A 144,179-nucleotide genomic window follows, 5' to 3' on the forward strand; every position below is an offset into this window, starting at 1 on the left:
AAAACTTTTTCCTCATTGATATCATCCAGAAAGTGAAAAAGCAATCAGCAAAATAGAAAATTTTTAGAAAGCATATATCTGATAAAGGGATTTGTGTTCAGAATATATGAAGAATTTTTATAACTCACCAATAAAAAGACAACCCCAGTAATAAGTGGGCCTAGGATCTGAAAAGATACTTCTTCAAAGAAGATATGAAAATGATGAGTAAGTATGTAGAAAAATGCTAAATATTATTAGTCATCATGAAAGCACAATAGGATTCCACCTCAGTTCCAATAGGGTGGCTATAATAAAGAGAATAAATGTGTTAATAAGAATGCCAAAAAATTGCTAGAGGGAATGTAAAATGGTGCACTTCTTCAAATGGTTAAACATACAGTTATTACATGAGCAGCAATTCCACTCCTAGGTTTATTTATACCTAAGACAAATGAAAAAAATGTCCACACATATGTTCATAGTAGCATTATTCTTTTTTTATTATAGCCTTTTAAAAACGATTTTTATTTGTTCTTTTTAGTTATACATGACACTAGAATGTATTTTAGCAAATTATGAATACATAGAGTATAACTTATTTTATTTAGGATCCCATTATATGGTTGTACATGATACAGAGTTACCCTGGTCATGTATTCAAATAAAAGTCTAGGAAACATGTATGATTAATCCTACTGTTCTTTCTATTCCCCTTCCACTTCCTTTTCTTCATTCCCCTTTGTCTAATCCAATGGATTTATATTCTTCTCCTCACCCTTCATTGTTTTGGGTAAGCATCTACATATCAATAAGAACATTCAGCCTTTGGATTTTGTGGATTTGCTTATTTGACTTACCATAATATTCTCGAGGAAATTCCATTATTTCCTTCTTCTTTATGTCTGAGTATTATTCCTTTGTGTATACATACCACATTTTCTCTATCCACTCATCCACTGAAGGACACCTATGTTGTTTCCATTACTTGGCTATTGTGAGTTGAGCTGCTATATACATTGATGTGGCTGTGTCACTTTAGTATACTGTTTTTAAATCCTTTATGTATAGAAAGAGCAGTGGGAAAACTGGGTCAAATGGTGGTTTCATTCAAAGTTTTCTAAAGAATCTCCATACTGCTTTCCATAGTTGTTGCACCAATTTGCAGTCCCACCAACAATGTATAAGAGTACCATTCTCCCCACATCTTCACCAACATTTATTGTTACTTGTATTCTTTATAATTGGCATTCTAAATGGAGTAAGACAGAATCTCAGTGTAGTTTTGATTTGCATTTCTCTAATTGCTAGTGTTGAACATTTTTTCATATATTTTTGACTATTTGTACTTTTTCTTCTGTGAATTTTTTTTTCAGTTCCTTTGCTCATTTATTGATTTGGTAATTTATTTTTCTGGTATTAAGTTTTTAGTTCTTTGTATCACCTGGGGATTAATGCTGTATCTGAGGCACAGGTTGTAAAAATTTTTTAAGTCCAAAAAAGTGAAAACAACCTAAATGTTATCAGTTGGTGAACGGATAAACAATAGAAGTTATATAAATACAATGGAGTATTATTTGGCCCTTAGAATTAATGAGGTCTTGATGCATGTTATAAGAAAGATGAAACCTGAAATATTTTGACCAAAAGAACTCAGTACAAAAAAATATATAATATAATTTCATTTATATGAAATGTTCAGAATAGGCAAATCTATAGAGACAAGAAGTAGATTAATGGATGTCTAAATGTGGGAAGACTAGTAAGGGGAAGGTTGGGGAGAAGAGGGAGTGACTATTAAAGAGTACAAGATTTCTTCATCAGGTGACAAAAATGTAATGATGGGTGCATACTCTGTAAATATACTAAAAACAATTTAATTTTATACCTTAAAGGTAAATTGTAATGTTTGTGAATTGTATCTCAAAGAAGTTTTATTTTTCAAAGAACAGAATAGCAAAATAATTTAATTACTTTTGTAGATTGGAGAAGGGTGAAAACTTAATTTTTTCCTCAATGGTCTTATGGAGAAGAACAAGGGTGAATGGAAAAGTACTAGTTACATTCACTCCAATATTATTTTTGTTTGTTATTTTTATCAATACATCATGTTTGTACATATTTATGAGGTGAAACTTGATGTTTTCATTCATGTACATATTGGGTAGTAATCAACTCAGTAATTAGCACATCCATCACCTTAAACTTTAATCATATCTCTATGTAAGTATATTAAAAATCTTTTCACCTATTTTGAGATACATAATGCATTATTGATAATTATATTTACTCTCATGTGTCATATAACACCAGAACCTCTTCCTCCTTACTACAACATTATACCCATGGATCATCCTCTCCCATCCCCTCTTCTCCCTACTTTCCCCAGTCTCTGGCAATCACTATTCTATTGTCAACTTCTCTGAGATTGTTTTTTTTTTTTTTTGTTAGATTTTACAAATGAGTGAGATCACACAGTACTTGTCTATCTGTTCCTAGCTTACTTCAATTATCTTAATGATCTCCAATTTCATCCTTGCTATTAGAAAAACATAGTTTTGTTCTTTTTATGGCTAAATAGTATTCTGTTGTGTATATATATATATATATATATATATATATATATATATATATATATATATACCACAATTTCTTTATCCTTGTGCTGGCTATTGTGACTAGTGCTGCAATAAAAATGGGAGTGTAGGTGACTTTTTGATGTGCTGACTTCATTTCCTTTGGCTATATACTTCAGTATTATTTAAAGTTGTAAGTTATAACCATGTTTTAGAGACTCAGCAACTGAAAAAAAGCATACCCAATTACTAACAAAAAACTTAAAGTCTTAATTGTGCAGAACATAAAAAGGTATGAATTGTGTTCAATCTCAAAATTTATTCTACTTTGATTTCTATAATTGGTATATTTGGACTTTTTTAGGCTCTGTCTGCAAGTGAGGGTGCTGTTGTTACTTTATTTTGTATCTTTATGAAAAAATAGTTATTTCAAGAATGAAGGTAAATAAAGCTAGAGAGAACAGAGCACTAGGAAAAATGAGAGACGCAAAATGAAACAGAGACAAAGAGAAATAGACAATTGAAAAAAATTATTTATGCCTTATTCAAAATTCTCTTGTTGGCTCACAGAAAGAAATTCATATGATCCATATCTGAATAATGCAGACTGAGGAGCAATTTACTACTGCAATTGTTTTATCTATAACACAGTGGTTAGATTAGCTGTGGCAAATGTGGGATTGCTGCTGAAGAAAAAGCATATTTTAAGTTCTCATTGGGAAAACAGCCTTTGACTTGAAAAGTGGAGAAAAGTTTAAAGCACCTGACTTAATCTCCAAGAAATAAGAGTAACCCTGACCACTTGTAAAGAAGGAGGGGATCATGGGGATTCACAATGTGGGAAATAAGTTGGTATGTACAACATAAATGGCATAAGATAGGACTGCCATTGAGGGATCCCTGTTCAGAGTCATACACAATAGATCTCTGATAGCCAGTTTTGAACTTTCCTTTTTCTGTCTGGTAATTTCCTTCACCATCCCAAAATCATTAATAAAAAATTGTTAGGAATAACCTGGCAAATATAATCTATGATTGGAAGAATTATGTCTTACTGTGATGGGTTAATTCTTAGTGTAATATAAATTGAGGTGACAGCAGCATGGAAAATTGTTTGTGTGATATATAATATGACCAATAGATAAGTCTAAAGCATCTGTCCTAAGCAAAAACCAGTAAGAGACATATAGACATTTTTGGAATATATAACCAAGCATTCTATATAGTTTCTCAGAAAAACATGGAAAAAAGAAATGAGGCTGAAAGTATGCTACTTGGTCAGGTTACTTAGGTGGCCTGGAGGGAGGGAGGCTCACTACAGTTTATATAGGTATTAAAGGGAAAAGTGGCCATTGTAGGTCAGAAATGTTAAAAAAAATTAGTATAGATCTATATTATTACTTTAAATGACTTCATCTTTTCCAAACTTATGAATAAACCATAACTTATAAACTAACATATTATTGGACATTTAGATTATTTATAATATTTCACTACTATAAACAACACTGAAATGAACACCATTGTAATTTCCTTCACTCACTACTATTTCCTTAGGAAAAAAATTCCCTGAAGATTGGCTGGGTCAGTGTATGTACACATTTAATGATTCAATTTTTTGTTAATTGTTACCAAAAAATACTACAGAATATGATTAATGTTTTATCTTTCCACTTGCAGTATATAACAGTACATTCTTTCCATATGATGGAACAATGATGAAAATTTGTTATTTAAATTTTATCAGCAAAGAAGTGAATAACAGTATCTCTTGTCATTTGAATTTTATATTTTTAATTACTATCTAAGGTGAGCATTTCACATATTTATTACATGATTATATTATGAATTGCCCATTCTTTTCTTTTTTTTTTTTTTTTGGTGGTATCAGGGGCACTCAACCACTGGGCCACATTCCCAGCTCTATTTTGTATTTTATTAGAGATGGGGTCTCACTGAGTTGCTTAGCACCTCACTTTTGCAGAGGCTGGCTTTGAACTTTTGATCCTCCTGCCTCTGCTCCCCAAGCCGCTAAGATTACAGGCATGCACAACCATGCCCAGCTCTATTCTTTTCTTTTATAAATAGTTTTCTCCTAAGTTTGTCATTCATCTTATACATTTTTTTGTGAGTGGTGTTATATGGTCTTTAACTGACAATATCAGAAGAGATCCTAAAATTAAGAATTGTCACCCAGTCTTCTTTCTTCTATCTTTCTTTAGGTGAGAGAAAACTATCACAAAGCAACAGATGACAGGCCAAATAAAGAACCTCAAACATCATAAGTTTCAGTAATTTTTTTCAAAAGCACTTAATGTATTTTTGGAGTGGATGGAAATATATTAATCTGCCCTGAGTAACAAAAATTTGGTTCAACTCTATTTACACAATTTTGTTATCAACAAAGATTCATATTAGAACAATGCAGAGATTTGAGTTACACTCAGTATTAAATAAGTGTTCTGCTTCAAATAAAATAACTAAGTATTCTCTTTTCATATATTTATAGAATAAAAGCATTATAAGGTGTTCTAAATTTAGTTCCAGGCCAGGAGATGGATGACCAAAACAATAATGCTCTACATTCCTTAGCTTATGTTGAACCCTCCAGGGGTAGACCATGGAGGCATCATCAAATTATGCTTATAGGGGTTAGAGCTGGGGGTCAGTAGTAGAGTGCTTGCCTTGAACATGTGAGGCCCTGGGTTCAATCCACAGTACCACATAAACATAAACAAATAAAATAAAGGTATTTTAAAGAAAAGCTAGGTAGTTTTACAAAATTATACTTACAACCTAAAGAAATAACAAGTATTTCTCCTTTTAGACCATCCCTCTACCCCAAAACTTTACCGAGATTCTTGTTGTCCACCCTCTCTATCCATAGTCAATATAGATTCAATGTAAGAAATTTGTTTTCTTTTCTCCAAATTCTCATTACAAAATAATCTGACTTCTATATCTGTTGAACATGTTTCCAACTGCTACCTATTAATGTTGCTGGTGGTTTAGTGAATAGATCCCAGGACCAATCCTTTCTTTCTGGCTAGCATTTGGTATGACTCAATAAACCTTTTTTATTTCATGAGACCTCTTGATCTCTAGAATTTTCATTTCATAATATAAATACAATAATTGAGGTTTAAAAAAACAAGTAATTAAAATAGGCAAATGATCTGGATAGACACTTTTAAAAAGAAGAATATACTAATGGCCAAAAACAATATGAAAAAAACACTCAAAATCATTAACCCTCAGGGAAATACAAATAAAAACTACAGTGAATTATTATCTCACACAAGTTAGAATGGCTTTTATAAATAAAATAACAAATGAGAGTGAGGATATATCATTTGTGTACTGCTGATGGCAATTTAACTTGCTATAGCCATTATAGAGAACTATATGATGATTCCTCAAAAAACTAAAAAGATCTGTTATATGATTTGGTTATTCCACTTCTAGGTACATATCCAAAGGAAATGAAATCAGCAGATACTCACATGCCCATGTTTATCATGGCAATATTCATAGTAAGTAAGATATGGCAACAGCCTAGGTGCCCGTCAACAGATAAATGAATAAAAAATTATATTAACAATATATATATATATATATATATATATATATATATATATACATACATACACACACATACACACACACACACAGTATGGAATGTAATTCAGGTATAAAACAATGAAATTTTATCATTTCCAGAAACATGGATGAATTAGATTTCATTATGTTAAATGAAATTAGCTGTACATTGAGATACAAGTGCCACATATTATTTTTTTTAGAAACTTAAAAGAAAAAAAATGGACTTGAAAGTAATATAGTGTTTATTGGGGATTGGGGAATGTGTGTGTGGCATGGCTGAATGGGATTAATGCATTTAATGCATGCTGTATACATATATGGAAATATCACACTAAATTCCATTTATATGTACAATTAATATGGGTTAGTAAATGAAATTACAAAATTAACATTAAAAAAGAAAATCTCTTGGAATAAAAATCACACTGCTGGATTAATATTTCTTCAAACTTACACCTTACTACATAGCATTTGTTTTGTTGGGTCTTTTAAAGTTATTCAACCACTACTAACTATATTTTTATTGATACTTAATAATACAAACTAAATAAACCTAAACAGAACATGTGAAAAGACCTTATTTCCAAAACTGTTTAGAAAATCAACCAACAATTTATCTAAACTAGAGAAATTTTGTGATGCTCTCCAATGTGCTACTTAGAGATTACTCCTTTACTACAAATTGCAAAAAGTCAGAATTCACTTCCTTAAAGCTTTATCATCATACAGATTTTATAAAATAGCTATCTTCTTTCTCTAGCCTTCAGCCTAATTAAATACAGCTGTACTCTTTTCAAAAAAGAATTTCAATTAATTGGAAACCTGCTGACACAGTTATTATGCTATAAAAATCCAATTTTTCCAATATTTAAAAGTATATTATAATTATTGAGATGCTTTATTTTGCACCCTAAACTCAGTAAAAATATAAATAAAAAAGAAAATGATACACAAAAGTGATTTATTTATTCTTACGAACTGTTTTTTAAATCTCTCCTTTAATTCAAAGTCTGATTAATTTTATTAAAAGCTGAAGTATACCTGAATAATCATAAGCAATGAAACTTATTCTCAAAGTCCTTGGTTTTTTAGTTGCATTAAATGGACTCTTTTGCTTAAGGAATGATAAGCTGCTATGAGTTAACAACAATTTCAGAAGTTCTAATATTGTGACATTTTACCCAAAGTTGCAAAAGTGGTGGTGATAGTTTACAAAACAACAACAACAACAAAAATACAAGAAATGTCTCTACTTTCCTCAAATTTCATTTCTCACTGGATACTGTGCAAATGTTTTAAATAAGTATGATTTGGTGTGCCATTCATCTCCTTTAATTTATGGTGTTTTCCTAAATTTCTACAAGCAATTTTTAAAAATTAATTTCCTATCCAAAAGTTCATTTTCAGAAACCATGGTGCCAGGGGGAGTGACACACATGTGTAATCCCAGCTGCTGGGGAGGCTGTTGCAAGGAGGATCACAAGTTGGAGGTCAGCGTGGGCAATTCAGCAAGGCTCTGTCTGTCTCTCTCTCTCTCTCTCTCTCTCTCTCTCTCTCTCTCTATATATATATATATATATATATATATATATATATATATAATTAAAATGTTCCATGTTTGTATAATTATATCAAAATGAATTCTACTGTCATGTAACTAAAAAGAACCAATAAAAATAAAATAAATAACTAAATAAATAAATAGGCTGGGGATGTTGCTCCATGGTACACCACCCTCAGTACTGCAATAAAATAAATAAACTGAAATAAAATATAATAAAATACCCAGCAAAAAATATCATTGACCTGTCTCTGTATTCCCTAGGCACCCTGAAAACTAGAGGAGATTGTAAGGAAAGCATTCTATACTGAAAATAGTTTTTGAATTCCTATCTTTTCATTTCACTGGTGCTATCAATTAGATACATATAGAAATGGTGGTTTAGGGCTCTGGAAAAGATCTTATCAACACTGTATTTTGTAGACTTTTGTTCAGGTAACAGATTAGGTAAAATATTGTTTTGTTTTTTTTTTTTGGAGGAGTGGATAAAAATTTTAAATGACCTTGAGAGATATTCAAGGTATAGGAATAATAAAAGCTGTAAAGTGTTTACTAGGTTATAAATGCAGAGCTATTGATTTAGGTAAGAAAATACAAGAAAGGACCAGAATGGTTACATAAAATCCATGAAAATGGGGGATTTTTTCCTCATGAAGCAACACAGGATAGAGTGAGTTAATACTATTTTAGACATCTTTAGTATCATGACATTTTACCTATAATTCCAAGTTAAAATATTATTTTAGTGATTATTCTATGCCCAAGTGTATGCTGCGTTTGACCTGAAAATTCCTTGTTTAAGCTTTATAAAGTTCCATGGGTGAGGCAGGTAATGGTCCCATTTTATAGATATGGAAAATGAATATTAAAGGAATTAGGTAACTTGCATAATGTCACACAATAAATGTCAAAATTTGGAGTCAATATCAAGTCTATTATATTTCATATCTGTACTTATATTTCTTACAATGGCTAATTCTTGTAAATACTCTTTGAGTTATCTTCAAGTATGCTAATAGTAAATAGCTTTTCAGTTTCTTTTCCCTGGATTCAAGGGCTATTTGTTGCTGCTAACTACAGAAAGGCAGAGAACAATAAAAATTTATGAATTTGGAAAGCCAAAATAAATCTTCAATAGTAACAGATTACTACACATTTAATTGGAGTATAAGTTAACTAAGTCATTTATCATTCCCTGGATATGATGGGTATGAACTGGGGACTATCCTTTACACAGAAGACTATCCCTTACTTCACATATGAGGTACAGGTAGATTCAGAGAGACACTGCTAAACAAGATTGGGATTCTTTTTTGTCTCCAGTTTGTAATATATATATATATATATATATATATATATATATATATATATATATACTTCTGCTTCCCTTGGCCTTATCTACTACATTATTTTTTTAAAGAGAGAGGGAGAGAGAGATAGAATATTTTTAATATTTGTTTTTTAGTATTTGGCAGACACAACATCTTTGTTTGTATGTGGTGCTGAGGATCGAACCCGGGCCGCACGCATGCCAGGCGAGCATGCTACCGCTTGAGCCACATCCCCAGCCCTGGTCTTATCTAGATGTGAGTATGGACAAGTAGAAAAAATAGTAGAAAGTTGGTATAATACAGCATTTAAGAACATGGACTCTAGCCAGGCTGCAAGTTTAAAGCCTGGTTTAGCTGTGTGAGCTCAGGCAAATTACTTAAACTCTCAATACTTCAGTTTCCTCATGTCAAACAGAGAAAATAATGGTATCTACTTAATAGGGCTATACTAAGGATTACATTAGTAATAATATGTATATACCTTGCATACAGTAAACATATTTACTATCGATAAAATTAAATTTTCAGATTTTAAAAAGGAGGAAAGAACAGACCTGGGTCAAATTCTTATAAATAATTGGAGATTAATGGTTAATGAAATGGAATATATTACTCAGCAATCAAAAGAACAATGTATGTATATAAGTAAAACTTGGGTGGACCTGAAGATTGTTATACTGCACAAAATCAGATAGATCTGAAGAGTTTACATGGTGTATAATTCCATTCCATTTATATAACCATCTGTATGATTTTGTCATTTAAACAATGAGAACAAGTTGGTGGTTGTCAGGAATTAGAGACAGGAACAGGAGAGGTTACTCAAAGGGAATTTCTTTGTGGGAATGAGATTATTCTAATATTGATTGTAACAGTAGTTACAAGAATCTATATGTGTAATGCAGTTGCTTACACACACACACACACACACACACAGACACACACACACACACACACACAATAATGCATATAAAATCCAGTCTGATCTGAATAAAGCTTATAGATTGTACCACTCTTAATTTCCTGGTCCTAGTATTGGTCTATAGCCATATAAGATGTTACCATTATGGGAAGTTGAGTGAAGGGTACGGACATTCCTGTAATATTTTTGCAACTTTCTATGGATCTATGATTCTCTCAAAAAAGTTAAGAAAAATAGTGATAAAGGATGTTTTTACCTATAGGTAACTCTGGACTAGCTTATGTAGTTGGTCAAAAGCAACCTTAACTAGAACATTAGTAACTTAGGAAAACTTTTAGTAGTTGTGCTGCAGAAAGTTTTCTAAAGTTGATACATTTAGAGAATACTATATATTCACTTCTCAGAAATTCCCCTTATGTTCCCTATGTTTCTCAATCCAGGCTGTTGTATCATATTCATCTGAATAAAAATTCAAGGAGTAAATAATTTTCAATAATCAAAGAAATAGCCACAACTTCAGTGCATGCACTGGAAAGAATATCTGGAAGTTACAGTGAAATTTGGATAAAACAGTGCAGGATTCTAAGTTAATGCTTGCTTCCATCCATCTCAGGAAGGGCTCACATTCCAAGTGTTCAAACCCAGATGATTTGATTTAAGGCTATTGCAGACAATAATAGAAGCAAAGAATGATCCCTTAGGCAAACAGCTCCAGAACACAGAAGAGGAGCAAAGTAAAAGGGAAATGACACCAGCATATCATCTTCATTTTTTTTTAAGAGAGAGTGAGAGAGGAGAGAGAGAGAGAGAATTTTTAATATTTATTTGTTTTTAGCTCTCGGCAGACACAACATCTTTGTTGGTATGTGGTGCTGAGGATTGAACCCGGGCCGCACGCATGCCAGACGAGCGCGCTACCACCTGAGCCACATCCCCAGCCCCTCATCTTCATTTTCTGAGAGCATCCAGAGACTGCTTCAATATGAGGAGAGAGATAAGCAACAAGTAGCCTTAGAGATGTTAGCCCTTCAGTTGAGCAGAAATTAACTATATCATCCTCACAAAACATCTCTGACTCAAGAAATTTCATGGAATCTTGACCTCACAGTTCATTCCAAAGATTGCAATGGTGAAGGATGAGGAAAGAAAGAACACCATTAACTTAAGGGAGAAAAGGCCTCCAGCAGAAGACATGACAATTTGGAGAGAGATAATATATGAGACAAATATGAATCAAAGCTTCTGAGATGTGAAAGTTCATTTCCTCCCACCTTTTTACCTATAACACACAGTTAACCCTATCCAAGGATAAACAAATAAACAACAAAAAAGCAATTCCTAAACACAGGTGATTAAAAACGAGAAAATTGCATAAGTAAAAGGCATACAAGGGGGAAAATTGAGAAACAGTCTTCTCAAAGATATTCATAAGCCATTTAACACACACAATTGAAAACTCTACTAAATAATATAAGAAATACTTGATTAAAATGGAAAGATAAACCTTACTCTTGGATGAGAAGATTGGATAATATAAAATTCCTGATTCTCTGTAAATTTAACTATACATTCAAATAAATCCTAATCATAAATATTAATGGGTTTTGATAGGTGGGGGTAAACTTGAAAAAAAAAGGTGAGACTCAGGTTCATTTTGGGGAAAAATCAGATGAAAATATCCAAGAAAATCTAAAAAAATGCTAGTTTTATGAATAACAATTATTACCAGATAGTAAAATGTGTGTGAGAAATTAATATTTTAAAAGATTTATACTGGTACAAAAATAACACCTCTGAAGAGCAAAGTCCATAAATAGATCCTATACTATAAGGAAATGAATTGGGTAAGAAAGGAAGCTATTAAATTCATTGATGTTTAATTTTCAATGAATATCATTGAAACAACCATTAGTTGTGTTAAGAGAGAAAAGGTGGTATAGTTATCTTAATTTTTACATCTAAATTATTCAATAAAGTTTAAATTGTTAAAAAATATAATATTACTAGAAAAACATGAACAAAAATAATTTTAACCCAAATACCTAAAACCCAAAATGAGAAAAAAAGATGTTACTATATAAAAATTAGAACTCTCCTGCATGGAAAAAGAAAAATATAAAAAAAGGAAAAATATACGCAACATTTTTTTCTCAAAAACAGTGCTTATAATTAATAGAAGAGGAAAATACCTATTGCCTAAATACTCATAAGAAAAAAATAAAAGAAGTTATGGTATATTCTTTTAATGTATATTAAAAACAATGAAGTGTTATGAAAAGGGTCTTTAAATATCATATATATATATATATATATATATATATATATATATATATATATATATAATAGAAAAACAAATGGTATAAAACAGTCGTATGAACTGAAGTTTTCTGGAAAAGCTGCTTATGTATTAAAGATTCTACAGAGAGCTTGACCTTGGCTAAGTAGAACATCATGATTGTGGACAGAAGGAATATTGTAGATGGAGAGCCAGAATAATCTTGGGCTTTCTTAAGCTCTGTAATAGGCATTTATCTTAACTTTTGTATCAGCCCTAATATTCTCCTGGGTATTATGTAAACTTCTTGGAATGTATCACTAAGCTTAGCATACCTATAGCCTCCACCAACACTAAAGCTGAGAATGCTATAGCATCTAAAATCTATGGAAGAGATTTTCCTGTTTTTCTTTAGCCTGCCTACCTGATGCTCCCACCAATATAATTGGTGAATGTATTGATTTGCTACTTTTTTTTCTTCTATGACTATGAAAGTTCACATAATGTCTTCCACAGTGTAATATTTCATCAGGATCACTTGATTCCATGTTCAAGGCAATGATTACTAATATTTGGTTCAGAATAAACTATGTTCTTATTTCCTTAAAATAGTTATGCTTTTACATTGACAGCAGTTACCATGCTAATAAAGATATTGAAAGATATTTTCATGTAAAGTGTGATTAAATTCAATGTAAGGTTGCTTCAAATTATTTTATGCCTCTCAGTATATCTCCCAAATTTCTACGCATTTTATATAAGAAATTTTATAGTAAGAAGAAACTGTAATAAAATATACTACGATAACTTTCAGTCAAGCATAGTACAAAGAAAATAAGTTTATTCATCTTAGTTTAAATAACTAAAGAGTAAAAGAGAAAAACACAACACTTTTATTAGCACCATGTGGGAAATAGCTTTATTATGATTGTTTATTCTTTTTAAGTAGCTGAGTCATGTAAAATGTGAAACCATAAGCAATCTAGGAGAATTTATATTAATGTGTGTTCCTATAAATTTTTAGCTCAACATTGCTTTATTTAAATGGTAAAATTTTATAATGTTCCATTGTATTATATATGTTATATTTTTAAAGCAAAGTAATGAAGGCACATGGAGTACAAGTTAATATAAACCCTTCCAACTTACATTGGTTTCTCCAGTATATTTTTCCCAAAGTATTAGCCTTAGTGATGAGAACTAAGAATTTTCACTTTGCTCTCTAATACCTATATGACAAGAATGAATAAACTATATGGCAAAAAGTAAAGAGACTTTAAAGAATTTGCTGCATTCTATATCTTTTGAAGAATGATGTTCTTCTGAGTGCATGTGTTTTAATACTTAATCCATCTTTGATATTTTAAAAATTTACTCTGCAAAAACAAAACAAAATTTTAAATAATGCATAATTTTGCTGAAATTATTATACTACAGGTTATGCACTTTGTTTCACCAAGCCATATGTCATATTTTTTTCTCTAAACCCATGTTCAAAATATATTCCAGACCTTGAAAAGTCAGCTTTTTCATCTTATGAATAGTTGGGTCAGGATCTCAGCCAGCCTTTTTCTTTGCTTTAATCCTTGAGTTGAAAAGCTCTCCTGTTAAGGGCAATTCTTGTCTCTGAATTAGAAAAGCAGTTAATTAAGTTCTAGTCATTACAAGGTCATAAATGAATATGACATTTTCCCCTATAGGTCCCACTTTTATGCATAGTAAGATTTCAGGAAAACTATAGAAAATAAAGGTTTTGAGAACTCATTTTGGGGGTTGGAGTGTTCCATTTAAAAGGTGATTACTTTTGCTTTTAGAAGGGTGTTCTTTATTTCTTCTGGTCTGATATCCTTCACAAATCTGAATCATGACCACAATCTCTTATTAGGGGAGGGGGTGCCAAGGATTGAACTCAGGGGCACTCAACCACTGAGCCACATCTCCAGTCCTATTTTGTATTTTATTTAGAGACAGGGTCTCACTGACTTGCTTAGCACCTTACCTTTGCTGAGGCTGGCTTTGAACTCTTAATCCTCCAGTCTCAGCCTTCAGAAGTCACTGGGATTTCAGGCGCCTATGCCCAGCATAATCCCTTTTTTTTTTTAATGTTCAAAGAGGAAAGGATCAAATTTTATCTAACAATAGCTATCTTTTTCATCACCTTAGCTTTGAAATATTTATTTCATCAAATGTAATATAAATGTGTAACTTTTTTTAAAAAGAAAGTCAGCAGATACGCTGTATTTAAAGGATTTTTTTCTAATTAATTTTCACTTTTACAACTTTTATCCCTCTTTTTGTTCCTAAAATTTACCAGTCACCTCAAAATCTGGATCCCCGATACTCAAAACCACTTCACTTTCACAATATTTTGCTTGTCATCTTTAGGTATAACTGAACAATGTCCTTATACATGCGCAGGGAGCCTCAAACACAAGAGATGGTTTTTACACTTTTCCCCCAGCGCCTGCAATTCCTGATTATCATCTTAACACATTACTCCTGCAGTTTTTAAGGGCAAATAGACCAGTGTGGGGAGACAGTGTGGCACAGCAGGCTTGAAGCACTCTAGGTGTCAGAATGAGGCATTTGCATCATTTGTGTTGACATTTTCTTTGCTCAGCTCAAGTTTTCCCATTATGTCTTCAGCAGCCTCTGCTGCTGCTGCTTATGAAAAAGTCCCTTGTTATCTCAGTCAGCCAAATTAAAGGAAAATAACAAACATTTCAGAGTGATTCGTGGATACTCAGTGCCTAACTAAGGACAGGAATGAACTCATTAAAGAGCAGATGGCTGCAACTGCAGAGGAAGAGGGGGTAGCCACAGTGGCCACATCCTGGATAGGGCTGGGAACAGCGAAGGGGCAGCTGGCCTCAGTTCTGGGTCAGAGCAAAAAGAAACAGCGCACCAGAAGGAGCATACAGGAAGAGACCCAATAAAGCACTTCTAAAGCCCTCTGGCCTCAGTTCATTAGCTTCATTCCCACTGGGCTTCTCCTTGCAACATTACTCATTGACTGAGCAGGTGTGATAGACAAACGTGCAGCCCAATAAATGTTTCAGCCCAACGACTTCCCCAGGTCTACCTACCTTCTTCAACCTGCTAAAGGGGTTTAAGTGTTCAGTACAGACCACTTGCATTTCTGGAATTCTAACTTTACTGTTGGAGAAATACCTCAAGTACCTACTTGACATCCGTCTCTAGGCTTCAACCTAAAAGTTAAAAATAGTGGTAAACTGTTTTTCCAATTAGCTTCTCTTACATTCATCCAACTTTAATTTGCCTTTCCATTTGAGTCAATGAAGGAGAGAAAATTCACCAATATACAGGCAGGGCATATCTTAGTGTAGTGTGCTTCTGGGTGTTTATTTTCTGAATTATGAAGAGTACAGAGGAGGGTGGTATTAAATACTTTAGTAAGAGTTCTAAGAGGCTATAACGATTTTGCATTCCATTTTAAAAGTCTTAAGGGTTTGCTATCTGTGATGTATGGCAAGCATGGTATATATCTAACTTGGAAACCTATCCAGCCACAGGGAGCCAGGTACACCATAATGGTTATAGTTGTCTTTTTGGCCCTGGCATAAAAGTAAATCTGGCATAAAAGTAAATTTCTTTTTTTTAATATTTATTTTTTAGTTGTAGGTGGACCCAATACTTTTATTTATTTATTTTTGTGTGGTGCTGAGGATGGAACACAGGGCCCCATATGTGCTAGGTGAGCACTCTACACTGAGCCACAACCCCAGCCCTGGATTCTTTTTTATTAGTTCTTTTTAGTCACACATAGCATTAAGTGTTTGATACAATTATAAATGCATGGAATATAATTTGTTCTAATTCAGTCCCCAGCACTTCCCCTTCCCTTCCCCCCTCCCTCCCCTTTCTCTTCCCTTTAATGTACTGATCCTTCTGCTATTTATAGTATTTAAAAAAATTAGTGCCTTGTGAATATACATGATGGTGAGATTCACTGTGGTATATTCATATATGTATATAGAGAAGTTAGGTCCATTCATTCTATTGTTCTTCCCTTATCCTGTCCCTCCTCCCTCACCCTCAACTCAATCCCTTTCCTCTACTAATCTTTCTTCTATTTTGATCCCCCCCACCCATTTCTTTTTTCCTTATTTTGGACTAGCTTCTGCATATCAGGGAAATCATTCAACCTTTGATTTTCTGGGTCTGGCTTTCATTTAGCATGATGGTCTCCAGTTCCATCCTGTCCTTCATGAATGCAAAAATCTCAGAATTAAAATAAGCACTCTCAAAAGTTCAACAGTTTGCTAAAATCAATAAATTGCTTCCTGATGTTTAAATCACAAAGAACATAAAGATCAAAGTATACATCATGTGTTAAATATAGAATATCATGGTTTGCATTTTTTTACATTTATATGCATGGGAGGACAGAATATTGTTAAGCAAATACAAAAGCAAGATGTTAAACTATACACAATGGAATTTTACTCAGCAATAAAAGAGAATAAAATTATGGCATTTTCAGGTGAATGGATGGCATTGGAAAAGATAATGCTAAGTGAAGTTAGCCAATTCCAAACAAATAAATGCCGAATGTTTTCTCTGAAATAAGGAGGCTGACTCATAGTGGGGTGGGGGGGGGAGCATGGGAGGAATAGATGAATTCTAGATAGGGAAGAGGGGTGGGAGGGAAAGGGAGGGGGCAGAAGACTAGCAAGGATGGTGGAATGTGATAGACATCATTATCCATAGTACATGTATGAAGAAATGAATTGGTGTCAACATACTTTATATACAACCAGAGATATGAAAAATTGTGTTTTATATGTGTAATAAGAATTGTAATACATTCCACTGTCATTTATTTTTTAAAATCAATAAGAAAAAATTTAAAAACTATATATGACGGAATTTGGGAAGATTATTAGCTAATTTCTAACCTGGTGACCCAGAAAGTCTTCAATCTGTCATCCTCCTGTCATACTTCTTTCCTGTAAAATCTTGAAGGAAAATATCAGAATGTGAATAAGATAATACTTTATCATTTGCTATGCTTATGACTTCATGCCTAGTGCAAAGTTCTTTGCTAAGGCCCTTTTAAAGGCCCTTTGAGTTTAAAGGGCCTTATTCTCTTAGTAGTCTCAAACCAAAATTTCAGGATATAATTACCCTGTAACCAGCTACACAGTATAGCACATAGGAGATGAGACCATTATGTTACCTATAAGAGAAATAGAGCCATGGTCAAGTCAAGTCAAAGTGAAAAGTGGTTCTGGTCATGGGAAAAAAAATCAACTTAAAACAGTTGGCCATTTTGGATGAGATATCCCTGCCTTCCTCCCCCTCCTTCCCAGAGTTCTCCCCCCCCACCACCATTCTATTTCTTACCCTCCTCCCCTCCCCTTCCCTTTCCTCCCCTAATCTTCCCCTTTCCCACCCTCCTCACCTCCTTCCATTTTTCTCCTCTTTCTCCCATTTCTTTTCCCCCCTCCCCTATCCCATTTCTTTCCAATAACTTGAATGTGCATCCTTAAAAAAAACTAGGATCTAGGAAATATATCAGAATGTTAAAAAGTCATGTTTTTTTTTTAATTTTACTTTTTCTCAGCTAAGTACCACAATTTTATAATTAGGAGAAAATGCTAGATTTTAATAGCATCATACACTTTATTTGACTTTTATTTATTTGAGGTTGCAATAAAGGATCATGAAACAAGTATCAAATAATGTAATCATTTTCAGTGAAAGGTAAAGTAAAACATAATACAAAGAAAATGTGATACCTTTAGTATGCAATTACACAATGTGATAAAACTTTTTTAAAAAAATACTGTCATATTAATACCTTAGTGGTAAACAATAACTTCATTATGATTGATTTATAAACTATTATTCACATAAACAAATCCATATAAATCAAATGTAGTTTTGACAGACATTCTTAAAAGTATACTCATTTTTTTTCAAGCAGTCAAATTTCACAATGCACTGTTCTAGTTAACAATAAGTAGTGTATTTCTATAGCAAATTAATGAAGGCACAGCTAGTGCAAGCAGATTTAAACCCTTAGACTTCCGGGCTGGAAAAAGGAAAAAATAACAATAAAACCCTTGCATTGTTACTTCAGGAACTTTTTTTTCCAAGCAAATATTTTTCTAATAATTCTGACAGTTTTCACAGCTACAATCTAAGAGGAACATGACAAAAGGATTTCACAAAAATCAACATTCTGTAGCACCAAACTAACATGCTTTAAATAACTAACAACAGTTTACATATTTTGAAGAATATTACACTATAACAGGCTCAATAGAATAAACTAATACTTAAGACACTTTATAGAACAATTTTTAAATGGGCTAAGAACATAGGAAAACACAAGACATTTATAAGAGTAATAGTGTTCAGGTTATAGGGCAGGTTTTTATTTATTTCAAGGCTACATAAACCTGCTTCACTTCTGCTTGCTTGAATTTTTAAGATTCTTGAAAATTTTTTTAAGCCAGCTTTTTTATTTTCGGTATTTCCTATTTACGTAATCTCTGCCATCTTGATAGTAGGTATCATTGACTTCTCCTGTATAATAATAGATTGACTTCAGAATGACATTATCATGTAAGATTTGACCAATTTCAAAGTCCTCATCAAGGATAGCATCTTCTCGTGGTTCCAGCTTTCCAATCTTAGGAATCTCAGGAGGACTAAAGAAATTGAAGAATGATGCATTAGGAACCTCTCTTGGCTGAATTTCAATTTCTCCAGTAGCAGTTGTACGACTATGGGTGGTTGTCACAGTAACATCTTTTCCTCTTCTCCAATCTATCTTGCAGCCTTTGCAATCTTCAATTTCCCATCCCCAAGAGAAGAAGGGATCATTGTGATCTGGTTTTGACTTTATTATGTATGTCTTCATAAGCAACTCATTTCTGAAGTATGGATTGGGTAGGAAATGGAATTCAAAGGTGTAACTTATAGGCTGGCCAGGTTTTGAGAACTTCAGACTAACATCAGACAAGAATTTCAGAATGGGCTCATCATACTTCTGAATCATAGGCCCAAGCTTGTCAACATTCTTTAAAACGGTCAGCCAGTAGTCAGGAATGCCTTTAGGATCTTCTCTTTTAGGTTTCCCCTTCCGAGCTCTTTTAATACTCACTCTTTCTTTAGGCCTTGTCTCAGGAACTCTTTTATGAGCCTCTCTTACTGCAGACCTTGCCTTTGGCTCTGTTACTTTAGGTTTTTCTTCCTGTTCTGCCTTTGCCTGGAGGGCTTCTTTAGGATCTTCTTTTTCTTCAGGAGTTGCTTCCATACAATCTGTAGAATCTGCTTCTTCACCCTTTATTTCAGGAATTTCTTTAGGAACTTCCTTTTCTTCAGGCTTTACATCAACAATTTCTTTAGGAAGTTCCTTTTCTTCAGCTTTTACCTCAGGACTTTCTTTAGGAACTTCCTTTTCTTCATCCTTTACCTCAGGAATTTCTTTAGGAACTTCATTTTCTTCAACCTTCACCTCAGAGTTTTCTTTAGGTATTTCTTCTTCTTCCTCACCCTCTAAGGGAGGCATTTCACTAGGAGTGTCATCCTGCACCTCCTCATCACTGCTGAACTCCTCATCCTCTGAATTCCACTCACATTCTTCTTCTGTAGGCTCATATTCTGCATTGATGATTTGAAATCGCCTATCATACAGAGGCTTATTGAGTTCAGCATATTTTCTTTCAAGATCATGAATTGCCTTTAAGAACAGGGCGTCTACCTTGTCACATTCATCTTGAATATTCTTGAGGGCCTGCACACGATTTCTAACTGCCTGGGGCAGCCTATCCACGAAATTTGTCCCTGAGGGAGCCCGCGGCGCCCTTCTGGAAGGCTCAGGTACCTGCTTCTTTCTATACAAGCGGCTGTGGCTGCTGCTGCTGCTGCTGCTGCTGCTGCTGCCGCCGCTGCTGCTGCTGCTAGTGCTGCTGCTGCTGCTGCCGCTGCTGCTGCTGCGGCTAGTGCTGCTGCTAGAGCTACTGCTGTCAGATTCGTCCCCAGAATCACTAGCTGAGCTAGCCATCTCTTCTTCAGCAACCCCCTGGGCGGCAGGTTCCGTGATCATTTTAAGATCCGCTTCTGCCATGTTGCAAGCCCGCAAACCTCTTAAGGTGGTGACTACCACAGAGACCGCGCACCCAGAAATGGGCAGAAAATGACTCACGGATGCTTGGCTGGCGACGGTGAAGGCCCGGGCTGCGGAGGTGGCACTGGCGACCGCTGCGGCAGCTCAGGGCGGGGCGGGACTGCAAGCCGCAAGCCGCGGTGCTGTAGCAGCAGCTTCTAAGGCGGCAGCGGCAATGGAGACCTGGGCGAGAGCCACGGGAGTAGGGCCTCTCCCTGTTGCAGCAGAAGCAGACCGAGGCGTGCCGCAGTCCAATGGCGCAGTGTGAGATCCTGAGTTCTTTTCTGGGCTCAAAACGTGAGCCCCCTCCCCTTACAGTCAGATCTCCTGTTAGTTTCGTTCCCAGTGTGCCTTTAGTTCGTTCTTCATTCGCTGGGCAACTTTGATTGACAAACCCTACGCCCAACGAATGGCCTACCGCAACACCCCCCCCCCCGGCTCCACCCACCTTCCCAGACGCTCCTTGGTAGCGGAGGCACACACCCCTGGAAGACGTTCTCCCCCACCCCCACTCAGAATTTTTTTTCTTTATAATTTTATAATTCAAAGAGAAAAAAAAAAGTTACACGAGGTAAAAATGCCAGCTACAGTTCCTAACAAGGGAAAAAGAGGAGTGTTTTCCTTCTCCCAACCGCCCATCCTGAGTTGGTCACGGGCCTCTTAACAAAAAGCTGTTTAAAAAAAAAAAAATTGGATGAAAATGCTCTGAATGGCGTCATTAGGTTGTAGGACTCTGGGTGATTAAAAAAACAAACCTGAGTTCCTCTAAATGTCCTGTGAGCATGTGTTTTTTACACTGGAAAAAAGGGGGAGTCGTTTATTGGCAGAGGGGGAGGGGCTAGACAGCAGGCATATTGCATTCCACGTAGCAGATTTAATAAGTGCTGTCTGTGATGTTTGGCAAGCCTGGTTTATATCCATCTACAAGGTTTGCGAACCCATGTTGCCGTGAGTCAGTTACACCATTTTTTAAAATTATATTTCTCTTTTTAAGCTGTCATATAATATACCCCAACCTTGCTGCTGAATTGCCACGAAGCCCTTTTCAATGCTTGCAACAACCTTTTAGATAAAGCAATGGGGTATTCAAATGTTAGGAAGTATTGTTAAAAAGCAGACGGTTTGTTTTATACTTTAGTGCAGCAGGTTTCAATTCCACAAACTGCAGGATGGGAGGGGGAATTTGTGCTAATGAAAGCATCCTCTGCCAGTGTATACGATGTCATCTGCCACCAGTTTCCTTCTTATATTGTAAAATATTAGCCATATTTAAGAATGATTTACAAGTCCTGGAGTATATGAATAAACTTTTGTAAAATGAAGCTTAAAAACAGATATATGTTGTTTTTATTTACAGGATTCTTTTCTGCTACAGATCAACTCCCTTGGTACAACCAAAAAGACCAGTGTTTACTTTTCATTGAAAGGTAAGGATGCTATTTAGCCCATATTTATGAATGACATAAAAATACCCAACTGTATTTGAATAGAAATTCATGGATATAGTCTTTTAGAGATTTAATTGGAAGATGTCTTTATATTTTTATAGAATAAAAAACCACAGAGATGATTTGGCATAGTAATGTAGAACCTAATCTACTAAACCACATTCACTATATAAACTTGGTCATGGAATACAAGTAGTATAATAAATTATAAAATATAATGTATTATTCATTTCAAATGGGGAAAGAGGTATTAAATTTAGAGTAACCATTATATTACTTCTTATTATAGAATTTGTGTTTTGTCATTTAGTCAGATATTTTTAAAAGTTAGGAAATGCTTTCTGATTTTGTCAAAGATTTCACCTTTACTTATCTCCAATTTCCAAAATATATGAGCATTGCAAAGATGAAACTTCAAATAGAAAATTTTCATGGCAAATAATGTCTTATTTTTAAATAGATATATATTCCATGGAAATAATTGTCTTCATTTATTTTATCAGATTTCTGTTGTAGGGAAGCTGTGTCGACACCATTTCTCTTTTTTTAATATTTTTTTGTTAGTTGTTGATGGACCTTCATTTTATTTATTTATTTACTTATTTATTTACTTACTTACTTATTTATTTATATGCGGTGCTGAGAATCGAACCCAGTGCCTCACACATGCTAGGCAAGTGTTCTACCACTGAGCCACAAACTAGCCCCACCATTTCTCTCTTTATAAACACACACCCTGTTATCAAATAATGCCCCTGGATACCTAGCGAATGAATACATATATGCTTGAGAAAATCAATATAGTATGAATTCCTAGAAATAGGGGGGTAGACTAAAGTTTATGCCCATTTTATCATTTTATACATATTACCAACACATGTGCCAGGAACACTTGTAGAGGATGGCGGTATAATGGTAAATAAAACTTACTATATGTGTGTATACTTTCATTTCATAATTTTACTCTAAACATATACCATAGAAAAAATCATTTAAATTAATGGGTTATACAGTGAATATTGTTTTGCAACTTAATTTTAGGTAAAATGATGGATTTTTTTCTTTTATTTTATAGTACTTTAATGATTTCATTTCCATGTTAAGGTTTGTACCACCAAGAATTAGTATTTTTGAGTCAATAAGTCAACATTTTTATTAGCTAATTAATTCATACAGAACCATGATAATGTTTCTGTTCTATACCTATTTGAAATGCCATCTTTATCACATTACTGAATTGACTTGGTCTATTACTAAATTTCTTTTCTAATCACTTGACCATAATTTTTCTATTAAAAAAACTCATAAGGCAGTTTTAAAATGACTTTATATTTTGTGAAAATAATATATGTCAATTTAAAAATGTCAGACAGTATATGAAATACAAAGAAGCAATTAAAAGTAATTCAAGGTATACCAAGAGGTAATCACAATTCATATTTTTAACAAATATATTTAAACTGATTTCTCAATATTATGTATTTATATTTCTTATTAGAGATATTATTGAATATCTTTTCATATTTATTGTCTATTTGAATGTTATTTATATCCTTTGCTTGTATTCCATGAAATTAAAAAAGTAATTAATCAGCGGTGAAATCCTAAAGGTAAAAAGCTTTGGCCTTTGTTTAAGGCAACTATGACTCTTTTAGAAAATACCTCTGTTCTGACTCATAATATTAGTCAAATGTGACTCAGTTACAGCTTTTATTCTCAAATTATCTACTTGGAGGGTTTCTTGGATACTTTTCAAAATTTAATTCTTTTGACATTTATTTTTTTTAAGTTGTAGGTAGACATAATATCTTTATTTCATTTTTATGTGGTGTTGAAGTTTGAACCCAGTGTGTCACGTGTGCTAGGCGACCACTCTACCACTGAGCCAAAACCCCAGCCCCTCAAAATTTAGTTCTTAATCACTCCACCAATACTAGAAATATTTGGATAATAAAAAGAAGAAATATTTATGAAAGGCCTCATAAAAAATAATATGCTAATTATTGTGATATTCAGTTTGGAAGTGTTTATTTCTTAGTTGTACATTATGTCAGTTTTTAAAAAGTAGGTGATTGTTACAGTCACAATACCCTACTTTTGTTGTGTGTATACTTCCCTGGTATCTCATAATATATTTTTATTTTGTGTTTTTTTTCTATTATTTTACTTAGTTCTATATAGTATATATAATTTAACTTATATATTACACCACATAATTTCTACTGTGAATATATTGTGAAATATTACTTCTAACATATCCTAAGCTTATTTTTCTTTAAAGGTTATATATAAATTTCTTGTACAGCAATATGTTCCTTGTTCAATTATTTTATAATTGGGGGGACTAAATGTTCATGCTTTTACATGATATGCTACTTCAAACGGAATCTGTTAGTATACCCAGACTGAACATAGCTCTTTGATGTCTGTTTACATTTTCCCTGAGATAAACATATACACAATCCCTTCCACATCCACACACATAAAAATTATACAGTGGCAAGCATCCCAATATTGTCTTTTGTTCTAGATATCTGAGATGCTAAACATTGAAAATTCATTCATTTTTAACTTCATTTTTTGTTCATGTAGACAGATTTTATCTATTTTAATACACAAGTCAATCCATTTTAAATGTTTTATTGAATATAATATATATAATAATTGTACATAAATTATATAATTTTATAAATGTTTATGCCTAAAAAGTATTATTTACATTAAGATAATGAAAACTTTTATCATCCCAAAATTTTATCATGCCCCTCTGAATCTCACTTCTATCCCCAGGCAATCACCAATCTATTTTTTTGTTCTTATCAATTAATTTGCATTTTTCAAAAATTTTATATAAATGAAATCATGATCTTAGTATATGCTCTGAAGCCAGAATTCTAAGATTTTAATTAGTTTTTCCCTTTCCTATCTCTCTTAGTTTATTTCATTTTCATTACATCTGTTTCCATCTCTAAAATGGAGCTAATAATGGCATATAAAATGCAGATTTAATATTCTTTGCTATTTTACATATTGTTTATCAAGATTGTATGTAAAAAAACCATTCTTGTTGTATGGCCTCAGCCTACTGCTAGCATTTCCTCCTGCTCATGTTTTTACTTATATTTTAGAAGCAGCAAGGAAATATACAAATAAATATTTTGTCTAATTTGTATGAGGTGGCAATTTCAAAGATATTGGCCACTCTTTGATATTAATAATAATACTTGGTCCTAATATTTCTAAGAACAAACAGACACTCATCCTGCTTAACATTATCCAACTAGGGAATATCTTCTTTTACTTTGAATGAAGAAAAAACACATTTTATATAAAATTTCAATTTAGGTATTGCTTTAATATTTTATATCACACAGTACCTTCTTTCTTAAATTACCTTCTTTCTCTTTAATTACCTGACTGTTCTAAATTATACAAACCTTATTTTCCAAATCTCAACTCATTGTATGTCATATCTATTTTTATCCCATTTACCTTTTTATTCCATTATAAAACTTATATACAATTAACTACTTATCTTTTATGCAGTTAACTACCTTTATCTTAAAATTTAGTATATCTAAATTTGTTAAGAATATCTTTTGTTCTAGATATTACCATTTTTTCCTTTGTATATATAAGTTTGGGGTACTATGTGTTGTAACTTTGTATAGTCATCTTTCATAGTTGTGACCAAAATACTTGATAAAAGCAACTTATAGAAAGAAAAGTTTATGGCTTGTAGTTTTAAAGGATCAGTCCCTAGCCAGCTGACTCCATTACTCTGGACTGGAGGTGAAGCTTCCATCATGGTAGTAGAGGATAGTGGAGAAAAGTTGCCCAGCTCATGGTAGCCAGAAAGCAGAGAGAGAGGCCAAGAGCACAAGGAGCCAGGGACAAAATATATAATCCCATGGAACAATCCTAGTGACCTTCCTCTAGCCACCTTTTTACAGTTACTACCCAGTAATCTATTCAAATCCACTGTTAGGTTACAGCTTTCATAATCATTTCACTTCCTGCATTAACACAGTAGCTGTTTGGGGACACTTAATATCCAAATCATGACAGATTTAAGTTAAAAATCTCACGTAATACTTTAGATTTTCTTTGTTCTTTAGCTTAGAATAATAGCCTCAAGTCTAATAGCTGTGGAAATATTTTCCTTTTTGGAGATAGAAGGAATTTGAGAGATCTTGTATAATTTCCTTATACACATTGGGGAAATTGAGAATTTCCATGTTGATAAACATTCTCAATATTTCTAGGTATTCATCACTACAAATAATTTTGATTAACATACTTTTAAGTATATTATTATTTGTTCAAAATGTCTTTTTTCACAAATTTTAGAATTTGAGTTTGGGAGCAGATTAAGAAATAAATGAAAATCATTCAGTCCTCCAAGAATGGATTATTATCCTCAGCATTATGCAGTTAGTGTTGATAGCTGTCAATGAATAATAATAATTAATTTTATCACTTTAAATGTAACATTGGAGGTATGGTTGTGGTTCAGTGGTGGAGCACTTGCCTCACATGTATGAGACACTGGGTTCAATCCCCAGCACCACATAAAAATAAAGTAAAGGTATACATAAAAAAAAATAAGTGAAATGTTTAAAAAAGAATAAATTATGTTTAAAAAAAATGGACCAAGTGCTTTGTTTTTCCAATTTCATTTTAATGAATCTATTGAGGGTATTATTACTATCCTCAAACCATCTTTATATGATATTGTCATCATATTTGAGGATACTAAGTCATTTACTTACTCAAAGTCACATAGTTTATAATTGGAAGAATCTGCATGTGAAAACAGATGGGCTCATATTAGATGTTAAGATCTTAACCACTCTACTATATCTGCTTTGATGAACAAAAGTGAATGGACTCCTGGGACAGAGGCATTGAAATTAGAGTTACATCCATGACCACTCTTCCATGTCTCTTATAGCAGTTTTATTCTCACAGTGTCAACAAATTTGTGATCACCAGTCCTAAAGTTCCTCTGGCTTACACAGACTCTTGCTTGAAATGACAAGTTATACCAGAACAAATTAATTTAATAAAAAAGATGAGTTCATTAATTATAACATGCCTAATGACTTTATTTCATTAGCATTCAAACACCAGGATGTCAGAGGTTAAAGTTAATGCCAATGTATCCTAATCAGAATTAAACAAAAATATTATTGGTATTTTTCATTTAAGTATTACTAGCAGCCAAGAAACCTATACTTTGAGGGATTCGAGACTACTCATTGAAATCATGAAATTACCTTGAAATCTAATACTGTAAGCATAAATTTCTTTTGAATTTAAATTATATTCTACTGTTTATTAATGTTGATTTCATATAGGATAAGTTCTGTTCCTGAGTGGAGGAAGATGCACAATGATGATACCTATTCCTATGAGTTTTAGGTGACAGCTCAGGCTCTGGGGTCAGACCACCTGGATTTAAATCCTGCCACATTACTGCATATTTGACCCTGGATAAGTCACATTTCTCTGAATCTCAGTTTCCTCATCTATAAAAGAAAAATAATGCTGGGCACAGTGGTGCACACCTGTAATCCTAGTGGCTCAGGAGGCTGAGGCAGGATGATAGCAAGTTCAAAGCCATCCTCAGTAAATGTGAGATGCTAAGCAACTTAGTGAGACCGTGTCTCTAAATAACATAAAAAAATAGGGCTGGGGATGTGGCTCATGGCCAAGTGCCCCGGAGTTCAATCCCTAGTACTCCTCCTCCAAAAAAGAGAAAGAAAAATAATGATAGAAAATATTCCATAAGGGCCTGGGTCTGTGGCTCAGTGGTAAGCACACTTGCCTGGCATGTGTGAGGCACTGGGTTCGATTCTCAGCACTGCATATAAATGAATAAAGGTCCATCAACAACTAAAAAAAATATTAAAAAATAAAATGTTCCATAAGATTGTTATATAAAAATTAAGGTGCTGGGAACAATAATGAACACCTGTAATCCCAGCAGCTCTTCTATGTCTCTGATAGCAGTTTTATTCTCATGGTGTCAACAACTGAGGCAGAGGCTAAGGCAGGAGGATCTCAAGTTCAATGACAGCCTCAGCAACTTAGTGAGGCCATAAGTAACTCAGCTAGACCCTGCCTTTAAATAAAACATAATAAAGGGCTGAGGATGTGGCTTAGTTAAGCACCCCTGTGTTCAATCCCTAGTACCAGAAATGTAAATAAATAAACAAACAAATATGTAAGTAAAAATATTATAGAATATTTAAAAGATGCTTAATGAATAGTGTCTATTATATCTTTCATGGAGCCACATAAGGATTCCTATCTCAGTTAAATAAGCATGATCCAAGGTTAAGGCTAGCAAATTTAATCAGTTGATGCTACTGTATTTTACATGTGTGCCATCTCTTTCAGTTTAGGAAGTAAAATTTGCCTTGTGATCCAAAGTCACATTGTGTTAATATGAGAAAAATAATATCTTTGGTTCAGTTATTCTCTACTCTGTCAGGTTTTTCTATTAGATTATATTATTAGCATGTAGCAAAGACTAATGCTTAAGCAAATCTAGTATTAATACTTTGAAGGTGAAGATAGCTAATGTTCCACTCTTCTCTTACTCAGCAATGAAAAAAGAAGAGAGGTAGCTGCATCATGACTGACTACATGTGAATAAATGAGCAAGATTTCTGATGAGCTAATTGTTACTTTTAGTTATAAAAATCTGCTTAATACAGAGAAGGAAACAAGAAATAGAACTACAAAATCTCCGGATTCTTTTGTTTTAGTAACTCTCTTAAATGTAAACAAAATATTGAATTTGTTATATTGAGCAATTTTCTCTGTTTTCCCTTATATGCAAACTTTTTCTAAGAGTAAGCATTCTCTCTTTAGAGGTAGCAAAAACTTCATTTATCACCATTTCATCTTCCAACATTGTGAGAATGTATCTAGCCTTCTCTGTAAGAAAGATTAAATATAACATGAAGAATTACATAAATGATCAGACTAGTTGACCATTCTGTTTGCTGAAGCCTCTAGGCTACTTCCTTAGCTTTTCATATATGCGATGCAGTTTTTTGATAAATCCTCCTGAAAATAATTTTTACATCACTTCTGTAATCCCAAACTTACTGATACTCAACTGTCCAAAATCACGCCTGTGATTAAGCCATATTTTTTACCTTCTGGCAATACTGGGCAATTTTTTAAACCAGCTATGTTTTAGTTTCCTCATGTATGCAAGGAGGATTATAACAACACCTATTTCATCAATGCATGGTGAGCTTTAAATGACATATATAAAGCTCTTAGAACACTATGGATACTCAATTAATTCTTACTAAACTTATGTTCTCCAGGAACACTTACTCAATAAAATGCAGTTCTTTAGCTCTTCATTTCCTTCAAGGCTTATTTACTTGGACTACAATACATTTTTGTATGTCTTATGAGAAACATAAATCATTTCTTATGTGTATACAGATACATTCTTTTCTTCAGTACATTTTACATTTCCGTAGGACAACACCAAAATACTTTCTTATGTATAATCCTCTGTCCTCATACAATATGTTCCTTTGCACAAGAACATACTTATTTCTACTAAACTACATAGTTCTAATGACCTAACTTCTCCAAGAAATGAATTGCCTTTCTGACAACAGGACCATTTTTACACACAGCTCAAATAAAAAACACCATGTAACTTTTGATTACATAATAATTTTGTTTACCAGTCATTCCCTATATGTGTCAAAGATACATGACTGCCACACAACAAATAATATTAGTTTTCTAAAATTTCAGATTTATAGAATTATCATTTTAGCAACCAACTTCTAAACAGGTACACTTAACAGACTTTATTTAAATAACTAGGAGGCCATGCAGAGTCTTCAGAAGAACAATTCTTGAATTTAATATGGATCCATATTTAATATTAAAATAGCTGTTTACTTAAACCTTTTTTTCATTAATATTTTCTTTCTATAATATTTCTAGATAATAATTAGTTGAAAATTGTTTTACATGTAATAGTCATAAAAATGAAAGTTTAATCACAATACCAGAATTCCTCCTTTTAGTACTCAGATTTATGTATTTACTTTTTGTTATTAAAAACTTGTTGCTTGAATAAAGCATAATCTACATGCCACATTGAATTTTCATTTTTTATGAATTATTAATATCCACCAATTTCTTTATTGCTTAAAAGGTACTTTTTATTTGATAGTCAACGTTTTTATACAAAAACAGTTATTGAAAGATTATGTAGTTAGTAAATGCCCCAAAGCAGAACTTGAGATCATATCTGTCTTGCTAACCTAGAAAAAAAACAATGGTTCTCAATATACACAAAATATGTCCTTAATATGGCCAAGTGAAAGAGTGTGTTGCAAAACAATATATTTACTATTATTTTACCAGTGTAAAAAGTGTAGATGTAGACATACTATGTATGCATATATCTGTTTGCATATACATAAAGAAAATGTCTAGTAACATACACATGAAACTAATGTAACAAAAAGATAGAAAAAAAGCTGTAACTATTTACCTTTATTAATTTTTAAGCAACAAGCTTGTATTATTTTTGTGATTAAACAAAAATTTAGGATAACAGTGAAAAGCATTGGACAAAATTTGGGCAAACTTTATACAGAGAGCTGAAGTAGTTCCTAATTACCTCTTGCAAAGTTATAATCTTTCTTTCATATGAGCAGCACTGTTTATCAATGAGGTCATGCTTTATTCTGATTTGTGTATGACGCTTGTTTATACATTTGGGTTCTTCCCCAAACATCATATTTTGTTGGAATGGCTATAAAGTCATCAGAGGCAATATTATATATTACTGTATTTCTCAGCATTATCTTCACAGTGCAAGTACAGTGAAATTTCTTTCATTTGAATTATTTTTTTCTTTTATTTAATATCTTTTAACCTATTGACTTGGACAGCTATTTTTAAATGAGAAAATGTCTCTTATTTCTAGAGACTTTTGTTTCTTGAAAAATGAAGATTATTAGTGGGCCAACATTTTCTGAAAAGATTATTTTACACTTGTAGGAAAAATTAGAGCCATTTTCTAAAAATGTCTGTCTAGATATCATGAAATCCTTTTTTCCTCTTGTTTTGTGATGATTTGAAGAAATTTTGAGCCATAAAATTCTGCTTGATCATAAAATCACTAGGCGTATTTCACTTTTTCAGCAAGTGATGTGCACCTAATTTAGCTGCAAATGGTGTGTATGCCTGCTTTTAAGTTTATAATATGCTTACTAAGTGATTCTTTTTAATTCAGTAAGACTTATGCTTACTGGACTAGAATTTTATATCACTGGGCTGAAGTTATTATAAAATAGTATAAAAACCCATTAATGGGATATATATATATATATATATATATATATATATATATATATATATATATATATCAGACATATAGCTATGGCAACTGATAGAGTATTCTAGTTACTATTCCTTTCTGTACTCTCTTGCATTTCACTATTCAGATACCTGTCCTTTCTCACCTGGATTCTTTAACTCATCATCTTCATTTATCCTACCTAAAGGTTTCTTGCTTCCCTTCCAGCCTATATACTGCTATGAAATTAACCTTCTTAAAATGCCATTTTCATTATGTGAGACCCATCCTCCTGAAAAAAACTACAGGAACGTCTCATTAAAAGGCATTGCAGTGTAGGGAAAAAGAACACTGGTTTGAAGATTTAGAGTTTAAATCTTGACCATACCACACAGTCTTTAGTGAATAATTTTATAGAATTTATAAAGTCAAACATACTCATTACTTGCTAGCTATGTAGCCTTAGAAATTTACTTAATCTCACTAATTCACAGTCTCCTTATCAATGAACTGTAGAAAATAATATATAACTATGTCAATTAGGACTTTTTAGTTGCAAATAATAGAAATATACACTAGCTAATTTACACAAAATTTAGTTCATTGGAAAAATATCAGAGTCTCACAGTATGTGCAGTAGGGAATACAATGAGGCCCCATGGTAAGAATAGTTTAATAGTGATCTCAAAACCAACGTCAACTGGAACTTCAGTCATTTTCAACTGTATTACTTTCTACTTAGCTATAGGAGGGTAAAAACTCTGATTATAGCTCTAAAGGACTGTTACCAAAATAAGATGAGTGCTATGAGACAGAGAAAATGGATGCCCAATATCCAGCTCACATGAGATGTTCACTATTCACATGAACCACAAGTCACATAAGTGCTCAGTGAATGGCTATTTTTAACAACTCTAGTCTCCTTTACTAGGAATTCAGAGCTATTCACTTTCAGGCTTCATCCTTTTCAAATTTAACTTTCTCTCAAATCCTCTGTATAAACCCTGAATTCTCATTTCTTCTATTCTCACTCTGTTTTCCAGTGTTTTCCCCCCACCTGAAATTTACTCAACATGTCTTTTTAAAGTTGAGTTTAGCTCTCCTCTTCTAATCCTTGCATCATTGATTTTCTGTTTGTATTTCCTTAATTATAAACTACTTCTTTATATCTTTTTAGAATGTTAGTCTTGCATTATTTTCTAACCATTAATATGCCTTGCTTCTCTCTGCAAGATTATAAACTCCTTGAGAGGAGAGATCACATATCACTTATTCCTTTGTTTGATTGATGGCATTTATTTCAGTGCTATGCACACAGTGAGTTATCACAAATTTATGATGTTTAATGAAAGAATGTGAATCATTAATTTAAATCTACATTGATTTAAAGATAACCTACTGTTGCTCAGCAATACAGTGATTATCTTGAGATTACAGGAAAAAAAAGAAAAAAACAAACAAACTTGAAAGTTGCATTAGGAGTATCTCATGGTCTAATTTAGTAGAGGAAAAAAAAGCATGAAGCACCCCAGGAGTAATTATATAAATATGTAAAAACTACCAGTGTGAAAAAAATTATGCATGGTGTTATGGATACAAGAAGATAAAAAGCAGATTTCCTTTTCTGGGATAAAAGGTTAAAGCCTAGAAATAATAGTATGTGGTATTGAAGAACATAAGGGTTGGGGAATAAAAAAGTGTTGTGAATTTAGACTTAATATATTAGGGAACAGCAATAATGATATTTTTTGCGGGGGAGGATTTGTTATAATACATTCATACGTGCATACAATAAAACAGTATAATTAGATCAATTTCATTCCTCAGTATCTCCCCTTTTCCTCCCTTCCCTCCCCTGAGCCCCCTTTTCTATTCTATGGTCTCCCTTCTATTTATTTTTTAATAATTTGTTCTAATTAGTTATACATGACAGTAGAATGCTATTGCCAGTAGTGTTTTAAAGTTTTTAAAATTTTGGTAAGAGAAATAATCCAGTTAAATAAAGTAAAGTTCTTGTACACAAAAGAATGCTAATCAACTATCAACAGTGATAAACATTTATGGATTTAGAAAGATGATCATAACATAGTATTCAGACACACAAGCAGGTTACACAATGTTTGAATAAAGGATATAAATATATATATATTTCAAATAAAGGATATAAATATACATGAAATAAAGGATATAAATATATATGAAATAAAGGATATAAATATACATTAAAATTTCTGAAAGTATAATCAACAAGGTAGTAAGTATGCTTACATTTAGACAGTGTACTCAATGCTTACTTTTATTCTCCTGTATTTAAATTTATTTTCAATAGAAAGTTTGGTTAAAAAAAATGTGTATTTTTTTTTTTTTTGGTCCTAGGGAATGAAGCCAGGTGCTCTTAACCATCAAGTCACATCCTCAGCCCTTTTTTATGTTTTATTATTTTATTTTATTTTATTTTTTAATATATACATAATGGTGTTTTATTCATCTAAAAAGAAGAATGAAAGTATGCCATTTTCAGGAAAAAGGATGAACTAGAGGTCATATATTAAGCAAAATAAGCAAAACTCAGAAGATCAAGGATTATACATTTTCTCTCATATGTATAAGCTGCAGATTATATATGTTTGCCTTATGCAAAAAAAAATATTTAGACCACTTTTCACAGCCAAACATGTGGAGCAGCATCACTTCTACTGACCATAGTCTGACTTTAAATTGAACCCTCTAGAATAAGATCTGGTACCAGTTCTGGAGCAAAAGCTAGAACCAGTGACAGAACTAGATGTCCCAGAGCTAAGTTCACCTCCATATCAATTCTTGCTCACCTTCTGCTAAAAGACCATAGTGAGTGTCAGCCCCAGTAAAATAGCTAATATTTTAAAATTGCTCCAGAACTACTGTATGAAATAGAGACAATCCAAGCACTTTCCCAGACACCATACTGGTGTCTCTACATCAACTGTAGCACAAGTACCAGAGATAGAGCCAGCCCAGTTCTGCTGTCAGCATTAGCTGCTAAGCTATAAAAGGGCTATCTCCAGTGCCAGAAACTTACTAACCTGCCTTTGATGGCAAATATTTTATTTTGATCCTCTTTTATTTTATATTCTTTTTATTTATTATATTTAACATTACATTTTTACATAAATGAAATTTAACTTTGTAATCATTTAAAATTGTATATTTACAAAGCTGTAGGTGTCACCATCTCCGTCTCCAGCACCAACTCTGGAAAAATGTCAAGGGCAAGATCAAGCTGCAGAAACAGCCACAGATCTAGAGGAGTTTATGTTATTAGAAGCAGTAGTTATAGAACTAGGCAGTCCACAACCATTTCTAGCTGCAAATGAGAAGTTACAGCCACCTATGCAGCATCAGCAAAAGAAAGCCCATGATAGCATAGTACCATTTATCCCCAAGGAGCTGCAGTTAGCTCTGTTCCTGGCCATCCCTAGAATGAACTCTTTATATATAGTTCAAACCAAGTCTAGTACCAGGCATGTCAGCTTCTGTAGAACTTGAGGCTGCTCTACATCAACTTCACAGAAGTGTTCATACCAGCAAAGGGCCCATCTAGCTGTGGAAGTGGAACTATCTCTAGTAAGTCATTTAACATCAGCTCCTGAGATCCACCCAGTGCCTTCTCCATTGCCAGAGCAGCCATTTTACTCCCTAAGATAGTGTCTTTTTATTTTTAATTATTTCTGGTTTTTCTGTTGTATATCTTAAGTATTCATGTCAAAAAAAAGTTAAGAATTTAGTAATTTTGAGTTGTACAATTCAGGGGCATTAAGTCTATTCACAATGCTGTGTAGCCATCTCTACTGTTTGGAGAATATCTAACCACCACAAACTGATAACCTGCTACCATTAGACAACTGCACACAACACCCCACATATAACCCTAAAAAACATTAACTTGCACCCTGCCTCCAGATCTCCCTGCCTTGCCTGTGGACCCCTCTCAAACATATCTCACAGTCCCTTTGTCCTTTCCCCCAGGACTGAAGTCCCCTGAACATGCAAACAAAAGCTATGACCTTATCCTGAAGAAATGACACTTACCAATAGGAAGAGAGTTGGGTTTGGGATGAGCTTAACCTCTTAGCACAAAGCAGAATTTTTTAACAAGAGCATTTACTGAGTAATGCCCATCATGGACCAGCAACAGGGCTACTTTCTCCAGGGTCTGGATGACTGTTGGCAAAGCATGTAAGATTGAAGCATACCAGGTAACCCTGGCAACTTCTGTCCACCTGCCATGCCAGGACAAACCAGGCTCCAGTTTTACTTGAACCTCCTGCTGCTGAACATACACCCATTGGAAAAGAGACTCTTCTGTTCTCTTGCTCTGTCACCTCATCAGCTCCCTAGGGATTATTCTAGCATCTTCTTCTGAGAATGTCCTCAGGTGTGTGTACCCATAAGTACCTCTATTATTTGGGAAATCCTGAGGCAGGAGTCATGTGTCACTTCCCTTTATCACTTTTTGTAATAAATATCCCCTGGTCTGGTGAAAATTTCTGGGTTTGAGGAGAAGACACAGCTAGAAACATCAGGTTTCTAGAGTTCTCTAGCATCACATCTCTATATTAAGTCTGCTGTCTAGGCTCCACACATTCCCATTCCCTGAATGGCAGTGGTCATAAAGTGCAGACTGATTCAGGACTCTGGGATGAGATCTGGATTTCTGCATATGTAGCAACCTATCTAGTGATGACAATGCCAGTGGTCCAAGGGAAGCTCTTTAATAGCAATGAGGTAGAACATGAAGTATACTGTGTGTTTTTGCATACCCTCATGGGGGTGAATTTTCCTTGCATTTTGGGTTAATCTCCCTCCTGTCACAAATCTAACCTTCTTTGTGTTCTGAGGAGTTACTTTTTAAACAAAATATTTCTTGTATTAGTTATGAGAAGTATTTTAAACTAAAGATGAAATGATTCCTCAGGTCACACTACATAGCCCACATTCTGAGGAAGCTGTGTTTGACTAGAACCCGAGAAACTTTCACAGTTCCATGAAGCCTTTAATCATCCCAGTTACTACTGTATTCATCCTCTGTACATGTTCTTGGCCATCCTCTTACAATACAAGTGGTGCGTGGTATTTATCTAAATACGTTTCCTGGTTTTCAGGGTGCCCAGAGTTGTTGCTAAGGTACTTTCAGCCCCTGTGTAACACAGAAACCTGGGGCTTCTTAGAACAGGAGAGGGAGTCTAGAAGTGAAGCCAGAGAATCTTATGTTTTATTTCAAGGCAGGATTCTCACAAAGCCAAGAGCATGCTGGCTTTGAACTTGTGATCCTTTTGCCTCAGCCTCCTGAGCTACTGGTATTAGAGGTCTGCACTACCACACCCCTCATGTATATGTATATTTAAAGGTAATATGGGCTGGGCATGTGGCTCAAGTGGTAGCGTGCTCACCTGGCATGCGTGCGGCCCGGGTTCGATCCTCAGCACCACATACAAACAAAGATGTTGTGTCCGCTGAAAACTAAAAAATAAATATTAAAAATTCTCTCTCTCTCTCTCTCTCTCTCTCTCTCTCTCTCTCTCTCTCTCTCCCTCCCTCCCTCCCTCTTCCTCTCCCTCTCTCACTCTCTCTTAAAAAAATTCAAAAACATACCCTGAAAAATCTGCTTCCTATCCTGAGCTTTCATTCTAAAATAAATAAATTAATTAATTAATTAAAAAATAAAGGTAATATGGATTTTCAAAGATAGTAGTGATATAAAAAATTGTGCTTATAGTTAATGACTTTAACAACTATATATAAGGTTCTAAAACCAGCAAAGACTGCTTGATTAAATTTTGATTAAATATTCTTGGAGAAAAAAATAGTTACAGAAAATATGGAAAATTATGGCACTGGAAAGAAACAAGCAGAACTTGGAGATGCAGAAGAGCAAGGTTTATTCAACACCCCTGTGGGCTCCCTGGTGGAGTCTCTTCCAAAGGCTGAACACAGTCCTTTGTTCTCAGTATCTTTACTTCCAGGTTTCACAGCTTTCTCATGCAAATAGCCTTGATTTCTTCCCCTTTCTCCAGGCAACTCAGATTCCTGCCACAGCTGCTGAGCAAGCATGATTACAGAAGCAGAAAATAGCAGGTTGCAGCTATTAACAGAGATAAAAAGAAATATCTTAGAAAGGATTTGCAGATTTATTCCACTTCCTTGATGCTCAGGATGCATCTGCAGCCTTCAGAGAGCATCAGTTTTACCACTTGTTGGTATCTTCTCATAAGTAATAGATGAGAGGCTTACTGTTTTTTTAACAACTGTTTTATATATATATATAGATAGATAGATAGATAGATAGATATAGATATAGATATATAAAACTTCTTATAATGCTAATTAGGAGAGGCAGGAGGCAAGTAATAAGTAGACATCCAGTAAATGTAGCCATAATCACCCCAATTATGGTCTTAATTCCTCTTATCCATGAGAATCATCCTTCAAAGTGTTTGTGTCCCATTCTTTCCAAGTCTGTACAGGAACATGGGCAATTTTTACCATATGATCTGTGATCTCTTTTATAACTTCCCCTGTGTCATGTATTTGTAAACAACAGTTACTCACGTTGAATTTTTTATAGACCCCTCCTTCAGAGGCAAGTATGTAATCTAAGACGAAACAGTTCTGGTAAATGGCATTCTGTATCTTAGTTGTTTTTGAGCAAGTATATTGAAGGCCTCTGCATACTTGCTTGTTATAATCTCCAAAACTGCCTGTAGCCTGATAATATGTGTACATTATCCCCACCACCTATCTTCTGCACAAGTGGCAGGTTCATAGTACTGATTTACATGTTCTGGGGGTCATTTATCATCTTTTACATCACCAATCTGCAGGGCCCTTTGATTTTTCTGGGTTCCTGTGTATTCAAATGGAATACATAGTTCTATTGTGAATACAACCCTCCTGAATTCCTCCTGGGCAGGAGAAATTAGTGGAATAGAGCAAAGTCCATGTAACTTCCTGGTCTGACTGAGTTACTCAGATATATGGGTCACATGAAGACGTCTGGCAGGACTGTAAGGGACCAGATTAATAACAGCAATCATAAGCATACATACTGAGAAAAGGAAGACAGTATATAACAGTAAGGAAATATTTGTAGAGAATAAAATAGTTTGTTTGTTTCACGAGGCAGTCAACTCCTTAGGCTTTAACTATGCATTGATGACCAGCATCTGGTGTGGCCAGAGCAGGGCTTTGAGATTGTTCTCTCCTTTGTAGTATCAGGCACAGGGTTCTCTCTGGATTAAGGACTGTTCCCCATTTTTCCTGATCCTTAGTTGAGCCATAATGTTTGGCTCTGGAGTGGTGGATCTAGGTGTCTATTCCTCTGAGAACAGTCCTGGTGGTTAAGATTACAGTGTAGGGTCCCTTTTACATTGGTTTTCAGGGTTCTTTCTTTAATATTTTATATATATTTAGAACCCAGGTTTATGGGGGTAAACAACTATGTCCAAGAATATGGGTATTCTCTCTGTGACCCACTTATGTATTTGTAAGATGGTGAGCTACAATTTTTGTAGCTGTTTATGGAAAACTAAATCTCCTAATTCTCTGGTGTCTCCACTTAAGCTGATCAGCCAAGGTTGTCACCCATCCAAGATTTTCAATGGCAAAAATCCTATGTTTGCCCAGGGCAAGCATCTTACTTTTAAGAGCCCAATGGGCAGGGTTTCCACTGAATTTTTTAAAGCCTTTGTCACCTATTGTATTGTCTCAGCCACAAACACTGGTTCATTGTTTGACCATATGATTAGAGGCATCCCATATCTGGAAATAACATCCCTCAGGAGAACCTTAGCTACCTCTTTTGTCTTCTTAGTTTAGGTTGGAAAGGCTTCATACATTCCACGTGCAGACAAAAATAAATATTTATATCCTAGGCTCAGGATGACTTCAATGAAGTCCAATTACATATTCTCAAATGGGGACAGTACACAGTGCTTTGTTTCCCACCAGTTTATTGGACTCCTGGTGAGCATTGTTTTGTAAGCAGGTCGTGCAATGCTGGAAGAGAGAGAGGAGCAGAATGCGGGGAGACAAGTAATGAGGTGGCACCAGCCTAATAAGGTTTCTATGGTAGTTTTCCTCTTCTGGGTCAGATCATGCTATTGGTGGACCAATCTGTAAGCTAGTTGTTTTGGAATATAAACTTGATGATCTCATATGAGCCATTAATGTGTCTTGGCCTTGGTTTCTCCTTCCTTTTTAAAATTTATTTCTCTTTCTCAGGAGAGTGCCTGGGAATAGCCAGCAATTCTGGAGTTAGCAAGACTTTGGATTTTTCTTATGGCTGCTTCTGGGCATCCTGTTTGGCAGTGACATCAGCACTGTGGTTCCCTTTTGCACCGGATTGTCTCTCTTTTAGTGACCCTTGTAGTAGACAACTCACCTCCTTTGGCTTCCATACTATTTCTGGAAGTTTCAAAATTTTAACTTGGTTTTTGGTTTCTTTGTTTTGCAATAAGGAGTCATTTTTCCTTGTATAAGGCTCTATGGACATGTAAAGTAGCAAAGCCATATCGTGAGTCAGTATACATGTTGGCTTGTTGTTCTTGGCTGAGTTCTAGTGTCCTGATTAATGTCTATAATTCTGGTCTTTGTGCTGATTATCCATGGGAATGTGCCTCTGTTTCTACCACTTTAGATTTGGACACCACAGCATACCCAGTAATCCTATTTTTATCTTTCATAAAATACTTTTAACAGTATATAAGACAAAGTCAGGGTTCTGGAGTGGTCTATCAGTCAAGTCTGGCCTGCTGGAAAATATTTTATCAAGTACTTCTAAAGAGTTATGATCAGGGGGCCCTGCTTCATATGGTAGGAAGGTAGCTAGGTTTAGGATTTGGAGAACTTTGTTTTACCTGTGGATTCTCACATAGCAACACTTGATATTGAGTCATTCATGCATTCCTGAGCCAGTAGGTAACCATTGTTATCCATGAGGGTTACAACTGAGTGTGGGACTTCAACATTGAGGTTTTGTCCCAGTGTCAGCTTGTTAGCTTCCCTTATCAGGAAAGTAGTGGCTGCCAGTGCTCTGAGGCAGGGTGGCCATCCAGCTGCAAGGGAATCAATTTGTTTAGATAAATATGCCATTAGCCTTTGCCAGGGCCTAAATTTTTTGGTTAGGACATCTAAGGTCATTTTGTTCTTTTTATGAACAAAGAGGTTGAACAAGAAGTCTCAGGGTTGGGGCCTCAGAGACTTTGGCCTTGATTGTCTGAAAGTCCATCTGGCTTGGTCCCCACTCATGGGTGGATTTTTTTTTTCTCTTTTTAAGGCCTCATAGGGGTCTAGCCAAGTCTGAGAATCCAGGGGTCCATATTCTGCAGAAACCTTTGTTCTTAGGAACTCATGAACTTTTTGATGAATGGTAGGGGTAGGGATGGTACAAACTGCAATTTTTATTTTAGTCCCCAGCTTTTGCCATTCCCACATGATGTTAAAACCTAAGTATTTAATTTGTATCTGAGAGATTTGTTAAAATGGAAGTATTTGTCTCTGACAGATTTGTGACTTTTTTTGATATTCAATATTTTGCTTCTGTTTGTAGGTAAAAGGAGGGCCTATGTTCCTTGTAGGCATTGAGCCTGGGTTGAGCTGGCCAGCAGAAGATCATCAACATATCGTAATAAGAAACAATTTAGGACAGGAATCCTGGAAACCCAGCCAAAGTCAGTGACTAAGGCTCTACTGAAGAGTATAGGGGAGTTCTGATTGGATCCTCTTATCTTTTCTGTTATGAGAAAATGTCTAATATATTTCCCACTTTGATGCTTGGATCCTTTTAGGGTTAAAGAGCATCATCCTGATTTAATGGTTTATATTTCCTAACATCATGTCATGAGTGGTGTTTTCCTTTTAATTAGAGCCTCTATGAAACTAGAAATAGAACTTATCAACAGGGCTAGCAGGCAAACCAAGAGAAGGCAGACCCCTAGCATAAAAATCACAATACTTACGACAATACTTATGAAACTCTTGAATTTCCCCCAAAGTTGGAAACTATCTTTTAAGTAATGTCCTGGGGTTTCACCCTTTTTTAGGTCTGGACTGGGATTTGGGTTACCTTTTTATTCAACCTTTAGGTTCCCCATATAGTTTCCTGGTAGGAGAAATAGGTTTGATAAAGTAGGGTTGTGGTGATACCTTGGCTTGATTGAGTCAGGAAGACATAGGCTACAAGATGAGAGGCTCAAGTCTACAAACAGGAGCCAGACCTGTTTGTAGACTTTGTTACCAATAGTAACAAAGTATCTTGTTAAAAGGAGGTAAGAGACTGCTAATAGATAAGCTTTTTAACCTAATACCAACCATTTGGAGCAGTTGCTATTAATTCTATAGTGAAAACTAAGGCTAAGACTGTGGCAACTGAGAGAGACAAAGGGTGGCAGTGCCAAAGCATCAAAGTAAACAGACAAATATAGAAAGTAAGAGTAGTCAATTTATCCCAGTCAGCAGCTGATACTTCAAGTTTTTACTGTGTGTAGATTAATCAGCTGAGATTCCTCAGGGGTTACTCTTGGGACTAGTGAGAAGCCTTTTAGCTCCTTTAGTGTTATATACCACTTGTGCCATCTACTAGGATGGGTTGAAATTTTGTTGACCATGTGTAGCTTCCCTTGGAAGTATTAGGAACATTTTTCTTTTTATTTACCAACTTATAAAAATATTTATATTACTCAAATATGCATTACCTTATGGAATTTAAGAAGTCAATAGTTCTTAAATTTATAATTAGCAATTGATATTTTAGTATTTTAACTTTGTAAATTAACTAAATGAGGGTTGGGGTTGTGGCTCAGCATTAGAACACTCGCCTAGCACATGCAAGGCCCTGGGTTCAAATTTCAGCCCCAGGTAAAAATAAATAAATAAAATAAAAGTATTGTTTCCAACTATAACTAAAAATTTTAAAAAATATAACTAAATGACTTTTTAACAAATACATTGATAAAATTAATCTGATTTATGTTTAATCTAATTTACTCAATTTTAATTAACTTAAGGTTACCCATAAAAACCAAGGTATTGAACAAGTGTAGTTAACAGTTCAAGTCATCTGTTCTGCCAAAGAAAAGTCTTAAAAGCATTGGGTATTACTTTAAACATTTTATAGAAACTAACATTCTGTTGATTGTTTGATCACCTAGAAAAATGTGTGGGTTAGTAATTTTAAAGACATTTTTATTTTTATCTGTTTAACTAATTTAAATTGAAATTTTAAAAAATGTTTAAGTTATATGGACTAAGAAGTATTTGGATCAATTATTAATTTAGGCATATTCATTTATAAGCCCATTTTGATACCATGTACATGATATATATAGACACAACATAAAAAAACATAGCATTTTCTTGAACAATTGACCTCTGAACAAAGACGGCAGGAAAAACACAGGACTAAACCTTCCAATTGGACAAAACAAGACTAATTGGAACAAAAGGTATTAATTCAGGCACACGGGAACAAATGTGAATTTATCATAGAAACCATAAATTTAAATAAGTCAGAGGTTTTGAATAAAAAAATGACATGGCCATTAATTACTCTCAAGCTGTTATTGTTGTCCTTTAAAATCATTCCTTGTTCACCCCCCCCCAAAAAAATCTGAATATCCTTTTGGTATTGCTCTAATTCCTTCCTTAGTTTGAATAGTGAGATATGCAGGGCATTTGGAGGAGTGAAAGCCACATAGCTAATTTAGATTTTCTTTACCCCTCATTGTTGGCATCATTTCTGGAGGACAAGTCAGGGAGTTTTGACCTTGAAGAGGCTTAAGTTTGAGTTAGAACACTAAAAGCTTTTGGATAACTTCTTGTGTCCAAATAAAATAACAGGATTTTATAATCTCTTGGGCTCTTTTTTCCTTTTATCCTAGGACTTTTACAAAATATTTTAACAAGGGGCTGTGATTGTAGCTCAATGGTGGAGTGTTTGCCTTGCATGTGTGAGGAACTGGGTTTGATCCTCAGTACCACACAGAAATAAATAAATAAATTTTAGTTGTAGATGGACACAATACCTTAAGAACAAAGCCCAGAGGGTCATGTGGGGGAATTTTGGTGTCTTTTCCCCTTCTGGCATCCTCTTTCTCTAGACTAAAGGTTTTGAAGCTGAGCTGCCCATTACGTGAAAGTTCCCACCCTGAGATGGTGTCACAAAATGAGGGGGAAACACATTCATCTGCCTGGCTGCTCCCTTCACAGAGACTTAAGTGGTTCTTTGCATCTGTGGCAGGTCAGTATAAGTCCCTGACCCTAACTAATCTTGCAGGGTGGGACTTTTGATCCCCTAGGGTTTGGCATTGCCTTAAACCTTGTGAGGTCAACCCAGAACCACAGATTAGGACTCACTGAGGCTCCATAGTATAAAGACTGTGGAGCATAGACTCTTTGTTATGCCAATCTCTCTCTCTCTCTCTCTCTCTCTCTCTCTCTCTCTCTCTCTCTCTCTCTCACACACACACACACACACACACACACACACACACACACACACACACACCCCAGAATTAACAAACAGACCTCCTGAGTAAGCAAACCCTGTACTGAGTGACTCCAGTCATGGGCAGATGTCCCCAGAGGACTTACCAGTTTGATGTCCTGTCCTGAAACCTACTTCCATTCTCCTTTGGGAAGTAGTGAGAGCCAGGGCCAGCATGGCTCAATTGAGTTTCAGGATGTGGCAAGTCACCAGCCAGGAGCCATGGCATTTTCAAGTTCCTCGACAATGGTAACAAAAAGGACCATCTTGGATGATGGTTCCCTGGCCAGTGCACAAAAATACATTACTGAAAATACTGAAAATTATGGCACTGGAAAGAGACAAGCAGCACTTGGAGATGTAGAAGAGCAAAGTTTATTCAGCACCAGTGTGGGCCCAGTGCAATCTTTTCCAAAGTCTGAGCACAGCCCTTTGTTCTCAGTATCTTTTCTACACCAGAGACTTCAGGGTTTCAAGACTTTATCATGCAAATAGCCTTAGCTTCTCCCCCTTTCTCCAGCAGCTCTGGTTCCTGCTCTAGCTGTTGAGCAAGCATGATTTCAGAAGCAGAAACTAACAGGTTGCAGCTATTTACAGAGATTGAAAAGAAACATCTTTGGAAGGAGTTGCTGCTTTAGTTTGACTAGGTTTCTAATTTAATGTGTAAGATAGACTGAAAGCAGCACTTGAGCTATCAGTACCACTAATACTGTGAAATAGAGATGAAAACAAGTGATGGGAGTTAATTTTTACAGGGAGTAGTGTGAGAAGTTATGTATATTTGAGATGAGAAACTAGAAAAAAATTAGTAGTCAGGGTTAGAGATATAGGCTTATATGTAAAAAGTGTTAGTACAGAGGGAGAATTTAAACGGCTACATACTGTGGGTTTAAAGAAAATCAAACCTTAAAGGAAGGTCACCATATTTTTTCTATTTGTCTTTGGGTTTTTTTAAAAAACAACAGTCTTACTGAAATATAACTTGCATACCATAAAATTCACTTACTGTATGTATATAACTCCATGGTCTGGGTAAATTTATTGAGTTATGCAACCCTTGTCATAATTCAGTTTTAGAATTTTTCCATCTCCCCCCAAAAGATTTTTGGGGTCTGTTACCAGTTAACTCTTGCTTCCATATATAGGCTTTAAAAACATTCTTCTGTTTTCTGTTTCTACAAATGTGCTTTTTCTATACATTTCATATAAATGGAATCATACAATATGTGGCCCATAGTGTCTGGCTACTTTCACTAAGCATAATATTTTTTAGGACAAAACGATTATAGATCAGTATCTTGTTCCTTTTAATTGATTAATAGTATGGATACATCACACTTTTTTCATCCATCAATGGGGGGATTTTTTTTTCCAGCTTTTTTGTTATTGTTAGTAATGGTCCTCTGAATATTTACATTCATGTCTTTGTGTGTATATGATATAATTTTTTATGAGTACATTCCTAGGAGTAGAATTACTGAGTTGTATGGTGTTTTAGTCAGCTTTTGCACTGCTGTGACTAAATCACACAACCAGAATAACTGTAGAGCCCTTATTTGAGGGCTCACAGTTTCAGAGGTTTTAGTCCCTAGAAGCTGGGCTCAGTTCCTTGGGGCTCAAGGTAAGGCAGAACATCATGGCAGAAGAGTGTGGCATAGAGAAGTGGCTCACAAGGTGATCAGAAAGCAGAGAGAGAAAGAGACTCCATCCTCCAGATAGGAAATATATACCCCATGGCCATGCCCACAATGAATCACTTTCTATAGCCCCACTCCACCTGTCTATAGTTACCATTCAGTTCATTCCATCAGGGATTAATCTACTGGTTAGCTTAAGGCTATAACACAATCGTTTCTCATCCAAACTTTCTTAAATTGTCTCACACATGAGCTTTTGGAGGATACCACATCTAAACCTTAACATAGGGAAATGTTGTGTTTAACTTATTAAGAAACTGATAAAATGTTTTTCAAACTGGCTGTATCATATTACATTCCCATCAGCAATGTACAAGAGGTCCACTTTCTCCACTGCCTTGTCAACACTTGGTACCATTTTTAAAAATTTGTTCTAATTAGTTATACATGATAGCAGAATGCATTTCTATTCATTGTACACAAATGGAGCACAACTTTTCATTTCTCTGGTTGTTATAATGTAGAGTCCCACCACATGTGCAGTCATACATGTACCTAGGGTAATGATGTTCATCTCCTTCCACCATCATCCCTGCCCCCATGCTTCCTCCTCCTCCCTCCTCCGCTTTGCTCAAATTTCCTCCATTCTCCCCACACACACCCTCATTATGGATGGATGCTGGTATCATTTTTTATAGTCATTCTAACAGATATGGGGCTTTTACATGCATTTCCTTGATGATTAATGATGCTGAATATCTTTTTATGTTTAGTCATATGTATGCCTTCTTTGGTGAAATATGTATTCAAATCATTTACCCATTTACAAATGGTTTTATTAATGTGTTATGAGATTCTTTCAAATATTCTGGATACAAGCCCTTTATTACAGCTGTGGTTTGCAAATATTATTTCCTTGTCTGAATGTTGCATTTTTAATTTTTTTAATAATGACTTTTGAGAAGCAAAAGTTGATGAAGTTCAATTTATCAAATTTTTTATATGGATCATGGTTTGTTGTTGTTTATGGTACTTGAGGTTAAACTCGGGAGTGCTTTACCACTGAGCTCAATTCCAAGTCTTTTTAATTTATTTATTGTTTTTTTAAATTTTGAGACAGGGTCTTGCTAACTTGCCCAGACTGTCCTCAAACTTGTCATCCTCCTGCCTCAGGCTCCCAAGTTGCTCAGATTACAGTATGTGCCATCACTTCTAGCTCCAATTAATCATGTTTTAAATCTTGTTTCTAAAAATATTTTCCCAACTTAAGCCCATGGAACTTGTCTCCTATACTGACTAGAATATTATAATTTTAGCACATACATTTGAGTCTTTTAGGCTTATGATCTATTTTGAGTTAATTTTTTGTATATGGCATGAAGACTATTTTAATATTGTTGTAGATATTCTGGATCTTTTGTACTTTTATATAAATTGTATTATCTACTTATAGATTTGTGCAAAGAAGCCAGTTGGAATTCTGATAGGAGCTCTATTTATCAATCATTTTGAGGAGAATTGCCATTTGGATAGTTTGAGTCTTCTAATCCAAGAGCATAAATGAATTCTCTCTCCATTGATTTAGATATTTCTCTAAGCTGTGCTTTGTAGTTTTCAGCATAAAAGTCATAGTAGAACTTCTAAACTGAATAAGCTGGGAGTAGTGAGTATGGGAGAAGCTCTGGGACACACATACTCACTTTTTTTAAAATCCGAGGTCAGTGATGTTTCAAGTAAAAATGCTTCTCAAATGGATGTATGTTTTGGTTAATTTCCAGAGTGATGAAATGGTTTTTTGTCCGGATTTATAGTTCTGTTTAGGGAGATGATTTTCTCATCTCCTTGACTAATTGTATCCAGAAATTTTACAATCTGTGTATTTTTATGAGCATTTGTGTTCCAATTACTTCCAACTCCAAAAGACCTATGACATAATATTTACTAAGCTGTGCCAATTAAATAGTGTGTGCAAGCTGGATGCAAGCAGTATACAATATTTACATAGCAATCTATTTTATTTATATGACCCTACTGAAAGCTGAACTGTGTATATGTGTGTGTGTGTGTGTGTGTGTGTGTGTGTGTGTGTGTAATGTCATTCAGATATATGTTCTCTAATTTCAAAAATTTCTTTGGAATTTTTGTTAGAGTTATATGGGTCTCCTTTTACCGTTTTATGATACAAAGACATTTGTTTATTTTTGTCTTTTTCTTGGTACTGGAAATAGAACCTAGGGATACTCTACCAATGAGCTGTACCCCCAGACCTTTTTATTTTTTATTTTGATACAGGCTGTTTCTAAGTTGCCCAGGCTGACCTCAAATTTGCGATCCTCAAGCCTTAGCCTCCTGAATCACTGTGATTACAGGTGTGCTTCACCACATGCAGCAATAATTGTTAATAGTAACAATTCTAACAATATGAAATTATATCAGTACAACACATTTATCATTCTGAAGTATGGTTAGTATCACATTTGGTTTTCATAAAAACCTACAAATTAGAGCCAACTTTCATATTATATTAATGTTAATACTGGACTTATTTTAAAATAGAGCCAATTTATTTTATTAATATAAAGACTAGCTTATAGTAATACAAGAAGTATAGGTGAGATGCAGCACTAGAACCCTTTTTGAAGTCCAAAGCCCTCCTCAGTGCAACACATATCCATGCATTTTAGTATTAATTTACTTTTGTTAATTTTTACAACTAGTGTTTAATGTATTTTAAGCATTAGTAACAATAAGTATTTGCTTCCTTCAGGTTTTCCTTTTGAAGCATTTTCATAATCTAAAAATCTTGGACAAAGATTGAGCAATAAATTATCTAGATAAATGGACCATAAATATAATCTTTATCCAATTCAAATGGTGATTGTATCTAGTATAATAAACACTTCCTATGTATTAAGTCTTTCAAAAAACAGGGGAGTTATTTTCTTTAAAAAGGAAAGGAAAAAACGGAACTAGAGAATAAACAAACCATTGGGTTAGCAGAACAGAAATCATCTTACTATGTTTAGAAGGTTAGGGAAAGATCAAAAGAAACTACTGTAGAGATGCAAAAAGATGAATATGGCAATATAATTGACATCTTTTGCAAAATATATTGTATATTTTTATTCATTATAAATTCATTCAAAATATCTTTGAAACAGTTTGAAATTATTCTACAGTTACTATAACATTTACAATGTAAAATCTCTGCCCGTACACTTTTACCATGATTAGGTACAGATATTATAGTGAATGTTCTTAAGAACTTAAAATTTACTACTTTTATTTTAGAAATTCTGTGTGTTTTGTAAAACTAATATGATTGAGCCATAAATTAGGTGAATTAGGAAAAATTAAAATCCCCAGTGAGAAAAACTGCCTGCAAAATTAACCCAGGTTTCTGCTTTTGAGTAGATAATTTGATATGGAAATACAATTTTATTTGATTCTAAAGGAGGCATATATATATACCATGATTATAAATTTGAAAGGTAAAATCTAATTGAGAGATTGGATTACTAGATAGAAATTTGCTATATAGGGGAAAGTCAGAAAGCTAGTTGTGTGTTTCCAGCATTGTCTAGGAAAGAAAGTGCTTGGGTTAGCAAACTGGAATGCCCCAATCCTCATCCCAATGGTAGGGATAGGTAAGTAAATAATATTGAATCTTGAGGCAGAAATCACTAAGAATAGCTACTGAATTCCCATTAATAATTTCAGGTTCAACAAGGAAATCTCTGATTATACATTTTTTTTGTATGTATTGCCTCTAATAGACACAGAACTTTCTGGTTCTCAAATCTAGCATCCCTGTCTTTACCATATATCCCATTATAAGCTAAAGAATGGACATTCTGATTTATACTTCTATATCTTGTGACTTAATGTACTATAAATTAGCTTCATGGATCCTGATACTATTGGCAAACTGATAGAATAACACATAGTGTTTCCATGGAAAGAACCAAATATAAGTCTAAATGGAAGATTACATAGGTAACATCATCCATAATTTGCCTTGAATAAAATAACTAGATAATGACAGAGAATATGGGAATGTTTCCTATTTATTGTTTCTTTTTTAAAAATAATGTTTTAGTTGTAGATGGACACAATATCTTTATTTTATTTATTTTTCTGTGGTGCTGAGGATTGTACCCAGTGACTTACTAGGCAAATACTCTAAGATTGAGCAATAAGCACAACCCTTGTTTATTGTTTCTTGATGAAACAATAAACCCCTGTTTATTGTTTCTTGATGGTAATGGTTTAGACTTTAGTTTATGACATAATTACCTGAGAATCCCCTCCCTGTTTTTTTTGTTTTGTTTTTGTTTGTTTGTTTTGTTTTGTTTTTGTTCTTGGATGCTAGGGAATCCAGCCCATGCCCTTGGGCTTGCTAGGCAACTGCTCTAGCCCTAAACCTAAACCCCTAGTCTGGAAATTCTTTTAAATTACAAATTACTAGATCCTACTCCTAGAGATTCTGATACACTTGATCTGGAATGGAGCACCACAAACGATATTTTTAAAAAAGAGGATATGATTCTGACCCTGATAAATCTTAAGCAGCACTGTTCTACAGAGAACTTTGCTAATTTAAAATAACTTTATGATTCTCAAAGGTTTTGGTTCACTGCTTGGCAAAATTTCATTGGTTTCTTTCAGGTTTCTGTTAATTGACAGTATTGGCAACACCATAATCAGTTTCAGGTGTATGATTGGTCAGGACTGAGTATTCAAATCTTAAGGGGGCAGTGAGAAAGTAGACAGGCCTAGGGGTGAGGGAAGACAAAATGGTTGCCAGCTTCGCCGTACTATGTGCTTCCTGGTTGAAAAACAGAAAATAAACTCTTCTGAGGAGGTCCTCTCTGTTCATGAGCAAAAGTGAATAGGTAAGTGGTGATGACAAGAGTAGCCTGGGAGACATTATCCCCTTGAGCCCCTACCCTGCCCTCTGCTCTGAGAATAAACTTCCTAATGCTATTACCACCTCACTGCCACCGAGAATGAAATGGTCTAAATAAAAGCAGTGTACTTCCTATGGAAATGCAACTTTATTTTCTTTTTAATTTATTTTTCTGAGATGAGGTTTCACTGTGTTTTACAGGCAGGCCTGGAACTCCTGAGTTTAAATAATCCTCCTGTCTTAGCTTCTGGAAGAGGGAGCTGGGACTACAGTGGAAGTATAACTTTAAGTGCCCTTTTTCCAAGGTTCAGATTGCTGTCTCTAAAATGTAAGTGATATAAACAGACATATTTGAACTTCCTTAGGAAATGAGCAACTATTTTATTGAGGATATGCATTTGGAAGATGGCTAAGGAAATGGGGGAGTGGGAAATAAAAGCAGGGAATTGGCTAAGAGTTGTATAGATTAGGTTAGAAACAGTGTGCCACAGAGCTAGGTTTTGAATCCATGAGACTCTATTTACTTGATTTTGTTAACTAGTGTGCCTAAGAATCACCTGAGGGCCAAGTTGAAAATGTAAATTCATGACCTTACTGCCAGAAATTATGACTTAGTAGATCTTTTATGGAATCCAAAATTTATATTTTTAAAAAGTATCCTAGATGACTCTGGTGCAGGTGGTCAGTGGACATTATTTAAGAAACATCCTTTTTTTTCCAGAACACTGGTTCACAATCTTTAGGATCTTAGGATTCCTTCACACTATTACAAATTACTAAGGATTGCAAATAGCATTTGCTAATGTGCTAAATAATATCTGATATATAATACCTACTGATATTTATGGTATTAAAAACTAAAACTGATGTTTACCATCATCATCATCATCATTATTATCATTATTTGGTACTGGGGATTGAACCTAAGAGAGTTTTGCCTCTGAGCTAAGTCCCCAATCCTTTTTTTCTTTTTTAGCTTTGAGGCAGGGTCTTGCTAAATTGCTGAAAGTTTCCTTAAATTGCTGCAACTGGTCTAGAATTTATAATCCTCCTGATTCAGCCTCCAGTAGAGCTGGGATTACAGGCATGCACCATGCCCAGCTCAATTGAGAAATGTTTAAAATATGTATTAATGGATTTGAAAATATCAAGAATAAACCCATTGCATTTTTTTTAAAAAATTTATTTTTTAGTTTTCGGTGGATACTTTATTTTATTTTTATGTGGTGCTGAGGATTGAACCCAGTGCCCCGTGCATGCCAGGCGAGCACATTACCCCTTGAGCCACATCCCTAGCCCCCCATTGAATGTTAAGTAGATAAAATTGTATTTAAAAAACTACAGCTTACAAATTGAAACTAGTGAGAATATTATTTTATATTCTTAAATTTCCTGACTTCTGCACATAGGCTTATAATGTGATGTTTTAAATGAAGTGTGTGAAGAAAATCAGACCTAATGAATATAACATAGAAAATAAAAGAACCCTGCAGACATCAAAAAAGACTCTTGGAGACCTCAATGGGTCCTGTGACTATACTTTGAGTTCTAACCTTAGAGTAATAGCTGTAATTGTTATCAGGAAGTTCTAAGTTAATTAGTCTGTATTTGCCATCAGAATTTTGGACACAATAATATAGAAAATTAATTCATTCCCTAGGTTGTTTATGGTAGGGAAAATTAGTAGTAGTCATAGTAGTAGTACCAGGTATTAAATACAGGGGTACTTAACCATTGAGCCATATCCCCCCCTTTTTTAAGAGACAGGGTCTCCCTAAATTGCTAAGGCTGGCTTTGAACTAAGGATCCTCCTTCTCAGGCTCCAGAGCTGCTGACTACAGGTGTGCACCACCATACCCAGCTTGCAAAATTATTTTGTAAAAAGTATATCGCTATTGATCCAGGCGTGGTGGCATGCCTATAATCTCAGCAACATGGAAGGATGAGGCAGGAGGATGACAAGTTTGAGGGCTATCTGGGCAATTTAGCAAGAGACTGAAAATAAAAAGGAATGAGGCTGTAGCTCAGCAGTAGATTGCCCCCTTGGCTCAATTCCCACTACTGCAACAAATAAGTATAGCTATGGTATCATTCTTGTTAATTTACTTTGTTCATTTGAAAACATTATAGAAATACAAAATAGGTGTGTAGAAGTTGGGGAAAATTTTTGTTTAAAGAGGCTGGATTTTAGAGCAATCATTTGATTGACTGTGGAGGGGGTTTCAATAGGCAATGAGCAAAGAATATATTAGATGAACAATTATAGGTAGAAAAAGTGAGAGCAGGAAGCCGTCTGTAATTATTTATAGTAAATATTTACAATTGAATAAATACCTAACAGAAAGTTCTCACCCACCTTATAAGGGGGTGATTTGTTTGCCTGAATTAAAAAAAAAAAAAAAAAAAAAAAAAACTTTTTTCTTGGTCAACACACTTCCTCAAATTTGGCTACAGTTTTTGTTGTTTCTAGTTTTAGTGTTAATTCTATATCTAAAATTTACTGCCAAGTTATTACAAAGCTTTAGAAAACGTTATTGCATTTCTTATTTATCTCTGGTCAAAGTGGTAGCACCTGAAAAGGAATCTGGAAGGAAACACCTTTGGAAAGGTGAGAGGAAAACCAAGAGTGTGTGTTATCCTGGAATCCTATTGAGGTGAGTGGCTCAAGGAGGGAGTGATTCATTCTGTCAGATGATACTGATTATCAAGTTAAGATAATGAGTTGATCCTTATATTTAGTGGATGTGGAAGCCATTAGATAAAATAAATTCCAGTGGAATGGTTGAGATGAAAGCCCCATTGGTATTAGCTAAAGAGAGACAAGGAAATAAATCAAAAACTCTGTATAAACAGATCTTTCCTGAAGCTTTGCTAAAAAGGGAAGCAGATATATACATCAATAGAAGAAATTGGGTTGGGAGATGGTTTCTGTGTTTTTAAATTAATAACATATTAGTCTGTCAATTTTTGAGAGCTTCCATAATGAGCAAAATGAACATAGATTTTTCCCTTATATAACCAATAATCTAATAGGGGAAAATGGTATTAAATGGATACACAAAAATTAAATAATTTTAATATGATGAGTAGTAAATAAAGCACAAGGCCCTCTCAGAGTATAATTTTTTTTAATTTTTTATTTTTTATTGGTTGTTCACAACATTACAAAGCTCTTGACATATCATATTTCATACATTAGATTGAAGTGGGTTATGAACTCCCAATTTTACCCCAAATGCAGATTGCAGAATCATGTCGGTTATACATCCACAATTTTACATAATGCCCAATTAGTAATTGTTGTATTCTGCTACCTTTCCTATCCCCTACTATCCCCCCTCCCCTCCCCTCCCTTCTTCTCTCTCTACCCCATCTACTGTAATTCATTACTCTCCTTGTTTATTTTCCCATTCCCCTCACAACCTCTTATATGTAATTTTGTATAGCAATGAGGGTCTCCCTTCATTTCCATGCAATTTCCCTTTTCTCTCCCTTTCCCTCCCATCTCATGACTCTGTTAAATATTAGTCTTTTCTTCCTGCTCTTCCTCCTTGCTCTGTTCATAGTTGCTCTCATTATATCAAAGAAGACATTTGGTATTTGTTTTTTAGGGATTGACTAGCTTCACTAAGCATAATCTGCTCTAGTGCCATCCATTTCCCTGCAAATTCTATGATTTTGTCATTTTTTATTGCTGCATAGTACTCCATTGTGTATAGATGCCACATTTTTTTTTTATCCATTCATCTATTGAAGGGCATCTGGGTTGGTTCCACAGTCTAGCTATTGTGAATTGTGCTGCTATGAACATCGATATGGCAGCATCCCTGTAGCATGCTCTTTTAAGGTCTTCAGGGAATAGTCCGAGAAGGGCAATAGCAGGGTCAAGTGGTGGTTCCATTCCCAGCTTTCCCAGGAATCTCCAAACTGCTTTCCAAATTGGCCGCACCAATTTGCAGTCTCACCAGCTCAGAGTATAATTATCAATCCTGACTTTTTCAGACATCAACAAAGGCTTTTCACTGGGGTTGTGGCTCACTGTAGAGCACTTGCCCCGCTCATATGATGCCAATCCTCAGCACCATATAAAAAATAAATAAACAAAAATAAAGTTAAACAAAAGGCTTTTATAAATGAATGACTTTCAGATTGTGCTTAGGGAAGGAAATAGTACATGGCCAAAGCCCTAGGTGGAAATAATATGATATATGAGAGATATCAAAAGAAGGTCATTGAGTTTAAAGTACAGGTGAGTGTGGAAAAAGGAAAGGTGGAAAAGGTAAACAGTGACCAAATTATTTAGGTTGCACCCTGTAGATTCAATTAAGGTCTTTGGTTTTTGTGCCATGAACACAGAAATCATTGACTTTATATGTAGGGCACACCAAAAATGAACCAGGCAAAACAGAAAGGTAAAAATTAAAACAGCAAACAGAATGGAAAAGTGAATTGCATGACAAATATTTATAGTGCTATCGGTATGACTTTAGGCCAATTATTTTGTGATGTTCTAATTTTATTCAGTTTTTAGTTGTTGAGAAAATTCTTTTATTTGTTCTAATCAGTTATACATGACAGTAGAAAGCTCTTTGATTCATTGTACACAAATGGGACAGAATTTTTCACATCTCTGGTTGTACATGAAGCAGAATCACACCATTCGTGAAATCATACATGTACCTTGCTAGGGTAATGATGTCTGTCTCATTCTACTACCTTTTCTATCTTTTTGCCCCCTCCCCCCACCTTTGCCCCATAAAATTTTCTCCATTCATCCCATGCCCCCCACATTATGGATTAGCATCCACTTATCAGAGAAAACATTTGGACCCTGTTTTGGGGGGATTGGCTTATTTTTGTTTAGCATGATATTCTCCAACTCCACCTATTTACCTGCAAATGCCATAATTTTATTCTCTTTTAATGCTGAGTAATATTCCATTGTGTATATATGCACCATAGTTTCTTTATCCATTCATCTATTGAAGAGCATCTATGTTGGTTCCACAGTTTAGCAATTGTTAATTGTGCTGCTGCTATAAACACTGAAGTGACTATGTCATTGTAGTATGCTGTTTTTAAGGAGTGGGCAAGCTGGGTCAAATGGTGGTTTCATTCCAAGTTTTCTAAGGAATCACCATACTGTTTCCAGATTGGTTTTACCAAATTTCAGTCCCACCAGCAATGAATGAGTGTGCTTTTCCCCCCACATCCTCGTCAACACTTATTGTTGTTTGTATTCTTGATAACTGCCATTCTGACTAGAGTGAGATGAAATCTTAGTTTTGATTTGCATTTCTCTAATTACTAGAGATGTTGAACATTTTTTCATATATTTGATGATCATTTGTATATCTTCTGAGAAGTGTTTGTTCAGCTTCTGGGCCCATTTATTGATTGGGTTATTTCTTTTTTGGTGTTAAATTTTTTGAGTTCTTTATATATCTTGGAGATTAGTGCTCTATCTTACGTGTGTGGCAAACTTATTCTTCTAAAATTTAAACCCATAAAGTGATGGGCTTTGCTTGTCTTGTTTAGGGCCAGTGTCTGGCTCAGAGTAGTATCTCAACGAATAGGATCTCAACAAGTAGGATCTCTATGTTTGTCCAGTACATGAATAGATAACTTTTGTATTATGTACTTTTGCCATGATAAGGAATTTTACATGGAAACATTGGAATTGGTAGCACCAAATAGATTATAAGGTTTTTGCTAGGACTTAAGAAATTGCTTATCAGAACACTTAAGGAATTGCATAAATAATCTGTATGCTCACATTCAGGGCTGTTGAGGGATTAGAGATTAAAATCACCTTTTTTTCATAGAGGAAAAGAAGTTAACTAGAGTTGCTGAGTCTAGGCTATATTAAAAAAAATCAGATTCCTGATTTAGGCAACTGAATGTGGAGGTTAGTTTAGTGTTAGTTGTTGGGAGAAAAAGGTTCAGATTAGTCTAGGTGAATGTTCCTGATTATTGTATGACGCCTGCTGCTGGCAATGATATAGTAAACAAACAAAAATAATTGATAAACTAGGTCTATATAACATGATGTTGTCAAGTTGGCAAATTCTCTGACTCAGTATATCTGTCAAAGCCATGGACACAGCATAGTATTCTGGCGAAAACCAGAATTTTAACCTTTTACATGTTTAGGGATCTGCAATCTAATGAAGCAAAAAAAAAATAGAAATAATAATCTACATATATAAATGACAGAAACATATACAACTGTGTGAAGGAACAAAGATGAGCAGTAAATAATCTATAGTATAAGCAGAAGATATTTTTAGTAGAGCTTATAGATTATTCAGGGTGATTTGGATAGTTTCCAGTTTCTTTTTGCTCATTATAATAACTCTGTTCTTTAAGCATCCCTTTTCTTCTGGGTATGAAGAGAGAAGGGAAAATTTGAATCACTTCATTTTGGGGGTGGGGGTACTGAGGATTGAACTCATGGGTACTGGACCACTGAGCCACATCCCCAGTCCTATTTTGTATTTTATTTAGAGACAGTGTCTCATTGAGTTGCTTAGCACCTTGTTTTTGCTGAGGCTGGCTTTGAACTCACAATCCTCCTGCCTCAGCCTCCTGAGCCACTGGGTTACAGGTGTACACCACCGTGCCTGGTGATTCAGTTCATTTTAACAGCTCTGGTAAGCAGGTTGATTAATGATGGAGTAGAAAATAATAAATAGTTTTGAGTTTTCTGTATATTTCCATTTTCCAAAACTATCCTCATTTTGTAAATGTTAGTTGAATCTAGATTCAAGGCAGTGCAGAAAAACACTAAATTAGGATGGACTCTCATTTTTATTCCTTTCATACAACAGATATTTATGATACATAGATCTGAAAATTCAGGTTTATTTGACAAATTAGCAGAATTCTTGCTTTAAATTGTACCAATTTATAGAAACTGATCATATCAAACAATTTAAATTTTTTGAACATTAAACTCTTGTTGTATGGAGGCTCTGACCCAGGAAATAGATTTGGCATCCCAGCAGGGGAAGAAGATGCATTAGGATGGTAGACATGCTTTATTCAGAGGTAATAATAGCCTCTAGCCTCCAGCTTCAGTTTTAGCCCCTGATCAGTTCCATTTAGCCACCTATTAGCCCCCATGTCTTTTTCATAGGCTCTTTTTATATACAGGCTAAACAAAGAAGGAACAAAACAGGTTACATTATTGGGTACATGCTCACAAGTTAATGTTTATGACCTTGAGTATATGCTGAATCAAGAGTGTTTATGACCTTGACTAACCATAACAGCTGATTTTTAGCCCTGGTTACACACTAAAAATATAACATAAACGGACAGAAGCCTCAGCAAGGGAGCTTAGCCATTTGGGGCCTGCCCCAACAATGCATCCCTTTAGGATTCCTCACTGTACACTCTGTGCATCTGTGATCCCTTAGCAAGTAGAGCAGAGCCCTGCATCCACAGGCCACAACAACGATACAAACTATAATGACATACAACTAAAAGATAAGCCCCATCACTTATGATTACTAAAAACCATTGCCAATTTCAGCCTATATTGAGATGGCAATAAAAGTCTTTTCTAGCCATGTACAATTGTCCATGGACAGACTGGATTCATTTGTCCAGTAAAACTCACAGGTATTTCAGTGTGTACCTAGCAAGCACCTCTTGTGTAGGTATGTGTCCAGTTCACAATGATGCTGATGAGGACACACCTTTAGATGAAAGGACAAAACAGTTACAGATATTAGTATAGGTAAATCACATCCATCCAGGAAATGCATACCAGCTTTGTGTCCCTGGAAAGCTCAGTGGCTGCCTGAGGCAGCTTCCCTTGGCAGTTATAGCACACTTGTACAGGTTGGTCTAGAACTTCAGCAGGTTTGGTGTGCACCAGCACCAGGGAACTTATAATTGGCCAAAGGGAAATAAAAAATGTGCCCTTTAAAATCTGTGTCCCATCTGTGGGACCTGACCAGGTTACAAGTACCCAGGGGGCCATTTACTAGTTGCAAGGAGATCACATTTTCTTCATGGGACTAACAGTGCTACCCAACAAAGGTGAAGAGTCTTTATTGTCCAGGGCCATGTCCAATCCATTGTTCACCCTCTATACAATCAAGTAGGAATAAGCACATTCCCTTGTTACCAAAACGCAGATTTAAGTACAACATTCTTTGTTGTCAGTTGGACCCATATTGGTGCTGCTGTGCAATGCAGCTAACTTTCCATAGGAGCTATTCCTCCTTTCTGGGGATGCTCATTCATGGAAGGTGGGTTCACTGCAGTCCTAAGTTTTTGCTTAGGCAGCTCATCATATATATCATGTCTGTAACCTGTGGGTGATATAGGACTGCATCCTCCATTGACTCTGTAACTCCGTTGCACATTGATTCTCATCCTGAACTGCAAAATGATTTCCTTGGCTGCTTTCTGTTGTGATGGGACATCATACAAGGCCATCAGCACTGTCAGGGCACAAATCATAGCACACTAATTTGCTTGACCACTGGGCCAGGCAGACAACAAGCCTGTAGCCATATCCACTGCCTTCAAGACAAACATAGCTCTTTCTGACTTTGATAAAGGGCTAATATAGTCAACCTGCCATTATATCAGAGGGAAGCATCCCCACATTACCTGGCCATCTGTGGTTCCAAGGTATTTGGGTTATGGACATTTCTGAGCACAAACCACACATGCCTTGATAGATGCCTCTATCAAGGCGTCTCATGTTAAAGGAAGACCCCACTGTTTGACTACATTCCACTTAGTTTTCATATCTGCATACTGTAGGTGGCATAGCAACCAAGCTGCCAAGAGGGTAGGAGGTGCCTGCTCTAACCACTGCACCCTAGCTAAAGGATCTGCTTCATCATTCCCTGAACTGGTCAGGTTGCAGTAATATACTCTATATTCATCTGTTTCTGGTGGCCTATCTCCCAAAGCTCTTGCCACAGAGCTTGCCCATGATACACAGCACAACTGTCAGTACATATTACTATGGGTTTATGCTTCACTTGCTATTACAATTCAGCTCAGCTCCATGGCTATTTTGTCTTGTACTGGTATCAAATCAAACAGTGTATGTTTCTGACTGCACTGCCACTGCCATCCACACAAGCAGTTGTCCATAGCTGGAGTCATCAGTGTACCAAACACTGAACAGTATAGGTCCCTTACCTGTGAGATATAGGCTTATTTCTGGTTCCCTTTTATAGATTACAGTATTAGCACTCCCTGAAGTCTCTTTCTCCTGCTAGCTTATAGCACACTTGGGCTCTCTTGGCTCCTGCCAGCTTCTAATACTCTGGGCTTTTCTGCCAGCCTCCAGATCAACCAGGCTTTCTTGGCTGGCTGGCACACTTAAGTCATAAGATTGTGTAGGATCTATAACATGTAGCACATGGAGTGTTCTACTCTTGTCAGCTACCAGCACCCCTAAATCTAACAGGCATAACAACAGAGCAACCAGGGCTCTCTTGGCCTCTGTCCAAATTATTTTCCCAAGTCCACCAACTCTGCTTTACAAGTGGAACATGGTGAACTTGATTACCTGGACTGGCCCTGCCAGCGGCTGCCCATCAAAGCCATCAGTTGCTACTGTTTCACTTTCTGCATTACCACTGCACAGGCTTGCAAGTGTTAATCTTCCTCGTTCTCCTTGGACTCCATCAGCACTAATGAGGAGGTGAGTGGGTATTTTCAAAGTCTGGAGATACTCCTCCAGTGACCATACTCTGGCTCTCAAAGTCTCTTCCTTATCTTTTAACTCCCTCATCTTGGCAGTCTGTGGTAAAGCTGCATCAGTTTTTGTTCTCAAAATCGTAAGAAACATTTATTCCATGGACCCAGAAGCTATGTACACAGTTCCTCAAGTCATTTCTCTGCCTCATCTGTACCTCCATTGCTGTCATTGTCCTTGACGGTAGGCTGGTGCCTGGGCTTCACTGCTCATCTCATAGTCTGTTCTGCTGGGTGCATGCTCACCACTGGGCAATCAGAAGTCTTCTCTATGCTCACAGGGAAACCATTCACTAGATCCCAAATCTGCAAAACATCCTGCTTGAGTACCCCAACTGTCATGTTGGAGCTCTGACCCAGGAAACAGATACAGGGACCCGGCAGGTAGAAGAAGACACAAAATGCAAATAAAATAGTAGATGTGCTTTATTAAGAAGTAGTAATAGCGTCTAGTCTAGCCTCCAGCTTCTGTTTTATCCCCCATCAGTACCATTTACCCACCTATTTCCTAGCGTATTTTTGATAGGCATTTTTTATATGCATGTCAAAGAAGACACAAAACGGTTACATCATTAGGTGCATACTCACAAGTTAATGTTTATGACCTTGAGTATATGCTGAATCAGAGTGTCTCTGTCCCATAACAGCAGATTCCTAGTCCTGGCTTCACTCTAAAATGTAACATAGCCCACCAGAAACCTGAGAAAAAGAGTCTAAATATAATCATTTGGGACCTACCCCAACAACTCTCTCATGCTGTTTCCGGGGAGCATTTGACCTATCACCTGAACATGAGGTGTATAGCTTCAAATAACCATTTTTTTTTGGTGCTGTGACGAGAATATCTGACAAAAACAATTGTTGAGGAAAAGTTAATTTGGGGGCCATGCTTTCAGAGGTCTCAGTCCATAGACAGGTGGCTCAATTCCTCTGAACTCAAAGTGAAGCAGAACAACACAGTGGAAGAGTATAGCAGAGGGAAGCAGCTCACATGATGATCAGAGAGCACAAAGACTCCAACCACCAGATACAAAATATAGACCCCCAAACCATGCCCCCAATACACACCTCCTCCAGCCACACGCTACCCACCTTCAGTTACCACTCAGTTGATCTCCATGAAGGGATTAGTGCACTGACTGGGTTAAGGCTCTCATAACCAAATAATTTCTTCTCTAAACTTTGTTGCATTGTCTCACACATGAGCTTTTGGGGAATACCTCACATCCAGACCATAACACAGCCACTTTTCCTATTCTAACAATCTTTAATAGTATAGGCTTTAAGTCAGGTTGCTAGAGATCTAATTTTGTCTTTAGCCCCTACTATCTGTCCTTGGACAGATTACTTAACCTTTCTGAAATAGAGTTTCTTTATTTGTCAAACAAGGGGAAATAATAGTTAGTACTTCATGCTGGTTTTAAGAATTAAATGAGATAATACACACAGACCCACTTGGAACAGTACCTGTTCATTGTAAGTGCTGCATAAAGTCATTATTATCTGATTAATGATAATAGTCATAGGAATATCAACTCTTTACATTTTTATAGATTTTTACAATTTTCAAACCATTCCCAAAGAACATTTTATTTGAACTTGGGGGCAGGGAATGGGGTTGTAAAAGAAAATGAGCCTATACCAACTTGATTTTCACAAATGAGAACTGAGACACAGAAAGGTTATATGTTTTGCCTGAGAGCACTCAGCAAGTAAATGGGGCAACTGGGCCTTAACTTTAAGGATAATGATCTCTAATGATGATTCGCTGCATGAGTGAAGTTAATATAGCTCTGCAGTGAAATTTCTTCAGATCCTTTTCTCCCTTCATTTGATCATCTCTTTCTTAAAGCTCTTCCTGGAATTGGGAGCTGTTTTTCTCCACTAAGGAATACTGAGTGATCTTGCCATTCAGTTTTTTAAACCAGGCCAGACATGGAAATGTAATCCCTTTTGATTTCAGCATAATAAAGTATGTTAATACAAACTTGCATAGGTTATGATGCTTTAGATCACTTCCTACTATTATTTCCAGTAGAAATCTCTACTTTAATCATTCTAAAAAATAAGTCTATATATGCTGGCCTTTGAATTTTAATTAAATTTACATACATAGTCATTTCTAATATGAGAAGATATATGATTCATGTAAGTTTACCTAGCTTTAATTAATAACTGGTGGTTTTAACTCTTTCATACCAGTATAATCATATGTACACATCATGTATTTTCTGTTCTCCATGAAAAAACCTCATGTATGGGTGACAGGTTTCAGAAGCTAATATTGAGGCATTGATAAATGTAAAACTGAATAAGGTTGTATAATCCATGCATAAATACATGTGTTTTGAACTTCGTTCTTTGGGAAAATAGGAGCTCCCCTGGTACTTAGTTTTCTATGCCCAGGCCTTATCTTTTATATGTTGTTAGAAGAGATGACAAGCGTATCTTTGTACAACTAGATCCTACAGAAAAGTTGACAGATTTTTAGTGTAAATCAGTTTGGGTACACTGTGCATTGTGTCAAAGATTATCTCATGGTCTTCAACTATAAAATATATCACTTTAATTTAACACCAAAATGAAAATAAAATTATAAATGAAAGGTACAATTTTATCTTACTTTGAGAGTCAGAAGTAATATTCCTTTTGCATACTGCTCATGAATTAAATTGATTTTAGATGTTTAGTATCGCCATCTATCCTAGCTGGCAACCTATGCTGGGTTCACAAATCTGATTATTCCAATAACTTAAGAAAATGGCAAAGAAAGCACAAAAACACACAAAAGTACCTTTTCAAAATCCAGGAATGGCTCTGTGATCTTAGGGGTCCCTGGAAAGAGAGAAAGCCACTGGAATTCTTTATTCTTATATAGGGGACACACAGGGAAAAGTTCCATGGAATATTCTATCCCCCAAAGAGTAAAGGAGTAGGATTACAAAGGAACAGGTGAGTGTAACTCAACCCCACCAGGTAACACCTATTCCTGGAGCCAGGCCTCATTATCCAAGTGGAGGTAAAGCCCAAGTTATTGCAGGGCACAATAATTCTTTAGCATCTCTTGCTTAGGACTTAAGGGTGGTATTTCCAGAGAAGCTCACAATATCTTCCCCCTTTTTTCTTTGAAAAAGTAGGTGATGAGTCACTATCTTGAGTTTCCGAATTCTTGTTCTGAAGGCACAACATCCTATGATTTCAATACAAAAGAGGATTAATAGCAAAGAGAACAGTCCAACAATATACCATGCAGAATGTTTTAGCATGTTTCCAGGATTAAAACCATTTACCTCTCGAAGTATATGATCAGCTAAAGTGGTAGGATCCAAAAAATCAATCTTACTTTTTTGTATATCTTGTATATGGTGATGTAACTCCAAAAGATCCAAGCTGTTATTATTGTTCTGCCAAATACCCAATAAAAGTTTTTTAATCTTCTCCCAATCTCATTGTGAAGCATTGTATTTGGCAGCAGTAACACACACATATGTATAATCAGCATGACATTTGAGTCTTTCCTTGAACTTTAAAGCAGAAAGCTCATTACCAATATTTATGACAGTAGCTTCTAAAGCATTTAGCTTAGTTTCAATCCTTTCATCAATATTGATCTGATTATGAAGAGCTTTAGACTTTTTACAGTCAGTACAATTAATCTAGTTACATGGGTGGAATTTCCAGTCCTCACTGCAATACAGATAATAAACATTTAGACGTGTTCTGAGCCACATTATTAAGAAAATCTGCATGCTGAGTATTATAAGATATGGCCACTGAAGCTGTGACCATGGAAGCAATAAATGAAACTAAAGCAGCCACTCCAAATATTATAAGTCCAAAAGCTCACTTAGGTCTACTCAGCTGGGCATGTATTCGTTGTAAGACTTAAAAACCAGCATCAGCATACCATGGCACTGAGATATTAGCTGTCAATAAGACAAAAGAGGGCTGGGGAAGTATCAATGTTCCCTTTCCTCTATTATATCTGGTGATACAATTAGTTAAATTACATTTATTACAGGCTACAAGATATTCATCATCTTTTCTTTTAACTTTCACATCTCCAGTAATTAAAATGTCAGGGGATTGAGCACACGCTCACAGGCCATAATGAGAACCTTCCTTACAATTTCTGCCTACAAAGTCGGTGAAGGCTTGTCAGTAAAATGTAAAAAATCTGAGAATGCTATCAAATGCCAAACATCTTTCTAGATGCCACCTTCGCTGAAGGTCAAGATGTTGCTAACAAAGCCTCCAGGGGTCATGACAGCATCCTCGCTAATTGTTTTTTGTCAATCCTAGGAGACCAGTCTAAAATATACTCACTATTTCTATATACCTTATATTATACTGGAAAGTCATTTGCACATTCCATCCTCTTAGGAAAGGTGCCAATTTCTATTGTAGAATGATTAGGTCAATAATACATTGGTGGATATTTTATGTAAATAACTGCCCTGTATAGGAAAAATCTATTTCAACAATCTTTCTATTTTGAAAATTGTCCAGATATATAGTCTTAATTTCTAAGGACTGTCGTGATTGGCTGGCTTAGGTTTCTCACTTGCTGTCCTTTTCTCAAAAGATACTCCCAGACAGCCTGTTTACTGTAGTATCAACATATAGGTATAACTCACCAATACAGTCAGTAAAATTAATCTAGTTATATGGGTGGACTTTCCAGTCCTCACTGCAATGCACGTAAAATGTGGACCTGAGAGATGGGTCCACAAAAGTCTCTTCATAATTTTTACTTACCTGACAAGCTTGTGAAGCTGCATGGCTGTAAACTCTGCAGCTGGAAATTACCTTCCTGTGCCAGGTTTTTCAGTCATTTTCATGACGACAGCTTTAAACTCTCCTTTGAAATCTGATTTAATTTATTGAATCATGTTTAGCAGCAGTAAGACTCTCAATATTACAATTTAAGAAAATTTGTTAAATATTTGTAAGATCTAGTATGTGCATATAGGGTACTGTTTTTCCCCTTTATTTAATAAATTGAATAAAAGGCTGGTATAAGTCATAATATCATTAGCTTTAAGTTATAGACAATTGTACAAATATTTAAATAAGAAAGGATATATTATCTTTAGCTGGTCATAAAACTTGACAAAGGTCATTTAAAGGGACTATGGCAAATAGAACCTTAGTCTTTATTAATTATATGACTTGATTTTGACTTTAATAGAATTACCAAAAAACCGAAAATATAATAAGTTGTATATAAATTTTTACTTTGAAATTAGCTTTAGATTAAATTAAATAATTATCTTAATTTAGGATGAGGCTAGAGACAGAGTTTTTAAATTAGGAGTGGTGGTCTTTACTAGGGGCATGAGAAAAATATAGACATCTATCCAAAATAGGAAGCACACATGTTAAATAAGCCTATAGAGGATATTTTGTGTTTTATCATTAACAAAGAATGAAATAGAAGAATGAATAATCTTTTTTACCAATCTATGAAAAACTGTTGTTATCATTATTATTATCAAACTTAGTGTTGACATAAGTATGGGTGGTTAGTGTCTCAAATATTCATGGGTGATGAGTCAACAGTATGGTTTAAGACAGTGATCTAATTTAGAATTTTATATGACATTGAGCTACCAATGACATTTTGAGGGATCTGTGTTAAAATAATCTTTGTATATAAAAAACAGTTGTATGAATATTCTTAATCATAACTTAATGTAGCAAAATTAGCTCTAATAATTATATATAATTTTAAGACTTTTCCAATTTTAAAAAAAGTCAATTTGTGATAGAGGCATTGCCTGGTTTTTAATTAAAGTAGAGGATGGGCCTATCACATTTCAAGCTTTTCATTGAGACAAACTACTGGCTGTTGAATTGACCCATTTATGGCTGTCTGTCCAATATTTCAGGGGCAACCAATTTTAGTGCTATCTTTCTCAGTGATAAACTGTTGACAGGGGCTAATTCAATGTTTAGAGGCTTCCAAAGCTTATTCTTAAAAAAGAGTAAAATTTTTACCTAGCTAGCTTATTTTTCTTGGGGCTATAATTTGCATTTTAATCCCTTTCTGTCTGAGTGTTTTTATTTCTTCTATTTGATCTCTGTACACATTGTGGGGTAACAGGTAAATTTGGTTAGGATCATGCCAATTTCTGTAATCCTTTGAAATTAGGTTACCCTCTATAAATTTAGGGTGTTGTGTACTGTTTTTAGAGTCTCTCCATGAAAACAGTAGAGTTTTTGAAAAGGCTTACTAAAATTATCTTTTGTTTGGTATTTAGTTTATCAGATATTTATCTGTTTTGAGGGGTTGTCTATGCTCCAGACAGACTATCAGGTTTGTTGCTATTCTGCGTTATGGGGACATGATTAAGATAAATCTCCCCAAAATTAGTTTTGGGTGATCTTTTACCTTAAAATTTAGCTGAGTACTAGTATAATATCTTTTTTGGTGAGGTCAGACATTTGACATAAATTTTGAAACACTAAAATACATGTATTTTGGCCTTTTTAAAAAAATCTCTCTGAATGAATTTGTCTTGGTCTATGTCAAATCTGAAAGGTTCCCTTTGCTCTTACTTTCCAGTAGGCAATTTTTAAGGCCTTGTCTCATGAGTGATTGAGGCCAGATTTAATAATATATGAAAATAAAATACATTTTGTTAATCATTGTAATTTCCCAATATATAGACAAGCTGATCCATCTTGGTGTTGTATGTAAATGGACAATTTAAAATAAAACCTCAATCCCTTCCTGAGAGAAGTGTCAAAATATCCCTGTATTTTATAATAGTGCCTTTAAATAAGTGTCTCTTAATTGTCTTCAAAAATTATAATTAAGCTTACTTCCCAGAGTAGGAAGTAACATACAAGTCTTATGATAGGTCCAGTGAGAGAATCCCAAGTGATATAAATGAATTTCCAATAAACTTTGTAATTTTCTTGTTTAACACTAACATATGGAAGAATTAGCAGTGATAATTGGGATCAATTAAATCTTCGTCTTAAAATATAACTTTCAAAATTGAAACTCAAGGTAGTATTTGAAGACAATTATTTTTTAATCAAGGATGTGTGACTTGGATTCATTAAAAATTAATCCTTGTCTTAAACAGTAAGAATTATTAGGAAATAATGACTTATTTAATGAAAATAACTCAATGTTTCAATAGGTTTTTAATCATGTCAAAATATGGACAAAATCTTGGTTAATATCAGTATAATAAAATCATGGGAAAAGGCCTGAAACATCTTAAAACTGATCATTTATATATTTATAGTCAATCCAGCTACATAGAAGTCTGTCTTTTAGTTACTTTGGCCTTTTATCTCACTGTATAGATAATCATATAAAGATCCCTTTACTAAGGAAAATATTTTTTACCATCAAATTATTAAATATATAATGGTTCTTTTCTTTTACCCAAAGAAGTTTTCTTTTCTTCTCTTATGATTCTCTAAAGTGTGTTTCCTTTCTTTTGAAGCATCTTTTTTTCCTTCTAGAATTCCTTCTAGGCTATATTTGGAATAATTCCTGAAAATCTCAGAATCTAAATGATAGCTTTTTTTTAACAAGAAGGGATACTTTAAATGAAATGGCTTTTTGACATATCTGTTTATAAAATTATATCTGTATTTTATACTAAGTTACATTTATCTCAAACATTTTTAAGTATAAAAGGCAGAATATCATATAAATGCATGTATAAAAGGTATAAAATGTGTTTTTATTGAAAAATGATTGGAAGCAAATAGACACATTAATTAAACAAATAGATATATATTTTAATTGTCCTATGGAATAAAGAGTATAGACTATCTAAATAACTGGAAAAATATGTATGATAAATAAAAGGCATAGTTTATAATTATCTTATGAAATCATGGTTCTTAAAACATTTGGATCCATTTTAACTTATTTTTAACTACAAGTGCACTGTTACATGTGATATCACATGATATAGCTGAAATAAGATCCTTACATATATTTTATGTATTTTTTGTAATTACATAGTTAGAATTGAAAAAGAAGGATTTCTTGGTTATCATGGGAACATTGTGAGAAATTTATCTCCGGTTGCTATCTTTGTTCCTGTGATAAGCAAAATGCATCCTCACAATGACCAAAAATAAAACAAAAGCAAGCATATGTATCTCTTATAAGTGTAACATTATTTCTACAATTTTCTTTAATAGTATAGCCATAAAAATTTTCTAAGGGAACCTGTCAAGGGATAAAAATCAGATTACTTAACTTTAAGAACATGTTAGGATTAGGGCAGCAAAGTAGGAGCCTATTGAACCATATTTTGCCTGAAAAAGAAATCTTTCATTAGTACTGACAAGTGGACATTTTTAAGTAACATGCAGGCTCTGCAGCTCCATTCGCTAGCCTACATAAGATAGAAAGTACCTTAGTAATTGGGAGGCAGGCCCAGAAGCCCTGCTTGACTCACAGTGGAAGGACCCATTAATGGGAAGCCTGTGAAAAATGCAGGAGGTGGGACTTATCCACCATGTTGCCCTGGCCATGTGGCTGGAAAATTCTTCTCAGTTCTCTGTAGCCCAAATCTGAAATTTTGGGATTTTTATTTTGTGCATTGTTTGTCTGACCCTAGCAGTCCTGGTTGTATTTCACCACACTAGGCAACATGTGCCCATAGCCTTGCATCATTCACATTGTGTTCCCTTTGAACAGTTGCCTTAGTAACCAGGGAAGTCTGGAGTTTGTTGCATTTGTGCTGAAGGTAACAAAGGCCTCCCTTTGGTTGTCTTTGTTTTTGCCTGTCCTGTGGCCACATTTGATTGCCATTGTGAAAGTTCCTGGCCCAGGGCTGATCCAGCCTTCAGCCATGTTTTGAGCCTGTGCCCCTCGCTTGTGTCCATCCCACTGGAGCAGGACTTGGACCCAGGGAGAAGGTGCATCATGGCTGCACCCTGGGGGAAAGCAGTGAAAGCCAAGAACTAGAGTTTTCCAGTTGGTCTCACTCCATGGAATCTGACTGACTTTCCCAGCCTGGGCTTTCTCTGCTGACCACATCACATACATAGGCATTTTGTCTGTTGCCCTGGGGCCGTACAGCTGCCTGCTGGGCTGTCTAAAGTGGGGTCACAAACCAGCAACTTATCCCTTCTCTGCCAGCAACTCTATTGGAAAGCCACGTGTTGCTCCCAAAACTTCCCCAGGTTTGGATTTTGCCTGATCTATTTGTGTTTTATAGCTTGGAATCCCTCTGGGCCAGCCCTGAAAGGTGAGTGACTCAACTGAGATGGAGATTCAACCAAGAGACTTTATTGGGGGGCTGCCCGAAGGAGGGGCATAGGGCAGAGAGAGAGAGAGAGGGGAGAGAAGGAGAGAGAGAGAGAGAGAGAGAGAGAGAGAGAGAGAGGGGGGGAGAGAGAGAGCGAGCTCGCAAGCTTGGGCTTAAGAAGGGTTACATAGGCAATGTGTCAGGTGCTGATTGGTGGGGTGACTCAGGAACATGAGCAGACACTGCATCCCATGGTAATTGGTCAAGAAAACCTTTGTATTTGGTACCTTCAGAGAGGAGGAGGAGGGGTAAGGCATTCCATGATGTTCTTGTGAGAAGGGGGAGTCTCCCAAACACCTAACATTCCTCCCTTTTTGTTTTTGTGTTGGGAGCAGGGCAATGAGATTGTTTGTCTACTTCCTGCTGGAGAGGGACGTGACAAGTGTGAAGGAACGGAGGGATGGTCAGGGTGCAGGGACAAGAGAAGCATCGCTGTAAAGGCCAAGGCACTGAAAATGTGAATTTCCCTGGGGCTAAAATCGATGAAAGTTCCTCGAAGTCATAGGTCTTGGATAGTCTCCATCCAATCCTTGTCCCTGCAAATGGAGGGAGTCAGCCAGCTGTCCTGTCGCAGGGCCTCCGCGAACTCCGCGAACCAGGTGTGCCACTTGATGAGCCTAAGAACACCAAAGATACTGAAGGCAAGGAGAAGAAGAGGGAAGAGGAGACACCACATTAGCTTCTGGCTGGAGGCCCAGTGAGAGGGACTGGCTGAGAAAGACCAGCGGTCAGGAGAAGGCACATGAAAGCGAATGGGCCTAGAAACTCTAGGTGACAGGCTAGTGAAGTTTCCGCAGTCATGTTTCCATTTTGTAGCTTCATATCCATGATGGTGAAGTTCTGTCAGCTGTTGGTGAGGCCTTCACATAAGGGACAGGTGTCCTCCAAGGTAGCAAGTAGCTGGAAATCCCTGAGGAGAGGCTTGTTAAAGGTCTGATTAGATATTTTGCCTGTTTGATTCTGCAGGAATTTATGATATATGGTAGAAAGGTACAAAACAAGAAAATCCTCATTATTGGGGCAATCTGGGATGTCTGACGAAGCAGACGAAGTAGGTGTGAGGGAAGTGGATGCCAGGAGGGTGGCAAAGAGAAGGGTGGAACTAGAGTGAGGCGTGTTGTTGTGAGGATTTCTCGGGTTGAGGAAGGTCCTCCTTGGGAAGGGGGAAGGAACCCTCAGGCATGAGATGTGGAGCTTTAAAGGATAGAAAGACAGCCCTTCTTGTCCTGGAAAGGGAGGTAGTAACAAGCCAGGTTATTTCAGCCTCACTGTACAGAGTTAATTGAGGAAGCAAAGTGGAAGGAACACAAAAAGCAAAGGGCATGTTGAAGGTTAGATTTTTGTTAGGTACCATTGCACCAGAAAAAGAACCCTGGCGGAGCAAAGGTTGGGGAAGAAATTTGAACAATCTGGTCACAGGGTGCTGAACCAGAGGCAGTGTAGCAGCAAGGAAAATTTCCTGATGAGTTACAAAAAAGAAGTACTTCCTCAATGGGAATTGCAGTTAACAGAGTAGGATCCAAACTTGTGCAGAGGAAACAGTCTGAAATGTTATTAACTTTGGATAAATTGAGAAGCTGAAGGCCCTGATATATTAGGGCCATCCATGAGAAAGGGTCAGCTTTGTTGGAGTTCCTTCTAGGAAGCATTTCTTGCATGAATTATAAGGGTGCCTGCCATAGGTATCAGGCCAGCACTTACAGGATTCCTCAGTTGGGTCTGTTATGAAGCACTGAATTGCTGCACACAAGTGGGACGAGGTGGCCTGGTTGAGTCTAGTTATGTTAGGAATGACTGCCTGATTGCAGCCAGTGGAAGGGCAATCACCTTGACCCATGAACTGAGAACTGGTGGTACCATCCTGCTGCCACGTCATTTAGATGTAGAAGTGCCATTTGTGGGTTGGGATAGAAGCTTGAGAGAGATTAATGATTAATAAAAGGAGGAGAGGGTTGGTGAGAAACCTTGAATAAGTGAGATGGCATCAGTTACTGGTTGTGTTGGGCCAGAGGTAATGGATGGTGCAGGAAGACACCTGTCTGTGTGTTCCCTTAGGAGTTTGTGTAGAAATGTGAGATAGGGCAGGTAGGACACAAATGGAGGAGTAGTAACTGGAAAGCTTTGGTTGATTAAGACAGGGTGCCCATGGAGTAGCTCAAAGGGGCTATGGCTCTAGGGGCTGCCAGAACAGCCTGAGTTCAATGGCATGTTTAGTGAGATGATCCTTAAGAATGCCATTAGCCCTCTCAACCTTACCCGAGGATTGGGGTAGGTAGGGGATGTGGAGGCTCCAAGTGATGTTGAGGCCTTTGGAGTCTTGTTGAACAACCTGAGAAATAAAGACTGGACTGTTGTCTGACTGGATGGAGGTTGGAAGTCCAAACCTGGGAATGATCTGCTCAATGAGGATAGAGGCAATGGTGTCAGCAGTTTACCATGAGGTGAGGAAGGCTTCTATCCAACTGTAAGAGAGTGCTATCCCCCAACTCATAAGCAGTTAGATCCTGTGTCAAGGCTTGTCTCTGAAACCTTGGGGTAGGATTGTCCATGTCAGCTGTTGAGACTTAAAGGATGTAGGGTCTTCCCATGTGAAGGCAAAGAGTTAATAAGAGTCAGGATGGAGAGGCACTATAAATAAGGCATCTTTAAGATCCAAGACAATAAAATGAGTGGTCGAAGGGGGAATATGAGAAAGAAGAGTAAGGGTTGGGAACCACCAGGTGGCTGGGAATAAGTGCCTCATTAATGATTCGTAGGTCTTGTACAAAGTGGTACTGTCCATTAGGTTTCTTTACGGCCAAAATGGGAGTGTTGAAAGGGAAGTGGGTAGGTCTTATTAAGCCCTTGCATCATAGGTCCTTAATAATGGGCTGTAGGCCCTGAAGACTGCTAGTTGGAAGAGGGTATTGAGGTTGACAAGGAAAATGCTGAGGGTCCTTAAGATGAATTCTGACAAGGACACAGTGAGCCAGAGAGGGGGTGGAAGTGTCCCAAACTTGAGCGTTTACCTCTGGAGGGAGAGAAGGAGGGGAGCCTGTGGATGTGTGGGTTGCTTCTGCAAGGGTGAGGATAAAAGAAAGGCTGGGATGGAATGTGATGGAGGCATGGAATTTGGCTAAGATGTCCCTTCCCAATAGGGGAATGGGGCACTGGGGCCATACCAAAAACTGGTGGGAGACAGGATGGTGGTAAAACCTACAAGAAAGCATAGGGGTTTTAAGGGGAAGGATTGTTTGACCCCTACCCCGACAATGGGGGAACAGGGTTCCCAAAACTCCCTCAAAACTGAATAAGTAGCCCCTGTGTCTAAAGGAAGTTAATTGGACGTCCATCCACCATAATAGTGACCCTGGGCTCCTGAAAGCTGATGGTGGTCATCAGGGAGGGAGTCCCAAGGCCCTTTCAGTCATCTGTTGCCATCCCCAAAAGATCCAGTTCTGGGCTTGGGGAAGAACCGGCTTCCCTTCAGGGGCCAGGGCAATCCATGGCCCAGTGACCCCTTAATTGGCATTTAGGGCATGGACACATAGGTGGCGCGGGATTCTGGCACACTCATGCCCAGTGTCCCTCTGTCCCACACTTAATACAGGGCTCAGGATCCATCTTTGGTGGTGGGCGTTTGGCTGGAAACGAAGGGGCCCATGGGGTAGGTCCCCATAGAGCCTGTGCCAGCATCTGGCTTTTTTGTTTTCTGGCCTTCTCATCCCAGTTGTGGTACACCTTAAAGGCTGTGGCCAGGACTTAAGTCTGAGGGGTCAAGGGTCCCTGTTCCAGTTTTGTAAGTTTCCCTGGAATGTCAGGGTAGCTCTGGGAGAAGAAGTAGGTTATTAGCAGCTGTCTCCTATCGAGGGTTTCAGGGTCTAAATTAGTTTGTTTCTGGAGAGCCTTAGTCAGTTTATCTAGGAAGGTGGAAGGGTTCTCTTTTTTATCCAGAATGATTTCTTGGAGTTTTCCAAAATTTACTGCCTTCTGAGCTGCCTTTCTGAGTCTGCCAATTAGGCAGGTGGAAAGTTGGTCCCTCAGGCCTAATCCTTTGGCAGTATTGTAGTCCCAATTAGGGACTTGATCAGGAACTGCCTGGGGGCCTAGAGGGTGGGCCAGGATGGTTTGATGGACCTCATCAGCATAATTATGGGCTTGTTCCCAGAACAGCCTGCTTCCTCTGGGAGAAGGATATTGGCCAGGATCATGTAAATGTCATGAAAAGTGAGACTATGGGCTTGGAGTAGGTACTGAAACTCCTTTATGTATGAGGCAGAGTTGGTGGTGTAGGAACCAAGCGTTTTTCAACTGTGAAAGGTCTGCCATGGAGAAGGGCACGAGGACTCTAACAATCCCTTCCCTTCTGCCCCAGCAACCTCTCTCAAAGGAGCCATAATTGAGGTAGGGTGTGGCGGGAAAGACTGTGCCCTGAATGGGTGAAGGGAGGACTGAAGGAGGAGCCAGAGGGGCAGGGGCTGGGACTGGCTGGAGAAGAGGAGAGTGGGGGGAGGGTTTTGTGCGAGGATGAGGTGGTGGCTTGTTGGCTGGATTGAAATCCCTGGATGAGGAGGCAGAAAGAGAGGAGGATTTATAAGCCAAGACAACATGCTTTGGGTTGCAAAAGGTATAGAATGTCAGATTCGAGCAAAGGAGGAAGAAAGCCTGAGTATATAAAATCTCTGCCCATTTTTTTTTTTGATCGCACACAATAATTGTAGAGATCCCACAAAATGGCGGGGTCTAAAGACCCATAAGGGGGCCAGTGCTTTTGGTTATCTAAAGGATAATTGGGCCAATCCTGAGTAGAGAATTTTATCAGTTTCTTGGGATTGATCTCTGTGGTTAGGCTGAGGGGGTCCAAATTGTTGTGGAGGCATTAAGAGGGGAGTTGGCCGGCAGAGAGGAGCACCTCCACTTGGGGCTGTGAGGAAGGGTATGATATGTTGACTGGAGAGGCATCCGGCTGGAGCCGAATGTCAGAAGGAGACCTCAGGCTGAGAATATGGTCGTCACTGAAAATCCTCTGGTGAGGTGCTCTCCTGGAGGGCCCTGGGAGATATGGGTCACCTGACGCCAGGGTTTCCGACAGAGAAGGGGAAAGAGGAGACCCATGCTCCAGGAGGGGGCGGGGTTTGCCAGTTCTCAAGCTGGCTGAGGCCTGTTGGAAGAGGAAGACTCCAAGAGGACCACTGCGATGGTGAAGGTCTGGGTGGGATGTATTCCTCCCCATGACATACCACAGGGGCTGCCAGATGATCAATGGCCAGTTCCCTGTTACCTGTTACTGTTCCTTGGTGGGTTTAGGAGTCCTGAGAGGGGGACTCACCAATTTGTAGACGATGTTGGATGCAAAGTAGGTGATCAAGAAGATGGGCGCAGGTTGGTCTCCGTCCAGGTGGTGATCTCCAGTGGGATGGGGATCCTGTTTAAAAGCAGGGGAGTCCCATCCATGTCAGAGCACCAATGAAAGGAGATTCAACCAAGAGATTTTACTGGGGGGCTGACCAAAAGAGGGGCACAGAGAGAGGAGAGGAGGAGGGCAGACAGAGAGACAGAGAGCTTGCAAGCTTGGGCTTAAGAAGGGTTACATAGATGACATGGCATGTGCTGATTGGCTGGGTGACTCAGGAATCGTGAGCAGACACTGTGTCCCATGGCGATTGGTCAAGAAAACCTTTGAATTGGGTGCCAATCAGAGAGGAGGGGGAGGGGTAAGGGATTCCATGATGTTCTCACTAGAAGGGGGAATCTCCCACACACCCAGCAAGCCCCACATAGGGGCTCTTGGGGATGTACCGCCAGAACTCCAAATTGATGGTGGGCTGGCTGTCGGCCCTGATTGTGTTTCTGAAGGCCACCATCCTGTGCCTTGTTACTGCCTGCTCTGTGATCCCTGGGCCCCCGGAGGCCTGGGCACCAGTAGTGGCATCCTTGTCTCTATGAAGCATTGTTGTGGCTATGTCAGCATCACATCGCTCCCTGTGGCATTGCATTGGGCTCTCAGCATTGGCTCCTCTGCTCGTACCTCTCCATTGCAAATCTGCTTGCTACCACACACAGGTATCCTGCCAATCCCTTTCAGGCTGCAGAGTCCTTGAGGGCAGCAATTGGACTCCCACCTTTGTGAATTGTGCCAATATTAATGTTCTCCAAATGGTGGGGAGACACATAGCTATGAGTGGTTCTTGTCTACTGTAGCTCCTCCTCATGGCATGTGGGCATACAAAAAACAAAAATAAAATTTTAAAATCCCCCAAATGGACCCCAGGCAGATGCTGGTGCCAGTGGGCCTCAGAACAGCCTGCATTTGATTAGACCAGACCCTAAAAGGGGCAGAACTAGCCAGTGGCTCCACAGGGAACAGTGGCCAGTGCCCTGCATCCTCCCCAGAACAGCTGGTCCATAGCTCACCCAATTTGAATACTTGGTAAAGATGTAGAGAGAGGCTCACCAGATCCACTACCTCAATTTAAATTGCCCAAACAATTCCAGAAAGTAATAATTAAAACAAAATTAAAACAAAAAAACACCTGACTTTTTTAGAAGCAGGAAACTTCTGGAAATTTAACATCCCATAGTGAAAACAATTTTATCCTCTCTTTCTTCATTCTCTAAATATTAATTCCCAGTATATAAATCTAAAAATTCTTATCTAAAACATTTCAAAATATTAAAAAAATCCACATTAGTTTCACAATAAATCATAAAAGCATGCTTATGAGCGAGGGCTATACTTTTAACTGTGTACATATTATCAACTACCTTAAAAAAATCCCAGTGGGGCCTCCATTTATTGCCATCTATCCTAACTGGTGACCTAAGCTGGGTTAACAAATCTGACCATTCCAGTAACTTAAGAAAATAGTGAAGAAAGCACACAAACACACAGAAGTACCTTTTCAAAATCCGGGGATGGCTCTGTGACCTTAGGTGTTCCTGGAAAGAGAGAGAACCTCTGGAGTTCTTTATTTTTATATATAAGACATACATGGGAAGGTTCCATGGAACATTCTATCCCCAAAAGTTCAAAGGGGTAGGATTACAAAGGAATAAATGAGTATAACTCAACCCCACCGCTTGAGATATGGCTCTAGGAGTAGTAACACCTACTCCTAGAGCCATATCTCATTATCCAAGTGGCATTAAAGCCCATGTTATTGCAGATACAATAATTGTTCAGTATCTCTTGCTCAGGACTTAAGGGAGTGTATTTCCAGAGTGACTTCCAACAGTTCAGTGCTCAACAACATTGATTTAACAAGTTTTGTGGTTTGGGGATCTTGTAAGGAACTTCTACAAAGTTCATTTTTGTTAAATAGAAGCTGGGACAATGGGCAGAGTATCTGGGACAAACTATTTTTAAGGTTTATTTTTATAGTGGTAGTCTTATCACACAGATGGTAAGAAATTAGTATTCAATTAGCTTTGGCTTATGTAAGATGACCCCTTGAATAAAGGGATTGGGATTTCCAGGACTCTAAGAAATTTTGGTTATATCATGCAGAGAGCCAAGCCTCACCATTTCTGAAAACAATATTCTAGAGAAAAGTCAGTTGTTAAGGAAGAGAAAAAGAAAGATGACAGTGAGTGTCCAAAATATATCAAATGCACTAATGAAATAAGTACCTTCTTGACAAATTCTTAATTGAATTTGGTACTTATATATGTATTGGTTTTCTATAGATTTCCTTAAACCTTGACACTGATGCTATAGACAATATTGTTACTTTTTTAAAACTTCTTAGTTATGACAATGCTAAATGTACAAAGCTTATGAATTTAGTTCTTCTGAAAGCCTTTGCTCTTTTATTTAGATTATACTTCTGGTCTTTTCAAACAATATAAGAACTGTATGTAGCAAAGATCCATTCCTACAAGTTGAGAAATAACCACAACATGACTTCTGTTGATAACAAGTCAGTCATGTCACCTAGGTATTTCATACTAGTCAACAAAGTGTTCTCTGTATACTATCTATAAATAATTCATATCTGTAGTCCCAGATATTTAGTCCAAACTTAATTTGTTATTGAATTAAAAACATTTCATACTAAAAAAATAGTACCCAAAAAGCAAAGAACATTTCCACTGCCCTGGTATTCTTTTCTAAATTTGTTCTACACTAAAAGGAACAAGAAATCTTCATAGAAATGGCTTACTCTAGGGTCAGTATAGGACATACACAAAATGATCCTGGAGTATCTTTTGAGAGCCAGAAAATGAAGAAGTGCTTAAAAAGAAATGATGATGATATGTCAAAGGGTGCCAACTAAAAGAATTCCCAATGGCCAAAGGAAGAACGATTTTAGCAACAAAAAAAATAATATTTACCCAAAAGATAAAGTCAGTAGTGGTAAATCCATAGTGATATAAAAAATGACTGGATGAATTAATTAATAGAGATGAAAAGGTTAGTCTTTGGGCTGCAAATACAGAGGAATTCCAAATAATATATGTAGATAATATTCCATTCAGTAAGTAGAACATAACTCCCCATTCTTAGGTGTAGCCTACACATAGTGACTTCCTCCCAAAAGAGTACTTTGTGGAAAGGGAAGAGGTTTAAACTTACAGTGAATAAAAAAGACATATTATCTTAGATAACAATATTATTGATAAGTCACATTAGTGGTACGTATCCTAGATATGTGATAAGAATGATACTTTACCTATGTGTTCTTCCTAAGAACTTAAAATATAAGCCTAACTATAATAAACACATCAGTAAACTCAAATTTAAGAACATGCTAAAAAATAAGTAAGTGGTCATTGCTCATCAAAATGATACTCTGAGAAGCTACCACAGTTGAGGGGAGTGTTTTAGTCAGCATTTTTACTACTGTAAATAAAAGATCTGACCAGAACAATTGTAGAGGAGGAAAAGATTATTTGAGGGATCATGGCTTGAGAGGTCTCAGTCCACAGACAGTTGGCTCAATTCCTCAGGGCTTGAGGTGAGGCAGAACAATGTGGTGGAAGAGTATGGCAGAAGGAAGTAGCTCACGTGATGATCAGAAAGCAGAGAAAAAGATTTTAATCACCATATACAAAATATAAACCCCCAAACCACACCCCCAGTACACACCTCTTCCAACCACATCCTACCCACCTTCAGTTACCACTCAGTTGTTCCTCATCAACGGATTAATGCACTGATTGGATTAAAGCTGTCATAACCCATCATTTCTCTAAACCTTCTTGCATTGTCTCACACATGAGCTTTTGGGGAACACCTCACATCCAAACCATAACATTTCATCCTTGGCCCCCAAAAGCCCATGACCATCTAACAATGCAGTGTATATATCCAGGAGTCCTCATAGTCTCAATAGTTCCAGGATTGCCCAAAAGCTCAAGTACAATGATTTTTCTGAGACTCAGGGCAGTCTCTCATTCTCAGCTCCTATAAAAATCAAAAGTAATTTACAAGTGTTCAGTATATACAAGTACAGAGTAAACATTTCCATTCACAAAAATAGGGGCAAAGAAAGAAGGGATTGAACCAAAGCAAGACTGAAATCCAGCTGGGCAAACAAGTACTGTAGTTCTGTGTCCAGCATCTGGAGCACATTGCATCCTAATGTTCTCTCTGAAGGGCTTGTGTAGATCCAACCCTGTGGCCTTATTGGTTGCAGCCCAAGTGGCCTTTCTGTTGGCTTGTCTCTGCTCAATTCCTGCAGCTTTCCTAGGACTATGTCCCACACTTCTGAATCTCAGGTGTCTCCACTGAAGCTTCAGATTCCTCCTCATATTCCCATGCTTCACTGTATCAAGGGCTGCCTGAAGGGACTCTGACACTGCTGCACTTTTTTTTTCATCTCCAAGATTTATTCAGAAAAGTAACTATAAGCCACTTAATAAGATAGGTAAAGATTCAACCCAATCTCTTGGTATCTTTAGGTTAAAATAAGGATAAATAATTCTAACTCTGTTATAAAATGTTGGCCTCAACAGAGATTTGGATTATCTAATGAATTTTATTTATTTTCTTTTTTTTCTTTTTTTTATTGGTTGTTCAAAACATTACAAAGCTCTTGACATATCTTATTTCATACATTAGATTCAAGTGGGTTATGAACTCCCAATTTTACCCAAAATACAGATTGCAGAATCACATCAGTTACACATCCACATTTTTACATAATGCCATATTAGTAACTATTGTATTCTGCCACATTTTCTATCCTCTACTATCCCCCCTCCCCTTCCCTCACATCTTCTCTCTCTACCCCATCTACTGTAATTCATTTCTCTCCTTGTTTATTTTCCCATTCCCCTCACAACCTCTTATATGTAATTTTGTATAACAATGAAGGTCTCCCTCCATTTCCATGCAATTTCCCTTTTCTCTCCCTTTCCCTCCCACCTCATGTCTCTGTTTAATGTTAATATTTTCTTCCTGCTCTTCCTCCCTGCTCTGTTCTTAGTTGCTCTCATTATATCAAAGAAGACATTTGGTATTTGTTTTTTAGGGATTGGCTAGCTTCACTAAGCATAATCTGCTCTAGTGCCATCCATTTCCCTGCAAATTCCATGATTTTGTCATTTTTTAGTGCTGCGTAATACTCCATGGTATATAAATGCCACATTTTTTTAACCCATTCATCTATTGAAGGGCATCAGGGTTGGTTCCACAGTCTAGCTATTGTGAATTGTGCTGCTATGAACATTGATGTGGCAGTATCCCTGTAGTACGCTCTTTTAAGGTCTTCAGGGAATAGTCCAAGAAGGGCAATAGCTGGGTCAAATGGTGGTAACATTCCCAGCTTTCCCAGGAATCTCCATACTGCTTTCCAAATTGGCCGCACCAATTTGCAGTCCCACCAGCAATGTACAAGTGTATACTTTTCCCCACATCCTCACCAGCACTTGTTGTTGTTTCACTTCATAATGGCTGCCAATCTTACTGGAGTGAGATGGTATCTTAGGGTGGTTTTTATTTGCATTTCTCTGACTGTAGCTGCCTATTTACCTCTCTTATTGTTTCTCTTGCTGAGAAAAAACTTTTCAGTTTAAGTAAGTCCCATTTGTTGATTCTTGTTATTAACTCTTGTGCTATGGGTGTCCTATTAAGGAATTTGGAGCCCCACGCCACAATATGTAGATCGGAGCCAACTTTTTCTTCTATCAGATGCAGAGTCTCTGATTTGATATCTAGCTCCTTGATCCACTTTGAGTTAACTTTTGTGCATGGCGAGAGGAGAGGATTCAGTTTCATTTTGTTGCATATGGCTTTCCAGTTTTCCCAGCACCATTTGTTGAAGATGCTATCCTTCCTCCATTGCATGCTTTTAGCTCCTTTATCAAATATAAGATAGTTGTAACTTTGTGGATTAGTCTCTGTGTCCTCTATTCTATACCATTGGTCCACCCGCCTGTTTTGGTACCAGTACCATGCTGTTTTTGTCACTATTGCTCTGTAGTATAGTTTGAAATCTGGTATTGCTATACCGCCTGATTCACACTTCCTGCTTAGAATTGCTTTTGCTCTTCTGGGTCTTTTATTTTTCCATATGAATTTCATGATTGCTTTATCTATTTCTACAAGAAATGCCGTTTGGATTTTTTTTGGCATTGCATTAAACCTATAGAGAACTTTTGGTAATATCACCATTTTGATGATGTTAGTTCTGCCTATCCATGAACAGGGTACATTTTTCCATCTTCTAAGATCTTCTTCTACTTCTCTCTTTAGGGTTCTGTAGTTTTCATTGTATAAATCTTTCACCTCTTTTGTTAGGTTGATTCCCAAGTATTTTTTTTTTTTGAGGATATTGTGAATGGAGTGTTTTTCCTCATTTCCATTTCACAAGTTTTGTCGCTGATATACAGGAATGCCTTTGTTTTATGGGTGTTGATTTTATATCCTGCCACTTTGCTGAATTCATTTATTAGTTCTAGTAGTTTTTTTGTAGACCCTTTTGGGTCTTCTAGGTATAGAATCATGTCAGCTGCAAATAGTGATAATTTAAGTTCTTCTTTTCCTATTTTTATGCCTTTAATTTCTTTCGTCTGTCTAATTGCTCTGGCCAGTGTTTCGAGAACTATATTGAATAGAAGTGGTGAGAGAGGGCATCCCTGTCTTGTTCCAGATTTTAGAGGGAATGCCTTCAATTTTTCTCCATTCAGGATGATGCTAGCCTGAGGCTTAGCATTTATTTTTAATTTGAATAAAAAGAAAAAAATAAATGACAGAGAAAACTATTTTATGAAATTAGAGACCAATTGGATACAAAGGGTGAGAGAGAAAAAGGAATCTAGGTAAGATTCAGACTTGAGCACATTTACAGGATATCTAGAAGAAGAGAGTACAAAGATGAAAAGTTTTTAAAAGATAGGTCAGAGAGGAGATAAGTGATGTGACAAGAAGAGAAAGTGGAAAGGAATCGAACTCACAAGTAGAAGATATTTCTTCTAAGCACAGAGACAAAGAATAAAGAAAAGCTATGAATGCAGGTAGTTTTGGGAAAGTGGTAGAAGGTAAAATGAAGAGAGTTGAAGTATTTCTCACATAATAGCCTTTGTTTTCACTCTGTGGTAGGTGCTAAGGTCATCTGCTAAGACTAGAACAGCATAGGAGAGTTGAGATAGTAATTAAAAGTTGGAATAATAGCAGAGGCTAATGGGAGAGGGCACTGACAGTATGCAAGTGTGTGAGAGGCCTTTGAAATTGCAGAATATGTGTGTTCCTTTCCCAGAAGATAAAGTGCATTGAGAAAAGAGAAAAAAATTGACATCAACAGAGTCTCTTTTCAGAAACACTTTGCTTTAAAAGTACTGTGACTTACTTTATACTTCTATTATAGAACAAAGAAAAACTTGATTTGTTTCTCTATTTATTTGAATGGAAATAAGCTAACATACCATATTGCTTAAATTGTGACACCCACCTTATAATCAGGGTGTTATTAACAGAGTTTATTTATTCTTACAATACTTCTCTTTGGATCATCTATTATATTCCAAATGCTATGTTATATATTCATGGAGATTATGATCTGGTAAAAGTAATAGTTATTATACAAATATTAATCAAATGAAGATGTCATTATAATTATAATTGGAAATATAAAAGTAAAGATATTATTAAAGAGATACTGATACATGATATGAGATCTGACACATAAGTCAAAGCTTTCCAGAAGAAGGGGTTAAACAGAATGGAAATAAAAAAGATCCATAGTTGATTGAATATTCCAAGAAAAAGAAATATCTTACGCTAAAACTTCAGATTAAAAAATAGCTGAGTTCAATGCGAAACCTTCATATACTGTAATAAACTAGTTTATCTCAATTTCTTCTTCTAGAAAGTGGTTATATTTACATCACTTGTCACTGAATATATTCAGGTAAATGTGAATATGAATGTAAGCTTATTAAAAATATATTTTAAAGTTTTACAATATAGTTATATCGTAAATACCAATAAATGTAGTTATTATACAAATCTCTATTTTACAAGTAATTTCATTGAGTTTTCAGTGAGACATATAACTGTTGATGAATTCTCACAGACACATGCACTTGATTGAAAATCTTTTTCAGGATACTTGGCTATCTCATTGATATTTAATCTAAAGCACCCAACTCTTCTCAAATATCTGGACATTTGGATAAGGATTTTGTGATAAAAAATCTTAATCATCTTTGTTTATACTAGCTCATGTAAGTGTAAGTAATATGCTAATGAATTAAATGCCTCTTGGAAAGTTATTTAAATAATTCAAGATAGCAACTATATACTAAATTTTGAAATGATAATAATCTTCACATATATGATAATACCTTTAATTACCACACATTTTGCCATTTCACATTGAATGATAACATAGAGAATAACTAGAGCACAATCTAATTCAGAAGCTAAATAAAAGATAAAGAAGATTTATGGTGAAATTTATTGATGCTTTATAATTCCTGGAAATAGTTAGCTCCAGCAAGCATGTATAATATGACATCTTTCCTACTAAAATAGTGAACACATCCTATTTTAATTATTAACATGAGTGTTCTGAAGAAGGAATCATTGATCTTATCTTGAGATAAGAGACACAGAGACAAACATGCTAGAAAACTGTACTGTGTTGAAACTATCTTCCTCAGGTGAATTCCTTCCAGCATAGCTGTGTCTTGGAGCATTTGTCATTCTAGGGAAAATGTGCAGAATTTAAAAAGGTGCTTCATCTCTCTTCCCTCTATAGAATTGTCTTCAAATGACAAGAGTTGTTTCTGCAGTCTTAAGTATGATACCTGAAAGCTTAGAGCAGAAACAAAATAATACAGATGCAAGTAACAAAATAGAAAGGGATGGCTTTGGGAGAGGCCCCAAATACAAATTTTATTCAAGTTTTTGTTTTAAGGAAATTAGTACTTCACCATTTTATTTATCTTAACATTGTAACTCATTTGAGATTTTATATTCAGAAAAAAACAACTCATCATTATTGTTTTAATTTTAATGCGAATGAAGCAAAATGCCTTAAACTATTAAAATTATTTTAATTTAAAATTGACAAATCATAGTTGTATATATTTATGGGGTACATAGAAATGTTATGATTCATGAAAAAATGGAGAATAATTTCCTCAAGATAATTAACATATTCATCACCTCAAATACTAAACCAACTTTTTATTTAAAATGTTTTTAGATTTAGAGTGAAGATAGAGCTAAGAGGTGTAGAGAAAAAGAAGGACACTATTGGTAACTGGATTAGAGGCCATTCATGTTATGTTCTGGCTGAGAAGTTGCTGCGTTTTGCCAGTGTCCTGAGACTATTTATGAGGCTAATTTTAAAAGTGACAATGAACTTCTTAATCTGCAGGAAGAAATTTCTAGGCATCATGGCATTTAGGTGCTGAAAATGGATACTAATGGAGACTTTTAGCCAAGTTTATTTTGATAGAGCAAAAAGCAGAAATACTTAAAAAACTTGGATTTGAAAGGAGGGAGAAAAACAGGGGCTAAGGAAGTTGCAGTTATTAAAAACATTAATACTGCCCTTACTGAAATGCTAAAGAGTTTGCTCAATGACAAAAAGAAAGATGGCTTGAGGGCATCTCAGGAGCTGGTAAGACCAGACCCATATCTGACTCAAGGAAGTAAAAGTAAAAATTCTCTTGAGAATAGACCAGTGGGGTACTTTTTCTTTTAAATATGCTCAGCTACCCAGGCACTCAGAAGTTCTGCAGCCAGGGTCCCTGGAAGATTGGCTACTGTTCAAGATGGACACAGACCCTGGCATCAACCACATGGTGTGAGTTACACAGGAATGTAGGAAGCTGAAGTTAGGGGGTCATGGAGGCTTCCACCAATATTTCAAAGGAAGGCTTAGGAAGTCAGGTAAAGTGCACCAGTGTCTCTGATGAACCTAGATGCAAAAATCCTCAATAAAATTCTGGCAAATTGGATACAAAGGCACATCAAAAAAATTGTGCACCATGATCAAGTAGGATTCATCCCTGGGATGCAAGGATGGTTCAATATACGGAAATCAATAAATGTTATTCACCACATCAACAGACTTAAAGATAAGAACCATATGATCATCTCGATAGACGCAGAAAAAGCATTCGACAAAGTACAGCATCCCTTTATGTTCAAAACATTAGAAAAACTAGGGATAACAGGAACTTTCCTCGACATTGTAAAAGCTATCCATGCTAAGCCTCAGGCTAGCATCATCCTGAATGGAGAAAAATTGAAGGCATTCCCTCTAAAATCTGGAACAAGACAGGGATGCCCTCTTTCACCACTTCTATTTAACATAGTTCTTGAAACACTGGCCAGAGCAATTAGATAGATGAAAGAAATTAAAGGCATAAAAATAGGAAAAGAAGAACTTAAATTATCACTATTTGCAGCTGACATGATTCTATACCTAGAAGACCCAAAAGGGTCTACAAAAAAAAACTACTAGAACTAATAAATGAATTCAGGAAAGTGGCAGGATATAAAATCAACAAGCATAAATCAAAGGCATTTCTGTATATCAACAACAAAACTTGTGAAATGGAAATGAGGAAAAACACTCCATTCACAATATCCTCAAAAAAAAAAATACTTGGGATCAACCTAACAAAAGAGGTGAAAGATTTATACAATGAAAACTACAGAACCCTAAAAAGAGAAGTAGAAGAAGATCTTAGAAGATGGAAAAATATACCCTGTTCATGGATAGGCAGAACTAACATTATCAAAATGGCGATATTACCAAAAGTTCTCTATAGGTTTAATGCAATGCCAATCAAGATCCCAACGGCATTTCTTGTAGAAATAGATAAAGCAATCATGAAATTCATATGGAAAAATAAAAGACCCAGAATAGCAAAAGCAATTCTAAGCAGGAAGTGTGAATCAGGTGATATAGCAATACCAGATTTCAAACTATACTACAGAGCAATAGTAACAAAAACAGCATGGTACTGGTACCAAAACAGGCGGGTGGACCAATGGTACAGAATAGAGGACACAGAGACCAATCCACAAAGTTACAACTATCTTATATTTGATAAAGGTGCTAAAAGCATGCAATGAAGGAAGGATAGCATCTTCAACAAATGGTGCTGGGAAAACTGGAAAGCCATATGCAACAAAATGAAACTGAATCCTCTCCTCTCGCCATGCACAAAAGTTAACTCAAAATGGATCAAAGAGCTTGATATCAAATCAGAGACTCTGCGTCTGATAGAAGAAAAAGTTGGCTCCGATCTACATATTGTGGGGTGGGGCTCCAAATTCCTTAATAGGACACCCATAGCACAAGAGTTAATAACAAGAATCAACAAATGGGACTTACTTAAACTGAAAAGTTTTTTCTCAGCAAGAGAAACAATAAGAGAGGTAAATAGGGAGCCTACATCATGGGAACAGATTTTTACTCCTCACACTTCAGAAAGAGCCCTAATATCCAGAGTATACAAAGAACTCAAAAAATTAGACAATAAGATAATAAATAACCCAATCAGCAAGTGGGCCAAGGACCTGAACAGAGGCTTCTCATAGGAGGACATACAATCAATCAACAAGTACATGAAAACAATCAACAAGTACATGAAAAAATGCTCACCATCTCCAGCAGTCAGAGAAATGCAATAAAAACCACCCTAAGATACCATCTCCCTCCAGTAAGATTGGCAGCCATTATGAAGTGAAACAACAACAAGTGCTGGCGAGGATGTGGGGAAAAGTATACACTTGTACACTGCTGGTGGGACTGCAAACTGGTGCGGCCAATTTGAAAAGCAGTATGGAGATTCCTGGGAAAGCTGGGAATGTTACCACCATTTGACCCAGCTATTGCCCTTCTTGGACTATTCCCTGAAGACCTTAAAAGAGCGTACTACAGGGATACTGCCACATCAATGTTCATAGCAGCACAATTCACAATAGCTAGACTGTGGAACCAACCCTGATGCCCTTCAATAGATGAATGGGTTAAAAAAATGTGGCATTTATATACCATGGAGTATTACGCAGCACTAAAAAATGACAAAATCATGGAATTTGCAGGGAAATGGATGGCACTAGAGCAGATTATGCTTAGTGAAGCTAGCCAATCCCTAACAAACAAATACCAAATGTCTTCTTTGATATAATGAGAGCAACTAAGAACAGAGCAGGGAGGAAGAGCAGGAAGAAAATATTAACATTAAACAGAGACATGAGGTGGGAGGGAAAGGGAGAGAAAAGGGAAATTGCATGGAAATGGAGGGAGACCCTCATTGTTATACAAAATTATATATAAGAGGTTGTGAGGGGAATGGGAAAATAAACAAGGAGAGAAATGAATTACAGTAGATGGGGTAGAGAGAGAAGATGGGAGGGGAGGGAGGATAGTAGAGGATAGGAAAGGTGGCAGAATACAACAGTTACTAATATGGCATTATGTAAAAATGTGGATGTGTAACTGATGTGATTCTGCAATCTGTATTTGGGGTAAAAATGGAAGTTCATAACCCACTTGAATCTAATGTATGAAATATGATATGTCAAGAGCTTTGTAATGTTTTGAACAACCAATAAAAAATCAATAATAAAAAACTAAAACATTAAAAAATTATGCATTAATATAGAGAACAGCAGAGAAAATGAAAACAAAAGAGCAAAGTTACAAGTATAAATACTTTAGATATGGGGATTATTTAATACACACACACACACACAAAAAAAAAAAAACAAGAACTAAAAGAAAAGTAAGAAAAAAATAAAGAACAATTTTTTTCCATAACTCTGCATCCATCATTATGGTTACCTTTACTTTATTTTCCTTCTTTTTGAGTCTATGTACTCTAGATCTCTATCTTATCACCTCAAGTTTGTTATTCTTTAACTCATTGTTATCTGCTCTCACTACTTATTTGGAATCTCATTATCAAAGATGACTTACTAATGGCTTCTTAGTAGCTAAATGTAATGGATTTTTTTTCAGATTATATTTTAATTGATCTATATTTTGCATTTAATATTGTTGTCTAGGGCATTCTTTCTTTTTCTTTCCTGGATTTTTAAAGATGTTGTGGTTTAGATATGAAATGACCCCAAATAACTCAAATGTGATACAATGCAACAAAGTTTAGAGGTAATATGATTGGGTTAGGATATCCTTAACTTAATCAGTGCATTAACCCACTTGAATGGATTAACTGTATGGTAACTGTAGGAAGGTAGGGTGTGTCTGTAGGCGATAGTTCACTGAGCATGTTCCATTGGGGTTCACATTTTGTCCCAGGTGAGCTTACTGATTGTCATGACCTATTCTATTCCTCCACATCCTTCTATGTTGATGAAGTGATGCCTCACTTCAAGCCCAAAGCTATAGAGTTTGTCACTCATGGTCTAAGGCCTCTAAAACCATGAGCCAAATAAACTTTTCCTTCTCTAATTATTCATTTCAGGTTTTGTTTTTTTTTGTCACAGTGGTAAAAAAAACTGACTCAAACAAAAGATAAAGATAATATCTGCTCCTAATAAAACATGTAAGCATCACAGAGCCATGAAGATTAATTGCAATTGCTTTGAAACTTCATTTTCCCTGTGTTTCTGTGGCTCTTATTTTGTTTTCTGATGCTGATCTAGCTTTTATATACTCTGGATAATTTTCCAATGTGGTCTTTTTTTAAAAAATTTTATTGTTGGTGGTTCAAAACATTACATAGTTTTGGTAATACCATATTTCACACATTTGATTCAAGTGGGTTATGAACTCCCATTTTTACCCCGTGGTCTTTATGAGCTTTCCTTTCCCTGTTAATATGTTGTTTGTCGATTACAAGGCTTAAACTTTTCTTTTTTAGTTGAATTCCTCCTTCAAGATGAGGAATGACTTCCACCTTCACTCCATGACTGCTGTTCTTATATCTTTAACACAGATTACTTTATGGAGTACCAGCACTCATACATTGAATTTCTTCCATACAGATTAATTCAGATATCTCAAAGGTACTTCCAACTTTGAGACAAAAATGGAACCTAGAACCTTTTCTCAAAGTCTGTGTGATTATATACATAATCTAGTCCTTGGGCATTGCGTTTATCTAGTGTCTCAAGTCAGAACCTTTACCTAGATTCCCTTTTCTCTCTCACCCTTTGTATCCAATCGGTCACTAATTTCATAGAATAGTTTTATCTCTCATATATTTTCTTCTCTTTTTATTCAAATTATTGTTTTAATTTAGACATTTCATTTTTATTTACATAAATACTTAGATGGTCTCATTGCCTCAAGTGTTACCTGTCTCCAATCCATTTTTCAATTTACAATAATTGTTTCTTAAACAGAGTTTATAAAGTTAACTCAAAGATGAATTTATCACTTTCCTGCTTAAAATAGTCAATATATCACCATTAGCTTCACTGTAAGTCCCTCGGGATAAATTCCAGAGTCCTTAGCATAGTATCCAAGGCCTTTGTGAACTGGCCTTTGCCTACCTTTCTAAATGATATCAGGATTAGGTCCCAAGGAACTGAAATTAAAGTGGACAATGCTATTTTAAGTGTCAAGTAGCAGAAAGAACCAGAAGTTGATTATAAACTAAACTCCTTAAGGGCTTCTGATGTTGGTCAAGGCCAGGACACCATAATATTTGATAAGTCTTTAGGAGAGGGCTAAGAATGAAAATGATAGAAAGATCTAAGAAGAACTAGACAGAACTGAAGGGGAAGGACAATAAGATGAAGAAAACAACAAATCCAATACAGGGAACTATCACCAAATTGACTGAAATGTCTGTGGCACTGAGTTTATGAAGGGTACATGTATCAGGTTGACTTAAAGGGTTAGGGTCCTGATGGGGACTGACAAAAAAATCTTTGCTATATCTGACCATCTTTCTCTTTTAAAAAATACTTTGTTGGCTCCCTACCAACGGTAGGACAAATGACCCAAGAGACCCTCTATAATTAGACTTCTTCCTGTTTCTATAACCTTACCTCCTGTCCCTGTCCTTTTACATTTAGGCTCCATCAAAACAAATTACACGATGATCTTTCAAATCCTTATGTTTCACTATATATTGTTTTCTCTTCCTGAGATGTCTTTCAATTCTGTATTTCCTAGGTGAACTCCTCTTCATCCTTCAAAATCTTGTAAAGAGACTACTAACTCCAGAGCCTCCCTCTGAATTTTCCTCTCTCCCAGATTACCCATCTATCCATTCCTTTTGTTTATTACTGAGCATATTTATTAAGTATCAAGAATGGGTCCCATTCCATTGTATATTGGAAACACCATGATGAATAAGATAGGCCAAACATGGATTTTACCCTTCTTGGCCTTGCATGTATCAGTGCACATGTACAACCAAATAAATAAATAAAATGATTATCAAATTAATAAGTGTTGTGCATTAAAGAAACAAGGAGCTGGGATATAGAAAATGAGGATGGGGGTTGAGAGAGGGAACATACTTGAGTATAACATTAAGCTATATGAAATTGTTGCTGTTTGAACTGTTTGTGTCTTATAAAATAAGACAGTTTATAAAGTCTAATAGTTGTCCTTCTGAGGCATTGACATTTAAACTGATTACTGAAACTAGGTGGAATTGACTAAATAAATAAATAGAATAAACATCCATTTACATTTACATAATGTCCAAGTGAGAGATGATAGTTGATGAAAATATATTTAGAGAGAAATAAAGGGATAAGAAAACTATCATAGAGGTTTAAACAGCAGGATTTAGTAATGGATTGGATGTGAGATTTGAGGGAGAAGGTTTTGTTTGGTATTACTTTCAGGTTTCTCTCAAAACTTGTACCGTGGATTTTGCTGCAATTTCCTAAATTGGCGAAAGTCTACCTGATACAGATTTTAACACTATAAATTTCACTCTACTTAGCATCTGAGGAAAGAATGAAAGAAAGGAAAAAGATAAGTGTCATACAATATAAAAGAAAATAGTTATTAAACATCTTAGATACTTGTTAGAACATTAAATGAAATTTATAAAACACTTTATGCTATTTTCATACCATAGTGTCTGTAATTGCAAAAATCTTGAATGTGTATATAGTTTGTTCTTAGAAGATAATATTTTGGTAATTTCTACTGTACTACATAGTATATGTGATAAGCAGTGAAGAATAAAGTTTATGTGTTTATTTTGTCTTATATTAAAGATGTTTTGTAATCATTCTGTGTGCTTCTTTTACAGAATGGAACATGCTTGGTATACTGGCAGATGAAGAATTTAAGGAGAGTGTCTATCTTGTTCTCCTTGGTAACTGAATCTACTCTGAGAACATTAAGGCACCATGGGAAAGCGGGATAACCGGGTGGCCTACATGAATCCTATAGCAATGGCCAGATGGAGGGGCCCAACTCAATCTGCAGGCCCAACAATACAAGATTATCTGAATCGACCAAGGCCCACCTGGGAAGAAGTGAAGAAACAATTAGAAAACAAAAAGAAAGGCTCCAAGGCCTTAGCTGAATTTGAAGAAAAAATGAATGAAAGTTGGAAGAAAGAGCTTGAAAAAAGCAGAGAGAAATTATTAAGTGGAAGTGAGAGTTCAACCAAAAAGAGAGAAAAAAAGAAAAAGAAAAAGAAGAAATCTTGTCAGTTGTCATCATCTTCATCAAGTGCTGATTCTTCAAGCAGTTCTTCAGATTCAGAAAATGAAGAAAAGAAGCCAGGAAAAAAGAGAAAGAAAAAGAAGAACCGCTCACACAAATCATCAGAATGCTCAACATCTGCACCAGAATCAGAGAGCAAGGAATCTGTAAAAAAGAAAAAGAAGTCAAAGGTAGAAATAAGGAAAGAAAAGTGTATTAGAAGTCTCAGCAAAAAGAGAAAGAAAACTTATCCTGAGGATAAACCATCTTCACCTGAGTCTTCATCAGAATCAGATCATGAAGAGGAAGTACAAGCAAAAAAGAAGAGAAAGTGTGAAGAGAAAGAAAAAGCAATAGAAAAAGTAAAGAAGAAAAAGAAACAACATAAGAAACATAGTAAAAAGAAAAAAAAGAAGTCTGGTTCAAGTCACAAGTCAGGATAACATCAAGGAAAAAAAGCAAGCATTCATTCATATTTTAAAAAAATAGCAAAGTCTGAAGGAAACTTCAACTGTGAAAGTTAGGGCATATTTACCAAAATGCATGAGTTTCCCTGTGTTAGTAGAGTTATTCTTGGACTTTGAGTTGCCATTCAAATGCCACTGTGCCGGAAGAGGCCATACTTGTTGCCTGCAGCTTAAATATTTTGTTTTGTTTGTCTTTCATCCTGGTGGTCATTCCTCTGGGAGCTAAAACTCTGTTGTCATATTAATGGTTATAATTAGAATTAAAGTAAAATATTTTAGATAATGAGTAATCCTGACCGAAAAAGCATATCTAAGGTCAAATATATCTGATTTATACACATCTTTAAAATATAAGTAGAAACATCATAACAATATAGTTAACATTTTTGAAAGAAGGACTTAATATTGATGTCTCAAAATCCTTATTTTGTAGATGTTTAGTTTATTTTACTGTTTATTCTTCAGTAAATTTTTCTTTACAGGGAGAAAGGGCTTGCAGCGAGCAATGGGGGAGAGTGTTTGCTACTCTGGCTAGCTGAATAGTGTGCCTTTGATCCTTAACATCCTATTTTTGCCAGTGTAGCAGCCATTTTTTCTTAATGAAATTCTGGGATATTCTTGTATGCTGCTTCAGGTTAACAAAACAGACAGCAGGTTACAGCATAAGTAAACCCCCAAGACTATGACATTTACCTCTTTAGCATTAGAATATTACATAGATTGAATTAACTTTGATACCTACCAGAAGGGAATCATTTTAAACAGTTCCTGGTATTTTTTGATTAATAAAATTCTGAAAATTTTTTGCATATTTTGTACAGTTAAGTTTTAATTATCTAGTGATATTCTTTATAACTAATGATTCTTTTTAAATATGATTTATGCTTAGGGTATGAAATTAAAGTTTGTAGTTTCATAATCTTGGTATATTAATTTCATTACTCTGTGTTTAATTGCACACTTGCCAAAACATTTAATATGTAAAGAGAAGGTTTTTAAAACATATTTAATGCCTTCATATTGAAGCTGGTTTACTATAAGCAAGTTGAGTGCCAGACCTCTAGTACGCTGTGTATCTTGTTACATAAAACTACTGCCAAAATCTTAGTAAGTATGATGTTTAAAAATTTGTTGTCATAAGCATTTATATTGAATTAAAATAGGAGTTAAATTCATGTGATAATGATATCCTTTATCTTCCTGTGCCCATATTTTACTAAGATTTGGTGCCTTGTGTCTGTTGCTGTTTCATGTTTACCACTAATGTTGAAAACCTATTTTTACTTTACATTTTTATATATCAGAGTAACATAAATTATACATTTATGTCTCAAAAATACCTATTGCAGAGGATATACCAATTATAATGTCCTAGGTACAAAATATGTTGATATGATGAGAGGCTCAGTAGCTATTTTTCAATAGCTGATTTCATTTTGGCTTTATTTAAATCACAAAATTATAAAGATAGAAAACATATAATTGATAAATAACATATTGGCTCTCAAAATTTTTGCATTAACATTACCAGAATCTATCAGTAAGGTTGTTGGAGCATTATAGTAATGCCATGTTAGGTTACCTTGGAGCTTCGTAACTTTAGCTGTTTCTTAAAAATATATCTATATGTATATGCTGATAAAAACTATTACATTTAAGGGATATTTTGTATCCATATAGAGTTTTTCAAGATTATTATTCATTAAAATGTTTCTTAAAAGCTTATATTATTTGTAGAATATGGTGAAGACATCTGCAGTTCATCATTGTGTGCTCCTGTTCACTTTTCAGACCCTTGTAGTTAGGTGATGTCATTTGACTACTTCTGGCAGAGGGATTGAAAACAGAAGTGATGTATCATTTCCATACTGGAACAGTTAAAAGTCCTGCATGACCCTCCAGCTCTCTCTTTACCTGCCACCATGACCTGAAGGCAATGATACCTACCTTCAGATGGACAAAAGCTGTATCTTTATGTCCTTGTTTAGAAGCATCCTTCCCTGAAAAGCTGATGGATTTGCAGTGGACTTTTTTGAGAGTAAAAAATAAATAGTTATGTGTTAAGACACTGAGATTTTGGATCAGATTTTATTGCTGCAGCATCACCTAAACTAATCTAACCAGTAAAATAACTTTGAAATGTCTCTTCATTGTTAACATTAAAAGAACTCATCTTTTATCACATCTTCCTATAGTCTGCAAGTCACACTGAGATCATTTATGCCATTTTGAAAGAAATGTTAATTGTTTTTGCATTGGTCTTTATATGCTGACTGAGGGAGGAGGTAGTCTAGCACCATATTTCAGTTTTCTGATTAGCCCAGTGTTCTAGTAAAGAGTTTAGGAAGAATATTTTAAGAGCACTCAAAGAGGCTTAATAGAGAAGAGAAATGCTATTTTTTAGATTGAATATAGAAATTCTGTTAGGGAAGTGCCAAAGAAATATATAAAGAACAATAGACTAAGTAGTTTAGGTGAATATTTAAGCTATGGTCAGTATATTGGAAGCAAAGTTTTGTCCTTATGTTAAAAACCCTAAAGTTGTTCTTTCTGATTTGTTTTACATAATTAGAAAGAAGAATAGCTTTAGCCATAGCATTCAAGTATCATTGAATATAGAAAGGGAAAACAGAAAGGTAAGAAAAAAAATGAGAAGAATTGATTCAATCTAGACTGGGAATTTAATTGAGATCACAAAAAAAGACTTTTAAAGATCTCAGGCTGAAGATGAAGGTTTAGATTAGAGAAAAAGAATGATGAAGAATTCAGGGTTCTGGTTTTATATCTTGTAATAAAAATATAAAAATTTATTTTGAGGAGAAAATTAAGCATTCAACCTTGTAACATTTCTGTAGTAATTAACAGTTAAGTCACATTTATTTCAAAAGAAATATTTAATCTGAGATGTTTGTATATAGCTATTTAGTGCCCCATGAAAACTATCAGATCTTTAAATATACCTATATGTTTAGAGTTGAACTGACTTAGCAGTCTTTCATGCAAACAAGAGCTGCAAACAAGATGTGTTCTTTTAGCTCACACCTAGCTCTAGCACTTTTTTCTTGACTCTTTCATGGCACTTACCTTAGTTTGCCTTGAATTATTTATTTTGAATACTTATAGATTCTGGTTTTTAGGACCTTTTATTTCAGCTAAGCACTAGGTTGAAATTCTTACTCTGCCATTTCTTGGCATGTCACCCTAAGTAAATATTTCACATTTTTGTGATTCAATTCTCTTATATACAAAATCAGTAAACAAAAGCATTAATATCTACCTATAGGACTATTAGTAGAAGACAAAATCCTCAAAGCATTTAACACAGTTCCTGGCACTTAGTAAATGCACGAAAAATGTTACTTTTTTTTCTCCTCTTCCTCCTATTATTATTACCATTATCATTATCATTATTACATTGTCAGTTCCTACACACTGCGTTTTTTCTCCTTAAAAGTAGAGGGGAGGACTGGGGTTGTGGCTCAGTGGTAGAGCTCTCTCCTAGCGTGTGTGAGGCACTCAGTTCGATCCTCAGCACCACATAAATAAATCAATAAAGGTATTTTGTCCAGCTGCAACTAAAAATATTTTTTCAAATGTAGAGGCGATTCATCTTTAATCCTTGTAATGATGGTACATAATGTATTGCTTATGAAAGGTGTCATCTAAATTTCGTTAAATTAAAGCAGTTTGTCATGGCCTGGGAGAAAGGAGACTGAATGAATACAGTGTATTCAATGTTGTGTATAAGCTCTGACTTTTTACAATGGCTTGAGATATATACTTCAAGATTCACCTCTTTATACAATTCAATGGTTTGTTTTTGTTTTTGTTTTGAGACACATTTAGGAAAGCAAATACACATTGAATGGAGAATGTGGGCTCTCAGGCAATAGACATTTTGGGGGTGTAAAGGAAGAAATACACATTTAAGGGAGAATGCCAGTCATATTGAGTAAGAAACTTTTGAAGAAAACCAAGAAATACATACTTAGGGAGAAAGTGGGCTATCTCCAGAAGGAGAGAAATTCCAATGATTTTAGTGTGTTTACAAATATATCCAAGCATTATCACAGTCAATGTTAGAACATTATAATCACTTCACAAAGAAATTCCATATTATTTATTCTCCTTGTCCTCAATCCCATAGCCTCTCTAGCTCTCAATAACTACTGATATATATTCTGTCTCTTTTTTCTGGACATTTTATATAAGTGAAATCATACCATATGTGGACTTTTGTGGCTCATTTCTTTCATTTAGCATAATATTTTCAAGTTCTGTCCATTTTGTAACATGTATCAAAAATATAAAGTGAAAGAAAATCTAGTATATCCTATTGAATTTTCATTAGAACCAGGAGAAACACCATGTTCCATATTTATATGTGTGAGTAACAATTAACCTCATTTACACTATCTTAAATGTATGGATTATACAGAAAATTATTGAGGGTTATAGTTCCTGGATATAAAATTGTCTAGACAATGATTCATAGAAATTAGGATCATTTTTGTATTGAAGGATGATAACATTAAAATAGCATGAGTATAATTCCTGTTCAGATTTTGGCAAGTATAAAATTGTTTTAAGGACAGCACAAATAAGCTAATTTTCCCTCTACTAGACTACTACTACTTTGGTTTAATCAAGAACCCTATATGGTGTTTTGGCATGTCTTTCCCAGAAAATATGAAAACTAGTGATTATCATTTATTAATAACATTGCCATTAGAAACAATCTTATTGGGGGCTGGGTTGTGGCTCAGTGGTAAAGCGCTTGCCTAGCATGTGTGAGGCACTGGGTTTGATTCTCAGCACCACATATAAATAAAATAAAAGGTTCATTCATTAACAACTAAAAGTAGTTTAAAAAATAATTTTGGGCTGGTATTGTGGCTCAGTATTGTGCGAGGCCCTGGGTTCGATCCTCAGCACCACATAAAAATAAATAAATAAAAGTAAAGATGTTGTGTCCAATGACAACTAACAAATATTTAAAAAAGAAACAATCTTATTGCTACAGTTAGCATTTTCTTGCACATATAGAGGAAATAAATCTTTTACTTTTTTTCCTTGAAATTGAGTTGAAATGGAGTTTGTAGAATTATTTTCTATACTGTAAATGATCGTCTATTTTGCCATTTGAATTGACATTATTTTTCAAAACATCTTTGTCATATAGCCAGTGAAAATATGACCTTGTAAAACCACATTAGGAGAAAATCCCGGGTAGTTTGATAGTTTCTACATTTGGCTTGTGCATCCTACTCAGACAAGCGTGCACAGTATGAGGCTAGTATTCACTGCATTCAAACTACTCTGTGGAATTACATCAAAAATTATTACACTAAGATTTCCAAACACATTAAGACCCAGATCCTAAAAATGTAAGCAAAAATTGTTCAAGTAATTTATAAGCTATAATAGTAAGAAAGGCCACTCCCATTCACCCTTTAATTCCTGACTGAGAGAAATTACATTTATTAGCCACTGGTTGTAGATATATATTGTATCCTTTAGGGTAAGATCCTAATCTTGCAGGTTGTTTTCTCCTATTTGGCATAGAAAAGAATCTTTATTAAGCTACATAAAGCACATAAGACCAATTATTTCTATGCGTATAAAACTATGACTATAAAATGCATCCCCTGGTTAGAGAAAATGTTGTCTGTGATACCATGGCAATGGATAACAGCATTCTATACATCCATAAACAATAGGGCTGACACAATCTCTCCAAGCAAGGAAGGGAAATTCATATCCAGAAAGTATGCCTATTCTATCAAGAACACGGCGTTGCCTCTTTCATAAGGGGAAGGGTCCAATGTAATCAATCTGCCATAAGATTGCCTGCTAACCCATTGAAAATGATTCTACATTAGAGGCTAAGTGTTGACCAGTGCTGTTAGCAGGGAGGCACTCAGAAGCAGTGGGAGTGATCAAATCAACTCTGGTAGTGACCATATTGTTGAGTCCATAAATGCTACCATGTGCATTTTGTATATTATTCCATTGAATGAGTGTCAGGGAAAGAGGCTGACTAACCTGCAGAACAGATTATCTTGTCCATCTGATTATTGAGACATTCCTCTGATATGGAAGTCCTCTGGTCAGCATTGCAGAGGGTATGAATATTTTCACTTAGTTAGTCCATCCCAGAAGTCCATTCAAATACCTCCTTGCCATGACTTCCTTGTCATTGATTCTGATTTTTCCGATCACCTATCCAAGCTGTTAGCCTTTGCTCTTGGACTAATATAGTTCCATATGTCAGGCCATCTCTCCTTCAACTGATGGGTAAATCAGACATACTATTGAATATTTTTCGCACTGGGAAAAAATTCTTTCACCAGTGAGTTTCACAGACATCTCTTGGTGGTACTGATATATACCATGCAGATCTATATGCAAATAAGTCCCATGTCTTCTTTTCCTCATTACATATTCAAATAAGGAACTCCTCATAAGGTAATGGATTAATTAAGAAAGAAGTGATAAATCACTATAAGTGCATACTGTACGATTCTGAGATATCTGCGCATAATTTTGTAATAGACAATTTTAGGTTCACAGCAAAATTGAGCAGAAAATACAGTTTTCATATACACCCTTTTCCCATAGATGTATAGTCTCCCCAATTGGTATGTGTTGGATCTTAAATATCACCCTATGGCCATGTGTTGAAGACTTATCACCAGCCTGTGGGCTATTGAGTTCCTTTAGGAGGCTGGTCCTAGTGAAAGGAAATTGGGTCATTGAGGCCAGGCCCTTGTATAGAGATATAGGATTCTGGTCCCTTCCTTTACTATTTTCACTTTCTGACCATCACAAGTAAGCAAAATTCCTCCAATACACCACCACTATGATATACAGTGCCACCTCAGGCCCAAAGCAATAGGACCAAGTTATTGTGGACTGAAACTTAGAAACTATGAGCCAAAATATAACTTTTCTCCTTCTAAGTTGATTTTCTCAATAGTTGCCACAGTGAAACCAAGGTGAAAGACACACTCATTATCAATATCATGCATATATGTTTAAATTGATGATCCTTCATCAACAAAACATTTTTGCCCAGAGTTTATAGTTGAAATTAGGGTTAACTCTTGGTGGTGTGCATTCTATGGATTTTGAACAAGTATATAATGACACATCAATTATTAAAGTATTATAAAGAAGAGTTTTACTACCATAACTAAATATCCTTTACTGTCCACATAGTCATCCCTTCTTCTTTTCTAAGTTCTAGCAACCACTGAATTTATTACTGTCTCCATAATCTTGCTATTTCATGAATGTCATATAGTTGGGATCATCCAGTATGGAGCCCTTCCAGACTGGCTTCTTTCACTTAATAATACAAACTTCAGATTCCTGTATGTCTTTTTATGCTTAATATCTCATTTCTTGTGAGCCCTGAAAATATTCCACTGTCTGGATGTATCACAATTTATCGATTTGCCTTCTGAAGGATATCTGTTTTGTTTCTAGATTTTAGCAATTATGAATAAAGCTGTTATAAACATCTGTGTTTTGTAGGGTTTCAATGTCCCTAAGCTGTCATTTCTTTTAGGTTTAATACCAGAACGTGACTGCTAGATATGTTGCTCATAATTTGACATTGCCTTCCTGATACATTTAAGCCAGGTATATACAGCTTCCATTTTATAATGAAATGCCAGTACATACATCCAAATTCATGGTTATTTGAATCAGCACCACTTCATGATAAGCAATACAATATCTTCTAGGGCCCATTCATACACAAGGGGCTACTTTTCTTTTTTATTAATTTTTTTAAGAGAGAGAGAGAGAGAGAATGAGAGAATTTTAATATTTATTTTTTAGTTTTCGGCAGACACAATATCTTTGTTTGTATGTGGTGCTGAGGATCGAACCTGGGCCGCACACATGCCAGGCGAGCGCGCTACCACTTGAGCCACATCCCCAGCCCCAAGGGGCTACTTTTCATATGTGGGCTAGAGTATCTTTACCTAAACCTAATGGTTCTGTTATATTATCCTCCCATTAGGGTTTACAAGAGACTGCATACAACTTATTTTGCCAAAGGAAATCATATACATTCAAGACCTCTGGTTCAAAACGTCTTAGAACAAAGCATGTTGCACTGCAGCCTAGAACTGGTGGGGAACTCATAATGTTCTAACACCCACTTGAAACAAGAAGCTTTTCAAATCACCAATAGATCTATCAGAGCAGCATACCAAATATGTTATGTGTTGCCTTCTGAATCCAAAGATATCCACCAAGCATTCTATCTATTTTTGTGGTTGGTAGTAAAACCTGCAGCAACTTATCTTTCATTCTGAAATGTACCCAAAACTAATACACTTTGTAACTTCACTGATGAGGCAGGCCCTAAACTTCTGCATAGTTTACTTCACGCTTTCTGGCATTCATATGTCTTAGTAAGGCATCTATAGTGGTGCTATGCAAGTTATGGCCCATGAACTCATGTCAGTTCCTGAAATGTTTTTAATTGGTGTCCAACAAAATAAATACAGAAACTGAAATGTTTAGAAACTTATAGAAGTTTGACATACTTGTAACATCTGAACACATAATCTTTTTTCAGGTACTTCATGCTTATTTTATTTTACAAAAATATGAGCCCTTGGTGAAATGTAAAATACTGAATTTTTAAAAAATTAAATTGGAAATTTGAAAAAAAAGATCCTTTGAATGAAGTATAATCAGATTAATGAAATTTAATCAGAAATGATCTACAGTGCTTGCCACTTTTTACTCACTAGGTCTTAGCATATTTCCTACTCAGTAGGTTCAATTATCATATCATTAATCTAATGGGTCAAATGGATATTCTGTAAGATATCAAGATGATCAAGGTCTCTCTGAACTATATTTTGACTAAGAGCAGGAGAGTTCATGGTCTTGAGATAATACAGAAAATAATATATTATTGTCCATGCTATGCAAATTTATGTTCTTTCTAATAGTCCCAACTGATTAGAAGTTTAAAGGAAAGCATTTTATAGGTTAGTTTCCAGCGTCTATGTTGATTTGTTCCAGTAAAGATACCACATTTGGAGCCATAGCTGTAACTGACATTATTTTATGATTACTTATAATAATCTATTGTTATTTTCCTTGATCCATATGACTTTTGTATTAACCAAACAAATGTAACAAATGGGAGTGTTATAGGAATTTTTCCCTTGCATCTCCTAAGTCTTTGGTCAAAGTGCCAGTCTAAAAAATTCCTGCAGAGTTTTTGGTTTGCTATCATGGAATGAGCTCCCACATCACTTTTATTCTACCAAAATAGCCCTCACAGCATGAGACAAAGAGCCATTGTGGAGAATTTACCAATTACTTTATGTACTTTTTCCTAGTATATATTCTGCAACCAGGAGAGTTACCTTAGAATGACTTTACATTCCAATTGAATATACTTTGAAATGAACATGGGCCAAACTCCATCTCTTATCTGATTTCAATAGGCCCCTACTATTTACTGGTGAACTACAGTGGCATTGTTAAGTTTCTAGGAATCAACCAAAATTCCAGGTAAATAGCTGTAAATTCTCAGAAGGTCAGGATATTTGTTTTCTTTCTCCAGTACACAATTATTCCATATAATGGCTGCAGGTTTTAATGAAGAAGAACTGAGGGAGGGTTTATGGCATAAGCCTATGACCACATTGCAGGGTTCCTCCTCAAAGGTTTACAGTTCAACCCTCAGGTAAAGGGCTTTGACCAAACTTAACACTGGGGAATTTGGAGAAGAGACAGTGGATCCCTGCTATAATGACTCAAGTTAGCCTTCTAACTTGATATATAATTTTCCTTTACTGTTTGCCAACAACTAATTAGGCAACCAATGATCCCTAATTTCTAGGGTTCCTGCTCTCAACTGGCTAGTTGTTGTCATGGTTGGATTTCAGTCAAAACACATCCTCTGGCTTGTCTGATAGTGCAGTGTTAGTATTTAACCTCTACCACACCAGGATCCTATTAATTCCATTGAGATTTGGGTATCCAAATCAATCACACCTCCTACTGTTCTCTGGCTTAAGGAGTTCACCCACTACTGAATTGAGATTACTTTTAATGAATACATTCCAAGATTGCCATTTCCCTGGGCATTTGACATTTTTTTCTCTAGTGCAGTGGTTCTCAAACATCATTGTACATCAGAACTACTTTGAGGGTTTGTTAAGAGACATTACTGGGTCCTATTCCCCAGAGTTTCTAATGAAGTAATTCTGGTGTGGTCCCAAGGATTTCCCACTATAACAAATTCCCATGCTAGGCTGATGATGCTAGTCAAGGCATTACATTTTGCTCCTATTTATGCCAGGAAAATACTAGCATTTTTCTCTTCTTTACTCTCATCTCCGCTCCCCTCCATTTCTCCTCCCCCCCCTCCCTCCCCCCCTCTCTCTCTCTCACTGGAGACTGAACCCAGATGTCCTCTATCACTGGTACACACCCCCAGCCCTTTTTGTTTTGAAACAGGGTCATCCCAAATTGCTAAGGCCAACCTAGAACTTTTAGTTCTCCAGCCTGACCCTCCCCAGTCACAGGGATCACAGGTGTATCCCATTGCACAGCTAAACCCTTGCATTTTTACTTAATTAAATTTAAGCCATAGTTGAATCTAGAATTCAATTAAAGGATCTAGCAGATTGCAAAAGCTATCCCCTGGATTTGGGGCTAGCACATCACTATTAAATCCATGTAAATAATTCAGTCCACTAAGACTTAAATTTCATCTGCCTTAGTGTAATAGCTTTATAATCACTCATATACATGCATTCCAGACTTTCTTATGGACCTGGAGACAATGATTGTCATAACTCACAAAGAGGATTAATTCCAGTTCGTCACACACCCTGGTGCTTTCACTGAAAATGTTTTATGCAACATGTAGATTGTCTCTTCTGGCAAGGGAGATTAATTAGACACAGGACATCTAAACTGACCTCTCTAGGGAAATGCCAGGAGAATAAACATTTGGGGCTCACTGGGCTCCATCTCTCTCATTCATTTCCATGGCTGTCTAATGGTTAAAACCAACTGGAAAGCCAGGGAGCATGGGAGCCTGTTGATGTAACCCATAATTTAGACTTATAGGGCAGAAATCAAAGAGAGAAGTTGGTGGAATTAATAGATATTGAACAAAGGAATCTATATATTGGTGATCATTTTACACTGGTCAAAACTTTAACCTTAATGTGATTTTTCTCCAGATTATTCTCAAATCATATCCATCTTCTTACCTCTGTCCTGAATATTACTAGATACAGCTCAAAACTTGAATTGATTCTATATTCAATCTCCTATCTGCCTCATTCATTTCTCTTGTTGGGTAGTCATTAATGCTATTCAAAATATATTTGTTGTTCTTCTGAGCACAAGATAGGATTGCATTTATTTCAAGTTAAGTGTAATATGTCTGTATCCTAACACATATGTTCCCTCTATCTCATATGTTTCCAAAAATTTTGTGTAAACAAAGATTTAGAATGATCTCAATTTAGGACTGGGGTTGTAGCTCAGTAGTGGAGTATTTGCCTAGAATGAGTGAAACACTAGCTTTGATCCTCAGCACCACATAAAAATAAATAGATAAAATACCAGTTGAATTATTTTTAAAAAGAATAATCTCAACTTAAATATAGAAAAACACAGTATCTACTTTGAATGCTCATTTTAATTGTCAATAGGCTTTATATAAATTGTGATTTAGAAAGTAATAAGAAAAGTGATTGTGGCAACAGAAAAAAACAGAATGAGCTTCATAAATTTGTTGAAAGGAAACAAGACAAATTAGGAAATGTCAAAGTGAAACACATTAATTTATAAAATTAATATGATTGAGCAATTATTACAAAAATTAAAATACATGACCTCAGATTTGATAGGTTGAAGCTGGATAATTAAAATCATTAAGCAAAGTAAGAACTGCAGTATTAACAGGGTAAAGGAAAAATAAATTTTACTAGGGGCAGGCAATGAAGTAATATAAACAATACCACATTTAGCATATAGATAAATCTATTTCTGATAAAAATAGAAAGTTATGTGTGAGAATGATAATTATCAAATCCAGTGTAATGGTTACTTCTAGATGTGAGTAAAGAAAATTGATTAGGGAGTACTACAGTAGAGTATAACTGTCTTTGTAGTGGTTTATTCTAAATATGGATGGTGAGTACAGGTGTATGTCATGACATTCTCCTTAGCACTATTATATATTTAATATATTTATAACAATAATAAAAGGGAATTCAATCAGAAAATACTGTTTTTTGTTTTATTCAAATAGCTATAATTATGAACTATTAAAATTTCTGATATTTTGATGCTTAGCACAGTAACTGCTATTCCACTATAATGCTTAGATAAACGTGTTATAGAAATGAAAATCTACTCAAATTGGATGTTTGTTCTGAATTATTGCTATAGCTATCTTTTCATTTTGTGCTTAATGCACTATACCATAAATCACTGGACTCATATTTATAGATACTTATAAAACATTCTTATAATATCAACTTTGACATGTTTGAAGCATGGTTAATTGTGATAAAAATCCACTTTAAAGGTGAAAAATGCTGAAAGTTATTTAAAATATGTCTTTTATGACATTATTTATTCATTATTAACAACCTTATCTTAAAAATATAATTTAAGTGTTTTTCAAAATGTGATGCTTAGACTATATGTATCAGAATTACATAAAGTGCTTATTAAAAATAGATTTCCAACCTATGGCCTAGACCTTCTGAATCAAACTCCCCAGTTATAAGCCCAAGATTCTTCATTTTAAGTAACACTGTATGCCAGAACTGAAGTTCTAAGTGAGAAGTAGTTTGTGAAATAAAATGGAAATTGGTAGTAATGTTTGTTATTGAAGTAAAATCTTAAGACTGAACTTTTAACAAGAGAGAACACTCATTCAACACACATTTATAGGGTGTATGTTGTGCAACACACATTGCCAAGAACAAGGAATACAGTGGTTGTGACATAGTCCTAATAAACATGGAAAATTATCACTATAACAAATTGTTATTAGTGAATTTATAGTGATAGATATACAAGAAGGAAATCTAACCCAGATTGAGGAAGTCAAAAGCCTTTGTAAATGTGGCATACCTGAGCTGAATTTTAAAGAGTGGGTACAAAGCTATCTCAGTGAAGTGAGAGATGTGTGAGGTACTTGCATTCTAAGTGAAGGGGATAAATGGAACATATTGGTTCACACTCGACTTAGAGAAGGGTGAGCCTAAAAGCCTTAGAGTTTCTGGGCAATTTTCCTACCATTATTACTCTCAAACATTTCTTTTGAAGCTGCCACCATTTCTTCATCTCACCCTAGATTCAGTTTCTGTAAGTGAATATTTTACATATTCCTCATCTCCAGAGAGGAATCCAACACTTCACTCACTATTGTCTCATTCATTTATTCGCCTGTCATTCTGATAAAGTTTGTTCTCAGTAAATTTTATATCATGGTGATGACTCATATAAAATTGTATCTTCATAGTTTTGATCTTATACTCCACTAAATATACCCATCACCTCTCCTGCAATTCCTTCTCTTAGCCATACCCTAGTCCTTGTAAATTTCTGGAAGAATGAAGGAACCAAATTCTCAATTTATGAAACCGTTTCTTTTTATTATATTCTCATATCTTTTCAATTTCCACTCTCTCTGTTCCTATCTCTGACTTTATATAGTAGCCTGTGCATTCTCCCCAAACTCTCAGTCTCTTAGGCCACCCCTCCCCCCAGTTTTTATTTCCTTCCCATTCTAGCTTAGGCATCTTGTCAATTACACCTTTAGTCATAAAACCCCTCAGTTTCTACTTGTATTCACCTACAAATTTATTTATTTTCAAAGAGTCTTACCTTTGTGCCTTCTTGTTCTTTACTTTGTACTTAAGGAATAATATCTATTTATGAATAGGACAAATATTTTACCTTAAAGGAACTGAGAATGCCATTTTAAGAGACATATATGTAAACAGATTGTTATAATATACATGCTAATTTTTTCAGCTATTAACTAGAGACTGTGTTGTCTAGCTTTACAATTTTAGCCATGGCCTTTCTTTCTTTAGCTTTAAACTGTACATCAAAATTCTACTGAATAACTATATTTTTGTATTCTCAGGAGCTTCTAACTACTCAAGACTCTCCAACTGAACTATTTATGTACTTCCACATTTTTCATGTCTCAAATTGATGAGTTTTATCTGTATTCTTTTTCAGCATTTTAAAGGGGAAAGATTTACATTTTGGTTCTCTCTGATATCCCCTTATACCACATCTCTCTGAGTTTATCTTGAAAAAGTTCTTTCCTTTTAAGGGTTCACATAATCAAATTGATTCCACCTAATATTTATGAATAATATCTATTTTAATTTTGGTGACCTTAAATCCACTTGCAAATTTCCTTCTGCTATGTACATTCCTGGGGTTAGGATTATAGACATTTGGGGGACCAGTATATCTACCACAGTTCACAATCTGGCTCTCAAAGATTCTTGTCCCTCCCAAATGAAAAATATATGCACTTCATCCTAAAATCTTCTAAGGTCTCCTCCTATTACAACATAAACTCAAAGTTCAAATTAGCATATAAATCTTGTAAGCTCAAAAATTCAATTTCTCATCACCTAATTCAGCTGAAGAAGAGGCTTTGAATATATTCCATTAAATAAAATTCTTAGTACATAATTTATGTCCACCCATAGACCTGCAGAACTAAGGAAACATGTTATCTTCTCCCAATATACACTTGTGGCCCAGACACAGTGAATCTGTGCCTAAGGCCTAAATCAAAGTGTTGGTAGAGCTATGGTTATTCCAAAGTGGAAGATAAGGGGAAAATTTGTTTTCCAAACTTATCCAGAATGGATACAAAGCTGTATCACTGAAGTGAGAGATGTGTGAGGTACTTGCATTATTCAGTTGTTGTCCAAACTTATTTCCTTGTATCTGGAGAATGTCCTTACTGATTGTTAGCTGGAACCAATCTTTACTTCTAGAGGCTACCACATTGTTTCTCATACTTTCCATGTCTCCCTCTCTAACAGTAGAAAGTCACTCTACCTTCTCATTCTGATACTGATTCTAGCCATGCACTTAATTATATTTGCACTGCCTCTTTTGCCATACACTAACATATTCATAGGTTCCTGGAATTAGCACATGGACATCGTTGGGAACCATTCTTCCTACCACACATTTTTATTGATTTCTTAAGTTACATATAGCATTAGTATCCATTTTGACATAATCACAAAAGCATAAAATATAATTTGATCAAATACAGTCCTGAGCACTCCCCCTCTCCTCTCCTCCTTCCCCTCTACTCCTGATCTTTCTATAATTTTTTTTAATCAATGTCTTGTGGAAATATCTAATGTTGGGATTTACTGTGGTATATTCATGTATGTATATATGAATTTTCTTGTCAGATTAATAAGGGAAGAACCGTGTTCTTCCCTTATCCTGTGCCTCCTTCCATTCTCTCAGTTCTCCCTTATCTATGCTGCTGATCTGTCCTCTATTTTGATGGAATTCCCTCTCCTATTTTTTTTCCTTGCTCTCTCTTCCTTTCTTCTTCCCATCACCTTAGTTTAAATTAGCTTACACACATCAGAGAAAACATTCAATGTTTGACTTTTTGGGACTGACTTATTTCACTTAGCATGATAATCTCAAGTTCCATCCATTTCCCTATAAATGTCATAATATCATTCTTTTTCCTACCACCATATTTTAAATAATTTAATGGAAAAAATGTGTGATTATATGTTTCTTTTGCTAATTGATTTTTTTTTCTGTTTTGTCCAGAGATTTTGCTTGTAAGCAGTGGAAGAGAAAGGCTATATTTGAAAAAGCCAGTACTTGAGTGCTAATCTTTGATTTTTAAATAATTAATTAAAAATCAAGTGTTTCTATGGTGCTTTCTATGCTCTTGGCACTAAGATATAAAAAGCAAAAAATAGAGAATGTTGTTATTGACTTAAAGAAGTGATAGCCTTTTCAGTAAAGAATAAAAACTACTTAAATTCTGAGATTCAGAAAACCTGTATTATTTTGTTTTTTAAAGTAAGAGTTGTCTAAAAATTATCTGACTCTTCTCCGGTAGCTGTAACTCATTGATATAAGTTTATTGGAATGAAAACAAAGTGGTGCTTAATGTAATTTTCTGATTGACCTTAAAATTCTGTACCAATTAGAAAAAACTCAAAGTTATTTGAGAACTGCTGCTATACAAACAGACTTATTTCAGCATTTCTAAGAGGTTGTTTGTATGAGTCAGAGGGTGAATGTCAGGAGAGAATGAGCATTAAAAAGGAAAATAGTACGCATACAAAAAGGAACTTACAAATATATATAATAGATAAACTATGAGAGCAAAAATTAAGTATAAAGAAAAAAAGAAGAAATTTAATGAAGATGTGAGGAATTCTTCCAAGGCTGATGATAGTAATTTTATTTGCAGAGAAAAGCAAAAAATCTTTGAGTTATAATGGTCACCAATCATTGCAAAATAATTTTAATACTTTGAGCCTGGTCTATCAGCATTTTGCATTATGATATTCCTATACATACATAAGCATTTTTTTTTAAAAAAATACATTATTTTGTTTGTTTTTTATGTATTTTTATTTATATATGACAGCAGAATGCATTACAATTCTTATTATATAGAGAGCACAGTTTTTCATATCTGGTTGTATACATAGTATAATCATATCAATTCATGTCTCCATACATATACTTTGGATAGAAATGATCATCACATTCCACTATCATTAATTACCCAATACACCTACCCTTCACCTCCAATCCCTCTACCCTATGTAGAGTTCATGTATTCCTCCCATGTTTCAGCTCCCTATCCCACTATGAATCAGCTTCCTTATATCAAAGAAAACATTTGGTATTTAATTTTTGGGGATTGGCTAACTTCACTTAGCATTATCTTCTCTAACTCCATCCATACCTGCAAATCTTATGATTTTATTCTCTTTTATTGCTGAGTAATTTTCCATTGTGTATATATGCCACATTTTTTTTTATATCCATTAATCTATTGAAAGCCATCTAGGTTGGTTCCACAGTTTAGCTATTGTGAATTGTGCTTCAATATGCAACAAAATGAAATTAAACCTCTATCTCTCACCATGCACAAAACTCAACTCAAAATGCATCAAGAACTTAGGAATACAACCAGAGACCCTGTGTCTAGTAGGCCCTAATCTGCATCATGTGGCATTAGGCCCCAACTTCCTTAATAAGACTCCTATGACACAAGAGTTAAAATCAGGAATCAATAAATGGGGTGGACTCAAACTAAAAAGTTTCTTCTCAGCAAAAGAAACAATCTGTGAGGTGAACAGCAAGCCTACACCCTGGGAGCAAATCTTTACCCCTCACACATCAGATAGAACACTAACCACTAGGGTATATAAAGAACTCAAAAAGCTAAACACCAAAAAAAACAAATGACCCAATCAATAAATGGGCCAAGGACCTGAAGAGACACTTTTCAGAAGATGATGTACAATCAATCAACAAATACATGAAAAAATGTCCTTCATCACTAGCAATTAGAGTAATGCAAATCAAAACCATTCTAAGATTTCATCTCACTCCAGTCAGAATGGCAGCTATTATGCATACAAACAACAATAAGTGTTGGCAAGGATGTGGGGGAAAAGGGAGATTCATACACTGCTGGTGGGACTGCAAATTGGTTCAGCCAATATGGAAAGCAGTATGGAGATTTCTTGGAAAATTGGGAATGGAACCATCATTTGACCCAGGTATCCCTCTCCTTGATCTATACCCAAAAGACTTAAAAACAGCATACTCTAGGGACACAGCCACATCAATGTTTATAGCAGCACAATTCATAGTAGCTAAACTATGGAACCAACCTACATACATGAGCATTTTATACAAGTAAAAATATTAAAAACAGAGTAATGTATGCAATTGCTTATACAAAGGCGAATAAATACTGTATATCATTTTTGTTCTTGAATAATTTTTGGTGCATAGTAAATTGCAATTAAATATCAGTATGCTACTGATCTATACAATGTACTTTGAACTGAGAGGTATGGCAACTTCCTGTGAGTGTGAGCTAACATGTAAGCCTGAATGTTATGAATGATTTTTTTTAATTAGCTACCAAGGTTAGGAAAGAAAATGAAAATCCAGCATTCAAGTACTCCAGAAACATATTTTTCTAATCAATAAAAATAAAATATTTTAGTAATTTTAAGCTATTCCCTATTATTTCTTTATTGTTGAATGGACAAAGATAATGTAAATGTTGAAGAGAAGTTATCTTGGTTATGGATTATAGAATAAACCAGTTATTTTAAAAATCTGTCAGGTAACTGCTCATTTACTTTACATCAAGTTGAGATCCTGATATAGATCCTGATATAGAAATTATAAATTTTTAAATTTAAGAGATAAAATTTTCCAATTAACTTGAATTACTATGATAATAAGACAACTTGGGCCTTTATATTTTCTTATAAAGGACATGCTTAATGTTTTCTGACATCCCTTCTAAGATTAAGCAGAAAAGTCCCCCCAAATGAGTATTCTGCTCTAAAAGTTAAGTGGTTGAGATTTAATAGCAAAGGCTTTGTCAGTTAAACATTTCCACTATACAGTACCTACAAATAAACAAAAGTATTATTTAAACTACTAATCAATAAGAATTTAACACGAGAATCTGGGTGTAGTGGTTCATGCCTATAATCCCTGCAACTCAAGCAGGAGGAACAAGTAAGTTAGTTAGCAAGTAAGTAAGTTAGCAAGTCCCTGTCTCAAAATAAAACAAAAAAAAAATGGGCTAGGGATATAGCTCAATGGTAAAGTGCCCCTGGATTCCATCTCTAGTACTACTACTAATGAAAAAGAAAAAGAAAAAGAATAAGGAAGGAAGGAAGGAAGGAAGGAAGGAAGGAAGGAAGGAAGGAAGGAAGGAAGGAAGGAAGGAAGGAAGGAAGGAGACATCAACATGAAGTAATTATCTGAAATTAGAAGATAATATACTGCCATTCCAATTTGAATATTTTTAATTTTCAAAAGTCCAATGTCTTAAAACTTTGCTCAACAAGTTTCAGAGAAACATGTTTCAAAGCAACATGCAGTTCAAATGAAACCATTTATGTTTTTATCATTTTTCATTATTATTATCTCTAGCATTTTCTCCTTTCCTAATAGAAACTCACACCTTGTATAATGTTCTTCTTGAGGCAGCCCTTCTGTGAAGTTACCAATTGCAGGTTTCTAAAATCATCTTCTTTATGTGTTCTCTTCAGACTGCCTGACGTACCAGAATGAATAGATAAAGACTTTTCTATCTAGAATGGCAATGTTATCTATATTGTCAATTTTGCTAGTAGATGACTTCATATTCCTGAAGCTGATGAACAAATCCAGAATTTGGATTAATGCAAAATATTATTTCTTGGACATAAGAAAAAGGCATCTTTGTACTTTGTTCCAAATGTTTCCATAATGTATGCAATAGTAAAGGCAGCACTTTGGCAGATCCCTGCATCTCCATGCAGAACATTCCCTCCAGTTTGTGAGCTCCCATCAATAAATCCATTAGTCACATTATATCTTCAACTGGATTATCTGTAATAGTCAATACTGAGTATGTAAATAATTGTTGAAGGTTTGGTTTAATAAAATTTGCTCCAATATTTTGTTGTATGAAAAGTATATACTTTATTCCATATTTCTGCATATTTCTGTAGTATAGGTAACTTGTTTTTCATAGCAGAAGAATATGAACCTAAGACCAATCCAGGTAAATTTTCCTGAGTCTCTCTTCTCAACGGGCAAATCCACTCCTCTCTTCTCTTCTTTATACTGTAGGAGGGAGGGAAACTCCAATTTCATGTCCTCCATGGTTCAGATATCAGGGTGGTGGGTGGTGTGGTGTGTGAGTTATCCAGTTGCCTGACCCTCGAGTTGGTAGTTGAGTAAATGTTTTAAGAGATAGTGTTAGTTATTTGGTTAGCACTCCATAGAAGTTAATAGGCATTATATCCTCAATATTGTAGGAGAAAACTGCCACCATTTGTTATGAATGCTTCAGGAAGATTTCTCAGGTATTGAGTTTTCAGTAAATGATACTCCTTGACATGACAAAGGAGCACTGAAGCACTGGTGAAGAGCACAATTTCTGGAGATAGTCTAGATTTTAATGTTGATTCTAAACCAGTTTTGACAGTTTGGTAACTTACTTACTTACCTCTTTGTTCCTCAGTTTCTCATTCTGTAGAATGAGAAGTCTAATAATACTTTCTTCATTGATTATTCTAATAATTAAGTGAGTTTTTAAATGTCAATAATTTAACATCATGTACAACCAGAAGAATCAAGTTACACTCCATTTATGTATGATGTGTCAAAATGCATTCTACTGTCATGTATAACTAATTAGAACAAATAAAAAAATCAGTAACTTAGAACAGTATCTAGCACATGATAAACACTATGCTATTATTACTGCAGTTAGCAAAGACAACAAGCAAGAGTTTAAGTCTATATGTAAAAAAATCTGTTACAAATACCTGAAAGTCTGGTATTATGAGAAAATTTAAGGACAAAAGAACCTATTCCTTACTTTAGTAGTGACCTTTTGTAGCTTTAGAAGTAATGTAAAGATGAAGATTCTTGGAAAAATATTTTGTTAAATATTTGCATTTTCTTGATTTTGGAAAAGACCTAATTCAAATTTGACTGACAGGGTGAAAAAGATGTTTTCACCAGGGTTTACCAAAAAGCAAAGTTTTTGAAGGTAAGGATTTTGTCTTGTTGTTTCGAAGGTAAGGATTTTGTCTTGACAAAAAGTTGGAAAGGCTTTTTCTATTGAAAAAGGCTTAAAGAGAGTCATGGAGGGAGGAGACAGCATGGTGCTTTTAAGAGAAACAATCAGCATATTCATCAGAATGATAATGGTATTTTGGGGAATGTATCTAGAGAGGTAATGAGAAGCCCAAGTAATGCCTTAGTTTTTCCTCTTTGTGCCTCAGTTTTATCTCTTTTTAAAGTTAGTGCTCAGATATTTATATATCACAAGCTCTTAGAACAGTGCCTGGTAGATACTAACTAGTATTCATTGAATGAATGAATGTTATACCAGTAATTAGTTCCAAATACCTTCCCAATTGCACCACTCCTCTAACATAATGTTACATTATCTACATGACATTGGGATTGGGAGGCAATTGGGAAACTTAAAGGAGTGAAGATAATCAACTGGCAATATTTTTCTATCATCCTAAGAGAAGTCAAATCCTATTTTATCCAAAGCCTTCCTTTTGTCTTTTGAAAATCTAAACAGATCCTGACCATAATCCTAATATGTAGCTTTTTTTCCATAGGTGATGTAAATGGCATTATAACTTAATTAACTGTGAATTAAAGAAAACAGGGAAAGTAATTATGTAGATGTCTGCCCATTCAAAATAATCAGACCTTGAATTCATTAATTCCTTCATTTTTTTCTAAGTACTTTTTGAACTTTAGCATGAATCAGAATCTCCTGGAAGGCATGTTAAAATACAAATTGTTGGTCTTCAGTTGGTCTTGAATGCTAATTTGCATTTTAACAAGTTCCAGGGGACTACTTTTGCTGATATAGGACCACACTTTAGATATTAGCACTAAAAAAGTTTAGTGCCATCTATATAATATGCTAGGCAGTATACATCCTTGGTATTGGGCATATGGTGATAAACAAAAATAGGTGCATGCCCTCATGGAGATTATGTTATAATGAAAAATGAAAATGTTCAGGTATGAAAAATTTATGAAGGAAAAACAGCAGAATAAGGAATTATAAAGTTATGGGATACTTTTATAGACAGGTAGTGAGAGAATATCTCTGTGATAGGTGACATCTATGTTGACAGTTTAGTGAATGGAAGCCAACAGGGGAGGAAGGAAATTCCTTAAACTATTCTAGAATTAACCAGTTTTCTTTATGATTTTTAACGTGTTTCATAACTTGGTTTCCATTTCAAAAATAGGGTTTTTATGACATCCCTTAATTTTTTCTCACATAATTGGCATTTGGATAAAATAACACCTTATCTGTCTTTAAGGTATGCATCAATTAATTAGTTCTTCAATGTTAGGTGTTTTTAAAGGTCCTCATTTTGTACAAAGAAATGTTCACTAAATGGTCAGACAAGACCTTCATTTTAAAAGGAATCTAGGACATTTTAGGGCTTTGAAAAATTTCAGCAAGGCTTAGTGGCAAATGCTGGTAATCCCAGCAATTCTGAGAGGCTGAGGCAGGATGACTGCAAGTTAAAAGCTGGTCTCAGCATCTTATTGAGGAGCTAGGTAACTTAGGAAACCCTGCATCAGGGAAGAAAGTAAGTAAAAACAGCTGGGGATGCATCTCAGTGGTTAAGCATCTCTGGGATCAATTCCTGGTACAAAATTAATTGATTTTAAAAAGACTTAAAAAGACACAGCCTTGCCCAAATTATTCCTCAGCATTCTTGACAAAGATAGATCCCTAGAATTTCCCAAAAGGAGAACACAATGTTAGTCTAGTATGCTTTGAAATGTAGATTTCACCTTGCTTCAACATGATCTCAATGCCTTAGTTTTTCCTCTTTGTGCCTCAGTTTTATTTCTTTTTAAAGTTAGTGCTCAGATATGTTTTTTCCCATTGTGTGGTATACCATCCACTGCCTCAATTCTGCTTTCTTCAAATAAACATAGGTAATTTATTAAGTATGCCACTAAGTAATATTTCTATACTTCCCAAGGGACAATGATGTAGAGCAGACCAAGTATTAATATTTGAGTCAAACCTGGTGGCATCCTAGTTACTTCAATCAATTGTTCCTTACAAATTATTCAATTTGAGCCTATTTCTGAAATGAGGATAAAGAGTTAGAGGAAAAAAAACATATATTTTTTTTCCTGGGCAAGAGCTTCCATGTTTTTATTCATCTTTCCAATTTCTTTATTGTGATTTGCTTCTAGATTTAATATTCTTTGTTCAGGCATAATCCACATCTATACCTGACTAAGGTAAGATGGTGCATTCTAAATATTTCTTTTCTCTCACAACCCTTTGCTCAAATGTCACCTTTTATCTTGATAACCTTATAAGACTTCAATAGATTATCCCATCCAAAGTCCTTTCCTGAGTCTTTCCATCTGAAATGCTTGTTTTAGACCACTTCCTCTTACCATCAACCTATGGATTTTCTTTAATTTTTTTTTCTTTTCTTGACCTTGCCAGTATATGAATGCATACACACATGCATATGCATGCTTTGCTGTGTTGGAATCCAGCTTTCTCTAGGTTTGTTTATATACCATGTCAGTAAGATATTAGCTTTTTTCTTCATCAGGCCACAAAAATATAGAACATCCTTGACTTAATTGTTATTTATCAATCTTTTTACCTAGTTTACTAATTGTTTCCTTGTTTTTATGAGTGATACTCTATTCTTTCCTTTGAGGTATTGAGCATTGAACACAGGAGTCCTTTACCACTCAGCTAACATTCCTGGGGTCTTTTTATTGTCTTTCTTATTTTGAGACAGGGTCTCATTGGATTGCTGAGGCTGGCCTCAAACTTATGATCTGCCTGCCTCAGTCTCTCAAATTGATGTAGTTACAGGTATGTACCTCCATGCCTATATGACTGATCTTTAAAATGCAACCACCGTTAATGCTCCATACCATAACTATGTTATATCAAAAGTGAATTATTTCATTAAAATGTATTTATTTGAAAGAGTAAGTCAGTTCTATTTTTCATAGCTATATTAATATAAAGAAAAACTTAATAAAAACTTATATATGGTTATTTTGTTAGAAGTAGTTGCTAGATGCAGTTGACTGATACTTACACATTTTCTGGAAGTTCATTATATCAATTCCCTGGTGCATGAAAATACCACAATTTCACAGTTTTTAAAGAAAAATTTGGTTTTTTAAAAAATTTTCCCTTAATCATGAATTTCAAGGTTTTCTTTTGCTCTTTTAATAGCACATTTATCTAATTGCTCTCTTCTTCAAAATTCTGTGGCTTGACAATTATTTTGGCCAGGAAGACACTTTGTAGGAAAGAAGTTTCTATCTAAATGAGAGGAGCAGGAGATTTCAGGAGATTTCCCATAGTGAGACATTGGCATTAGTTGTGTATTGAATATGCAGATGAAAGAAGATATAGGAAAACATCAAAATTTTGCATGTAAGCTTCCTTTGTGTTCCTCCATATAAAGCTGTTAAATTATGAAAAAATTATACACAAAGACAAAATTGATTTGGGGACACAAAATGGATTGGCAGATGTATCCTAAAATAGCACCTGGGAACACATCATTATAGAGGAAAGAAATACCTTAGTCAAGGAAAGTTTTCTTGATCCTTTAATGATTCTTGATGCCATATTTATAGTATTTATAGGATCTTGGCTCATGGATCTCTCTTTCAGAAACTAAGTGAAGGACATGGCTACAGTACTCCATAGATACTTAAAACAATAAGGCTTACATTTGAGGCAGTAGAGTAGAATAAGGAGTTGGGATGATTCATTGATAAGAAGATAGCTGTTATCATACCCAAAGAATAACTCTACACATGGCCTGGCTGAAAATTGAGTTCTAGACACATATTTATGACACAGTGAACACCCATATTAAAATGCATTATGCAGATAGGGGTAGAAATCATTTATTCATTAAATGAATATTTGTTGAATACCTACTATGTACTCAAGTGTTAAGCCCTATGTTGTTGGTGCAATAATGAACAGAACTTGTTCTCTGATTCAAGGAATTTCTACTCTAATAGGAGAAATGGACAGGGTAAACAGTGTTCTGTAGAGTTGATAGGATAAATATAGGTGGTCATAGAAGCAGAGAGCAGGGCTACTGAACTCAAAGTAAAGGCTGAGGAGCTGGGCCAAGAATGGCTTCTGGGATGAAGTAATGTCAAAGCTGAGACAAATGGCAAATAATGGGTGGACAAAAGATGACAAAAAGTTGGAAAGACTTTTTCTATTGAAAAAGGCTTGAAGAGAGTCATGGAGGGAGGAGGCAGCATGGTGCTTGTAAGAGAAACAATCAGCATATTCATCAGAATGATAATGGTATTTTGGAGAATGTATCTAGAGAGGTAATGAGAAGCCCAAGTAATGGGGGATTTTTTTCTTAATTTGTGTTTTACTATAATTGTTATGAGTTCCTTACTGGTTTTGGATGATGTGATATGGGGAGAGATAAACAGAGAGGAAATATTGGAGCAAATAGTTCATTTTATGATATTGCACTTATTCTAGCTGAGAGAAGAAGATAGTAGTGGAAACCAAGGAGGAAAATATTTGGGAAAATACTGAGAAATATTTCCATCTTTAATTTGCCAATTTATTTATTCACTGTAATTTTTGTTGCACATTTCTCATTTTGAAGCACTTTTATATTCCCACCTATAATCTAATTTAGAGTGTTACTGAGAAAAAATAAGATTATGATTTTGTTCAATTTACAATTATGAAGAAAAGGTTTTCAAAAAGTTTGTGTCATGGAACTCAAATTATAAGACATGGAAGCAGGCATAGCTACATGGTCATTGTCAGAAAGATACTTATGTTAATATTATGTTAATTTTTTAAAAAATCTCTTATTGGTATTTGTTTATTCAGTGAAGTAAGATAAAATTTCTTAGTATAGATTTTAGCAAAAAAGTTTATAAGTTTGAATAATGCTGGTCTATATGAAAACAGATCTTTGAGTATTCAAGTAGCCTTTTGCCTCCCTAATGGAATAAAAAGTAGAGTGCACATACATCTCATTCATCTGATCTTGTCAGGTCTTCATTTGTATGACCATCAAATATATGATGTGCTTCTATGAGGAAGTAGTAAAAGAAGAAAAACTTGCATCCACCAATTCATTTGTATCTTTGGTGACTTTAGCTCACTAGAGATCAGTAAGGGCTTTAGCTTTGCAGCCCAGTAGCCCCAAAATTGTCTTCCTCAATGAATGTTGGTCAGGACCCAAAGTTAATGAGGTTACAAGGGTTAAACCTAAGGACAAATGACCAATTGCATAGGTAGTAAGAATACACCAGGTTGAGCAATGTTCCCCTCAAAAGTCACCTTTGAAATGTAATGTTCTTAGAAATTGACTACTAAGAGTACTTTATATATAAAATGCCTGGATTATTATTATTATATATGATGCTTCCTTTTCCTGGAATTCAAAAGACCCACTTTAGCAGGAAGGCACTTGATATTTAAGATATAGGAGAAATGGAAAGTCTGGCAATAATTTTAAAAGATAAGATGGGTTGCAGCAAAGGTCATTTTCATATAGTTTATAATTTTATCCAGATCCAATTCTAGAGGATGTTCAATTTCTTCTTCATGATGAACAAATGACCTTTGATTTAGTTCATAGTCACTGCAAATATCTATGAATTATAATATCTTCTTTAGATTGAAAGGGGTATTAGGCAAGAGAGTAGAGTATCTATAAACCTATATACAACTCCTCACTCAACTCTGAATCATTTTGAAAAGATCTCTCAAGATCATCTTTAGGTATGTTAAGAGAACCCATTCCTAGTACTGAGGAAAACAGGCTTCTAATGATTAAATGTTAAATTGAGTCAAAAACTTTTGAGAGACACCACACTATGCATTAACATATATTTCTCTTCCATTACAATGATATGTTTCAAGTTATAGTCAAATCAAATAAAACTTTCCTTCTTATTTTATAATGATGATTCAGTTTATGAGAACTTGGGTTATTGAATTTCGTTGATGCTTTTCTCCTCAGTTAAAAATAGTGTGTTATAATAAGGTGTTCTGAGTATACCTATCTTGGTCTAACCTCAAGATAACTGATTTCACCAAATTACATGGGATTAAGGTACCTTGTAGATGGCAACTTTTTTCAATGCAGGGAGTGAGTCTGATCCCTCTCTGAGTGCCTAATGGTATGTGTGGCACAGTGGAGGGGGAAGCAATAGATTTTTTTTTACTTCAGTGTTTTGGCTGATATATTGGTCAACTGAGAGAAAAAATAAGAGGGAATGATGATATGTAAAAAAGTGAGGTATGGTAAAGGATATAGTTTTAGTAAAAATGGAAAGTAGGAAAAAATATTTTAAGTCATAAACCAAACTAAAGGAAAAGTACACATGATTATTTTTCTCATCAGTAGAAACTGTTGAGAGTGCATTGTTTTTCAGGAGGCCCTGGGAAAAGATGTTGAAAAGGAGCTTGCACTTACCTTGATGTAAGAAATGGAGAAAAACAAATGGCTAGGACATTCAACTGTGCTTTCTCCTCTTCAACTGGCAGGCAGAAGAGGGTACTAAGGTTCAGGGTTCCTTGGCAATGACAAAACAGTCACAGGCTACTGCTGTTTCTCTATTATGTATGCAGTCTTGATGCTGGATGGTTCATTTATGCTGTGTGAACACAAAGATAGCTAGGAGAAAGAAAGGAAGGTGTGTGTATGTGTGTGTGTGCTTGTGCGTGTGTGCATGTGTGTGTGTGTGTAGGTGTGTGTGATGCCAAAAATGCAGTAATAAACCTACATATTGATTCAATATTGAAATGTGCTATACTTTCTCCAAACATTTCTAAAGGCAGTTTGCTTCCTCTCTTTTACTTCCTACCAAAGATAAATAGACAAACAAAAACTGCAGCAGCCCCCTTCCCCCACTGCTACAAAATGAGTAACTATATCTGGACTTTTGCCTTTCAAGTTGTCTTCCAAAGTGATTGCTCAAAGAGATGAGTTCTCACTGTGAGGCTGCAGGCGAATGTGGTCTTGAATTTCTAATGTGAATATACTGCAGTTCTTTTTCAAGCAAAATCTGCCCTGTTTGCAGAATGAAGATCAGCACCATTTCTTGTTCCAGTGTTTTACAGAAAAGCAATTGAGGGTCAGAGGAGAGGAGCAATCAGTGTTGAGGCTTTAGAAAGCAATTAACTCTTTCAAGTCCAAGAAAGCCTTAGAACCTAGTGTCTAATAATAGTAGCTAACATTTTGTAGTAATTACCAAATGTCAGGACATTTTTTAAAAAAAAATGTTCAACATAGTTTCTTTTAATCATTATCACTGTCATTAGGTTCTAAACAGAGAACCAAACCTAGGTAGTCTGTAAATTTGGAATCTAATGCTTTGCACACTGGCAATTTTATAAATTTTCATTTCAGAGATCTGTGGACTATTATGTGGCCTCTGTCAATTATCAGACTTGTGTCTTTATGCAGAAAACCTTATTAAATCGTATTTCCTCATCTGTAAAACAGAAAATAATACCTCTTTCACAGAATTTTAACGAGGTCAGAGGGAATAAGAATATTAAATAAGTTACAAACTGGAAGGTGATTATTGTATCTGGACACATATGTACTTAATCAATGGACTTCAATTACCTTCAGATGTTGCCAAGCCCTTCAACAAGTCTAAGAAAAAGAGGACAGTGAGGTTTGGATTTCTCTATTTCCAGGTTCTAGCAGCTGCTTTCTTTTCTTTCTCCTTCAGATTTAAGGGTTATAAAGTGACCTCACTGTTACTAGCACTGGGATTTTATGTTTTTTTCTATATACCATCCCCATATCTTTATAATTATTAAGTTATGAAATTACCACAGGACTGGTCATGTAGCTCATTGGTAGAGCATTTTCCTACCAAGTGGAGGCCCTGGGTTCAAACCCTAGCATCGAAAAAAAAATCAAATTACCAAATTTTAGGGTGTCATCTGTTTCTTTCTGACTAATACAATGGAGAAGGTTTTGATGTAGCAAGGGGCCAAAGTCTAGACTACAAGGCAAAGTAAAGCAAAAGGAAGGCAAGGAAAGGGAAATAGTATAGCAGGTATGGGTTAAATTTAGCATGTATGGAAAGTGGAGAGGGGGACTAGGAGTTGGCAGGGGACATAGAGAAATCAAGAATTTAATATTTTTATTGTGGGACAGATTTTTTAATTTTTTTATTCTAATTTGTTATGTATGACAAAACAATGCATTGCAATTCATATTACACATATAGAGCACAATTTTTCATATCTCTGATTGTACAAAGTAGAGTCACATCATTCCTGTCTTCATACGTGTACTTAGGGGTAATGATGTTTATCTTATTCCACTCTCTTTTCTACCCCATGCCCCTCCCTTCCCCACCCACTCCTCTGCCCTATCTAGAGTTCCTCTATTCCTCCCATGTTCCCCCTCCCTACCCCCATAATGGATCAGCAGCCTTATATCAGGGAAAACATTCAGCATTTGGTTTTTTGGAATTGGCTAGTTTCACTTAGCATTATATTCTCCAACTCCATCCATTTATTGTGGGACACATTTTAAAATATTTGTAGCTAAAGCAAACCAGTCAAAATATAGAGAAATACAGATTTAATGTAAGTAAAAGGGAAAGCACTGTTAGAGAAAGATTTCAGAGATGACAGGAAAGAATGTAACCCAAAGCAAAGGCAAAAATCATTTAGGAAGACATGAGACTGAACCAATAGGTTACAAATAGATGGAGATAAGTTTGCAGTTTGGAAACACAGAAATGCAATAGTTTTTGTCTGTAAACATATGTTCTCCTCTGAGTAGAGAATTGCAAAAATTTGGAATAGAAAATGGAGGAAATGGAAGAAGGATATTCAAAGGAACACTTGAGGAAAATGCCCTGCATTACTAAGAGCTCAGCTGTGATTGGAATCCATAAGTTTGTGATTGTACCAGTACTAATATTTATGGGGAGATAGCCAATTTCATTGAGTTAGGATGGGAGAGACTTAATAGTTTAGATTGATCCAGGTTTTAGCATTTGCCAGTAAATAACAGCACAGATACAAAAATGGGAGAGTGAATGATCCAAACATGAGAGTAGTTGAAGAGATGGATCATTAGGTCAGAGTTGAATAGGAAGGAAATTAAGATTAGAAAGAGGCTGATGATTTGAAGGAAAAAAAGAAGGAATGAAAGAACTGGATGCACAAAAATCATGTGCATAAGGGAATACCAACATTAGTATATAAGAATATATAAAGTATAGCAAGGGATAAGAACACTAAAGGAATGTTGGCAGGTTGGTTTTATCAAGGCAGTACTGAACAATAATAAGATCAACTGTATGGTAATCAATAGGCAAATTAACTTAGTATCATGACACCTTACATTTTATGTTTTCCACATTGTTTCAAGAATCTTATGTAGCAGTTCATACAGTTTTACTATTTTCTGACTGGATCAACATTTAAACTAACACTACAAATAGGAAAACTATTTTTCTTGAATTCAGAAACACATTGTAGAAATAGTAATTAATGACATAGATTGACAACTTTTAATAGTCCCCAAGTGCAAAATATTTAACTAACAGATCTTCTTTTCTGAGTTTTAAAATTGAATTAATATTATATATTATTTCATTATATATAATACTAAATGGACTTTTTATCCTCTAGCATTTTGTACCCTCCTAAGTTTTAATGAACTCTTTTGATTGTTCATGATTAATGAATAACTGACTAATCTGTAGCAGAAAGGAATAGAGTAAGTGTTAATTGAGATTCTCAAATATTTAAGATACATGTATAATATAAGTCATTTACATTATTCTTAGCTGGAGATTAAAGGCAGAATCTTACAGCTAGGAGACACCATTCATTCTCTTATCACTTTTATTTTCTTCCATGTAGAGTGAGTTCCACTAGTAAATTATTTTAATCGTGATTTTGGAGGTGGAGATGTGCTCAGGGATGATGACTATGCCTATTATTTTGGGGTTTCATCTGTATGTGCTTTGCAGAGAAGGTCATGCCTATGAGTGCAAAGCCTTAGTGTTTTACCTGGGCAGATAAGTTTGCCTCATTCAGTTTACTGTTAAGAACCACACATTTCTTCTCAAATTATCCATAATCTCCATTATCCAGTCTTTAAGTTATTAAGAGAATCTTTTTATGTTCATCTGCTTCATATCTGCCTGTAATTCTTAACTAGTTCTAAGGCTGACAATAGCTCTTCAAGCATGGCAAATTGGTTAAGAGTAGATTGGAGTTAATCTGCCTAATTATGAATACCACTTATGTTGTAATGGGAAAGCAGGGAGACAAAACCTCAAACCTCAATTTTTGTGTTCCAGTAAAAGAAAATTTAAAGTCAGACACCAAAATCATGTAAGAGAGCTTTATTATAAGTGACAGTAGAGTGGAAGTGAGGAGAAAATAAAGTAAAAGCAAAGTAAGGCTCAAGCAGAGAGCACTTTCAAGATAGAGTGGGTTATCTCCAAACAGAATGACAAAGGGAACAGTGCCGTGCAGACTCGAAATTTTTTGCTGTTTTAAGGTTGTCTTGAGGATTGGGTTCCTCCTTCAGCAACCTTTGCCAATCAGGTGTTCAACTTCTTTTTCACATTGGCCATTGTAGTTTTTTACCATAATTGGTCCTCTCCAGAATTGTCATGGTGGACATCCTATTCAGGGGGGCTTCATCTCACAAGTCATTTTTATGTTAATGTGGGTACTGGGGTCAGTGACTGATCAGAGTTACCTGACTGTGACTACAACACTAAAGGATCCCCCCACCTCTTGAAATAGAAGGAGATACCTGGCACCATAACTTCTAGTTTTATATTGACATTTATTTGTCCTGTCAAGTGTTAGTCCCATAAGTTCTTCTTTCTTGAAGTATCCCTCCCCCAATTATCTCTTCTACTTTTCTTTGTTTATCCTCAATGTTTGTGTACTAATGTGTTTCTGTAGGTTATCTGCTACAAATTATTTACTCATCTGCCTTGGCAATAACTTTAAAAGTAACTAAACTTCTGACCTTGCTATGAATTTCACTGCTCATCATTAAGTACTACTGAATGTTAGTTCATACTACCATTGTGATTTTGAGCTTTTTTGCTTAATTTCTTTAATTTCCTAATCTATAAAATGGAAACAATATGCATATTCATTTCCTTAGTTTGTGGTCTTGTCCAAAAATGCATACCCATTTCAATGTCCCAAAGTATTTTCCTTACATTTTTGTAATCGTTTCATAATTTTATGTCTTACATTTAGTACCTAATCCATTTTGAGTTGATATCTGTCCTTGGTGTTTTGACAGGGATTGCATTGAGTGTGTAAATCACTTTGGGGAGTATGGGAATTTTAATTATTAGGCAAGATTTCATATTGCCCAAATATTTGAGCATCTAAATAGTAAACTAAATACTCATTCTTAGGAGAAAGAGTCAAAGGTTTAGAATTATTCTTCCAGTTCATGCACATGGGATGGATTTCTATTTTTGATGTCTTCTTCAATTTTACTCAGCAATATTTTATGATTTTTATTTCAGAAATTTTTATTGCTAGTCATTTTCAACGTTTTAGCTATTATAAATGGATTGCTTTATGTCAGATGATTTGCTATTGGAAAATAGTAACACTGCTGTGTTTTTTATGTTGATTTTGTATCCTGCAACTTTGATGAATTCATTTGTTCAATTTTTTTTTTGGTGGAATATCATTTCATCTGAAAACAGTGACTATCTGACTTCTTATCTTCCAATTTGGGTGCCCTTTATTTCTTTCTCTTGTCTGATTATTCTATCTAGGACTTTCTAGTAATTTTCCAAATAACAGTGTTGAAAGAAGGCATTCCTATCTTGTTCCAGATCCTAGAAAACTTTCAACTTTTCCTCATTCAATGTTACATTAGCTGTTTGCTTATTATAAAGGGCTTATTTTACATCAATGTACATTGTTGAGGTATGTTCCTTCAATACATAACTTGGTCAGTGTTTTCATCATTGAAAGGATGATGAATTTTATTAAATGTTTTTTCTATGTCCAGTGAAATAACCATATGATTTTTGCCCTCCATTTTCTTGAAGTAGAATATTATGGTTTGGATATGTATCTATTGAACTCTCCTTGCATTCCTAGGATAAAAGACACATGATCATGGTGAATAATATTTTTAAAATTTTCTTGTTTTTTATATTTTTGGTTCTTTTGAACTCAAAGGCACTTGACCACTGAGCCAAACTCCCAGTCCTTTTTATTTTTTATTTTGAGATAGTATTTTGAGAAACTGCTAAGTTTCTGAGGGTCTAGCAAGTTTTGGAGGCTGGCCTTGAACTTGGGATCCTCCTGCCTCTGCCTCCCAATTGGATAGAATTGCAGGCATGTGACACTGAGCCTTGCTTAAATAATCTCTTTAATGTGCTATTGGATCTGGTATGCTAGATCCAACAAAACATTAAAGAGATTATTTAAGCATATCCCTAATATGTTTTGTTAGAGATTTTTATCTCTGCTTATCAAAAATACTGGCTCATAGTTTTCATTTTTTGTTGTGTCCTTATGTTTAAGTATCATGGTCATGCTGACTTCCTAGGATGTGTTGGAAATAATTTATTCCTCTTCATTTTTTTTGGAATAATGTAAGAAATTATATTAGCTCTTCCTTTGATGTATGATAGATTTTAGCAGTAATGCCATCTGATACTGGGCTTTTCTTTTATTGGAGGTTTTTATTATGAATTCATCTCATTACTTGTTATTAGTCTGTTTAAGCTTTCTCTTTCTTCATAATCAGTCTTTTTAATGTATATTTGTCTAGGAATTTGTCCAGTCCTTCTAAGTTATTAAATTTTTAGCATATAATTTCTAATACTCTTTAATGAGCCTTTGTAATTCTATGGTGTCAGTGGTAATATCTCCCTTTTCATCTCTGATTTTATTTGAGTCTTTTATCTCCTTTTTCTAGTCTAGCAAAAGACTTGTATACTTTGTTTCTGTTCAAAGAGCCAATTCTTTGTTTTTTGATTTTTTGTATTTGTGTTTTTTAGTCTGCATTCATTTATTTCTGTTCTGATCTTTATTATTTCTCCCTTAGTAAACTGGGGTTTGAACTGTTCTTTTTTTCTAGTTTCTTGAGATGCATTAATAGGTTATTTGGAATCTTTTTGCTTTTTCAATGTAGGTGTGGATTGCTATGCATGTCCATTATAGTACATTTTTAAAAATTTTCTTTCTGTATCCCATAGTTTCAGGTATGCTATACCTTCATTCTCATTTGTTTCAAGAATTTTAAAAAATTGCCTTCTTGATTTCTTCCTTGATCCATTGCTTGTTCAAAATTAAGTTATTTAATTCCCATAGAGTTTTATAGTTTCCATAGTTTTCTTGTTATTGATTTCTAATTTTATTTCATCTTAAGAATTATCCTTGATAAGATTTTAGTTTTTAATAACTTTTTGAGAGGTTTTCTTTTTTGTGTGATCTAATATCTGCACTTCATTCAAATTCCTTCACTTTTTTAAAACTTAATACATTATTTTTCTGTTTCAGACACCCATCAAGGATTCCATGTTACATTTATTTTTCTATTTCAGTAAATTTTGCCTGTGAAAAGTTCATTGACTTTCCTTGTTTTTGATGGTGTAGAGTTTTGAGGTGTGTTGGCCAGGTATTTTATGGAATGCCCCTTTATTTTAATTTGCCTGATGTTTTCCCTCATACTTAGACTGGGTAATTGATTTTAAGAGGAATACACAAATGTAAAATGGTATTGTTGAGAGTTGTTTTGTGGCCTGGAGAATGTTCCATGTACTTATGAGAAAAAATGTGTATTCTGAAAGTGTTGCATTGAATGCTCTTTTTATATCTGTTATACCCATTTGCAGTAGGGTGATGTTTTTTGTTTGTTTTTCTGTTTGGATGATCTTCCCATTGATTAAATGGATTGTTAAATTCCCTAACTATCTTTTCTTTTGTGCCTATTAATATTTCCTTGGTATATTTGGGTACTCCAATACTGGGCACATGTATATTTATAATTGTTATTTTCTGTTGCTGAATCAACATTTTTATTGCATAATAACATTACTTGTCTCTTTTTTAATGCTTGTGATTCAAAGTCTGTTTCATCTAATATAGGTGTAGCTACTCTTTCTTTTTTATTGCATCAATTTGATATATCTTACATAGAGTTTGGCAATACATGCTTTTAAAAGATATTTTTAGTATCAAATTTCATAATTTAAAATGCAATTATCTATACTATGATAAAAAACCATCATATACTATAATAGAAAACAATAAAACCTTATTGATTCAACCTATATAAGAATACTATATGCATTCATAGATACATATATTGATAATTATATTTATGCCTGTGTTTTTTATAATATTTAAATGCTTTTACATATTAGAATAAGTAAATTTTACATGCTAGAAGTAGACACTTACTTGAGGCACTTCTAGAATGACAGGCTGGGTTATATGGTGAACTTATGTGGTCAAAATTAAAATTTCTTCCATTAGAATGTATAGGGGTTTATTGTTGTTGTTGTTGTTGTTTTTACTTTTTGTAGTTGTAGATGAACAGAATTCCTTTATTTTATTTATTTTTATGTGCTGCTCACACATGCGATACAAGTGCTCTGAAACTGAGCTAATGCCCCAGCCCAAGATGTATAGTTTTTTTTTAAATTTTTTTAAGAGAGAGTGAGAGAGGAGAGAGAGAGATAGAGAGAATTTTTAATATTTATTTTTTAGTTCTCGGCGGACACAACATCTTTGTTGGTATGTGGTGCTGAGGATCGAACCCGGGCCGCACGCATGCCAGGCGAGCGCGCTACCGCTTGAGCCACATCCCCAGCCCCAAGATGCATAGTTTTTAAGAAAGATAAAGGGCAAGTGCCAAAGACACATTGTATGTAAAGAAACCATTAGTAAGAGAAATAGAGCATAAATTCACTTTTGAGAGAATATATTCATATTATTAATTTCTTTCATCAACACAGCATGACAATGATTTCATGAACATTATCTCATATAATTTGATCAAATACTTTGAGAGAGGCTAGAAAGACATATGGGTAATCACTGTTTTGCTGAGGAGAAAATGCACTGAGAGGTTAAGGGATATGTTCAGTCATATGGTCAGTAAATAATACACTAAAATCAAATTAATATTATTTAAATTCTGTTTCACATGTTTTCACTATACTACACTGCCTTTCTAAATGCTATGTGGTCGTGTAGGTGAGAAGGATAATTCAGTAAGACTTTACTTTTTGAGGACCTGAAACCAATATTTTTATAGTTCCAAAGGCAAAAGTATGTACACACTTACCCCTCCTCCAAATTTACATGTGAATAAAAAGGTTGATTTCTATGGATGATGCAGTTTGATGGGTTGAAAACAGGTTAAAACCTTATTGGTGCCATGCATGGTGGCTTACACCTGTAATCCTAGCAATTTAAGAAGCTGAGTCAAGGAGGATGATAATTCAAAGACAGTTTCAGCAACTTCACAAAGCTCTAAGCAACTTAGCAAGACCTTCTTTCAAAAGAAAATATTTTTTTTTAAAAAAGGTCTGGTGGTGTGATTCACTGGTTAAGTATCCTTGGGTTCAATCACTGGAACCATAAACAAATAAAAAAAATTTCTGGATTGTTGTAAATTTTATTTAAATATCAACATATTTGCATTTCTACACCAAGCATCAATAATATCTTACAGAGGAGGGAAAGGTAGAAGAAAGGAGGGGTGAGAGAATTTTGAGTGTTTATTATGTTTCATTAACCACATATAATAGGTGCTATCTTATATTTTCATTGATTTCTGCAACATCATGCAAAGTTTTTAGAAAATTTTTTTGTTCTACTGATTTTACAGATGAACAAAATAAGATTCAAGGTCACACAGTGAATGTAATCATAATTAAAACCATCATCCATGGACTCCTAGTTCAGTATTTTTCCAATATCTTCAGAATTAATCTTTTATCATAGTGTCCCATCTTAAAAGGACAGTGACAAGTCACAAAGTAAAATCCAAGATGCCCTAGTATTTTGAAACACTGTATTATGCAAGTTGTTAATAGAATAATTAAGTATGGGCATTTAGTACAATTATTGGTATAATATTGTATTTTAGAAGGTGAAAAATTCCTAATATGTTGGTATGTAAGAATTAACTTCTTCAAAGTAGGAATTAAGCTCCTACTGTTGCTAGGCACTGTAAGGGACCGGCAAAACGTTGGAGAAAGAGACCACAAGAGACTGGCTTCATGCAATTGGCAAAAGGGGATTTATTGAACCAGCATGCTAGGGCTCCGTGTCCACTCGAGAAAGGAGAGCAGCCCAGAGCCCAGAGCAGGGGTTGAACAATGCTTAAGTACACCTTTTTGGGAGGATAGGGGTGGGGGTGGGGGGGGGCTTTGCATACATCACAGCTTCCTTTAACAAATCACCTTACACCACAGGAAAATCAAACAATAATTTGTAGACTTGATTAGTAGATTCATTGGCGGGAACAGGGCTGGCTGGAGTGATAGGTCATTCCTAAGGAGGGGGTTACATTTAAATTGATTGGTCTGGACCCTAAATATCTACGTGACAAGCTGCACAGGGTCTTGAATGCTTACTGGGGAGTTGCACAGGACCCCAGGCCATAATTCAACTAGATGGCCAGTAGGGCCTTGTCCTAACTGCCTCAGGAATTTAACCCATGCTTTGCAGTTTAGAAACTTCACCCTTTCAGCACTATTCTAGGCTCAGGGAATACATTAATGAACACAATAAAGACATTCCCTCTCAAGGAGGCTAAGTCAGGGATGTGTGGAGGGTGTTTTTGTAAACAGATACTAATCAACCAAACAAAAAGTAAACTAGAAAATTAGCTTTGTCAATTGCAGATGGTGATAAACTCCTCAAAAGTAGGTAAACTATAAAATTTCTGAATAGTAAAATCAGTTTCATATAGAGAAATTCTGAAATTGTGAGGATTTTTTTTAAAAAGCAGGTATCTTTATGGAACTGTAAAAGCACACAATTCTGCTATAAATATTATATATTGATATTTTCTAACTTTAAAAAAATATTGATCAAAATATACCACTGAAGTTGGATTCTAGGATAGTGAATAATCAAGGTTTGCATAGGTATCATTTTTATTATTCACAGGGTGACTGAATTTCTAATCCTGTCTGTTGAATTCATTCTTGCAACTTATAATAAATTTATTTGTAGTTCTTCATGATCTGTTGACTCAAAACCAGTTATGTGAATTCTTCCCTTACCATCTATAACTAAATGATTTTAATTAAAATTCAAGTACATGGCAGATTTTCTCATGCCCATAAGATATATTCTCATAAGCCAGTTCATGAAGCAAGCAGAGAAAACACAATAAAACTAATTAGATTATTTGTTTTAAGGGGAAATTTCATGAACAATCTCAATTCCCCATATGAGAAATTTATACACTTGGATGAACTCTTATTAGGAGATAGACTCGAAAATATTTCAAATAAGTTAATAAAATGATTGTTACATAAAAAGAAGTGAAAAATAGAAATTTGGAGTTCATGTGATATTTAGACACAGTCATGTGAATGAGATGAAATTTAATGTATGTTTTATTCACTACTGATACACAGTAATTACTAGGTCATTTAAATTATCTCTAATTCTACTTCTTTTTATGACTATGTTTTATCTATGTGTAAAACTGTAGAAGAGTTTTCATATGTAATAAATGATCACTTAATCTTAAAACAAAATATGTAAAACCATCCCACCTCTGTAGGACTAGTATCTGAAAAAATAAATTCTCCAAACATGTGTTCGGTAATAATATGATCATAATCATTGAAATTTTATATTGAACACCAATTATATTCTGCACTTAATCCTGGTCAGATGACCCAATCCTTGCAACGTTCTCATTTGCATTCTGAAGGTAAAGAAGCAGGGACAAATAAGTGATTTAATATGGCCAACCTCACAAAGCTAGGAGTGAAAAGCCTAGTCAGTATATGGGTGAAAGAGGATGGCTTTATTCTGTCCTGGATATGGATGTTCCCTCTATCACTTAGAAGTATTGGGACCTTGAGTATGTTTTACTTAGTTTCATAAAGCCTTAAGTTGCTCACAAGTAAATGAAGTTGCTATCTATTTGAAAGTGTCAGTGTCAGAATTAAAGTAGGCATTGAGGTTAAAGAAATTGAAAACATATAAAGAACAAATATTTTTAAAAGATTAATATGTTCATGGAAAACTTGACACCAAAACTCATATTGGTAGTGCAATTCTACAAAGTATAATAGAGATATTTAAGCAAACAAAATTTGTGAACATTTGGCATATTTTAAATATTAAAATTCCTACTCAGGAACATGGTATTTCTCCCTGTTAATGACTGTACATCAATTATGGTATTTCTTCATGTGAAACCTGTTCACTCCTTATTTAAGTTCTGGTATTTTGTGAATACAATTTTCTCCTCCATTTTAATTCATATTACAATATATGGGAATGATACTTTTATTTGCTTGTTTTTCATTTTATATGCAACCATCTAAACTTTCCTATTAGGTCTCACAGTTTTTCAGCAGACGTTCACGAATTTTCTAGCTATGTAAGAATGTCACCTGCAAACAAGTTTGCTTCTTTTAATTTTTTTTTTTAGTTGACAATGGAAACAATACCTTTATTTTGTTTATTTACTTTTTTTTAAGAGAGAGTGGGAGAGGAGAGAGAGATAGAGAGAGAGAATTTTTAATATTTATTTTTTTAGTTCTCGGCGGACACAACATCTTTGTTGGTATGTGGTGCTGAGGATCGAACCCGGGCCACATGCATGCCAGGCGAGCGCATCACCGCTTGAGCCACATCCCCAGCCCTGTTTATTTACTTTTATTTGGTGCTGAGGATTGAACCCAGAGCCTCACAGGTGCAAGGCAAGCGCTCTACTGCTGAGCCAACCTCAGCCCCTGATCCTTCACTTTTAAATGGGGCTACCTCTCTCATTAGTTGTGCAGAATTTAATTGCATCTCTTAGAAGTTGGCAAAACTGACCTTACTGTATAAAGTGATGTAAATGTATCTCTCTGGTTACTTTCATTGCCTATGATTTTTAATTTCATTGCAATATTGTTCAGTATTTTCCACTGTGAGTAAGCATTTATTTTATAATTAGAAAAGCCACTAGACAGTGTTTTTTTTTTTTTTTTTTTTTTTTTTTTTAGTTCTTTGTTCCATTTTCAATCTGGTGGTTTCAGTTGCTGTTCACAGTTCTTAGTCAAATTTCTGGGTTGTAGAGACATATACTCACTATAGCCTCTGTTCCTGCTACTTCAGAGGTCAGATTTTTCAGATTTCGTCATCTTCTTCTTTTCAACTCCTGCAAATTTGAAGCAGTATGTAGTTTATTCCTTGTCATAATGAGTGCATGGAAAACTACAAGTCCCAGAGTGCAAAGCTCCGAAATATTTTTTCTCTACTCCTTCCTGCTATTGAATTGATGACTTCACAGTCCAGAATGCAGTGTAAGAAATGTAAACTTCCACCAGGAGCCAGGTTGCATTACTGGGAATTGTAGTCCTCAAATGAATATGAGCAGTGAGCTACCAACTGATAAAAAGACACAGGTTAGATGTTTAAGCAGCAGCAGTGATTGGAATGGGATTAAAATTACATAGTGCTATAGCTGTCCTGAAGAAGAGGTAGCTGTAGTGTTTTGGGTCAGGAAGGCTGATTTGGTGATCTCCACCCTTTTTACTCATATGCTTCCTAAATGAACTATGAATAATTGTGTATCTCTTAGTACATTTTGAATACAAGTTTATTTTTTAAATCATGAGTTAAATAATTATAAAAGATGTGATTCCAGGGTTCTGTAAATGCACTGTTTGCCTTTTAATTTTTAGGGGTATACATAAATATAATAAATCCAGAGATCTTAAATGTAGAGTTGGATAAACATTTGAATGTGTGTACCATCATGCAGTGGTGCAGTTCCCTCTTATACAGTGTATAACTGTGCTGTAGAAGACTCTATTATGCCTGTCCTAGTTAAATAATTCCAGAGTTAACAATTTTTTATCACAAAGGATTACTTTAACTTTTTCTTGAAATTCATGTACAACAGTGTATAATAGAACATGTCACTGTTATAAATGTGATAAAAGTGACCATATTTTAAGTGCATTGAATAGAAGTTAAATACTGGAGTAGAATCCATTGTTGTCCACTAAAATTCATGTAAAAGCTCTTTGTATAATACTTGGAATTCCTACAGTTTCTGGTTCTCCTTTAACTTGTATTCCCTTGTCTTTCCCCCACAGAATTTTATTCAAATGTTAATACACTATGCTTATATGTTAGAAAGGTTTTTGTTGATAACCCTGTCATACTGTGTCACAAAATATGTATGTATATATATATATATGTATATACATTTAATTTTTTATATATTCTTATTATAATGCTCAACATTAAGACATTTTTTCTAGATTAGGTTGTTATTGTTCATACAGCATTGATTTAAAAACCCCTAAAACATGAATATTTAATACATAATTGTTAAATTTATGCAGTTTTAGGTGTATTTGTAAAGGAAATTGATTTTGTAAGTAATTTGTAATTATGTATTACTACTGCATATTGGTGTAATGAGACAGTTTATCAAGTCTTTTACTTTTGTTGTTTTGTTTATGTAATGTAGGAATTTACTTACTACATGAAAATGCAAGTAGTTTATAGCAATGTCACTCACTTCTTTAACTTCTTTCAGCATTATATGCCCAAAATCACATAAATATCTATCATCAAGAATGATTTTTTAATATCCTACCAGTTGATAATTGGATTGAACATCCTTTTGGTTTGGAGAAAGCAGAGAATTAGAAGCAGCCTGAATTGAAAACATGTGTGTTCCAAAATATTGCAATCCAACTAGACACAAGTGTTTCTAATTGTCCTCTTTTTGACTCCTTAGAATCTTTTGAGGGAGGACACAAGGGATTCAACTCAGGGGCAGTTGACCACTGAGCCACATCCCCACCCAAGTTTGTATTTTATTTAGTAACATGGTCTGAGTTGCTTAGTGCCTCACTTTTACTGAGGCTGGATTTGAACTCTAGGTTCTCTTATCTCAGACTCTCATGCCGCTGGGATTATAGGCATGCACCCGGTGACTCCTTGGAATTTTTCTTCTCCCCTGAAAGATTTATTGAGTCATAATTTACATTTCAGAAATCCTTCCATTATCAGTGTATAATTCATTGATATTTAATAAATGTATAGAATTGTACAGCCATCACTATAATCTAGTTTTACATTTCCATCAGACCTCCCCAATTTTTTTGTTCTTCCCTTATGTCTGTTTGTTGTCAATAACTGTTTCTAACCCCATGTCCAGGTAACTACCAGTTCTGCTTTTGGCCTGTATAAATGTACTTTTCATGGAAATTTCATGTAAATGTAATCATAGAATAAGGAGTATTTTATATCATATTTCTCTAAGTAAAAAGTTTTTCAACATTCATTCACATTGTAGTATTACTTAGAGGTTGTATGCCCTGACAATCACCATAAATCAAGCTTTAAATGGATAAGAAGTATGCTTTCCTTCTGGAAAATGGGAGAATTGTAAAGGGAACAAATACAAATGGAAGTTGAAGTATTGACTGTTTTTATTTTTTTAAAAAACAACGCATACCTATGTACCCTTGGGAAGTCTTCATCTATAGTCAAGGATGCATGTAATCCAATTAGAAGGAAATTGGGCTAAATTATGCAGGTGTTCCCAATAGAGTGGATTTGAATATGAATTTCAAAAGGTGTTGTGATAATTTGCTGTGAATCAGTTCTCTGATGTAAAATGAACATAATACCAACCTTACACTTTGGTTGTGGAAACTGGAGAATCTGAACATTTTGAGGAGAGGACTGAAATTAGTGTAGGATCTTTCAGGGAGATCCCACTCAGTTACTGATAATGCAAAGCTTCTGCCCCAAGATATTTAATTTTGTATTACCCAAACTCTTCCATATTGTAAAGGTTCTATCTGGAATCTTACGTGGCATCAGTCTTAGGATCCAAAGATCTCCTTCCATGGTAATGGATCTCTATCTTTACTTAAATACTGTTATTTTCATAACTGAGCCCAAAGATTGCAATCTATACTATTTTGAGTGAGGAGGTATTTTATATTCAAAACATTACAAGGAAAATATTTTAAGTTGATTTTAAAAATGAATGCATTTTATTTAATTGAAAAACACTTGTTTTTGTCACATTACTGTAGAAACCTTTAACCTCTGCGACCCTACCCATACATTCCTAGACTCCCAAAGCAGCTAGATGGAGACAAATTATGTCAATCAGTTCTTTTATCAATCCATTTTATCAATTGGTTCTTTTAAACTTTTAGTTTGTATGTGAATGGGTAAATTGTCAAGAATAATATGCCCTGATAAGCTAAGATGTTCACAAAAATGGGGTGAGGAAAAAGATAAAGTCTTTAGATTTTCTGCAGGGAAACTGATTTTAATTGAATGAATTTTCTAATCATAACTAGGACAAATTAAAGCTTCAGAAATGATGACACAATTGTTGCCTAGCAAACGGGGGCTTAATGTGCTGCTGTTTCTAAATAGAATAACAGTGTTCCTAGAGACCAATCATCACCGGAAGAACTGTTCCTGCTGTAGCTGCTTCTATCCCACAGTAGCAACAGAGGCAGACAAATAAGATAGATGAATAGTAATTACTGTTGATAACTCCAAAGAAGGGGAATGCACCTGAATAAGCTACTGATACAGATTTTCAGAGTATTTATCACCAAAATAAATATTTCTCTCTAATAATGCTAAGGTGATGCCAAAAATGGATTCCTTTTCCTATTACTTAGCTTGATTTCACATTCACTGTCCCTTAAAGTGATACCATAAAATCCCCTTCTTAGTTGTTCATCTATTCTTTCCATCGCTTAAAGATTGTCCAATTGCAGTTCTTTAATACTTAATCAAACATTCCAGTTGTATATAGTGTCTGCAATACTATCAGTTCAGAGTATGTGTTTTGGTTATTGAAATGACTCAGTACCCAAGCCCAGGGAGGACACATTATTCTTTAGAATTCTCTACTAATACTTTATCAAGGTCATTTTTATCTGCCCTTGTTCTCAAACTTTCTATCCCAGATAATAGTTGACAGTAAGAGTAGAGGAAAGTATGGGATCATATGATATGGCACATTTCCCCCTGCAGATAATGAATCAATTGTATCTAAATTGTAGTTCATTTATTTGGCAATTTCTATTAGGAAAGAATACCAATGCACACATAATAAGAGTTGTGGGATAAAATGACTTACTTTCTACCTAAACATTGAAAAAAAAATCTTTCTATTGTGGAATATTTCAATTAAATCTAAAAATAGAGGGATTAGTATAATTAACCTCCATTTACATATCCCTTATCCTCAATAGCTATAATTTCATGACCAAAGTTGTCCTCTGCATACCTTATTTTCCTATCCTTACTGATAGAATAATCTGAAACAAATCCAAGACATTTTGTTTTATCCATTACTATTTCAGTATGTATTTCTAAAAGGACTCAACCCAGTGCCATCATCAGACTTAAAAAAATATTATTAAATAACTCAAATTTCATTGATTACATCATGATTACTGTTTCTTAAATGTTACTATAAATAGGATTGATCAGGGGATTGTCTTAAAAGACTGGCTAAGTAGATGTAGGGTAGAATCTGAGATTATGAATTTCTGACAAGTTCCCAGATGATACCAATATTCTGTTCCCAGGGCCATAGTTGAATTAAAAGATCACATAATTTTTTAATGTTAGAATGTTTCTGTTTAGAGATTAATGTACCTGAAGATATCAGAGAAATGCATAACATTATTTTTGATCATTCGTTTACTCCAAAAAATTACTTGTGTGTATATTTGACTCTATGCTGGGCACTGCGGATCAGGGAAGTTGATGAAATACAGACTTTCTTCATCTCTGGCCAAATAATGGCTTTCCTAAAGGACAGAAAGTAAAGCTATACCATACATTCATATTGAATTTCTGCCCATTTATCTCTTATGTGCACATATTCATAATATGGTATGTTTCCCTTTTATGAGAGTTGGTATATTAGTTGTCTGTGGCTACTTTAGCAAATTACCATAAGTATTTGGTGACTATACCAACAGAAATTTATTATCTCAATTTTAGATGCCAGAATTATGAAATCAATTTCACTGGACTGAAATCATGGTGTTGTCCAGCAAGTGTACATGCCCATTGTAGACCCTTGGGAGAATCTCTTCCTTGACATTTCTTATGGCTGTTGGCATCCCATGGCATTCCTTGCCTTGCAGCTGTATCACTCTGATGTCTGTCTCTGTCTTCACAGGGCCTTATACTCTGTGTTGTGTGGGGTAGGATACACAGTGTGGCCTGAGGGTTGAGAGCAAGAACAGTGGGAAAGCCAATAATGGATACCCATTCCAAAGAATATGAATTGAGTGTCACAAGGAGGATATGTCACCCAACCTTGATACTTTCATTTTTAATAGTGAATAGACATGTACAAAATAAAATTATATTCATAAAGAAAATGCCTAACTTATCATTCACAACACCTGACATGTCAGATGCCACCTTGCTGTGTTAGTTTTATTATTGCAAATTACACACATGGTTATGGTCCCTCAACTATTTATTACTTTTTAATTATGACTTTGGATTTGAAAACATCATCATCCTAGATTCATAAGGGAGAGGTTGAAGTGTAAATACATGCAGTTTTTGGAATTGCTGTGATCATCTCTTGTCTTAATTGTGAAAGATCTGCAAGAAGAATGTCAGTTGTATATCCAATTAACAAACATTATCATTTCATTTTAAAATAGAAGACTCAAGTATGCTTCCCACTTTACCAATACTCTGATCAAGTTACAGAATATTACTAGTAGCCTAGTGGCTACCCAGGTACTCCCTTTCAGTTATTACTCTTTATTTACAAGTAATAGCATAGAATAATTTCACCAGATTTTCTAATAGCACAGGCAAATTTTCCCAGATTTACTTTTCTATAAATGGAATAATATAATATTATTTGTATGTGTGCATTTTGCCATGCAGCTTCATGTTTGTAAGAATCTATATTTTTGCAGTTGGTTGTAGATCACTCATTCTCATTGCTAAATTGTACAACACTGTGTGAATATGCCATTATTGACTTATCTCTTCTGTTGATGGATATTCAGATTTCAATTTTTTTAGCCATTACATATGGTGTTGTTAGGAACATTCTAGAAGATATCCTTCAATGAACGTATCTCTGCATGTATATGCCTAGAAGGGCAGTAGCAGGATCATAAAATACACATATGTTCACATTTAATATTAGATACTGCGAAAGTGTTTGTACAAATTTACTTTTCCACCAGCAGTATATAAAAGTTTCAACTTCTCTTCATTCTTGTCAATGCTTATTTTGTTTTGTTTTTTTTGCCATTCTTCTGAGTGTGTAGTGGTATTGCATTGTAATTTTACTTTATGTTTTACTGGTCATTGATGAAACTGAGAACTTTTTTGTGTGTGTTTATTGTGATTATTTGGATAGCCTCTCTGAAGTATCTGTTCAGGACTTTTGCTCATTTTCTGTTAAGTTTCTCAAGTTCTTTTACATTATATATTTTAGATAAATCCTATGACGAATACATGTGCTAAGAATATCATCTTTCATTAATTAATTTACCCTTCTACTGTCGCAATGATATATTTTGATAAACAGAGGGTTGTGGTACATTTTTAATGCATGGTAATTGCTTTATGGATTATATTTCATGGAAATACACCATATTCTATGTCTTAGTATGTAGGAATTACTGAAACATAGCTTTGCACATGGTATTCCCTTTGCCTAGAACATATTCCTTTCCTCTTCCTTAACTATTTAAAAATTGTATACCTCTTTTCTCGTTTAAACCCCACTCATAAGTTACAGTAAGACTCCCTTTAGCTTTTTGCTATGGTTCTTCCCCAAAATTTTTTACTCTGTCATAGTTGTATTCATTGTTGCCATTTCTTTTTTTTTAATACTTATTTGAATGCTCCCTGAGATAAAGGATTGTTTAATTCATGGTGCTCATTGTCTCCAATGCTTAGCTTATAGTTATAATAGCTAAAATTCTTTGAATGCCAGGCAATGTTTTCTAAACTATTTAAATATATTATTTCTCCTTAATTCTTACAAGGGTATGAGATAGGTGCTGTAAAATTATCCCCATTTTATAGATTGGGACTCGGAAACACAGAGAAGTTAAAATATATTTTCCATTGGCACATACAGCCAGTAAAATAGTGAATACATGTTTAAAACTATTTAGTATGATTTCAGAAACATACTTTTAGCTACTATGTTGTACCTTTATGGAAGACAATAAATATATATTGAATGAAGGAATTAGAACAGTAAAATACCATATAAAATGCAATTAAACTTAGTTTGAATGTGTTAAGTGGGGTAAAGAGGTGAAGTGACTTGCTCCTGATCACATTGCTAATGCATGCTAGAATTATGGTAAAATTCTAAGTGTTATAACTGCTATTTCAGTATTCTTTTTTCCTGCTCCATGTTCTGGATCTCTGTTTTCAAAAAGATGCCATTTGCTTCTTTGTGGAACCCTGATAAGCTCTGCTGCTTTCAAAATATAATCACGGCACAAGCCATTTTTTAATGATAAAAACTATCACTTAGATATGTGGAATGACAGCTAAACAAATTGCATGAGTCCACAGACTCCTGGACTTATCTATAGAATCATATTGTTATAGCTGAGTAGGCCTAATATTCTTCTGCAAAGTGAAAATTGCAGACTTTGAAATATCTTAATATTTTTCATTGTGAAACAATACTTAAATTTTCATTTTTCATGTGCCTATTTGGCATTATGGCCAGATTTAAGGCAGAATTGGTGTATACTGCCCTCATCTGCTTTAGTGCTTTTCTTCTTTCCTCCATTTAGGCCAATTACTTCCCATTGTTCATGTCTAGAAAGGTTTATGCTGGCTGCTAACTAAGCCTGGTTTAATATCACTTATACATTGACAGCTATTTCCTATTTTTTGACTTTGTATTTTAATCAAATACAAACTTATATCAGAGAGATCAACTGGGAACGGCTTTGGAAAGGGTTGACTTTGGTAAATGCACTAATTTAACTAATATTTTCCCATTGACTTTAATTATCTACCACTGTTTCTCATGCTATATCATGAGACAATAGCCTATAACATTCTGCGATATATCCTAGAACTATAATGAAACATCAGGAAAAAAAACATTAATTAAGACAAGAAAGAAAAAATAAAGCAATGTAGGAAGAAAGCACACATTCAGTTCAAAACACTCCAATTTTCCTTGATTTCTAATTTATCATAGTATGACAAAAGATCAGAAACTTACCTTCTGTTTTTATCATAGACTATACTAGAGCAGATAATGGTATTTGATTATCGCAATTCCTGAACATTAGAAATACTCTTCATGAACTTTCAGAACTGAATTTGTTAAGGTGGTGATTTGTATAAGGTAAACCTGTATTTATCATCAAAGTCTTGCTGTGTTAAAGTCTAATCCTTTATAGAATATCCATCACATAATTGCATAAAATAAGCTAATCTAGCTTCCAAAGCTATTATGCTTGGATTTATTATTCTCTCTATTGTGTGTAAGTGAAGTGAATTTTTTTTATAGGAATACTACTAGGCTTTCTGCTGCTCATTCCTTTATCTTCACTGTCCTTCAAAGTCTATGATATAGTGCTGAAACTAACCAGAATGATGATTTTTAAATTATGGACAATTTAAAATATATACAAAGCATAAAGTATAATGAACTCTCATGTATACTTCACCCATATTTAGCTAATATTAACTAAAAAAACAATTTTGTTTCATCTATTATTCCACATTTCTCTGGATTATTTTTAATCAAATCCCAGTTATATCAATTGATTCACAAAATATTCATTCTGTGTGTGTGAATAAATGAATACTGTTTGTAAAAAAGAAACAAATACCATTATCACAAGAAAAAAGCAATAACTTCATATCAAATGTCCAACTGATGTTTGTATGTCCCCAGATGTTTCATATTTTTTACATAAGTGTTTTAATCCTGATCCAAACAAGTCCAACCAAATATTTCATTTGTTTACATATTTATAAACTTTCCTTCCCTCTTTTTCCCCCCTGATTTTTTTTAAGAAACCAAGTTTTTTGTCTCATTGAGTTTCTGACATTTTGGATTTTACTGATTATATCCATGCATTTAGAAAAACATGTTCATCCCCAGCATTGCTTATAAAATGACAGTTCAATCTGGAAGCTTTATCAGATACAGATTTGTTTGGCTTTCTTTTGTTATACTTAAAAACAAGTATCACCTTACAAAGTATATAACTTCTGGTTACCTCTCTTTTGTCCAAATTAAGATTGATAATTGAAATCAGGTGTTATCAGTTGATCTCTGCATTATGAAATTTTCATGCGCATTCATTATTTTATTAGAAAATTAAAATTGTTCATATTCTGAATTTGATTATTTTATTAACTGGCATTCTAAATTTTCCAAATTTCTTTTAAGGTGAACATTTCCTGCTAACTATTTGGTTACTGGATGTACAGTTCATTGAAGAAAGTCAGAATAAATACTTGTTTCCAGAGATTACCATTGTATTTTTTAATAGAGATTTACATTAAAAATCTCGCATTTATTCACTTAGTTACCATTTCTAGTTCTATTCATTTCTTTGGGTAGATGCAGGTTTCCTTCTGATGTCATTTTCTTCCTATCTGAAGGACTTCCTTTATTTTTTTCTTATAGTGCAGGTCTGCTGGTGATAAATTCTTTTAGCTTTTGTGTCCGGCAATGTCTTTATTTGGCTTTAACTTTTGAGGGATATTTTTACTGGGTACAGAATTCTAGGTTGACCTTCTTTTTCTTTCAGTACTTTAAAGATTTTGCTCCACTATCTTCTCACTTATCTTGTGTTCAATGAAAAATCTGCTTTTGCCCTTATTTTTGCTCTTCTGTACGTGTCTTTCTTCCCTTTGACTGCTTTAAGAATTTTTCTTTATTTCTGATTTGAACAATTTAATTAAGATGTGATTTTATTCCTGTTTCTTCTGTTTGTGTTTCAATGAGATTCTGAATCTATTGATTAGTTTTCATCTAATTTGGAAAATCTTCAGCTATTAGTTCTTCTGTTTTCTTTCTTTCCTTTCTTTTGGTTTCCTTACCGGTCTCCTTTGGAGACCAATTACGTGAAACTGATGTTCCACAGCTCACTGTTACTATTTTTTTTCATTTATTTTTATGACCCTTTGTTTTATTTTGCATAATTTTATATGCCTTCAATTTCAACAATATTTTTCTACAATATCTTACATGATATTCATCCCATTCAGTGTATATTTTAAAGATATTTTTTAAAATTGCAGATGGACACAATACCTTTTTTAATATTTATTTTTTAGTTGTAGATGAACACAATATCTTTATTTTATTTATTTATTTTTATGTGGTGCAGAAGATTGAACCCAGGGCCTCACACAAGCTAGGCAAGTACTCTACTGCTGAGCCACAACTCCAGGTCCCACAATACATTTTTTATTTATTATTTTAATGTGGTACTGAGGATCAAACCCAGTGCCTCACACATGCCATGTGAGCAAGTGCTCTACCACTGAGTCATAATCCAAGCCCCCATTCAGTGTATTTTTCACCTAAGGTACCATAGGCTTTATGTTTTGACATTTCATTTGGATCTTTTTTATATTTCCTACATTTTACTTACTAATATATGGAATATAGTTGTAGTAAGATATATTGTTTGCTAATTCTAAGACTTGTGGTATTTCTGGAGAAGTTTCAATAGATTAATTTCTCTCCTCATTATGGGTAACATATCCTTGCTTTTTTGCATGCCTGAAAATCTTTTGGAGGACGGTAAACATTATAAATTTCACCCTATGTATTGGATTATTATTCCTACAAGTATTCTCGAACTTTATTCTGGAACATAGTTACCTTACTTATAAATATTTTAATCTTTTTTACATCTTTTAAAATTTTGTTGTATTAGGCCAGGGTAATGCTTAGTTTAGGCTAATTTAGCTTCCACTAGTATAGTAAGATCTTTCTGATGCCCAATGCCCCAAAGTCTTGATTTTATTTATTTGTTTCTTTGTTTGTTTATTTAGTGATCTAGCTGGTGGGAACAGGAAGCAAGCTTATCCAATCGTGAGCATTGTACACTGTTGTATTACCTTTAATTAGATGGCTCTTCCCCTAGACTTGGGCCATTTCTTTACATGCATAGCTCCATATTGGTCTCTTCCTGGCCTCTTAATTCTGATTATTCAACTCAGGAAGTCTGGCAGGCTTCACTTGGATTTTATTTCACTGCATTATGGTGTAAAAACTCATTAATGACAGCAAGCTTGGGCACTTGTAGGGATCACATTGTTTCTTTTCTGTCACTTGGTGATCCCTTTGTATCATTGTCTAATGTCCAGAATATTGAAATTCATTGTTTCATACATTTTGTTTGTGTTTTGGTTATTTCAAATAGGAGGGTAAATCCAATCTGTTATTTGATCTTAGTTAAAAGTTAAAATCAGTTTAAGCATACATATATATATTTTTATATATATATATATATATATATATGTTTGCATGTATTTTGTGTGTATACATATATATATATACACATACACATATTTATATAATTATGAAATCATGGGCTTTTAGTACTTTTCATATATTTCAATTGTAGATATTAGTATTAATACTCAAATTGTCCCATTCTGGTCAGTAAAAATCCCTTCAAGTTTGATTCTAAAAGGCCCCAGGAGTCCTTGTTTTTTTTGTCAACAAGATGTTTCAGACTCACTTTTTACATTTTCCATCTTATTGAGTCATTTGTCCAAGGATTCAGGAAGGGTATTTTGAGGAAGAAAAGGAATGCCCCAGGACTGGACACTGATAATATCCATAGTACATCAGGAGATGTTCTAGGCTAATTAGAACATATCTGGACAATACCCAAAGCTCAACAAGCAAACTTCAGGCCTGTCACTCCTTTCAGCATACCTCTCACTGCCCACCCTGCAGACAGACAGACAGACAGACAGACAGACAGACAGACACACACACACACACACACACACACACACACACACACACACACACTTCTCTCTCTGTCTCTCATTTCCAACAAACAACAAAGTAAATATTTAATGTTAGTAGCTGTGGACACTGGGAATAATGGAATTGGGCAATCCCAAGCACTTAATATCCATTCAACTTTCATTTCAGAGAATGAAATTTTTGCTTCTACTTTCACTGTCAATCTTATATAAGTAGGGAAAATTCCAAGAAAGATAGAAATACCAAAATAGATTTAAATACTGTGACTCTAATTTTTTTTATTATTCAACTTTC

At 35.0% G+C, this 144,179-nt stretch overlaps 2 protein-coding genes and 1 pseudogene across 9 annotated transcripts; 1 reads left to right on the forward strand and 2 right to left on the reverse strand.

Moving 5' to 3' along the window:
• Window positions 1-17,873: 17,873 nt before the first annotated feature.
• On the reverse strand, window positions 17,874-20,745 carry Nap1l3 (nucleosome assembly protein 1 like 3). Its single transcript, XM_013363154.4, has one exon. It carries the CDS (start codon window positions 20,346-20,348, stop codon window positions 18,738-18,740), a length of 1,611 nt encoding a protein of 536 aa, XP_013218608.2. The 5' UTR covers window positions 20,349-20,745; the 3' UTR covers window positions 17,874-18,737.
• An 89-nt stretch (window positions 20,746-20,834) lies between these two features.
• Window positions 20,835-93,859, forward strand: Fam133a (family with sequence similarity 133 member A). Of its 8 annotated transcripts, none has more exons than XM_040283701.2 (5): window positions 20,835-20,958; window positions 21,745-21,814; window positions 50,461-50,587; window positions 52,823-52,913; window positions 90,924-93,859. In XM_040283701.2, exon 5 carries the CDS (start codon window positions 91,024-91,026, stop codon window positions 91,765-91,767), a length of 744 nt encoding a protein of 247 aa, XP_040139635.2. In that variant the 5' UTR covers window positions 20,835-20,958; window positions 21,745-21,814; window positions 50,461-50,587; window positions 52,823-52,913; window positions 90,924-91,023; the 3' UTR covers window positions 91,768-93,859. The 8 variants fall into 8 exon arrangements, with proteins under 8 accessions (XP_040139635.2, XP_040139638.2, XP_021589327.2 ...); XM_021733652.3 differs by lacking the exon at window positions 20,835-20,958 and adding an exon at window positions 20,976-21,335; XM_040283699.2 differs by lacking the exon at window positions 20,835-20,958 and adding an exon at window positions 20,976-21,315.
• A 17,185-nt stretch (window positions 93,860-111,044) lies between these two features.
• On the reverse strand, window positions 111,045-111,747 carry LOC101971934 (serine/threonine/tyrosine-interacting protein pseudogene; annotated as a pseudogene).
• Window positions 111,748-144,179: the final 32,432 nt, after the last annotated feature.

Source organism: Ictidomys tridecemlineatus, chromosome X (genome assembly GCF_052094955.1).
Source record: "Ictidomys tridecemlineatus isolate mIctTri1 chromosome X, mIctTri1.hap1, whole genome shotgun sequence".
Taxonomy (NCBI): Eukaryota; Metazoa; Chordata; class Mammalia; order Rodentia; family Sciuridae; genus Ictidomys; species Ictidomys tridecemlineatus.

Excerpts from the sequence above, each read along its gene's own strand:
- Nap1l3 (XM_013363154.4), bottom strand. The coding sequence starts at position 20,348 with ATGGCAGAAGCGGATCTTAAAATGATCACGGAACCTGCCGCCCAGGGG.
- Fam133a (XM_040283701.2), top strand. The coding sequence starts at position 91,024 with ATGGGAAAGCGGGATAACCGGGTGGCCTACATGAATCCTATAGCAATG.